The sequence below is a fragment of the Mya arenaria genome, chromosome 12 (genome assembly GCF_026914265.1).
Source record: "Mya arenaria isolate MELC-2E11 chromosome 12, ASM2691426v1".
Classification (NCBI taxonomy): domain Eukaryota; kingdom Metazoa; phylum Mollusca; class Bivalvia; order Myida; family Myidae; genus Mya; species Mya arenaria.
The window spans coordinates 63,891,886-64,015,999 of NC_069133.1; the positions used below are offsets into that span (position 1 = coordinate 63,891,886).

At 34.2% G+C, this 124,114-nt stretch overlaps 2 protein-coding genes across 5 annotated transcripts; both read left to right on the forward strand.

The window, feature by feature from the left end:
- Window positions 1-1,569: 1,569 nt before the first annotated feature.
- On the forward strand, window positions 1,570-59,804 carry LOC128210878 (uncharacterized). Its single transcript, XM_052915232.1, is given in 72 exon segments — window positions 1,570-1,575; window positions 3,967-4,030; window positions 6,939-6,989; window positions 10,930-11,089; window positions 11,462-11,622; window positions 11,848-11,931; window positions 14,145-14,301; window positions 18,513-18,664; window positions 19,975-20,140; window positions 20,639-20,799; window positions 21,265-21,381; window positions 22,456-22,612; window positions 22,879-23,045; window positions 23,169-23,336; window positions 23,708-23,864; window positions 24,366-24,529; window positions 24,774-24,941; window positions 25,190-25,357; window positions 25,621-25,791; window positions 25,967-26,134; window positions 26,432-26,611; window positions 27,037-27,140; window positions 28,549-28,893; window positions 30,376-30,475; window positions 30,852-31,150; window positions 33,479-33,689; window positions 33,951-34,193; window positions 34,413-34,538; window positions 34,886-35,080; window positions 35,485-35,736; window positions 36,154-36,346; window positions 37,402-37,568; window positions 37,991-38,161; window positions 38,718-38,840; window positions 39,235-39,360; window positions 39,548-39,682; window positions 40,164-40,277; window positions 40,520-40,780; window positions 40,937-41,059; window positions 41,236-41,361; window positions 41,459-41,584; window positions 41,922-42,053; window positions 42,356-42,433; window positions 43,069-43,245; window positions 43,380-43,499; window positions 43,711-43,833; window positions 44,075-44,200; window positions 44,446-44,568; window positions 44,803-45,066; window positions 45,252-45,523; window positions 46,385-46,541; window positions 46,712-46,843; window positions 46,975-47,052; window positions 47,470-47,646; window positions 47,997-48,122; window positions 48,344-48,472; window positions 49,419-49,544; window positions 49,657-49,773; window positions 50,027-50,290; window positions 50,542-50,648; window positions 51,094-51,250; window positions 51,456-51,575; window positions 51,761-52,039; window positions 52,152-52,181; window positions 53,399-53,511; window positions 53,762-53,823; window positions 54,008-54,150; window positions 54,807-54,926; window positions 55,334-55,460; window positions 55,973-56,040; window positions 56,612-56,676; window positions 58,451-59,804. Coding segments are annotated over 71 exon segments (10,659 nt in total). The 5' UTR covers window positions 1,570-1,575; window positions 3,967-3,984; the 3' UTR covers window positions 58,535-59,804.
- A 5,371-nt stretch (window positions 59,805-65,175) lies between these two features.
- Window positions 65,176-117,894, forward strand: LOC128211460 (uncharacterized). 4 transcript variants are annotated; one of them, XM_052916273.1, is made up of 81 exons: window positions 65,176-65,273; window positions 66,187-66,244; window positions 67,417-67,467; window positions 68,073-68,232; window positions 68,574-68,734; window positions 69,849-70,022; window positions 70,252-70,426; window positions 71,405-71,550; window positions 71,789-71,945; window positions 73,445-73,611; window positions 73,706-73,846; window positions 74,170-74,323; window positions 75,609-75,760; window positions 78,221-78,386; window positions 78,854-79,014; window positions 79,563-79,715; window positions 80,166-80,322; window positions 80,693-80,859; window positions 81,003-81,170; window positions 82,578-82,734; window positions 83,635-83,798; window positions 84,018-84,185; window positions 84,919-85,086; window positions 85,368-85,538; window positions 85,914-86,081; window positions 86,370-86,534; window positions 86,625-86,795; window positions 86,930-87,106; window positions 87,283-87,405; window positions 87,814-87,935; window positions 88,475-88,816; window positions 89,540-89,759; window positions 90,352-90,650; window positions 92,257-92,467; window positions 92,915-93,157; window positions 93,271-93,396; window positions 94,978-95,172; window positions 95,342-95,593; window positions 95,891-96,083; window positions 96,385-96,551; window positions 97,088-97,258; window positions 97,572-97,694; window positions 97,897-98,022; window positions 98,117-98,251; window positions 98,888-99,001; window positions 99,236-99,496; window positions 99,661-99,783; window positions 99,956-100,081; window positions 100,202-100,327; window positions 100,596-100,727; window positions 100,994-101,071; window positions 101,527-101,703; window positions 101,846-101,965; window positions 102,188-102,310; window positions 102,595-102,720; window positions 102,971-103,093; window positions 103,331-103,594; window positions 103,793-104,059; window positions 104,271-104,377; window positions 104,962-105,118; window positions 105,413-105,544; window positions 105,674-105,751; window positions 106,239-106,415; window positions 106,778-106,903; window positions 107,108-107,236; window positions 107,834-107,965; window positions 108,082-108,198; window positions 108,507-108,770; window positions 109,020-109,126; window positions 109,764-109,920; window positions 110,142-110,261; window positions 110,449-110,727; window positions 110,846-110,875; window positions 111,764-111,876; window positions 112,096-112,157; window positions 112,343-112,485; window positions 112,912-113,031; window positions 113,436-113,562; window positions 114,653-114,720; window positions 115,010-115,074; window positions 116,665-117,894. In XM_052916273.1, the coding sequence occupies exons 2-81, from the start codon at window positions 66,205-66,207 to the stop codon at window positions 116,746-116,748; spliced, it is 12,261 nt and encodes a 4,086-aa protein (XP_052772233.1). In that variant the 5' UTR covers window positions 65,176-65,273; window positions 66,187-66,204; the 3' UTR covers window positions 116,749-117,894. The 4 variants fall into 4 exon arrangements, with proteins under 4 accessions (XP_052772233.1, XP_052772235.1, XP_052772237.1 ...); XM_052916275.1 differs by having other exon boundaries at window positions 115,013-115,074; XM_052916274.1 differs by having other exon boundaries at window positions 65,180-65,269.
- Window positions 117,895-124,114: the final 6,220 nt, after the last annotated feature.

The following is a 124,114-nucleotide window of genomic DNA, read 5'->3' on the forward strand; positions in this document are numbered from 1 at the left end:
ATTTCCACAAATCAAGGGTAGACTTGTCAATACGAGCTAGAATGTGGCCAATAATAATTCATGTTTACGCAGTTTAAATAATATAGGCAAAAGTCGTGTCGTCTCACACACTGTCTGTTTATAAATAAGGCGAAATGTTTATTTCCGAACATTTGTTTCATTCTCTCCGAATGGGTTTCGCCCAAGCACAAGGATATAGAAACTAACCAACGCCCCCCCCCCCCTTTCGATCATCTTGCAAGTCACGTGATCGTTTCACACACCTACCAACGCACTGTCATTTTCAGCAGTGGTCACTTCTTTCAAAAAATTATATCGATCAATCTCATGACGCATATACATTTAAAATACCGACGTCACTTTTAAACTGACTGGGTAGAAAAATACATAGATTTTGAATTGGAAAAATACGAAAAAACTGCGAAAGACAAATGCGTCGTCAGCGTTGTCATCTATCTGTACGTAAGATTCAATGCATTGTGCACAACGATATTATTATTTTGTAAGTTTTCGACATTATCTTTTCTTACAATGGTACCATTTAGTGTCTAGAACCATTACGATGTACTGAATGTATTTGCTCTGAAGTTGGGTCGCATTACACAACTGTATTTTAATCTCTAGATTGTTTTCGGTGCAAAAGTTTATCATTTCATCGTATGTTCTTTTTATCGGGCGTAGGGTTGAGATGAATTGTCTCAATGTAGCAGGCTGAAGCGGCTTTAGAAAAGTTATGGGAAGCCATAACTCAACTTGCATTTTTGTGTCTGGTTTTTTTTGGTCAAATATATTAAGTATAATTATACTGGCGACAACACTTCTGATTTGCAAAAAAAACCAATACATTTTGTACACGAGAAACCAAATTAGTCACAGTTTGACAGGAGTAACATAACCGATTCGTTCACTCATTTTTTGTTAGGTGATTTTTAACGCAGCGGTGGTAATGATGGCCACTATCACAATAATGGAGACGCCTCGGAGTCTTGAAGCCCTGATGCTATTTAACGGTTACATTTAAGACTAACATTATAAACTCACGTGTTTCCAATGCTGTTAACTGCAAATATTTTTGTTGTAAATAACTAACCATATGTAGTTTTGTGTAAAAATGTGCTTATTTCATACCTTTAAAACAAGATACTAATCAGCGATCACAGGGACGAGCTACGCACACTCATATTTAGTTTCACAAATGATATATGGATAAAGCATATTATTGATGATGCGGCAAGGCATTGGGTTTAAAACTTTATTCATCTGTAAGGTAAAAATACATAATCGCATTGCTATTGTCGAAACCAGATAATTGCAGCCGACAATAAGTTTCAATCCAACGTGGGCGCTTGAAGTTGGTAATTATCAAACTGAATCATAAGGTCAATGATAACATGCAATCACTGAATGTCAGACGCATGTGCGTCTTAAATTGTCGTTTTTTACAAGATCAACAGAGCGGATGTAATTGTACCTAGCCTCATACTAGTACAATCTGATTTCTCTCCCGATATTTAGTCAACAAGAGGAAGGGGGTGCTGTCACATGAACAGTATTGGACTACAAAAAATATCTAGCGTGAGTGAATAGAATATTTTATTTTCTAAATTATGTTTAAAACTGTAACTCATTGTATTACTAATATTTATTCTTATAAAGTTATATAGGTATGAACCACAATGTTCCAATTAAATAAAAGATGTTATTACGAATATATATATCTTGATTTATATAGATTAATTCATGTGAGTTTCTGTTTCAAATCTTTCACCGAGTTTCAATTATTTATTAGCGAACTATTTTAGAACGACCTTAGTAGGCTAATAACATACACTTTTAGATTATATGGAAATGTGTGAAATGTGGTCCATATTAAAATATGAAATAAGGGATGTTTCTATACATACAGTTAATAATACATGAGAATGGAATTTATTAAACGAGTATTCAAATGTTGATAATAACGAGCCTTCTCAAGTTAAATAACTTTCTAATGAATGATCACGAATGTCATATGATATTTATACTATAATTACTAATTATGATGGTTTTCACGGCTAAATACATAAAACGTCGCTATAAAGCGCGCACATTTTCAAGGCTAGGCATTTGTGACGTCATGTCAGAAGTTATAACAGTCACTTCTAGTTTTATATCAAACAAATATGATGACGTTATTTCAAAATATGTACACCTAAACTTCCATACCTTAAATAAACTGCCTTTCGGCAGTCGCGGTTATCATCTGATGAACGCAACATATTCGGGAATGTTCGGATCGCGAATCGTTGAACATTTTTGATCTTGTTATTGTTTGTATTGTGTCTGCAGGTCCCGTAAAAATAAATCAACATTTCAGAAAGTGTTAATTTATGACATGTTAAATGTATTTTTGTCATTGGTGTTTCAATTTTACGTTTAAAGTGAGATCAAGTGGTTGATATTTTACCGCGTCATTGTGACGTCATTTGATAAAATATTTCCGATTACGGCCGGGTCGGACTATTTCCAGAATAGGTGAGAAAGCATTACTGGTTTTCTTAAATGAAATGTATTTTTTTGTTTTAACAATTCTTGAATGAAATAATGATTTATTGGTGTAAATATAAGTAATGAATTGCGAGATTGATTTCATTATCGGGGATATGAACGCAATAGAGCTGGCCAAATTACGCGCGTGGAGTCGTTCTAATTCTGTTTCTAAATACTGAAACAACGGGCAACTTTGAGCTACAAATTTGTATACTAAAGCGTAAAGAAACAAAATTTGTTAATTTGGATTTGAACTGTTTTAAAAGGTGTTATTTCAACATTATTTTTTATCAAACTATACTTAAAATGTTTTTGCCCATCATTATACCGTCTGAAGCATTTTGCAATTCATGTAAGTGAAAAAGTTTGCGTAGTCATCGTACTATGATGCTACTGTGTTTAATTCAAATTGTGTTCAACGTTTGTGAAGGTACCCCACGTACATCTAAGCTTATCATGTTCTCACACCATTGGTAATAATGCTATTTGTTATGCCTGTTGACCTCATATATTTTGGTATTATTTGAAGGGGATTAATTGCTGATTACTAATGTATAATATTTATCAGCGAAAGGAATCATAGACGAAGTAATTGGAGTTTGTAGTTTTGTTCTTATTTCAACTGAAATGGGACGTGAGATGGCATATCGTTCAATTTTCAAGATAAAAAAAGTTTCTAGCAACATAAGTTTCGTAACAACTCTTCCACATTCTTTTTCTACACACCAAAGCCTTTCAAATGGTACCAAAAACAATAGGGGTTACCAGTCATCCAAAGCTTCCATAATTGTGTACACCATTTACAATTAAAGGGACTCGCTCATAATTTGTGAAATGCACTTTTTACGAAAGATATATTTGTATCACTATTATCATTATGAATGGTAAACTAATAATATACTGACAAATGGAACCCTTCAACAAATGTTGATGTTTGCTCTAACATCGTCTTTGAAGACCACACTATTTAATACCGTTACAAACAGAATTCAGAGATTAGTTTTAGCGTGATTGGTTGGTTGGCTTTATTACGTGATGTTATCAATGTGATCTTAAAAGGTCAAAGTATTCAATAATGTTGTATAAGTTTTTATGGCCTAGTGGTTCAAGCGTCGGTATTCTTACGTTTACTTGAATTGACCGGCATGGGTTTGCACCCCAAACTATACTTTTATACTTTCATTGTATATTTACTGCATTTCCGGTATCATAGATTGAAATAATGATAAAATAAGTGTTTTCAGATGCATTACTGGGAAAACTAATTTTTGGTCCAAACACATGAGCGAGTCCCTTTAAAGAAAATGTTTATACGCGACTTATTTATGCCGGATCTGTTTTGCTTCTAGCCTGTTTGATAACAAGTCTATTTGCATTCCATAGCTATTCTTGTATTGATCATCCTGTTTCAATGATACCATTTCTTTTTTGGTTCAGATACGACCACCAACAACTATGAGGAGGGGCGGAATAATAGATCTTCATCTTCTCATTTGCTTAGGTAAGAACACATTTCATATGTTAGAGTCGACCACCTACTGCTATGAACATGGGCTGAAAAAATAGTACTTTATCCTCTCGTTTGCTAAGTGTAGACCAAACCCGGTACCGACAACTATTAGAATGGATGGAAGAACAGTTTCTTGTCTTCTCTTTTGCATAGGCAAGACAACATCACACATATTAACATAATCAAATGAATAAGTTCGTCCATTTGAATTTAAACGAGGAATTTGTTATTGGGGACATTGGTTGGAGTAACACTCTAATTACATCTTCGAGAAAAAGAGTGTAATCCTACCTGATTGGTTCACAAAGCACAGTTACTCCGAGCAGTGCATTTCAGTATGAGACAACAATCTCGTGATTTGAGGAATTGGTACACGTTTCATGCTTGATACCGTTCTGGGACTGATCTGTTGTTTATGGATTGCTGTTGAGGAACTTTTAGTCATGTTTGAATTCAGATTCTTTCTTCCATTCATTACGCTCTAATTTTATTATCTTCCCTCTGTTCTGGCTAGTATCTTTGTTTATATTTAGATATAAGTGATGAAAAGGATGTTGAATAAGGCAAATGTCCCTTTTACTTCATAGCAAAAACAGAAATGATAGTTTTTCAACAACAACCCTTAATAATAACAATAAACATTCAATTATTGACTTGTTTTTTATATGTCGAGAAATCAATCGACAATTTTTGATATTGTTTATTTTTTACATTAAACGCTCTAGTTGTATCTGCACAGAGCTGTCTAATGGATATGGTCCAATTTAATCTGAAGCCAGTCTTTATATAAATTTATAAAATAAATTTCATGTCTAACTTATCACCTTGATATGTCTAACAAAATTGTCTTTTATATATTGCGATTGATTCCAAACTTCCGTTAATAAGGCTTTAAGAAAGGAATATGTCTTGCTGTGTATCTGTTAGGAATTGGTTGTGTCATACTGACATTTGAATGTAGTTAAATACTGTATCTTAGTGTATGTATGACCTGCATGTAAGAACAATAAGGTATGATTTATCTGTTTCTCTGTAATTTAGAAATTAGCCGACCACTTAGTCCAGTCATATTGTGATTTTTTTTATTAAACAAATTGTGCACTTTTGGTTAAAATTATAAAACCTTGCTGGTTGACACATTTGCATGTTAAGGTAATAAAGCCACCTTAATTGCATCCAAGATGGCCGCCATCACACTTAATATTATAAAGAGGAACTGTCATTAATAAATATCTGTTTGATTATATGCTTTTTGGTGATTTATAGAAGTTAATCAGTGAAATAAAAATGATATTTCACTTTTTCACTGTAAACAGTGAAATAACATTTTGATATTTTTCACTGGTTTGAAATTTAGCCCACTCTCACTTCCAAATCAAATGTCAGCGCGCACAGGGCTGGGACACAATTTCAACGGCGTCATATCCGAAATGACGTTACGTTCGCATGCAATTTGGCACGCTTTTCTGAATAACTACCATTAAATGTCATATAATATACTCTTTAGGCATATTATAAAAAAGAAAGAGTGTTGCTTTCAGTTTGTGATCGCAATTTATTTCCCCTCCTGAACACCATAAGGAGGGTAAATATTTTACTTGTTGCTAAGCCACTCGTGAAATAAGGCTTTTGGTGCTCATTCGGTAAAATATATTACGATCTTACACTGAAACAAGCAATAGTCCTCTATATATAACCTCAGTAAATACATTATTAGTCTTTTCGCTGCCATTTTCCACCCTAAAAAAGAATTGTATGGTAATGTTATGGACTCAAAACCAGTTTATCCTTGAAGTTCATCAATTTTTGGTTATAATTTTTGATATATACCAAATTACCGGCAAAGTATGTTATAAATAGAAGTGATGGGCTAAATATCCAACGCTTGATGTGGACCGAGAAATCTGATATGGCGTCCAATTAAAACGATAAAATTTCAATTCAGTAAAAATGTTATGTTTGTATATGGGAAATTTCTTTACTTAGATAAGGATGAATATTCACATGGATATTACGTCTCCAAAATTGCACTTAAAATATACCTACAACACTGACCACTGCAAGGTACATGTAATGGTCATTTCAAGGTCAGAGTATTTAAAACACACCATATTTATCAATATCATTTTCTTCTTTTTAAGTTAACTGATCTATTTGGACTTTATTTGGGACTTATATGCTATCAAAATGGAATGCTAAAACTTGAAATACATGAAATTAGAAAAGCTATCACACTCCTATTTCAGATGATACTTTGGAAGTTATCAACTTTTAACACATTCTTGATTCTGAATGATAACTGAAGAATGAAACAAGAAACGTGAATACGTGCAGTTTAAATGTTTTCTTACAGGATTACATTTTTTTTATTTCACTTAAATAACTGCAGCTTAATATCGCTTAGTAAACTGGAGTTGTATTAAATACAGATATTGAAATCTTATGTAATATTGTTCTTTTCAACACGAACTAATGGCATTTTATTTAAAAAAATCGGGGTTATCAATTACCATATAAACGCGTCTGACAAATACCCCAGGTGCAAATTTGCACACGTTGCAATGACACGCAACATATCGTAATGAATAGATGTCAAATACAACTATGCATTTCAAAATCAAGGTCAAAATCATTCGAAAATGTAAATATTAGCTTCTAATGAAGAAGGAAATTGATTTATTAAGTGTTTGAGTAGTCGGTCCCGCAAGGCCAACATTTGTAAAGAATTAAGGCGGTGCGGGTATTTCGTTTTAAGGCATTCATAGAACTTCCTTCTAATAGTTAATTGATATCTTCGTGTCTTTCATGGGTTTTAATATTACAATCACCTTCATGTTCGCAATGTACGGGTATATAAATGCAACAAAAGTGTCATTAAAAATACCTGTCTTATTTACAGCTGCTAGTGTAACCCAAGTGGTCCTTGCGCAGACATCGGTGCAAACAGAATGTAAGTAGTCAATTAGGCAATGTGATATGGTAACGCTACCACAGAGATATAAATAATTTCTAACATATTCATTTAAATGCGTGGTTATATATGAATAACGGTTATAGATGTGTTGCTCATCAATTTTAAAGTATTAGTGATATGTATACTTTTGTAAACATACTCTTTCTTCCCTCCTCAGATCAGTAGATCCGATAAATTGACCATGCTAGAAATTCTTTTCTCCCACCTCAGATAAGTAGATCCAATTATTTAACCATGCTAGAAATTCTTATTTGCCCACGGGCGAAGATAAAATGCCCGTTTGGAACTCCTTTTTAATGGTCACCACATTGTAATTACCTCCCTTGTTGAAGACTGTCGTCTGTAGCATCATGGAAACCTTGTCTTGTGGCAATACTTAGAACGCTAATTAATTAATTCTCACTTCAAATGTCACCATAAAACTCGTTTCCGCAAAACACCCTACGCTCGGGTCGGAATGAACCTATCTTACACTCTCGGCCATGGAAGATACTTATACTCTATTTAAATATTTGAGCAAACAAAGAATTGCAACATACAAAATTGATATTCGTTTAATTTGCCATATTATTTTGACAGAATGTACCCGCTGACCTTATTGGTTTCTTGAAATGCACTGCACGTGCAAAATGCATTTTTCAGTACATGCCTTATCAAACAAAGTTTTGAAATTCAATGTACCACGTCCCCATGAGACGTGAAGACTATATACCGTTATAGCGTTACGCCAGGATACCCGACGTATGGTGATAACATGTTATTAATTAGGTTGTTTCATATTGGCCCAGTTATTTGTCCGAGGTTAGCTGTATTTGCTTAAACTCGAAGGGGCGAGGGCAAATACAGCTGACCGACGACAAATAACTCGGCCAATATGAAATCACCTAAATAATAAGTATTTTATTAATTAACTATTACGTAAGGTACGACATTTTGGTTAAAAGTTTTCAAATAACTTACCTTAATTTAACATTGAAGCCGTATTTATACCTTATTTATTCATGGTGTCTGGTTTTCTACACTTGACTTTGCTGATTTATACATGCATCCTTAAAGTGACATTGCACATGCTTATGAATAAAGCTCTTTACAGTTTAAAGAAGCATGTCTTTACGTTTTAATTTCGTTAACCGTTAGTCAAAACGTCAATTTTTCACATTCATCGTCCATTTTGTCGGTGTACACAAACATAATTATCGTAAAATCCACCAACGGGTTAAAAATACAACTGTAATATCAAACCGTACAAAGTGATTAAAATATTTAATAGGCTAGTAATTCCAAATAGCTTAAACGAAGCCAAAAAATTAAAAAAAAATCGGAAACGCGGAAAACAAAATGCCTACCTTTTGAAATGATTTCCAGCATATTTCTCATATAAGGCGAGTTTCGAAAGCCAATGCAAATTGTCCATTTCTCCAATCCGACATTTGGCGAGTTTTGTAGCCAATCAAAACGGAGGAGACTCATATTGGCCGAGTTTGTTTGATATTGGTCGAGTTTGTTTGATATTGGCCGAGTTTGTTTGATATTGACCGAGTTTGGTCGATATTGGCCGCGATTTGGCATTTATTGTCGTCAATTGTCTGGTATTGGTACCGCGATTGTCCCCGTGTCTCGTCAAATACGCAATAGTTGATTAATAACTATAAGTAGTACTTGCCAAGACACAATGCATCAAATAAAACATTTACAGATTTACATGTTCACAAAATGCATATTTAAAAAATAGTGAAATCAAAGCAAGCGTTGTCAAGAACTGATCGACTTCCCTAAAGAAACCACTTATCAAGAGTACTATATAAATTACTAATAAAACAGTTCCGTATGTAGATTGTTGTGTAAAGTAGAAATAGACCAGTCGTCTATGAAGCGTTTCCGTGTAGTATGCCCGGAAATGACCTCACTATCCGAAATTCGGAAGTCAGTCTTGAATATATCTCGTATACCCACGGTCGATGTCGCTAAGTGCCCTCATATACCGACGACCTATGTCGTCAAGTGCCGGCCGTTTGCTGGTGCCCTCGTACACCAACGACCGATGTAGTCATGTCCCGGCCGTCGTCCGGTGCCCTCTTACACCAACGACCTATGTCGTCAAGTGCCGACCGTTTGCTAGTGCTCTCGTACACCAACGACCGATGAAGTCATGTGCCGGCCGTCTTCCGGTGCCATCGTACACCAACGACCTATGTCGTCAAGTGTCGGCCGTCTGCCGGTGCGCTGTACCCAAGCGCGGTAACTCGATCTGACCTTCGTAGCGTCGGCGCTGTCAACGGGTATGACTCAGTGTTGACCGGCTGTTGCTCTGATAGCATTGGCGTCACGCTCGCTGTGCGTGCTCGTCCTGATGTCTACGTGCCGCACGTCTCACCCGATCAACTACTTTATTTATTTGTCCTGCATGGCCTAAATCTCATGCCACATCTTTGGCCGTGTTAATAAAATAAGCAATTACTTTGCACACACCACAGTGTAAATCTGTAGAATAAGACTGATACCACGTCTATATAGCGCGACAGCACAATTAAACAATCACTATGTCCAAAACAAAGATAGCTGGTATGCAATCAACCAACAAATGAACCTGAGCGGCCACAGATGATGTTTCTCTTCCACCTCGATTAAACAAAATAAGATTAAAATGTATTTTTTTCACTGGAAATGTTTAGAAGTGAATATAATTCGCGTATAGATATGTGACCAATTGTGGTTGTCATAGATATGCGCGCAGTGATTCAAAATATGTAAGTATTTAAATCGTTTTTGGCGCCATTTGAAGCGACATGATTTATTTGGATTTTAAATATTGCCACAATACAAGCAATAAATGATGCTTAGCCGGTGGTCTTCATCAAGGGATGTAACTGCGTGATGACAATAAAAAATAGTTCCATACGGGCTTCTTTTTATCTTTGCCCGTGGACAAGATAAGGATTTCCAGCATGGCCAAATGTTTGGATCTACTTATCAGTGTGGGAGAAAATCTCTTATGTTATCTCCTCGTTTATACAATCTTTTAAAAACAGTAATAATAAAGTAACAATTTAATTTCAAACCTAGACTAATCATCAACGTAAAAAACAATAATCGAATAAAATTATTAAATAAACACACCCAAATACCGTTATATTGTGGACACCCACTGTGCAGCTCACAGTTCTGAGTTTCAGTGTCGTGTCCAAGACCGTCCGTCAAGCTCTAGATTTATAGTTCTGATTGCGCGTCTTTAAATTCGCGCTAAGCAGAAAACTACCTATCCATGAAACTTGCATGCACTTTTTTAATATTGACCAATAATTGTTGAACACGTCTAAATCACAGCAAGTTAATGCGAGGCCCGTATGTCTACTTACATAGATTTTTACAATAATACAAAATTAACGTTACACTTAACTTCGTCAATACTTATCGGATTTTAGTCATATAAAATCAAAATCCTTGAAATCATTTATACAACAACATGTTGAACAGACTTTTATTAAAACAAGACTCCTTTATCGAAAACTAGAACAATCGACCAAATTGAGCCCTGATTTACATAACATTTCTTTCGTTATATATTCTGTGACATTAAGAATGTTTCCATCTTGTTTTCAAAGTAATACTCTTAGCTACATCAATTTTGCAGACAGGGAGTGATTATGAAATCAATGATCAATGCTCTTGTATTTGTCTTATTTTTATCTGTGGCATTTCATTTGCCAGTTCTATCCCATAACATACAGAAAACAAGAAATTGATATCACGAGGTAAAACTCTTTGCAATTTGATATTTAGGATGTAACATTATAGGACTTGCATTTCTTCGGAAACCGCAAAATACTTTAAATACTTGAAAACAACCTATGATAAATGAAGAGCTTCTATCAAGTATTTGAAGTTTATTTACACGTACCATCAACGTATTTTCAAGATGACTTTAGCGGTCTTGACATACGTCTAGCTGGTGGTACCAGCAATCTTGACGGACGTGTCGAGAGAAGAGTGAACGGAATTTGGGGCACGGTCTGTCGTGATGAATTCGATATGAGCGATGCGCGAGTTATCTGTAAAATGTTGTCGTCAGATCTATCGTAAGTAAACCAATATGATATATTTTGTATCAAATACTTGATAAGGAAGGACAATTAAGATACCGGATTTCTCTTGAACTGTCTAAAACAAATGTGAACACATGTATTCACAGCGATAACCTAATTAATTGATAACAATATTGTAATGTCTATGATGTGTGTCTATGATGTATGTGTGTGTGTGGGTGTGTGCGTGTGTGTGTGTGTGTTGTTGCGTTGTGTGTCTCTCATTGAGTGTTCGTCCGGTAGCCACTCAACATAAGGTAAAGCTAGTTTCCATTGAATCATCAAGTTTTGCCAAAAATACAAATTACAAAGATAGCCAACTTCATCATGAACTGACAGTTGAATCTAAATGTAAATATTTTGAAGTGCCATCCAAATTATCACCGATACAACATACGGACCGGGAGCCGGCCCCATACTTTACAACCAGGTGAATTGCTCTGGATCAGAAACTTCTATCGACGAGTGCGCAAGTATTTCTGGCGAACAGTGCGAACATAATCAGGATGTAGCTATCGTATGCTCAGGTTTGAATAAAGCTTTACTGATAATTAAAGGGTTAATAAAGGGTATATTCTTGTATTTTTATATACTATTCAGTTTATTTCTTTCATTACATTATTACGTCGGGAAAACTGTTACGTTCCTGACGTCATTCGTATGCTGTTCACTGCATTTCGTTAACTGACATGTGTATGCAATGATATAATGTATTGCAAGATGTACATAACGCATATGTCTGTTTTTTACAGCTTGTCCAAGAGCTGCCGAATTTTACTACGGCGACTTTAGCAGGGTTGCCCTGACTGCAGAAGGACAAGAGTACCACGGCATATGTAGCAACGGGACTTACACATACGATTTCACATACTTGTGTCTTGAAAATGGAACATGGATAGCTACGCACAATTATTGCGGACCTTTGAGTGAGTAAGAGAAAGGAAACACTGGAAATTATTTTCAAAACGATTTTTGAGTAATACATAAAACAGATGAAGAGTTCTTACTAAGGATAAAAAAGCTTCCTTCTGTTTTAATAAGGAACATTGTATTTGAGCGAATTATTTTCATGAATAACGTTTAATATTAACTTTCAAGAACCATATGCTTCTCATAAGACCAGGTAAACGTAGCATCATATTGCATGAACGTAATAAGTTAAACAAATGATGTGCTTCTTTACTTAACCTTTTTTAGATATCACGAACGTTCGTCTAGTTGACGGTGTCGGACTTTATGACGGTATTGTTCAAGTACTTGTAGGTAATACATGGGGAGCGATTTGTGGTCATTCATATTGGTCTACGCTCTTTTCGAATAGTAATCCTGGATCTGCGCTGGCGCGTGTTGTTTGTAACGAAATAGGTGGAACGTAAGGCTTTAATTCAATTTTGTTTAAACGCAAACACATCGAATATTTGATGCAAATAAAAACAAAACAATATGAGATTTCACCAAAAACAATGCTTGATTAATAATAGCTCCAAAAAATTTCCGTTGACATGCTCGATGTGTAATTCTTATTGTGTGGGCAAAGATACGTACCGTCTTTTTCGAGTGGAAGTGTTCAGTAAGCTTGGGTAATTGAACGAATTGTACAAGGTATACATAGAGGATGATTGCATGTCTAAGAGTAAGCATCAAAAGTTACATTTCAAGAGTGTCTTTGCCACCAGTGAAACATTTCTTTTGGTTTACATGCGGTGAAATGTATTGCAGTCTTATACTGGAACAAATAAAAAAAAAAAGAATTCTTACATTACTTCTTGCGTTTACGATCATTTTTAAAAGTTAAACGGACTATAATTAGAGAAACACTGAAAATGTATTCCGGTAATCTGACTGTTTCAAACTTTTTATCAGGATTATACGTTACTCGGTTGAACAGCGGTATTGGTAAGCATTGTCTAAACGCAATCAACTCGGAATATCAATTCCAAAGATTGAACTTTTATCACAATATTCCCTATTACTATTAACATATCGTATTATTTTTTATATAACCTTTGCACGAAATGATACTTTTTGTATCATTAGGACTCTGTGGTTCTACAACATATTTATTATGTATCACGTCATACATATTCAGTACGTGTACGCATGCCAACAAGAGGTGCTATTCTGACATTAGCACACCGTTTTATTGGCATTGAACCGTCTGTTATTGTTGTTGTTGTTGTGGTGCTGGTAAAAAAAATCCTACATTTTTAATCTGGTATACCTAGAAACAAAATATAACATATTTTCAAATTGTATTGTTTTTACACTTTGTTTTGGAAAATCAAAATGAGTAAAACATCAGCACATTCACAGAAATAAAGAAATTGAGCTGCTATAAAGAAAGCAATAAACTTTAACTAGATCTACATAATAACGTTTACATCAACTGTAATCTCGGCATCACACAAATAATAAACGAACAAGTTTGAAACAAAAGAAATTTAAAAAAATGAAGGAAGAAACTACTTCGAATAAAAAGCTTCTAAAGAGGTATCAATTAATTTGGATGTTTTAATAACACAATTGATATAGCTAACGCTTTTTAGACGTCCTTTCTTCATAAGATTTGCCCATTTATAGGAACTGTTTATTTGTGACTAATATGTCAATCAATAACGAACACCTTCCAAACCTGCCAGTTTGTTGGACCCGACCAATATACTATATACATTTATAGGAAAAGATCCTATAACATCGGTAGTAGAAGCAGTGTTACATCAATGATGGACCAAATGGTTTGTTCTGAGCCGTACGAGTCACTTGACGATTGCAAATACGACACCGTTACAACATGCTACTACCAGTACTATTCTGCCTGCAATGGTAAGAGTAGTCGATTCGTACTATTACCTTGCAACCGTTAATGGCAAATAACTTCTCATAAAAGACCTGCGATTTTCCTGCGGAAATTTGTTTCTGTAACGTGATCTATCTACTTGTTAAAAGTGAAAGAATGGAAGCATAATAAAATAAAATAAATAGTTATATTTTATCATTTGCTTTTTCATGAACAGCTTAAATAATATAATTAAATGTTTTACATTTGAAGTGTACCCTCTCAATATCACCGGAATACGTTTGTCAGACGGCGGAGATCCTCAGATAGGAAGGGTAGAATTACAGGTCCAAGGCCAATGGGGCAAAATCTGCGAAGACTTATTTGACATAAATGATGCAGCAGTACTCTGCAGAATGATGGGTTTAAAGTAAGTCGAGATTAACATCGTTGTTATGACAAAATTTCTTGTAGTGTGCGTAAACAAACGATGCGTTATTAATTATATCTGCAAAAGAGTATAAAGTATAATAGTTTACTTGAGCTAAACATTTCACCAGTTTCGGTTTGCAACATTACATGACGTATATACAAATTCACCGTGTAGGTCAAGATGTTATAACCATTTTATTATTCTGCTAATTAATAATGAAATAATTCAACGTACAAACCTAACCTAAAGAAGGTTGAAATAATAAACAGCTTGCACCAGTTTATAAGTTAGAACGTATATTGTAGCCACAACGACTACAAACTCATTAAAAACAGTAAAATACATTCATTCGATTCTAATACCTATGCCATACTATTACGAGATTTGCTAGAAAGTCGTAAGAAGGTCGCAAAATCTCGTATGAACTCAAACTAGTGTCGTTATTTCTAATATATGGTCGGGGAGTAACAAGTAACTTCAGAACGATTGTCACCGACTACCTTATTTGTTAACGCGTTATCGCCGACAATAAGACAAGGCTGAGTACATGTTTTTAATTATAAAAAAGCACGACACTAACTTTAATAAATGACTTGTTGCAATATATTATGTGGAGCAATGGCTGATCATTTACGGCGTTGTTTCTTAATACTCGAGAGAGGAAAACTCATACACTACAATTATTCGACAGAATTGGTAGTTGGTCAACATAACTACGGAAATGCACGAGTGTGTTAGTGATTTGTACACACTGTCACGTCTTTTGCCACTAGGTAAGGGAGAGTTTTAAACTCGCCTTATATCGAGGGTATATCGAAAAGCTGTCGTATAAAGCCGTACTAATGTAGTCACTTCCCACACTTTCTCGGAACGATGAACGCAATTCTTTAGCTGTTTAATATCAGCACTGTCGAAAGTCATCTCCCGCAATTCATCCAACACGCTCGTACTTTGTTGAACAATAAAAGTCATAATTGTCACATAAAGTCTTAGATCATATCGCCTTTTATCGCCGTCCAAAATCAACTGCCTAGTTATGACCACAAAATACAATTATGGAAGGGTTATTTATAACCTTCTGATACATTTTACAATGACGTTTTTATTATAATTATATGGCAATATGTGAATGTTTGCCAAGGACTGTCTCGTCACCATACCCTGACATTACCCATATAAACGTGGACTCAAATTGATGTCAAACATCATGAAGGAACATCGTGACAGTGTGATAGGGGCCTTATCTTTGTCCGAATTCTATACGAATTGAGCCCATAAATTGTATCATTGATCCGAACGGTATATAATTTTCTTTAGTTAACTGTGTGCCTGCCCTTAAGTTATCATTTAGTTTTGCATTTTATAACAATACCAAAATCTTATAATTAGTATTCAAGATTTTGTTCGTTTTTGGACGTCAAAACAATTGACGAATTGTGTTCTTTGTTTATAATGTTCATTGAGTAACAGTAAATGTTTGACTGATATCACCCTTTCTTTTGGATTATAATCTGTACTATAATTTCAGATCTTCTGCAATCATGAAAAATACTTATTTTGGACAAGGATCGGGGCCAGCTTTGATGAATTATGTTAAATGTGCCGGGTCAGAGGACCATATAAATAGTTGTTCATATTATTCTCCCTTTGATAACGATTGTTCTTTGAACGAAGACATTTCTTTGTTATGCACAGGTATTCATAGCTTTTAAGCAGTTTATTCTTGGTACTGTCAAATTCCTTATTAAGCGTTATTTATAAAACAGTTTTGCTGGAAAATATATTACAAATTCATGTCTTTTTTCAGAATGTGGAATCATCGACATCCAGAATGGAAACATTGCATCATATAACTCTTCTAATAAAGTATTGACTGTTGAATGCCATTCTGGAATAAAAATTGACTACATATGCCTCAACAATGGAACGTGGAGGACCAATGAAGAATGTTTGTTGCTGTTTGTAATAACATACTAAGCTTCAAATGATAATATAATTAAAATTCAAGCCGAATCATATTTTCCTGAAGCATTGGAAAAGGTATTATTTTAAAGGAAAATATATTAACCTTAATGATAAACAGGAAAAACACGTCGAATGTATTAAGCAGTACACCTGCTTACAAAATGTAGCTAAAACATATATTTGGCATGTATTATTCATTTTATTTCTCTATGAAGTGATTTTCAGGCCCTTCTTTGCTTGAAGACATAAGACTTGTTGACGGAGTCGGTTTTTACGATGGTCGAGGTTCTATTTAACGGGACATGGGGAAATATATGCTATAGCAACTATCGTTATCAAAACACAGTCGTCATTTTTGTATAATGCTGGAAGCATTGTAAGTTCGTATTATTTCTTACTTCATTTCGGTTACATCAGATAATATGTTTTTCTTCATCGTACAGTTGTCCATACAGGGAACATTCTCATCTGAGGAGTTTTTTAATGTTACCCGTAAGAGCTAGATGTACATTAACTATAATAACATGCTTTAAAATTGAAAGAACAACTTTTTTACAATTGTTATGATTATATTTTTAAAAACTGGTATATGTATGTCACCGCATAAATGTAAGATATAAATGAGGATTTTGATACAAAAAACAATTTATTGTCTTTAAAAAGAGTGCAAAAAAGATAGCCAAAAACTGCAAAACTGTTATGTAAACAAAAATTTCCATGAAAACTCTGATAAAATAAAGGCATGATCTAAATAACTAACAAACGAAAACAATCTTATACTATTAATGTCTCGATTAGCATTACGTAAAATGTTGAATGTAGATTTGCTGTATTTGATTTTATACAAAGCCCATTTTTCTTAGTATTGTACTACATGATGTAAAAGGAATATTGCCTTTATTTTACTTTAAGTTAACTGAGTATAAGTACTGCTCAACATCTGCTTATGGTTGAACTAACGTTTAACACATTTTTTGATGAAATGAGCACATAATGTTTGGGAAAATAATAGTGAACAGTACATAATTTGTTAAATCCATTTTCTAGCAAACGTTTTAAACGCGAGGTCTGTCTTGGACAAATTTGGTTTAGATTAACCTTCATGGCAGTTTAAAGAACACGTAATTGTTTGTTTCAGTGTTAGATCGTGATTCGTTTGATCAAGTGAGCACCAGATTTTGTCTTTCACGGGTGGCGTAGCCATGAGTGAAACATTTATATAAGAGGTTCACCACATGAAATATAGTGCTATCATGCACTGACACAAAAACTGTTTCTAAATATTATATGCCTCAAACTGGCATTAAAACTCGTTGATTTTTATTAGAAAAATGCGCCAATCGAACCCGAAGCGAGTGCGCTAACCACTGCGCTAACCGGGCAACTTTATATTCAAATATAAGCCCTGTATAGAGAAACAAGGCCAGGTCCCACACGACATCAAACGAGAGAAACAAAATGTACAATCACCACGAACAAACAACACACGCGTCAGAAAAGCTTTATCAATAAATGGCAGAATTACCGCCTTTATACGGACAGTGAAACACTAAATCACTGGAACACAAATTTACTGTGGCTTTAAACCAGTATAAGTATAAGTCATACAGAACACGTATTGGATCTAAGCCATATACGGTCAAGATTCTTTTAGTAACTTTCGGTCCAGTGTTTTAACGTTGAATGTTTTGTTCGTTCCAAATATCCAACACCCATGATACGGTATAAGATCACTATGATCAGAACCGATTCACTAGACTAAGAGTTTAAACATAATTATGTGTTTTGTTCATTTTTCTTACACCATATTAAAGGATAATGGAAGAAATTTGGATCACATATTTTATCAATCATGTTTATGGGGTATTGAAACTTCTCATGTTACCTTACGCCATAAAGGTATGACGCTGTCGTGATAGCCCTCCCTTCACCATATTTCAAAATAGGATTCGTTTTAATCTGGTTCTCAAATCAAAACGATATACTAATAGTTAGTTATTGCTGTAAACAAACTGACAAATACTAGGCTATATGTTCTGCAATAATAGTTGAGTAATTTATTTTTGTGACACTTTTATTTTTTATTCAAGATCGCTTAAAAAACTTTTTCAACGGATGCCCTTCCTAAAGTTTAAACTGTAATGTTAATAGTTTGAGTGATGATAAACGTTGTTTGTTTTTTTAATCATTTTGATATTAATACACTATTAAAATGTGTTTTATAAATTCTGAGATATTTTTAGTCGTTATACAGAGTCGACACACGCAGGCGGGACTGGTCCTATTCATATTGAAAACTTATATTGTGAAGGCAACGAAAATGATCTGACTGCATGCATATATGATGACCGCGATGAATGTTCGTAGAACAACGACCTTGGAGTGACATGTTATCGTACGTATTTCGCCTTGTGTCATTAAAATCAATATTAATATTTGATAGGACCGCTGGTTAAAATTCATTTAATAAGTTTAAATGTGTTTTTTTTTTCAATTGTTTGAAGCAATTTTAACTATTTTTAAAATATATTGTTGTTTCTTCCCTCAGATCAAAACTAATTACCACACGTTTGAAACATCAAACTATATCAAAGAAAATAATTATTAAATTATATTGCATATGTTTAAAAATAGGTTTTTATGGAAACAAACATAACACTCAGTAATCTTGCGAAAAGGTAATCCTATTCTTCACATGGTAATTTGAATGTAAATGCTCGAACATTTTCTTTCGTACACAATCATTACAGAACGAAAACAAATGCGAACATAAATACTATGTTATATTAAGTTTTTAGATAGCTGTTCATACTGATTTTGTTAGACGAATATCCTAGGAATTTCAAACAACTATTTATTGATTAATACACAAAAATGACATATTTAATCTGAAAAACGTCATGTCAACAAGAACAACGAAGCTTTGTCACCACTCTTCATCTGGATAACGACCCGACTACAATAATACAATGATAACTAGAGAGTCAAGCCAAGTAGGCACACTCTCAAATATTAACCCTGTTTAAAAGCACAAGGTAAGGGCAAAAACGACACTGAACGAAAGACACTCATGTGGAAACACCTTATACAAACGTACAAACACCAAGCACATACCACATATGCATCACAATAACTTGACCAATACAAGATGTGATTACCGATGCCCTAAAAGGGTATGCAAAAAATGTTGTACTTAGAAAAATATATTAAATAAATAAGCATTAAAGAACAGAATTGTTGGTTTCAATGTAATATCATACTTTATTTCACTCGTAATCATAGAAAAACATGTAAACATACTAATAAGTCTATATCTTACTTAGTACTATTTTTTAAAAGAAACAGAGATATATTTCAACGATAGCCAATCTTGATTAAAAAAAATATAAAAATAATAAAAGTTCTCTTGTTGATAATTGTATGAGCGGCAAACATTGACAATACACTTGTATGTCTGGCTGTAGAATTGATCGTGTTTGGCAGGCTCCTAGGTCTTTACAGATAAACATATCCCTTTCCATCAGAGTTTCAATGTTGTTGTGTATATAGTATAGAATGAAGAGGTACACATGGTTGTCGATTGAATTAATGAAATACGTATAAAATATACTGCTATATTTTGTATTACTATTTAGTGCATATGGGCATACATTGATTTCGGATGTATTTGGGATATGAAATGAGTCTTGTATTTATATGTTTAAGTAACAAACAGACCACTTAACGTGACGGGTGTTCGCCTCGCCGATGGAACCAGTAAATATGACGGCCGAGTAGAAATCCAGGAAAACTACGATTACTGGGGAACAGTGTGTGATAGATGGTTTGATTTTAAAGACGGAAATACACTTTGCCGAATGATGAACATGTCGTAAGTGAACCAAACAATGTATATGTATATATAAAATTATGTGAGTTTTGAATACCAAGTGCAATTTTGCATCATTGGCCCTATATTTTGCCATTTCCATAGACATTTTTTTGGATGAAACTAGTTACATTACTTTTATTTTCGAACTATAATTTATTTTTCACATTCATTTAAAATATCACAAACAAATTATAAATTAGTTTAGCGTAAGTCGTGGCAGTCGCCTCAATCATCATACGGTATAGGGGAATTTTTCACATTTATTTCATGAATAAACTGAGCACTAATTGACTTCTTGTTTGAAAACATGACACTGAAATTAGACCAACGTATGCCTCTTCTGATTTTTTCTCTTATCTTTATTATGTCTTTGTGAATTTGAATTCGTTTGATTAGACAAAACCATCGTTCAATATGATTTCAAAAATATTATAAGTCTCTTATTAAGAACATATTGTCAAATTCAATATGTTTCATTGGGTAAAATTTGTTTTACAGACTATTGCAATATTACGGCAGATCAAAGCATGGATCAGGCACAGGTCCTATGACGTTTGGTTACCTTACTTGCGATAAAGACGATTATCACATACAGGATTGCTATCATATGACACCATACTATTGCAGTTTATCTGAAACAGTGTCCCTATTGTGCTCCGGTGAGTTATAAGAATTTCTTCTTTCTCTTCACAGAATAGAGGTTCAGTTCGCTTATTATTAATGTAAAGCTAAAAAATCGAGTTAATCTGAAACCAAACCGTTGTAAATCCTCTCAATATCAATCGGATATGCATAAAATTAGATGTCTTTTCATTCAGAAATGTATGGTAAAACCTAATTCAAGCTGTATGGTTTTCTTTCTTGAAATGCCATGTAACGAAAGTAAACCCTAGTGGAGAAATGCAAGTGTAAAGATTCTAATTGATTTAAATAAAGAAGCAGACAACCTTTTCGCTTTCACCGATTGATATGCAATAGTTGGTCAGTTTTTAGATATTCGTTCACAAGGTATGCTGATGTACATTTGTGACGTGAAAATGGAGTTTATTGATTGTATGAAGCTAAGAATTCGAAACCTGTTATCATATCTGAATGCTTAATGTGTATTTTTATTTTACCAAAAGAATGCGAACCTCCGAAAGAAGACGGTGAAATAACATACTCGACAAACGGAACCATAGCAACCGTCCATTGCCACTATGAGTATCTGGCGGATGATCCTGTAATTGAATGTATCGATGGTAATTGGTCGCAAATTGGAGTCTGTGATTTCTACGGTAATACGTCAGCACATATATATTTGAACTTTTAGTTAAATAAAATATCATTTCATATCACTATAATTGTTTTCATTGAATGTAACTGTAAAAATCCTTTATGTTCCTCTTTATTGACGTTTTGACCTTCAGGCCTAATTCAAAATACCTACAAAGAACCTCTTTATCTTTTAAGATATGGAAAATGTAATATGTCGAATTACCTTAAACAGGAATGACGTCATAGTATAAAAAAACGCCAAATCGATGCACGTCGTAAATCAGCAAAAGCAGATTATGTATGTTAAGAGAGAAAAACAGCCATATTCAAATACATATATAACAGGAAACATAATATGATGATTAAAATATAGTGTGTATGCATTACATGGTGGCACAGATTAATGAAAATAGAAATGTATTTCATAAATCTGCAGAGCAAAGTTTGCTAATCAACTGTAGAGAAAATCATATTAAAAAAACAACAGTATGATAATTATGCGAAAGAAATAGTTAAATAATAAATAGTAAACTAAAAAATCACGAGGCAGATGTAAGACTTCAGCGTACACCAATGTCGAAGCATTCCATTGACAACGGCATTTCCCATAAAGATACGTGGATATCGGATTTAGAGACAATAACATGAGGGTCTAGGAATAACAGATTGATCCGGGAGATATAATGGATTACACGGCTGGGGACTGGGTACCATGGGGTCTGAACCAAAACCCAACTGGATGTGTTATGTAGAGGCCTTCTAAAGTACGGTGGTTGTTAATATATATTGCTGATATTGCTTTTTAATATAGCGATACATATAACTTACTACAAACTATAATTGTACTTATCACTTCTCTATGTGATTTATTTATATGCATGATAAATGTTTTATTATTGACTTATATATCACTCATTATCATATTATTTTTCAAACATTATGTACGCTACATTCGAATAGCAAAACGTGTTTTGTTTAAACGTTCATTCTACAGTACTTTTATATTTTTATCTTACGCAGTTACAATTAACAAAAATATTGATTCGTTCTTTTCAAAGGTCCTACGTTGAACATATCGTCTGTCCGTCTTGTTGATGGTGACGGGGTTTATGAAGGTCGTGTAGAAATAGAGATAGACGGAACTTATGGCACTGTTTGTGATAGCTTATTTGACCTGGATGACGCGGAAATGATATGCAAATTCTACAATCAAAAGTGAGTGACTTTTCTTTCGTTTCTATAGTTTAATTGCTTCTTTGATGTTCATCATAGCTCCGTTTGAAATGGCCAAAAGGTAATACACGCTCAGGTCAATCGTCAATGGTAAATGGTTTCGTTACCGTCAGTGAAAGCTATAAGAGAGAAAGACAGTTGTCCCAAACAACTTGCATGTGTACGTGTAACTATTGGTATAAATACGTACTAATACAGATACATATTGTGTTTTTCAATCTTTATAAAATCGTTATCGTCCGTTTCAGTTTTGGCGCGGCTTATTACTTTACGGGAGCGAGATATGGGGAAGGATCAGGTCCGATACATATTGACCGGCTCTTTTGCGGCGAAACGAACACGTCACTAGACCAGTGTCCATATCATTCCGAAGGGTTTTGCGATCATTCAAGAGATGTTTCGGCCGTGTGCAATGGTAATTGTTTTTTTTAAAAAACGTATTTGCAAATTATAAAGACATAACGGATTACTTGTTTATGTTAAATGCTTACAAAATAATTGCCATGCTATATATATTATACTATATGTTATTCCATAGAATGTGGTCAACCAGACATTGCCTTTTGGGGAATCAGATATTTCACATACAATGAATCAGCTTTGTACGCCGATTGCTCCTATTTTAAGACATACGTTGGTGAATTAAAAATGACGTGCGACCATGCAAACGGAGCATGGGTAACAGAAGGGGAGTGTCAAGAATACAGTGAGCATTCATATTTTGTTTTTCAGAACAAATTGTTTAGACTTTATTGGAAATTAGTTTTTTACACGAACATAAGTATAACATGGTTGGTTTGGAGACTGAGGATATGATTAAGCTTTTAAGCTTATCAAACGTCCATAGCATGCTCGATATACCTCTGTCATTTCAGTAACGAGCTTCTATTTGTATAAGTTTGCATTGAAATATATTTTTAAGCGATATAACATGTTTATCACCAAATGCCATTGCAGGAACTACCTTATTTAAGGTAATCTAAAACTCTTGTTGCAGATGGAAATCTTCAACTTCTGGATATGTTAGATCATTTGTAATGCTTTTCACACACAAATAATGACACTATATTATAATAGGCAGACCCCTCAATATACAGGACGTTCGCCTTTCTGGAGGCCAGAGTGAAATGGAAGGAAGAGTTGAGATCAAGTCCATGGATATTTGGGGCACTATATGCAGAGACGGATTTGGCAAAAAAGAGGCTGACGTTATTTGTAACATGATTGGCTACCCGTGAGTTTCAATGTAGCGTCTAACATAATGATGAGTATGATGATTGTGATCATGATCCTGATTGCGAATATTTTGTATCATTTGCTTTTTAATGCAAACGTAAACATTAAATATTTTGCAAACATTTGCATAAGCCTACGTGCTTATTTGAATAAATAACCGCGGTATATCTTTAGCAAAATAGGTCTGGTTAATTTGAATCCTGTGACAATCCAGAATATCACCACAACGTATTTATTAAATAAATGTATTATTTCATAAAAACTGTTATGGTCCAATTGGCAGTGTGTCATTTGTGTCACGTGATCGTAATTTCTAACCTGACTCGTTTTTTTGCTTTTGGACTTCATTATGAATTCATGATTTGTGTCTAGGCATCTGCAGTCCCATTTGTGGCTACTAAATGGGTAAAGTCAACGATTAAAGTCGTGCACGTTGATTTGTAAATCACTCTATGTAGGTTAATGTATGTATTCCATGGTTGTTTCAAATACATTTTAGTCCAGCACAAGTCGTGTATTTGAATGGTGAATATGGCGCCGGGACTGGGCCGATATTTGTCGACGATCTTTCATGTGGTTTATCTGACACACATATTAACAACTGTTCGTATGTTACATACGATGACTGTTCACACCTTCAAGATGTGGCCGTGAAATGCACAGGTAAAATTTAAAATAATGGGATGTTTGGTAAACATTTTAGTAAAAATAATAATCTTTGAAATTGTTCCAATGCATACAATATGTATTTCATTAGCATATTCACTTCGGAACAACCAAATGCATACATATTTTGTTTTATTTTAAACTAATAGAAAGAAGCTAATATCAGAATCATTTTATTTTTATTTTAAAATTGATACGTTTTTAAAAACAAACATTTGCATGAATTAAAAATATATTTCAGTATGCGATGACCCAACACCAGATAATGGCTCGATCAACGGGACAAAGTTTGTATACGGCATAGTTTTAGAAGTATCTTGCGACTACGGACACTACTTAGTAGGCGATCAATACATAACTTGTCAGAATGACGAAACATGGAGTAGTCGACCAGAGTGTCATTTAATTGGTATAATTTGCTATTTTACATATCGAGAGGAAACTACATAAACATTCTATGTGATGGTTAAAATGAAACCTTAAGAGTGTGTTTACTCTTTCCCTCGGTTATATTTACGGACTTTGAATATAACTGATGCTCTGATCTAACATAGATAGTTTCCATTTTATTATACGTATACTAAGGATGTATTCTAAACGTTTTTATTGTTACAGGACAAGTTTTATCATTGCTTGCAATTGTCCTTTGTATTTAAGAATGCGGCGACCCTACACCAGAAAACGGGAGGAGCAATGTTTCACAGACCACATTGAATGAAGTTGTAGAAATTACGTGTGACGAGGGGTATTACATCTCAGGGAGTTCAGTTATTCAGTGCCAAGAGAATCTGCAGTGGTCAGATGACACAACATGTGTAATTGTGGGTAAGACAATCTTCTGATTGATGTATGAATAATTCCTGTCATATGCATACACATTCTTAGTAGACCTATTTGGTTCAGCGCTTAAAATATCAAGCAGACCAAAGTAGATTCCTCTCCAAAATTTTATCAGCATTAGATTGTTGTGCCATGTATGTATTACTTTCACAACATTTTAGCGATTGTTAGTTTTATAATTTGCCTATGGCATGTGCATACACGACGATAAAACATTGAACTTTTATTCAAAGTGATCCTTTATTTAGATTGTGGTCCGATAGAGACTCATCATGCGCTGGTCGATATTGAGAATGTTACAACGTTTGGCGAGATAGCTCTTGTTAGCTGTGATACTGGGTATATACCTGAGGGGACAACTCCAGTCGAATGTCTTGCTAACGGAACTTGGAGTGAAATTCCTTCCTGTGCTATAAGAGGTTTGTTTCCTGTATGAAACAAGTTTAAAATGATTATGAATAAATGACAAACGATACACTTATCGCATTATTTGTTGTGTTTTCAAGTCGTACATAAAATAAAGCGATACTTATATTTAGATATATAATGCCTAATTGATATCACTGACAAAAGAAAACTTATAATTCTTATCAGAATGTGGAGATCCAACCCCAAGCATGGGCCAGAGGAACACCACCGTAACCACGTACGGAACTGTTGTATTAATATCATGTGAGGAGGGCTTAGAAACTACCGGCAACTCTGTTATAGAATGTCAGGCGGACGGAACCTGGAGCGATAATCCTGTCTGTGACTCTTCAGGTGAAGATTAAACACTATAAAAACAGAAAACTATCACGTTTGATGAGTTTAAATATTCAAAACGCGCTAGTAGAAATTTCTAACTTGTTTGCCAGTATTTCTATTTCAAACTGTTTATCTTGTGCTTTCTTTTATTCGTTCATTAATACAACGAACACATGGTACAGTAGTGTAAATTCAAATATGAATCCGGATTCATATGTATTTTAGAGTATTTAATTTGGTCGTTTACAACTGAATAGCAACATTTCTTTAGAAGCAATTATTATTACACATATACTGTTAAAGGAATGTGAGTGTGTATTATTTCAGATTGTGGGCCACTATCTGTCGCTCACGGGCAAGTTACAACATCTGGTGACACCACTTTTGGAAACACTGCAACAATTGTTTGCAATGAGGGTTACTCGCTTGGTGGTTCTGGTGAAATCCTATGCACAGTTTTCGGATGGGAAAATGTTACTTGTGTGCTTCAAGGTAAAACCACACTTTTTAAAAAAGACATATCATAATGCAATTCTTAAAGGTCCGACAATATGAAATATATTTAACATTCCTGAACTTGGTATTTTTGTTTCTTTAAGATTGTGGAAATTTGACCATCGACAACGGCGAAGTTCTCTTCGATACCGGAACCAGATTTGGCGACAGTGCAGAAGTTTATTGTTTTCTTGGTTTCGATCTTAATGGGGACTCTAGAATAACATGCTTGGATGGAAGCAAATGGAGTGACTACCCAATCTGCGACATTAAAAGTAACACACTTGTAATAAAATCAGTCTATCTCTATAAAAGTATATTGTTTAGATTTGTCTTTACACATCAAGGAGAATAATGAAAATGACGAAACAAGGTTAATTATATTCTGGTTAAAATTTCAACATTGTTTCATCCCTGTTTAGAATGTCCAGTAATTGAAACATCAATTAATGGCTTCATTGACGAACCATATTCAACAACTTTTGGCTCCACCGTGACGTTTAACTGCAATGTTGGGTTTCTTCTGGTTGGTGAAATGTCCATAAACTGCGAAGGTTCCGGAGAATGGAGCACCGATTTTCCGACCTGTGTGCAAAAATGTTAGTTCGAATATATTTAACCCTAAGTCTATCTATTTGAGTAAATGAGTTATTAGAATACTACTACACTAGTTCATTCATTCTATGTGCAACAATGTTTTTCATGCAAGTCGATGCTTTCTATGTATCTGTGTTTGATCAAAGTATAAATGTGCTAAACACGAATCATTCTAATTAAAGCACCTATCGGCGGAGTTTGTGGAAACAAAAAAATACTGTTTAACTCCTAATGCAAAATGCGTTGAAGGCGTTTGTTCCTGCAAGACAGGTGTTTATGATAACAGGACAAACTACTGCAACAGAAGTATGTTTTATCGTTTTGTCGTATTTGTTGAAAAATGTCTATATTGTTATTGCTATATGATTATGTACTCAAGGTGTATATATTTTAACCGCCTCTAGTGGTTTGGTTGTACACGAGCAATCTAACCACTACGTCGAAGATTCGATTTATATACGGGGGTTGTTCTGATATTGCAGCTTGCTGACGCAGAAATAGTTAAGTGTATTGGTTACGGTTGCATTCCTGCCCAACGTTATGCGTAAAGGGTAGGAACGGAGAGAAAAAATGTTCATCAATCAAGGTGTCTCATAAGTTCAGTGGGCTGAACCTCTATTAAGAGGGGTAACATTAGAATAAACAAACATTTTACTCTAACATAACGTATTTATGAACGATACGTGTATCCTCATGGAACTTTCTATTTCAGTGCCACTATTTCCTTTTCACAACGGCTCTTCAAAAAACGTTGCCGTCACGCAACAATGTAGTAACGCTATTATATTTCCACCAGGAATACCGGTGTTCAAATGGATAAGATACAAAATATATGTAAGAGTTTTTTCTTCGAGTAGTCTGTTAATATATATATATGTTGAAATCGATGTCAATATAGGAAATTGTCAAATTAATTTGTGTTTATAGGAAAATTGCGAGATAATCCCAACAATTTTGCTTCAATCATTACTTGACGTTGTTTCAATGATTTTAAACCGGCTACTTTACTACGTCAAGCAAAATCTGTGAAATATAAGTAATGAAAATGATATTATTATGCAAAATAATTATGTCTATTACCAAAAGTCATATATTATATGTGGCATGACCCTTTGACCGTCTTTAATTGTTTTATTGCCTTTGGCAGTACATACTACGACCTAAATGCATGTGGGGCGTGTATTATTTTAAACGAACTCTAAAACTAAGGAGCATACATTCAGAAACTATTTTATTCCGGTAGTCAAATAGTTTGAAACAAGTACGATAATTATCATTAAACAGGAGATTCAGCTATGCTTGAACCTAATTGTATGCATTGACCTTTACATTTATAGGTTTGCTCTAACGGGTACGTAAGTTTTGATAAACCACACACCAACCCTGGACCTCCAAACACCAGTGGCCGTAAAAATAGCCATGGTAATGTTTTCGACGATGTTCCAATTATGGCTGCGTACTATGCTGAAATAAACACACAGAGAACACAATCAATTTCATATCGAACAGTTGATATTTTAAATGACTTTCCATTCAGTGAGGAACAGGAAAATGATATCGACATTGTCAGATATCTTGTCAGAGAATTCGAAAAGTGGTCCTCATTTGAACCGAAGTTTCTGCTTATTGCCGACTGGAACAAGGTTTCACCGCTTCACAATAACACATTCCATTCTTCATCAGTTAGTATATTATTTTGATGGCAATTTCATTGCATCATTACAAATAAAGCAGGTATAACGCCATGTTCTCTGTCTCAGTCAATTTGCAAGCTATATTGTGTAGCACATACGGTAAAACCAAGGCTATTTGAAATGAAATTAGACTTTTATACGCTCGTTGATAGCACGGGACGTATTATAGTTTCACCTACGGCTTACGGGCAGGCGGGCGTCCAGTTTGTTGTCCAATAATAACTTTATTCGTCAGGTCTTCTATGTCCCTCCAGAATTATGACCCTCGAATTTGCAAAAAACTTTATTTACAGTGGCCGCTCTTTATATTTGATAAAATACAATCAATTATCACCATATTTGATGTTCTTAAATAGGACTGGCGTATTTTGCGACAGTTTATGCTCTTGTTTTTCTAATGTTATAGACATGCGTTAACACATTTGTATTTAATTGTTACAATACTGGCTTTATATAAATTAAACCAGGCCCAACTATCACAAACATACTAAACGGTTGGAATGTCATTCACAAATTTATAATTTGGGTTAAAATCCTTCTTCTTTTCTGGTATTTCCTTATGGTACAAGTTACCATCATGAACCGATAATTAATACATTTCCCAGAACAGCACGAAGAAATTTTAGGAAACAAGCCCAATCGTAACTTTCGCACTATTGGTAATTTTAATGGAGAGACTACCACTCTTAAATTACTTGAGAAAAGTTTATTATTGAATCTGTATTATAAATTATTTGACAAGTATTAGCTAGATGTAAGTTCAATCTACGAATATTTACTACAGGTGTCTTTTTAAACTGGTCAGGGAAATGATTTTGATTCAAAGTTAACAAAGCCTGCCTCCTAGGTATAGGTGTTTGGTTTCTATTTTTAGGTACTGTATTAATATTTTTTTGCAAGAATAGCCACCTCGTTTATAGAAACGTTGTAGAACATTGCCAAAAAGCTATATTAACGACCACCTAAAATCAACGTAACTGACTTAAGAGTAGGATTCTGGCATATTAAATACGGTCTAAAAACTCATAAGTGATTTATAATTCAGTTATATAAAGTGTGTGAATGAAATCAACACTGAGTGAATGAGAAAAATGTACTACCAAAAATTAAGTCGCATTCTTAATTTAAATATCTCATTGGTCACATTAAATTAAAACTTAATAATTTCTCAAATACAATATTTTATTGATTTTATTGAAACAAATCATACTTTTTTGTTAAAAAAAAAACTTCAATACTTTTCTTTTAATTTGACTATGAAAATTTAACGAAATTGATTAGGAATTGACTTACGATTCTTTATGGAACATGTCCCCTTCTCAACCGATGTCGAATGTCAAATGTTATGACTCCTTATTAATATAGTTATCAGTCAATGTTGAAACCAAATTAGGAATGTAAAGGTAGACAGCCGTTAAACGTTCGTTGCATAACATTATAATTATAATCTAAACACTAGAATATTTTCAGGTGGCATCTTTTCAGCTCGCTCTCGTTTCGGACGGACTTACGACATTCATCATGAGAATTTATCCAAGAGATTTAATGCAGTGGACGTTGCAACACAAAAGCGTGAAAGATGTCAATGTTTGGGTGGGATTTTACAATGCTGACATAAAAAGAACAAAAACCAATGCCAATTCGTTCAAACGAAACGCTCTTTAGATGGATCTACATTCTCAAACTAAAAGTATGCAAATATATTGCCAAGAAGTATACGTCGTTCAAAAATTGAACTTTGTAAAAGTAATTGTATACATGTCATATAATATATATTAATTGATTGATGTAAATAAATCGATTGAAACTACGGGGGTAATCCAAGTAGCCACATAATTGACCCCTTTAAAGCACACGATTAAGGCATACAAAATAAAGTATACGAAATGCTAGTGTTCTTACATTTTCATACGTGAAAATGTATCAATATATATGTATTTTTTCAGATGTCAAGGGACTTTTATTGAATCGAGTGTCTAGTCTTGGAAAATGGAAATCCCATGACGTTTTGGATTGCGTAGATTGGTACAATCGACATATGACAGTTAAAGGCACGTATCACGAAATCATGTCTATCTACCTACCGGAATGTCCATGTGACCTTAACCTTGCAAGGTTTGACCCTTGGTACTGGATAATTGGTTCGAAAATTCGACGATTCTGGTGGCAAAGTGTGGATGACTTTGAGGGAGATGTTGTTTGTGTGGACATGTGGCATAGAAGTATATTTGATCCATATGGAAAGGTATGCTTCTTAAATTGAAAGCAAGCACATGATCATTCTACAAATTAGTCTGTAGATTATTCGATTTGTAAATATGTTTTATTCAAATTCAGACATAAGATAAAACACAAGTTTATATTTATTCGAATACAAGTAGATTATTGCAGATTTCTGTAATATTGCAAAGTATAAGCAACGGTAACTTAAATGTTGCGCTAGTTTTAATTTCGCTAATAAATCGCTGTGGGAAAAATTACAATGCACAAATTTTCCATACTCCTCCCTCATTTTCAAATTTGTAAACGAATATTTTACTACAGTTATTGACATTTAAATATATATTTTATATTCATTTATTTTTAGCACACCTAAGCACAAAGCGCTTAATGTGAAGTTTTTGTGATCGTCCGTTGTCCGTCCTCAACATTTTTAATTTTTTTTTAAGATATTCTTGAAATCAAAAAGCGCTCATTATTGATATTTAGTTCGCAGCATCATTTAGAACCCTTTACATTGATAGTTCAAATCATGTTGTAAAAAGACCATTGACCGTTCGAGAGGTTTTCTTTATACTTCTTTATTTAATTTTGAAAAAGTCTTTGATGGCCCAGACCATTTACATTCGGTATTTAGTCCCAATTATTTCTACATAGCAACCAATAATTGCCTTAGCAACCAATGGATTCTTTCGGCATCAATGGCTTTCTGTGCAACCACTAACTGGCGAAGCAACCTATGATTTCATTAGCACTCAATTACTCCCTTAGGACCCAGTGACCTCCTGAGCAACCAAAGACTTCCTTAACTACAACTTACTTTCTTAGCAACCAATGACCTTATTGGCAACCATCGACTTACTTAGCGACATCTTATTTCATAAGCAACCGATGACATCTTGAGCAACAAACGACATCCTACGAAACCAATGTCTTTCTAAGCAACCAGTGACTTCCTTTGCTACTATTGACAACTTTAGCAACTTACTACTTTTATTAAAACGTATGACTTACGTACCTACTAATGATTACCTTAGAAACCGGATAAGTCGAGATCATCCACATACTTTCTTATCTATCAATGACTTCCTTATCGACCGATGACCTTTTTCTAGCAACCAATGACTTCCTTAGCAGCAACTTTTAAATCATCCATCAACCAATGACCATATGACTTCCATAGCGAACACTTGCTTTCGTAGAAACAGAGAACGCCATACTTTCACACCCGTCCATATCAAACCATGACTTCCCTAGGAACAAGTAAAATCTCATGATTTCTTACCAACGAATAACTACTAAACAATTACCTTCATCTATATCAACCAATTCCCTCTTTTCAGCAAATGACTTCCTTAGAAAGGATTGATTACCTAAGCCACCAGTTACTTTATTAGAAACAACTAACTGCCTTAGCAACCATTAACCTTCTAAATAACCTATAACTTACTAAGCAACCAATTAACACCAGATAATTCCAAAGCTTTATTACTGCCTAAGATATCAATGACCTTTTTTGCAATTTAAGACCTTCTTAGAAACAAACGACTTCCAATTACTTCTTAGAAACTACCTACATCAATATCATCCAGGGACTATCTTGGCAACTTATGATTTCCTTAGAAATAAATTACTTTCTTAGCGACCGTTTACTGCCTTAGCAACCAATTACGTCCTCGGCAACTAGTAACTTCCTTACCAACTACCTTCATCTTCAGCAACAAATAGCTTCCTTAGAAACATATGACCTCCTTAACAACCAATCACTTTCTTAGAAAACCAGTTTCTACCTTAGCAACTTCCATCATTTATCACACCCAATGACCTCTTAAGCATTTATTAGAAACCAATGACTTTCTTAGCAATCGATGTCTTCCTAAACAACTACCTTTATACATTGCAACCAATGACTTCTTCAACAACTACTGACGTCAATAGTAACAGTCCGCTTCAATTGCCGTCACAATCATTTTCCCGGGGGAGAACCACCTTATTGCCTTTCCTGGAAATACAACTGACTTCCGTTCACAAGATCCACCATCTCTATCAACCATCGAATTTCTCGGCAACCAGTTACCTCCTTAACAAGAAGCAACATCCTTAATAATCACTTACTTTTTTATAATTTATCAGGTGAGAGATAAAGGGTCATTTTGGCGTCTTTTTCATTTAGACCAAAGTGTAATCCGGTCTGCATGTTCGATGTATATTGGTTACATTCATGAAAGAAACTACAACAAAACATTGTTCAACGAAAGTTAGAACTTATTTATATTAGGGAAAGCGTTTCAAAAGTGGCTTAGAACGAACCATAGGATACTTATATTATATATGCAATACACCTTCTCTTTAGTCTTGTTGCTATTATCGCGAGTCACGTCGATTTGTTGAGGGGCGACCACTTGCTGGCGGTTTATACCACTTCCACCCGTCATTCTCCGCGAGGGATCATGCCATATATGATGTTGGAATGAAACAAAAATGTTGCAAATCAAACTATTGCGAATTATATTATCAGCTCCATCCTATTGGAACTTGTTACACGCGGTCACCCTATAGTCAAGGTACTTCAAACCGTAATATAATGCAGACAAATGTATAAAAATTTTTTGGCGAAAGCGCGTACGTCATATGATAATTCGTAACAACTTTTACGAGGCCAATTTATTAAAGACGTATGCTTAGAATACATATATTTTTATATATATATTATCTTTCCATGCCTGTTAAAATATACTGCATACAATGGTTCTTACTAGAATGAATCCTGTCCGCACGCTATTTGTTTTTTTCTAATTCTTTGATTTGTTAATTATACTTTTAAGGTAAATTCTGGGGGGACCCTCATATTAGCACATTGGATGGAATGAATTATACTTTCAACGGGCTTGGAGAATACACACTTCTTCTGACGGAATCCAACAACACCTGGTTCACTTTGCAAGCACGAACCGAGCGAGCCATTAAGCACGATGGTAACTTGTCTGATGCCACTATATTCAGTGCTTTCGCAGCAAAGGATCATACAAATGCCTCCCTTCACGTAGAACTTAACTCAGCTAAAGAAGGTAAAATTTAGGTTGCAGAACAAGTTGCAGAAACTGGTCTTTGTTAAACTTTTTATAATCTGTACTTAAGTTATTCTAACAATAAAGACCTGACAAAAACGCGCCTATATAGTTTAAAAAATAATATTTCAATTTGGGAACGTTTTACATTTGATACATTGTTAATTGTATAATAATGCATTTACATTGATTCTTTATTCAATTTTGAATGTCCTGCAGGATTTATTTTGTACGGAAACGGAGTGGACCTTACAACACAGTTCCAGACCGGTGTCGATTATGATTCGTCCACGCTATCTATTTCAAACAACAATGGTTCTGCAAGGGTGTTTTTCAAAAACACAGGTATCTCTATACTTGTTTTCTTGATTCGGTATTAAATTAGTCAATTATTAACACAGGTGATTTTTCACTGTTTGTTCAATATGACGTAGTGGACGGCGCAAAAGGACATTGACAATGATACTTCTACCATTAATATCAACGACCACACCCAATAAGCCCGACATTGCGTTTTGCCATACATTTCTATCGTTTCTGCTTCCGAAGGATCTCTCCTTCGAAACGAATTAGTTTGAATTTTATAGCTTAGAGTCATTTCGATATAAAGGGACAACTATGTCATCATTGACGTCATGAAGTACTAAGCTTAAATCTGCTAAGTTAATACCAATGGCTTTGACTTTTAACAGGTGTTATGCTGGACGTAGGTGTTGGTGTCGAGATGCTTTCTTTGAGTACAATAGTGCCATCCAGGTTTGCCAACATTACATGTGGGCTTCTGGGAAATTTTGACGGCGATTCTTCTAATGACTTGAAGTTTCCGAATGGAACTGCTCTTAACTCCTCCTCATCGGAACGTGAAATGTTCTTCTACGGTCAAACATGTAAACACCCCTTATTGTTAATATATTATACATGTACTGTGTTGTTTGTGGAGTTTTGAGCTGTTGTTCCATGTTTTGGGTTGGTGAGTGTTTGTTTTTGTGTCCTATGTCTTTGGCCTTGACCTTGTGCCATTAAACGGGGTTTATGTTTAAACTTTCGACTACTGTGCTTGTTTCTGTAGTTTGTCATATAAATATATGTATGTATTGTTGTTTGTTAACACACATAAAATGTTGAACTATTTTTTAAACCATTCAAGTAAGGGGAATTAATTTAATCAGAATGAAAATCTCGTGTGTCAGTATTAATCCGGTTTTATTTGCTGATTTCATAATATTTCATCTCAATGATGTTGATTTGGATTTTGTTGGGACTGCATATTATTTATTTGCTCTTGCTCTAGGGGCTGTAAATGAAAGTACAACAGTGTTCTTCTATGAGGATGGAAAAGATCACGATAACTTTCACAACACTTCCTATGTACCACTCTTTCTGGACGAGGTTGATAATGTCACAATGGCTTTGGCCGTAGAGGCTTGTAAAGGAACATCAAGCACAGAATGTATTTACGACTTTGCACTCACACTGAATCCGGCGATCGCCGCAGATACAGTGAATAGAAGACAGCAGTTTGACAAAGACCAGCAGGAAATAGGTAATGCAAAAGCTGGCATTAAGTTTTGTGTGGCCGTTTCGTCACTCTGTGCGTTGTCTACAGTACTTATGTAGTTATATAATTTCAAATCCTTCAGGATCACTGAATTTAACGTCTCGATTAAATCGATGCCAGGTTATCATATTTGTAATCATCAACATTTAATTAATACTGATATAATTATAATTTGGGGTTCCTTATAGTATCACTTCCAAACGGTATTCGTAAAGAGAACTTTATTTGCCACACTCGTTTACTTCAGTAAGTAATCATGAGAGTAAAGTCATTAGACAGAAATGTGGCAAGTTTCAAAGGAATTTGGGATAACGATTTATTTGCAAAACTCAAGCACTTTAAAATAGCTATAGTCGTAAAGAAGTGTATTTATTATTATGTTGAATTTTCTTTTAAATTCAGACCAGGTTATACCAACTGTTGAGGGATGCAATGTTGTCAACGTTACTGCAGGGGAAAACGTAACATGTACTGTAAATGTTGACGACAGCATCGATATAGAGATCCTGGGAAACAAAACATATAATGCTACTTTTGATCGATTGTCATCAACCATAAAGTATACGCATACTGGTGACATATCCTCACCATTAAGGTATATCAGAAGCTTATTGGTGCTGATCGTCTTGCTTGATATTAAACACCATATGTGATTTGTTTTCAAATCTCTGTATACCGAATCATCCATTCAAAATCCTTTAAATGGTCCGACATGCGAGCTTAAGATCGCCCTAACAATGTGTATGTTCTTCGAAAAATAAATTTAGCAGTTTGCAGGTTATAATTAAACTTTTCGGGTGTCCAAGCCCTTCTTAATCATTAACCATTTACCTTAAATGTTCCTTACGGCCTTCCACAGTGCAAACGTCCTTTGAAAGATCAAAATTAAAAATGTTTAATTTCTTTTTTATTAAGCTTTGAGGTTCAAAAATAAGCTAGCATAATTCAAATATCCGTTGCAACATGTGAAGGTAATTAGGAGTTGAGCAATTTATACAAAAGAAGATTTTATGAGAGTTCCGATCAAAAACATTTACATTTTTCTGGAAATGACTCGATACAAATTGAATATGTTTTTGTGTCGAACTTGTCAGAACTACCCAATCAACAATGTAATGCGACTTTGTAGTTATTGTCATCTAGAATAGCATATATACACATACAGGTGACATATCATATCCATTAAGGTAAAGGAGAGGCTTATTGATGCAGATTGATTTGCTTGATATTGAACTCAATATGTGATTTTTTAATCAACGTTTACCAAAAGATACATGCAAAACCCTTCAAATGGACTGATACGCAAGCTAATTATCGCACAATGTGTATGATCTTCGAAAAAAAATCGAGTGTTCAAGCCCTTCTTAATCATTATATTTTTACCTAAAATATTCTTAATGCCTGAGATTGCAATTTGTTTTAGCAGTGGGAGAACACATGTTACACCATGTCTGTTAAGTTGTAAAACTTAAATCTTATTGTTTAAGTGTAGTAATTATTGAAGACCGAAAGGTGATATCATTGGCTGGAAATGTAGGTTCTTTTTAAGAAAACGGAATACATACATATCAACATGAACACGATATATTTAAACAATAATAAACTAAACCCGTTGTTTTAAGAGTCTATATCCCTTTTACACAACAATAGGTACCAGGCCGTAAATCAAGAAGGCCTCGCGTCTGTCGAGCATGTTATCTCCGTCGTCGTTTGTACAGGGTGTAACAACCATGGCAATTGTACGCCAGTTTTACGGGCTGATCGGAATGACGATAACTTCAGATACAACGAGTGTGAATGTCGGCCAGGATATGACGGTAAAGTGAAATAATAATGATATTAAGTTATTATGTATCATTGAGCATACCTTTGGTTGTTTTAAATCACTGTAATATACTGAACATTAATTTACTGTTTGAAATGGCTGAAAGTACTTTTTGCAGTTCTGATAGAATCAAATTTCCAGAACTATTTTGTATGCCGTATTGCGTTATGATTCTTGATTGTACAAGTGTAAAACTCAATGAAATTATGAACTAATTCGTGTATATTTACATTATAAATGATTTCAGAGATCTTACATACTGTTTTTTATTAGTAATATCTTAATACTTGGAGAAAAATATAGGAACATGCGATGAAATCATAATCAAATAACTTCACTAAAGTGGAAACTTGTTGCTTATATGACCTTTACGATTAATCTTATATAAAGTTTCTTTTCCTTCTGTCTTGTCAGGAATTAACTGCGAAAGTAACTACGATGGTTGTGCGGGTAACCCTTGTTCCCTTGGCAGTAACTGCACTGATTTGTCACCAGAGGAGCAGCAAAGTCAAGGACGAGCGTACATGTGTAGTGAGTGTCCATTAGGGTACATAGCTCAGGAATACGACGAAAACATTTGCATTGGTGCGTTGGTTTCTTTGTTACAAATTTTATATCAGTTGATTCTCTTGTTTATGCTAAAATGTTTGACTAACGGGCTCTCCTCTGTAGTTTCCATCATATTATTGAGGTAAAGGTTTAACCAGTTTCTCTTTCATATAAAATTACTACTAACATTAGCATTGAATTTGAAGAAAAACAAAATAAATTTTTTGACTCCAAATATGATGACGATCATAAACCAGGATCTAAGTTATACAGAATTAAAAATTAATCAATGATTTTATTTGAGTCTCTCTTCTAGTTTGATATATTGTTGCAAGATGTACACATACCTTAATCGATTTTATTGTAGACGTAAATTAACTGTTCACGGAATTCGCGTGATATACATAAACACTTTGCGGCTGTACGGAGGTCAATACAACCGGAATATACTGTTAATGGTTTTTCAGGGGAGAAAACTCATTTAATTAGGTTTCGTGTTAATTAAGTTCCGTTTTGCAAATGCAGAAATAATGTTTATAATATATAAAGCACACTCATACAGTAGTCTTAGACGAAATCGTCCTTGTTTCAGACATAGATGAATGCGCTAGTAACAGTTCTTGCGAACAATCGTGCATAAATACAGAAGGAAGTTTCATATGTCTATGTGAACGAGGATTACAACAAGACCGCACCAACTTATCTTCGTGCAGAGGTACTTCTAAAATAGTTTGAATACTTAATAAGTGTACAATATATATATATATTTGCAATAGATTTTCACGCTTTGTAGGAATAAGTTTTATAACGATAGTTTCATAGAAAACGTTGTAATGTACAACAATATTTGCTATTGGCTGATACGAAATATGTGCTTTTAAAATCATCTGATTGAAACGTATTTATTGTGATCTAAGTCGTACTTGATAACATGTGAGGTACATACATATTTTCAGGAAAAAAGATTTGTTTATTGGCTAGTTGAATAAGATTTATGTGATATTTGTTCACGGTAGCTAATGTATATCGATACCGGCCTGTTCGATATTGATATTCGTTGCATGTCGGAATGTCGAAATGTTTGCCTTGTACGTATTGGTATCTTATAGATATCAATGAATGCGAAGATGAAACTCATAACTGTAGTCAGGTGTGCGTCAACATCTACGGCGGTTATCGATGTGAATGTAGGACGGGCTTTGTTCTGAACGAAACCACCGGGCAGTGTTTACAAGGTATGACCAAGCTTGCTAGGATTAAGATGTTTTGATAATTAATTAGTAGAACAGCAAAGTTGGGTGTACTGTACACAAACGGTGTGTACTGATTTTTTTCACATCGTTACAGATTTACATCATTTACACAGATTTTGCTCACAATGAAGGCGATAAATAGAACTAAACCAATTTAATTGTTTTACAGGCGATGTAAATCAATGTGACTCTGCAACCATAAATTGTAACAACACTGCTGGATGCACAGTGGACGAAGACAATACAACAACATGTTTTTGCGAGAGAGGGTTGGAGCTGGATAGCTCGGGAGCAAGTTGCAAAGGTTTTAATATTTAAAGACGGTAGTCATCAGCATTGATGTGCATTTTCAGAGCGAAAGTTTAAACGTTCAGTGTGATACTATATGAAACCTACCATAGCTAAGTGGGTATTTACCATAGTATTGCAATGAATGTAACAGGCAAAAGGTTATTTATATGTTTGACGACCGCGTATCTACGCCGTTAATAAACGGGCGAAAAAATGTATCAATGTGTTCTTAAGCAAAACATAGAATTTTTGTACCATAACAGTTTTGTACCCAGATAAGTTTTTGAATTTTCGTTCCAATTATAGCAATATGGCCTTGACATTTCGTACCCATTGGTACGTTTTGAATAGGGCGTAACCTAAAAACTTATATTAACATTGAACATGTCGTATTAGTACATATTTCATTCAGTAGTATTTATAATTTAAAATGTTCGCCACTTGCTTTGTTTGTCAGGTTAATGTTATCTTCTGACATTTTATGAAACTTTCAGATATCGACGAATGTCTGCGACACATATGTCCCCAAGAATGCGTCAATTTCAGAGGTGGATTTGAATGTACGTGTTTAGATGGATACCTACTGGAAGGAATATCAACATGTTCTGGTATAAGGCATTTTCAAAGATTGATAGTCTTAATTATAAACGTAAACTTCAAAGCTTTAGTAATCCCAATAATGTTGAAATTGAACCAGATAAAACGAGGACGCACATTAAAGAAATGAGTTTAACATTTTGGTAATTTAGTTTGCAATATCTGCATTTGTATTATATATTAAGATATAAAATCGCTGCACACAAAAAATGTTCTGAAATTGGACATTGAGTTTGTTTTATTTTTTATCCAGAATGCGAAGTACCATATTTTGGACATAAATGTAACAATACGTGTGACTGTTCCGGAAGAGGTACAATAGAATGCAATCCTGTAAGAGGTTGTGTGTGTGAGGCGGGATGGACCGGAGGCACATGTGATGATGACATCAATGAATGTGACGTAGATCCTGACATATGCGCAGATGTTCGAAAGTATTGCACTAATAATGTTGGATCTTACACATGTGATTGCATAAATGGGTATGAGAAGAACGACGAAGATGCATGCACAGGTAAGTGTTTCGAACCGTTTAGAATTTATATATTTCATCGTTAACATAAATGTGAAATTCGTATTGATGGGCTTTAGCAGAAATGCTAATTCTAATGTGCATATGTTCAATTATATCAATTTCTTAATGTACATTGCCTGTACTAATAATACATAGATGTTGATGAATGTGCCGACGCGTCGTTGCACGACTGCCACCAACAGTGTTCAAACAACATTGGCAGTTATAGCTGCAGCTGTAGCGTTGGTTATGCCAAAATAAATGGAACGTCGTGTCAAGGTCAGTACTATTTTAATGCAAGAAATGAAAACAAATTGTCTCAGATTTATTGATTAATATCACCTATGGTAAGTTGTTTCAACGAAGTTATTGCTGTAACATCAGATAAAAGGACATATATTTTTAATCAGTTTCGTTGAACAACATGGTCTTAATTTAAATTTAATTATCTTTAGATTTTGATGAATGTGCTCGTGGAACTGCGACCTGTGAACAAATGTGTGAGAACGTGCCTGGCTCCTACAACTGCTATTGTCACTTTGGCTACAAATTGAGTGATGATCGTCGGACATGTACCAAAAGTAATGTATATTTAAAAAATACATTTCAATTGTAGTTAGTACGAACTGCATTCTACTATGAAAGTCTACATATCTAGTGTTCTGTTGTTTTTTTCAGTTGCCGATCCGTGCAGGACATTGTATAATCTGACATGTACCGGGTACTGTGTGGTCAAAGATAACACAGCAGAATGTAGGTGTCGACAAGGGTTCGTTTTAACAGAAGATACACAGACATGCCTTGGTTCGTGTCTTTCTTGGTCGTATTATCAAGACTCATGATCTTATAGACAGTTGCCTAAAGAGTTATTCTTAAAACCAGCTTCAGGAATGCTTTTTAATTATTTCAATTTGGATACGTATTAGTTAACTACAATGATATACATATGAGCAATACTGATATCGGACTTTGGGCAGTTATTAAAAGGGATAATCATTATTTACAATGTTTTTGCTTCCCATCACAGTCACTTAACAGTCCAGATCAAACCGATTCCGCTACTTTGTACATGAAATATATTTATATATGCGTCTGAAACATCTCTCAGATAATGTATTCAAATATATTTTATTTTCTTCAGATGTAAATGAATGTCAAACCAGTGAGTTGAATGGCTGCGATTCTGCCGCCACATGTATGAACACTGACGGATCATATCAGTGTGAATGTCCAATAGGTGCACGTTTGGAAAATGATGGTCGCACATGCACAGGTATTGTATACCTAAATTGTTCAACTGAGCAAAATTGCAAGAAGGCATTTCATACAGTTTAAAGTTTTGACTGTTTTCAGCATTTGAAACAATCCCTTCATGTGATATCAGCAATGTGTTTTTAAATACAGCATGCTTTTAGAATGTTGAATTATTATTAAAGAGTAAGAAGATTTTTCAAATCCTTTCATTATGGTTTGAGAAGAAATTATCAAAATCATGAGACAAGCTATTTGTCACTGTATACTATATAACACTCTAAAAATTAATACAATAAGCCAACACTATCAATATTATTTCAGAATGCGATGAATTCCATTTTGGTCGAAATTGTTCACAAGAGTGCAGCTGCATTAAGGGCACATGTAACAATACAAGAGGTACGGTAGTGCCTAGACTTTGATTTAGATAACATTTCAAAACCTTCAGGAAATGATATCTGACCATGGCAATACTGTCACATGTTAAGCGTCAAATCTAACTTACGAATTATGATGCTATCATACAATATAGATTATTGAGATTATTTCGACGACCCGAATCTAGTTGTCTTGGATGCTTGAAGTATATATGTACCGTTTGATAAATTTCAACAATCAACGAAGATTCAATTAAATGTGTACCTTTCACAAACATTTTCAACAATGTTTGATGTATGTTATTTAGATCTCTTGCGTTTCCTGAACAACGCTCGTGTATAGATAAAGTGAATATTTTTGTTTTTACTTTTATTCTGTTTTCACTAACCTCCATTCCATTGAGGCTATAGCAATTATCTATGGTGAACGATTTGTTGTTCTGTATGTTTTGTTGTGTAAAATTCGCGTTAATTTATATGTATGACATTTATGGCTTTGTATCCTTAGATTTGATCAACAATACTATTAAATGTAGACTGATGTTCATAACAAGTGCAAAACATATTTGTTTTACCGGTTATTTTTATATGAAATGTAGGAGTTTTCCTTTTTTAGCATTTTTCTGTTTTCTTGCATCGTTTTGTATTCCTGTTTAGGTTGTATTTGTGAGAGCGGATGGACGGGACCTAACTGCGATGTAGATATTGACGAATGTGCTTTAAACGCATTCAACTGCACACGTCCTTACACACAGTGCGTGAATGCTCCCGGGTCAGCCGCTTGTCAATGTAAAACAGGTTACACTGCTGACGAAACATCAGGCGAATGTTTGGGTACTTGTTTCTTTTTTTTATGAATAACAAAAGTGTATTGCTTTATAGTTTATGTTTCTAGGTTAAAACAATTCAGTATAATAATCAATGGGTTGGTTATCTTAATATACATTGGATTATGTTCGTGCCCATAGATATCGATGAATGCGTTAAGATATCGACGCACGACTGTGAACAATTTTGCAATAACACTGACGGAAGTTACGAATGCAGCTGTCGACATGGATTTTTGCAAAATGGCGGAAGTTGTACAGGTAAACCACAGAATCATGCAAAGGCAATAACTTAACTTTATTTGACTAATGATAGTGTGATTTACTAAGTGTTGTATATGAGCTCCACTATATCAGTCTTGTAATTGTGCTGTGTCCTTTTGGCCATATATACATATTTGGAATTTTTGGTGTACGTTTATGTATCTTTATTGTTTTAGTTACATTTTAACAGTCACTTTCGTTTTTGCAGATATTAATGAGTGCAATGGAGCGCACAATTGTGAACACCAGTGTGAAAACATTGTTGGCAGTTTTAAATGCTTCTGTGATACCGGGTACAGATTGAACCTCGCGGACAGACAATCCTGCATACGTATGGACTTACTGTAGTCATTTGTAGTTACCAGTACTTGTTCAGTAGATTATCATGTTACCTTATATGGTGTCTGGTAACGAGTGACTAGGAGATGAGAATAGCATTTAATTTAACAGTAATATTTTGCAACTATACATTAATTATCTATTATAAGTGTTTTACAGATTGAGCTTATGCAACCAAAGTTCTAAATGTAGTTCACGTCGATATTAAGAATAAGGCTACACACTTTTTTCAGCGGAAAACGAGTGTACGGATGACCAACGTATCACCTGTCCACAAAATGCCACGTGTGCCGTAACGGACGGGAGTGTCGCTTGTACCTGTCCAAAGGGTCATCGCTTGATTAACGGGAACTGCGACGGTAAGGTTGTGAAAGCATTGATAAATGTAATATTGTACTGCTTATATAAAACATTTCTTTCTGTGGTGATGATCATGCTCAACGCGTGTATTTTCATTGTAATTGATTATTGCAATACATGGTTAACTATTAAGTTGGCATCATACGTGAATAATTACCCAATGTATGCATTTCGAAACAAATGAAGGAAGGAATGGGCAATTATATACCTAAATATTTGATTTATGTCATTTGTGTTGATTTAGATATAAACGAGTGCCAACAGGAAACAGATGCCTGTACGCAGCAGTGCTCAAACAAAGATGGTGGATACGTTTGTTCATGTGATACCGGATTCCAGCTGTTATCTGACGGGTCTACTTGTAGAGGTTAGCTACAATAAGACAATCTGTTTTTGTTTCAACATGTCTTTGCAAAGTTTATACTGTATTTGGCTTTTCATTATTTATGATTCCTGCTTTAAATCATATAACACATAATGGTTTTCCTAATCATTTGAAAATGTAGTGTATGTGTAGGACATCTTATGTAACATGAAGCATAAGTAACAATACGATTCTACTTTGAAGCCAAAACAAAATTGGTGTGTGTTTGTGTTTTAGTGTGTTCAGACTGGCGATACGGTCAAAACTGCGCTTTATTATGCTTATGTAACGAAGACAATACCCGAATATGCAACGGAACAAACGGAGAATGTTCTTGCAAAGCTGGTTGGAGCGGCTCTACCTGTTCCGAAAACTTGAATGAATGCTCTCCTGATGGCTCCAACAATTGCCCGGATAATTCAAGTTGTGTTGACACTCCAGGGAGTTTTAAATGTGTGTGTAACACGGGATATCTCATGAATGGATATGGGAAGTGCCAAGGTAAAGATGGTATTAAAATAGGACGGTTACTTGTCTCTAGTAAAGTTGAAGTCATCCTAACGTTTGGACCTGCAATATATGATAGAAAATACAAATACCCGTTATATTTTTTTCGATACTTTGTTAAATCAATCGCGACAGTATTCGAAAGATCTATGCCTTTAGTTGACTACGTTTTATTTAAGAATGTCAGCAGGGTCATTATGGAAATGATTGTGTCGACACTTGTACGTGCAATGCGTTCAGGACCGAATCTTGCAATCACGTGACCGGAAACTGTTCGTGCGATGACGGTTGGACGGGTGAAATATGTGACGAAGATGTTGATGAATGTAGGGATCAAAGATTGAACACCTGCACGATTAACTCTGAGTGTAGTAATACGTTTGGCAGTTATCTTTGTAACTGCAACAGAGGCTACAAAACACAACCAAACACCAATGACTGTAGCGGTAAGGTAAACTTAAGTGCAATGTTTAAAGAGTTATCACTGTAGTTTCAATAAATATAAATAAAATTCCAAAAAGCTTATATCGACTCTCAAAACATACATATAACTGACATTCATTTGCTCTATATGAACACAATCTGTAGATGTAATGTATCAGAAATTACTATTAATGTCCTTCTTATTATTATTTTAAAGTTCTTTACATTATGTAATAGAATGTGTCGATTTTACCTTTGGGTGGAATTGCAACGAAACATGCGCATGCCAACAGGAACATTCATCAACATGTGACAACGTCAATGGGAGCTGTTCGTGTTTACAGGTCAGTAGCTAAGATACAAATAAAAACACAGAATGGTCAAGCAAGGTAGACTAATAATTGACCAAGATTACGTTTCGAAGCGCATTGATCATGGCAAAATAATCACTCGAATAGAGACGGAAAAAGTCGCAAGACAACACATATAACATGCCTATCAATACATGTCAATATATTAAAAGCATACAGGGGGCTAAAACCAGCTTGTGGGCGCTCAATCTAATACTTGTTCCAACGTTTATATTGAAAGTCTTAAGATAACTAAGGCGAAATACAAAACTTTACAAGCAAAACCCATAAAAGACACAGATCAGTAAAACAGTATTGCAATTACTTTTAAACATCTACTTAAATATTAAGGTACAACCTTTAAACGTCATTGAAATCGCTAAGGTACACAATAAGAGTTTTAAACATTGCCCACTGTAAACGCGTTATTTCACAATAAAATATTATATAAGGTTGAAGATTGACTATTCCTTGTCCTTTTATGAGAAAGTAAAAGATGAATAAATTAGTTTTGTATGTTTTTAAATTGTATATATTAGGGTTGGAAAGGAGAGATATGCTCCGAAGATGTGGACGAATGTTCGGAAACGCCTGAAGTTTGCTCTGTGAAGGATAACAGTCATTGCGAAAACGTGGACGGGTCGTACGTATGTTCTTGCGACGCTGGTTACAATGCAAACGATGACATGTGTGAAGGTAGACATTTTGCATATACTATCTGTGAATGAAAATAACTAGTTGTTCCCTTTGTGTATAAATATCATTAACAATTAGACTTCTCTCAATCAGATCACAGCTGACAGTACTTATCATAACTTTTGAAAGTTCACATTTTCATGTAGTTTGTCTGTTTTGCGGTATTAAAGACGTCAAGGAGTGTTTAACTGAGGCGTTGAACGACTGTGATGAGCGAGCAGAGTGTGTAGAAACTGACGGGAATTACACTAGCCTTTGTCCAGTCGGAATGCATCTGCAAGATGATGGACGATCTTGTAAAGGTACATCACCTAGTTCACTCAGTTTCCTTGTATCGCTATTAACCGTCACGGTATGTTCTGTTAACTTTATGACATGATCTATTTTTAAATTGTTAAAAAACATACATATCTGAATGTCTACAATGATTTAGATGGCGATGAAAACTTTTACGGATTGAACTGTTCCAAAATGTGCAAATGTGTTCAGGGATCTTGCAACAAAACATCAGGTAATTAAAATCTTCTTCTTTTTATAGTTTATCTCGATTAACTTTTTAAATACGGCCATAACTAGTAATGAATTAATGGTTTATGTGATGATATTTTCGCCTTTTGATCGAATCTTATCGCGTTTTGATCGATTCGATGTACACTTTTTATCTCGATTAACTTTTTTTAAATACGGTCATAACTAGTAATAAATTAATGGTTTAAGTGATGATATTTTCGCCTTTTGATCGAATCTTATCGCGTTTTGATCGATTCGATGTACACTTGTTTCAAAACTTTTCCGTGAAAACATTGATGTACGAAATATTTGAAATATAATAAAATCAATGCAGATAAAAAAATAACACTTTTTTATCAGCAAAAGTAGTTCCTGTTTCATTGTTTCTCAAAGTTGAACGATATTTGCTCTTGTTCAGGGTGCCACTGTGATTCCGGATGGACAGGGATCCAATGCGACATCGATAAAGATGAATGTAAAACAGGTGATTTAGTCTGTGAAGATCCAAACACCGTATGCAATAACACGATAGGTAGTGCGAACTGTGTTTGTCAAGATGGGTACGAGAGGAACAAGACGACAGAACATTGCAACGGTTTGGGCGGCTTTGTTGTTTGTAGCTTTATTACGAATTTGAATTATTGATTTATAACATATAATCATTTCTTTTCAAGTTACATATAAATATTGTTCATGTCATATTTGGACTCTGGAACCCTGGTACGAATTGGTTTTCCGATACCATTTTGATAACATTTATCAATCTGACATCGTCAATCCCTCCCTTCATCTTAATTTCACATATGTGTGTGTCGGATTCATCAACAGTATTCAGTTAACTAGCTAGTACAGCCTGTCCATGTTTGTAATCATCTGTCATTGTTTCTCAAGTTGAATTATCTCTGTCATTATCTTTTAAACTTTATATGATTTATTGTTTTGCAGACATTGATGAGTGTAAAGAAGGGGATTTGAACAACTGCACACAGACATGCATAAATACTGCTGGTGGATACAGTTGTGGTTGTTATGGGGGCTATAGCTATAGCAGAGCAAATAACACATGCAACGGTAAATTCATCTGAATTAATAACATTATATATACATTTAGCTATCAAATCAAATAAAGGCCTGTCTCGGTCACGGGACGTCATGCGGCATACCACATAATCAGTTTTAATACAACTGTATAAGGTACATCATATCGTTTCCATACTGTTCCAATTGTTGATTTTAGGTTCCAATAGTTCAGTTATAAAAGTTGTATAAAACTGTAAGTGATTTTTAAACAGACGATGACGAGTGTCATGCCGATACCTTGAACGATTGCGACCAAACCTGTGACAATACCGAAGGAGGGTACATGTGTGAATGTGAACATGGGTTCTTTCTAGATGTTTCAGACAACGAAACATGCCTACGTATGTATTTTGCATTTATTTATACATGTTTGTTTTAACTGATCAACACGTAAGTTAAATTCTGGAACAAGGACAATGGGCATTTAACATTTATGTTTTTGCTTCATTCCGGATTGATGGGCTAAGAGTTAGGTTGTGCACACAAACAGGTTTAAACCTCCATTAAATTGTCATTGTACTGACCGTTTCAATGCGGTAATAAACAATCCTTGATAAACACACCTAGTTTTTGTATAATATATGTGTACTGTGTTGTTTGAGGAATTTTGTGCTGTTGTTCCATGTTTCTGGTTTGTGTTTTGTGTTCTATGTCTACCTGTTTAATTTAACGGTGGTTATGTTTAAACTTTCGGCTATTGAGCTTGTTTCGGTAGTTTTCCATATAAATATGGATCCTTCAAATGTTAGAACGTATCAACAATCTCTTAGGAATAACAACTGAAATTCAAGTGAAAATTTCAAACATATATTTTTTATGAAGCGTACCCTCCTATTTTAGTCTAAATTCCTCAGTAAAGTTTGATTTGTTAATACAAATTTCATAAAACCAAACAATAAAACAATGGTATTGACTTTATTATATAACCTAACGGAGCTATTTTTAGCTTTTGTTTTGTATATTTAGAGCGTTTTATCTTATATATCTTTGGTATCAATCAGTATCACTCTTCATTTTTATTATCACATATTATACAATTTATTGTGATGTTTTATCTGATTGAATTTGTATGATTTGCAATGTATTTAATTGAACTGCATCGATCAGGGTTTATATTTACCGTAATCAAACAATTTAAACGTATATACTTATATTAAATTGATAAATAAATGATGTATTAGGGGAAACAGCGATATGTATTCCGATATTATGTAATCAATTTTCTTCAACCGCGTTAATCGGCAAATACTCGATCACCGTTTTATCTTAATTATCACATAATTACAGCTGTGACTAATTGCACAGAGAAAGAAGTTGCAGCATGCCCCGACCATTCGGTTTGCTTTAGAAATAGAACTGAGCTGGACTGCCGATGCAATAAAGGATATTTTAAAGAAAATGAACAATGCAAAGGTAATTAGCTGTTTTAGTATCTTTGCCATATCAAATAAAAAAAATGATATCTGAAAAAGGAATATGATGGAAAGCCTCTGATACATAATCTGACATTTACGATTTGTTCTAGATGAAGATGAATGCAGCAATTTCTCTCCATGTGCCCAGCAATGCAACAACACCGCCGGAAGCTTCTTCTGCAGCTGTAACATTGGTTTCAAACTGATACAAGACACTGATTGCGAAGGTAGATTTTTAAAACATACGAATTTGTATTTTTGTATTACAAACCTGCTGGTCTGATAAACCATGATTTTGTGTTTACATTACAGTAGCGTGCGTTATGTGCATAACATGTCTTTACAACCTAAACGCATTTCGCATTTTGTTTAGACAGTATCTTGATTTATAAAAATATGTCAAACATAATAGAGACCAATAGTTGAGTGTTTTGATTCGAAGTAGAAAATATGTTGGTAAATGTCATTTTATTGTCTTAGAATGTGAACCATACACATTCGGTCAACAATGCGAATCGTCATGTAACTGTGATCAGGCACATGCACACTCATGTGACGCCGTAAATGGCACGTGCGCATGCGCAGCCGGTTGGACAGGAGATAATTGCACAGAAAACGTGAACGAGTGTGAGGATCAGTCTTCTATTGCTTGTCATGAACACTCGCATTGTGACGACACTGCCGGTAGTTTCTCATGTCTATGCAACACAGGGTACATAGTGAACCAAGACGGTTTATGTGACGGTAAGTGTTAAAAACGAGTGCTAGTTCCAAGACTACCAAGTCAATCAAACTCAATATTTCATCCATTTTGTTTTAGTCGTTTTCCTTTTTATGTAGCCGTATTACTACTATAAATAAAATTAGTTTTTGACGTGATTCATGATAGGCTTGTTTTATCTATCTACAAAAAATCGTATTTGGTTATACATAAACGTATTGGATATAGTTGATATTATTAATGTTTTATCTTCATTACCAACTACCATCTACAGTGTGTGAACCATTTCGGTATGGCGACTCCTGTGAAAGCCAGTGCTCTTGTTCTCCTACCGGTGCTGAATCGTGTGATCATGTCCTTGGAAACTGTTCGTGCAAAATTGTAAGATTTGCAAAATGTCCTTTAAAATCGCTGTAAAAACTAGTTCCGTCACCATTTCTCTGCTTTAAAGAACGATGCGTAGAGAAGCAGTTAAAGCTATACCTTATATTTTAGAACATAGCATTATTTAATTATATACACGATTGTGAATGTAGCCGTATCCTGAGCGGTCCTAAGTTTGAGTTTGCTTGTAAAGGCAACTGTAAGCTGACTAGTCCAAAGTTTGAGATCGATCATGTAGGCAGCTTTAAGCTGATTTGGCAGAAGTTTGAGATGGACTGTGAAGGCATAATTATGTAAGCTGACTAGTCCAAAGTTTGTGTTTGATTATAAAAGCAGCTTTGAAGACAACTGTAAGCTGACTAGTCCAAAGATTCAGATTGTGAAGGTAGCTGTTAGCCGACTGTTCCAAAGTTTGCAATCTATGTTTATCTTTATGTTGCAGAACTGGCAAGGTGACCAGTGCAATGACGATGTTGACGAATGTAGCTTCAAGGAAAATGTGTGTGCAGAGAAATCCAACTCCTCGTGCATAAATTATGTAGGATCGTTTACTTGCTCGTGTGACGCAGGATATACAGATAACAATGGTGCTTGTGGAGGTCTGTCATGTGTTTGATATCAAAGATTTCAGAAAAAGAGTGTTAAAACGCATTATTGATTAATGTTGAAACGATAATTTTATTTAAAGAATTTGGACATGCAAACGACTGACAAAATAAGTAGACACATGCATATATGCGACAAGCTTTTTCTGTGTTAATATCGTATACGATCACAGAGAATTTGCATGAATTATATTTTCAGATGTGAATGAATGTGATGCAAACGGATGCGATCAAGATGCCACATGCCATAATTCGGATGGTTCCTTTTTATGCATTTGTCCAGTAGGCAAGCGGTTGAACAATGATAATTCTTGTCAAGGTATTTTATGTTTTGAATACGACCTTACAAATATAATGTATTGTGTGCCTTAACAGTCGTATTTGATTGTTGTTGATTTTTTATTGTAGAAAATAGCATTATGCACCATATATATGCAAACACATATGATTTATAAACCATTAAATGGATAACAGTGTTACATTGCACATTAACAAAATTTATAGAGTGTGGTAACAACACTTTTGGAACTGAGTGTAACGAGAATTGCAACTGCACATTTGGAAACACTCAAAGTGACGAACAGTCGTGTGACAGAGAGACGGGAACGTGCATTTGTAACTCACATTGGACAGGGGACAGATGTGAAATTGATGTTAATGAATGCACTAGTTCTGGTATATGCACGAACGCCAACGCTGGCTGTTTCAATCTCCCTGGAGGATTCCGCTGTGATTGTCTTAGAGGATACAGGAAAAATAACGGAACTGGAGAATGTGAAATTGGTAAATCAAGTTGATAAACTATTGAACCCTTTCTAAACGATTCATGATTTTAAATTCTTGAATTCAACAAAATTGCAATGTGTAATGGCAAATCCGTCTTTCACCTTTTCAGTTGGCGAAAGAACAACAGTACAAACTGCAGGTTAGTAAATATTCCATATCCGGTTGCTGGCGACTAAATGTCTCGGGACAATTGTTTTATCTGTTTTCCAAACACTCAACATAAGACTTGGCTGAATTCTTCTAAACAGAAGACAAATAAGCGAGATTAAATGCTCAAGATAAACATAACATAGTTTAAAGTTCTACATTTATCAAGAAATAAAAAGTATCTGCAATGGTTCATAGTGTAAGATAGGTGTATCACGACCCGAGAACATCATATTTTACGGCAACGAGGCACTGCTTGTACGTGTGTGTCTCTAGTTAATTGTCGTTCGGGCTCTTGCTGTGTGCCTTTTCGGTTTCTGGGCTTGTCTATCATTCTGTTATTTGGGTACATCCATCATGACGGCATATGGTAGATCATTTTCATCCAAACCCGTTTTCAGGGAAACGAAAAAAATACTTGATTCAAGTTTCTCAAATGGACAATTTAAGAGTGTCACAAATGACTTAACATCACCTGAATTGTTCCTTTTTATATATAATATAGTCAAACACCACATTTCGCAACTTGGCACTCAAAATATGTCGTTGCTTTATACAACATTCTAACTAACAAATACATTTGACTTTCAGGAACTAGAAACGTGGAAACACTTTAAACAACAGTTCATTGTATGACAATAACCAAAACATAATATTTTACAGTTTCTGCTTATAAATACCATATATCTACGTTCAACTATCAACGAAATATCGCGCGAGAGGAACCAGGATACTAATACTATATGCATAATATATACATATTAAAATATAACAGTATTTAGCAGTAACATAATTTTGATTTTGGTATGACTTAAATGGGTTTGATGTTTGTTATTTTGAATATTTTGTTAAATGACTTATATTATCAACGGAAAAACATATCGTTGAAAAGAAATAGTAAGACAACAATTTGCAAATAGTTGTCCCATACATCCACGTATTTCATCTTGAGTAAAGGTTTATCGGATATCCAGGTCCAGAGTGAAAGAAATAATGGCTCACTAAATGTATATGTTATAGAGACATTATTTAGCTTATATTATACAGTAAATATCTTCAATGTATTTCAAACACTGAATTTGCTAGAGATGAAACTGACTTATGTTAATCTCAAATGAATCTTCATTTGCAAGGGGCATTCATTTGGTGGTTCTGCAAGAGACAGCCGTAACTGCACTGAATTATCGTTATTTTTTATGTATTTAATAGCTGATGAGGTTCGAGTTGATCTCACGATAATTCTGGAGGTTGAATTGGACCCAGGAACAGATCTCGGCGTACAGACAGTCTTTGATGACATAGCAGCAAAAGTCAAATATTCGGTACGTTACACGACGTTGTTAATAACTGGAATATGTAAATTTGCCTACGAGTATATAAAAGTTCATCACTTAACATTAATGAAAACATTAACTAAACATTGAATTACGTATAGAGTAAAAATAATAAAAGATGCCAACAGTTATTGTTTTTCTTCGGTGAACGTTTAAACGGAGCCCTCACCATTTCACCTACCGAAAATGTAAGTGTTTCTTAACGGCACATGTTTTAAATATATCATATCTTTTTCAGATCAGGAAGCTTTTGTCAAAATTCATATCAGTAGAAATAACTATTGTAATCAATGACTTAAGGTAAAGTTATTTTTCAAATGATTTTAGGTATGTGTGTTTTGTTTGTATGTTCGTTTATCAGTAAAATTGGTTTGATTCGTTTACGTCTCAAGAAGTTGATTCATACAATTGTTACCGGACTTTTGATGTTAGCTTTTATTTTATTTTGAATTATAGAATAATTTCAGCCATTTTATTTTTTTAGCCTTGGAAGCATAACTGTGAACTACTCGATCATATACCCGAAGATTCCTCAAGTGGCGTTGGGTGTCTCACAGGCCCTAGTAGACATTGCTGCCGGCACAGAGATAGAATACGATGGGTTGAACGTGTCCGCGTCCACACCAGGTATGAACAGTATATTAGTATGACGTCAGCGTAATATGGGACGTAATTTGGCGGAATTTCGTGGAAAAACATAGAAGAAAAGCGTGTCGTGAAAGATACATAAACAGTTTGTAAACGTAGATTTTAGACGGTGCGCCGACCGTGCGTTCCTGTTATTTTAAAACCCGTTATTTTTCAAAACTCGTCTATGCAGAACACTTTGAATAAGATATTCATGATTTTTTAAATAATTTAGACAATAAATATAAAAAAAATATGTAAGAAGTCCACATAATTCTGGATCACCCCTCGTATATAGTACCTCCTAATTTTCTTACGTTGTATGCACAGTATGTTTTCAAAGGCCGCTCTTCATGAATGTATTGCACCATACTATTTGAATATTGTTATATACATACGGAACAAGATAAGCCACCATGGGGTTTGCTCAGTGGAAATAGTCCATAAAAGCATAAATTCAGTTAAAAATAAATATTTTTCTGTCCAATGTATATACTATCTATGTTTACCTATCAATGTAACGTTCCTACGAAGAAAACGATTGCCCGTGCGTGTACCTGAGTGGCTTTGCACCTGGCACCGTTGGCTTTATACATCAATGTTTATCAATGTTTATCGTGTCAATACGGAAGGAGAAATCCAAATACTATTTCCAGAGTCATACAAGAATGACGACTTGTGCGGACTATATGAACAAGCACTTGGTGGTTGTGAATCCGGATTTGAATGCGTCATGGAAGGGAGTGAACCCATGTGTCAACTGTTGCCAACCTCGGGTTAGTTCGAGTTGAACTGCTTTCTATTTAGGGCAATACCAAGATATCAATGGAAACGCAGTAGCTATATAATTACGCATATCAATGTTTTCAATATGAAATGTGTGCGTTTCGTTGATATACCAAAATCAATATTTAGCATACTTCTGTCATGATGTTGAAATGGAAAATGTCTTCAAAAATATGGAAATACTCCTATAATGCCATACAATCAAACTATATATAATTATTTGTTATCCATTTCCAATTTATTTGATAATAATGTCCACATGTTTATTGTTTTATGGCCACTTCTGGCATGCTGATAGTCTAATACTAGTAGTATAAAAATAGCATCCGTAGTTAATAATACCTGTTTATATACAACACTGCTTTACATAATATATCGAACAATGATCTACTTTTAGACAACTATGCAGTTGTAGTAGGAGTAACAGTTGGTCTCAGTGTCTTCTGTATAGCCGTTATGGTCATCATCACCACTATTGTTGTTTACACCAGGAACCGAAAGGCACGCTTTGGCAATCTTCATAGGTAATAGCGAAAAGCAATAGATTTATCGTTTAGGTAAAAAAAAAATATATCTTAATATTTCCTTTTGTCTTATTAATCGTCACTGTAAGGAGGGACATCAAAGAGAGACAGCAGTAGTATCGGCAAGGAGAAACATCAGTGTTATCGGCAGGGAGCGACATCAGTGGTATATACCAGCCGTCACATCAGTGGTATAGACAGGGATGGGCATCAGTGATTTCCGCCAAAAACGAGATCAGTGGTATACACAATTATGGGCATCATGGGTTAAGACAACGAAGGGCCTCTAAAGTTTTGAGGTGTTAAATACTTTAAGGTCAATTATATATATATATATATATTTATTAAGAAAGGTAAAGGAAGGTAACTTAACGTACAAAACGATCTTTATTAAATACTTTGACATTGAATGGCATTTGGGATATATGTCACAAATACACTGACATGGACAGATGTATTACTGAAAAACTTCTTATTTTCAAACCATTTTTTTGTCAATTTCACTTTTGCAGGCGGCGTGGTTCGGCAGCATCAGCCGACAAACAGATGAATGTTTGGCCCCCTTGGAAAGAAAACGTTGGTAGGGTGACATTCAAATGTTAAACTGTATAAACTCGTCACTTTTATGATGATAACTCGAATGTTAAACTGTATAAACCTTTTACTTATATAGTGATAATTTGATTATTTGTTTTACTTTAAACACTGTCCTTTAGCAAATGATCATTCAAGTTTTTAACTTTATACACTCCTTCACTTTTATATAATAACAATTAGATTTTTTAACCATATACACCATTCAATTGTACAATGATAAGTTAATGTCAACTGTACATACCCGTCTCATAGATATTAATAATTCTATTTTTTCATACACTCGTAACTTATAAATTGAGCATTCGAATGTTTAAATTTATACAACTTCACTTATAAATTATTTATTCGAATGTTAAACTTTTTACATTCGTCACTAATAATTATAATGATAATTTACACCCAAACATTTAGCACAGTTGTTTTGATATAGTACTAACACATACACGTCATTAAATTTGAATAAATTGCATTTTGCCCTTGTCATGCCATTTATGTTAACAAACTAAAAATCAAATTCACAGACTTTCATAAATCCTTCTTTCATGTTCTTGTAGCAGCGACTGACCCTCGTTACACCTCATGGAGAACAAAGGCCCTTAATTACGGACGAGAAAACACAGTATGTAACATTTTTGTTAACATTGATTTAGATAAATCATTGGACATATTAAGTTATGTACGTTTGTTTCAAGTTTTTGTTTTATATATGCTATATTATTATGTAAGTGGATAAATAACCCTGTGCACTGTTATGAATTTTGCCACCAGTTTCGGCGAGGGGCATACGCCAAAGTAATGGTCTAGCAAAGCAACACTTAACACTATTGCTGCCTACTGTCGTATGCTCCCGCTTGCTGACGCCGACAAAATAAACTGTGACATGTTAGTTCGCACGGATAAAATACGACTTGTTTAAACATCAAAAACACGTACTATTATAATGGTTTTGTTTAAATGCTAAAAACAACAGCAGAGGTACGTGGCCATATATCGTACTTTGTCGTGATCATACCGTACCCCTGTCACATCTTATCGCACCTTATCGTACAAACTCGTTCATATAATCATACAAAAACCTAAAACATTCTCACAAAGCTACTCAATCAATATTGTTTAAAGGCGCAACAACTCAAGCTAGATCGCACTAGATCGCATAAAGCTGCAGTTACTCAAGCTATATATAATGAATCTACAATAAATCAATATTGATCGAACAAAGCCGGAGTAACTGCATCTAGATAGTATCAAGCCGTAGTAACTCCATGTCGGTCGTATAAATCCACAGTAACTCATTTTAGATCGCACAAAGCCGCGGTAACTGAAGCTAGTTCGTACAAAGCGGCAGTAACTGAAACTAGATAGTAAATATCCAAAGTAACTTCAGCTAGATCGTACACATCCTCAGTACCTAAATGTACATTAACTCAAGCTTGATCGTACACATACGCAGTAACGCAATCTACATCGTACAAAGCCGCAAGAGCTCCATCTTCTAGATCATAAAAAGCCGAAATAACTCAGTTTAGATCATAAAAGTCACAAAGACTTTATATAGATCGTAAAAAGTAAATGTTGTCCAATATGGCAACAAAAATGTAAGAAAATTTCTTTCAATGTTGTGCATTGGTTTGATACACGGTAGACTTCGATTAATCGATGTTACTGACTGTGGAGTTATCCCAACGCTGCTGAAATAGACCCGAGATCGTTACGCGAATGTGCGTCTTAATCGTTAGTATTCGTTGGCATTCGTACTCTTGACGGCATTTGCATTTACATTGATCTAGACCACTACTGAATATGAGTCGTTAGAAAATGGGAAGGACAGTAATTCCGATAAGGTTTTCAAATTAGTCGTAACTGTTATGTGATTGTTTTGTTCAATGTGAAGAGAAGTACAATCAAGCTCATTAATGGACCTTGACTATTTCTCTATCCTTCGACAGGTTATCAAAAACACATTCGTTGTCTTCAGAAGTGAATCGAGTCTAAGTTGTTTTTAACAAAATACAGCATGAATGATTTCGAATGAACTAGGCTTTGGTACGTATTGCTACGCAAAACGGTCACTAAAGTTGATGCGAGGACATCAATCGATGGTCCGGCTATGAAAATTAGCAAAAACATTTCCCATGAACAGCCATGCAAGGTTTGTCTTAAAAACCCCATTTGGCAGCCGGACTAAGAGCGTATTGCCGTATTACCCTCGTCGACAGTTTTTGAATCGCATAAAACAAAACCGATTAAACCTTGCTTGTTTTCCTTTTAATGAGAACTCCGTCATATGTTTTACAATGTTTATTTAATTATTAATTGTATTGAAATATTGCACACAAATTACTGTGGTATCTTACTTGTTTCTTTACCTTAATACGTTTAAACATACTTTTCAGTTTGTATATCCGTATCACCTGCCACGAGTTGTATCAGCCAGGACCAGGGAGCAACAACAGGCAACGTACTTGGCACAGTACTGAGACTTCACTGAAAAACACTAACATTTCTAAGAATGGATTTTTTTTTTAATTTTGAGGAATTCATATACACATTCTGAAAACACCATTCATAGAGCCTCACCAGGGGAACTGTTTACTAAGCTTATTTTCTGAAAATGTATAAGTTTAATGCGTGTGTGTGTGTGTGTGTGTGCGTGTGTGCGTGCGTGTGCGTGTGCGTGTTTATATCTTTATATATAACCAGAATTTATATTTGTTGCGAAAAGGTTATTTGTTTGCTTTCATATGTACTTGTTTTTGTCTATTTGTGATAGCATACTATATGGAACTATCTTTTCGTATAAATACCACTGTATACGATCATTGCTTACACCATGGTTATATCCATCCTATATACATACTTGACTCTAACATAATAGGTAAGAACATATTTTCAATTTACTGCACTTTGACATAAACTTTAATGTTTGATCATGGATTTACGTTATAGGCAAACTGGGCCGGGTGTTAAATTTACTTTATGTTTGTATTGAAAATATACACAAGTCACTATAAAATAACTTACTTGGTATATGCCTGAAACAATTGATATTAATAAACTGTAGCACAATGTGAGTTTGTTTAAGACAATGCTTTTTTCAACGTAAAGTATCAATATACGATATTTTATTGTTATACATACTTTAATATGTTAATACTTTGTTCAGTAATTTTGGATATTCCAATCGCACAAGGAGTTTGTTATTCAAGTTTTGTTCCACTTATTACACAAATAATAGGAGACGTTTTTGTTCAACATTTGGAAAGCGTTATTCAAAAACAAAACAATATTTTTTGAATTTCAACCGAACTTTTATGTATTTTTGTACATATATTTAGATTTATTAACGCAGATTATCATCACATTAGCTTAATATAGAAATGGTTGTGGAAATAAGGCAGATGTTGAACGCAGAATGTGCCTATATAATAATGCATAAGAAACGAGTTTCATTTATTGATTGGATGCAACTTCTGTTAGAAATAGGATTTTAGAAATTAATATATACATCGCTATTATTGTACTCGAACACACATATATAAAAGTATTGCATTGTTGAATTGTGTTACAGAACCTTTTTTTTATTTTCGTATACAAAATATTTACTCAGAGAATCAGTTAATCACTTTGTTATTCAAGAAGTGTTAGTACTATGTTGTGTTGTTAAGCTTTATATCGTATTTTCCTGATTTTTAGATAACATTTCTTAATAACTTTTCTAAATTAGATTCTATTTTTAACTAATCACTCTTATAAAATTTAATTAAATTATCATTAATATATGAAAACAGCAAGAAAATGAAATGTTGACAAACTAAAATAATAATTTGTTACGACATCCTATTTCATTGATGTAAATGTCCTGATGAAATAAACTTGTGTTCTATTTTCTCTATATACAAGTAAAGTTTATTGAAAGTACAAAATAGATTATAGAGTGGTTAAAAATTGTAATTATACGGGTACGTGTACGTGCGGACTTCCTTTCGTGCGCTACGTCATACAGGTTTGTGTACATTGCAGACCCTTTAAAATTAAATGTACGATAGTACGAGGAAAATGATGTTTGGGAGCGATTTTACTAGTCCGAGATAAAATTCGAAAATAAGATATAAACTAATCTGCATTTAATACCATGTTCCTGTTGCTACACGCATAAGAACACTTATACGTCATACATCTCTAGTGTCGATTTCCTTTATTGTTCGAGTGATTAAGTCATGTTTAAATGGTTTCAGTCTTGTATAAGTATTTGATGCATCAGTATCAGATCATTTCCCATGTACTGAATGAGGGCTTACATTATTTTTTAAACGGTTGTTTTTAGAGCTACCGCAATATGAGCGCGTGATTCTGAACATGGAGTGGTTAAAAGTATCACTGAATAGGATGAAATTATTTAAGCTTTAAGAGGAATAGACCGTTCTTTCATATAATTGAAATAGTCTTCACATCTTACTAGTGTTTCAGATATTTCGATTTTTGGCACCTAAAATCTATGTTTTCATTAATTTATCATTTTACTGTCAAATAGACTCATAAATGCAGTATTCATGTTTTCATGCTGAATATGGCTATACAGTCAGTTCTAACAGTGTTGTAAAGATTATTTGTCATGTTATTATAATTTTAACTTGTGAATATTTTTTTAAAGACATGCATCAACAATAACAGATGCATATTTATATGAAGTCAAAACATTCGCAATAAGAAATGCATATTACATAAAGTCTAAACATCCGCTCTACAAAATATTGTTATTTAATAATGGAACTCAATACGACTGTTCATGCAAGACATCAAAGTAGCGGGTGAATAGGTTTAGAATTTATATTTTTTATCACACTTCGAATAAAGATAAATATAGTTTAAATGTGTTAATAAGTAAGTGAAATAAGCGACAATTTAAGAGAAATTTTTTCATAAAAGGTCGTTTACCAGGTGCGTACTCGTTTTATGTCTACCTAATTCAGCAATCTTAGCTTATCGCTGTTATATAAGGCTATCAGATAGATGCAGTGTACATACTTACAAGAGGAGTCACTCTACATGTGTATATCACAATGGAATACTCGAGTTGTCTGCTGCTAAGCGCTATACTGATACCCCATGAACCTTGTCGTGAAACATACGACATTATGCGCATAACTAGCGATAATTACTGATTTTCAAGCACGATGCTGACAAAGGGAAATAATAGCTGCGACCAGTCACATTCAAAGCGACTAATTTTGTTGATTTTCGTTATAGCCGTCTGACTATCATGTCTTTATAAAACATGTTTTTACCGGTGTTTAATTATGTACGGTCATTGATGGTTTCTTTACAACATAGTTTAAGAAAAGTTGAAAAAATGTATTATTACTTAGTCTCACTTTTCTTACAATCTACAAGTTATCCGTACATACCTGTCCATACGAATTGTTTATAAGCATGTATTCCCATAAACGCGGTCTTCAGGCCGCGTATAATATTTCTGTAAGAAGCAAACACAGATTTTTGGTTCTTGCGCACAGCATGTAGCCTCAAAACAATTTATATGCGTATAATGGTATCCGAAGGCAGGACCATTGTGTGTGTCATTTATATATGATGGTTCAAGTGAATACCTTGATATTTTGTTTTTATTTAAACTTCATAAATATCATGTTTCCTTTTGAAAAACAAAGCCATACCTAGGATTATTTTCCCTGAGCAATACACATTTCAATAATAATATTTACTTGTATGAAAACAATGCAGCCAGAGTTATGGTTCCGGTGCACTCTTTCTGTTTATGAAGTTTGAAGTAAAAAAATGATAGACTTTTCGTGTTATGTATGAGAACGAGAATTATGAATGGAAACAAAAGGCATTTACTTAAAATCACAGCAAAGAGAGACATGTTTTATGCACTGCACTTCAACTCAATGATATCTATCTGTACATGAAGTTTGCGATCAATACGTCAACGACTAGTTTAAGTTGTGCAACGGACAATATTGCCAGGATGCACACAGGGATGGATGCAGACAAACAGACAGATAGAAATGTACAATTGACGATAGACATAGCGTGACTACAATTACCCAATGTGAGCTGTATTTAGCATTTCTCCCTGAAACAAATTAACGAGTCTTTATAGAGAGCTTCGCTCGAAAAGCATGTACCATCTTTTACAGCGAGTGTCCCTTCCTCTACTTGAACATCCTCTGGAAGCCGCCTTTTCCTGCACAGATTGTGAAGTCATGCAGAAGCTTTAATTAACTTTCAAACCTTCCTGGCTCAAACGGTAATTGCCCACCGCTCTTAGGCAAGCATCTGATATAGTTGAAGAAAATTGTATTATACTTTTGCCACATAAATCTTATTATAGAGACGTTTTGGATTATTGATGTTTATTTCATTACAAATAATTAAGAAGCTCCTAAGCTTGACTGCAAACCGGGATAAACAATTGGTAATTGAAACAGTTCAACAGTGTTTATGAAGATAAAACAACTGTGCAATTATTATAAGGTATGCATTAATAGCCATACAGTTATTGTTAATTAATTTTACAAATGATCGAAAATCATGAAGTATTACATCTTATTATAATTTTGACATGCTATTTCTGATAACGCTTACTTGAAACGTTACTTCTTGATCCCGAAAGTATTTACAATACCTCTTGCTTCCCCTTAATGTGGGCTGTATTGTACAGCTGTTGCTGTGATTGGAACCACCAGGTATTCCCAAACTTACTAGGCTTTGGAACTTCTGAGTTATTGTTCGTGTTTAAGAAGGTATGTATTTTGATACCAAAGTTCAACCAGCGAGATGTTCCTTTTATAACCTCCTGCACAGTTGGCATAATGCTTTTATTTATGCTTGCGGGATATCATGACATCTAACAACCAGCAACATTCGTCATATTGTGTCAATTTGAGGAGGGGGGATTTTGTCCCCCCATATCACCACCAGCAACAGTCGACTTGTTGTGTCTATTGGTGGGCAAACTTTGATGCCAGTTTGTCGTACCCTGCAATTTCTTGATATACTGTTATATCATGCTTGGGCAGATCCTAGCTTTGTGTTACCTCATAAGGCTAATATTTCAAATCCTCAATGTGTCCTTTTGAATTGTTGTAAAGAAAGGTTATTCAATATCCATCGCTCACGTTTTATATTTGAAACTTTACGCGTCATAAGATAGATGATATCGATAAAATAAACTTGGTGTACAAATTTGGAAACATAAGATGAATCTATCATGAGCTAGGTATTGAAATACCAGTTGGCAAACATATCTTTTTGTATAAATATATATAATTGGCTGTCGTTATTCAAGTCTTTCACTTCCTAGTTCATTGTTATCGTTAGAAATTATTGTCCATTAAACATGCCTTTTAAAGAAACTATTTGCGTCTTTAAAAGATGCCCTGAATTAAATCCACAATCCACTCGTAAGTATAACTATACCATTAAATTTTATGTTTTGCACACACTCATTATATATATAGTTCTCTGCGTAACATTGTATATCTTAGAACTGCTTTATCAAAATATCCTGACCTAAACTGGAAAGGTCAGTTTTGATAGAGGGCGCTGTTTAGCTAAAGTAAATGACAATGTTTGGCCGGTAAGAATAAGAGGTGAGCATTTCTACCGAGACCTCGGACAACATCGTCAATAATTTTTGTGATAGCAATTCCGTTGTAAAATGCTTTTTAATAGATAAACAACAACGATATTCTATATACTGTATAATGTGTGTTTTTTCTTCATAAAAGTAAAGGGGAGCATGTTGGAGTGTGTTAGTTGTCTCAGGGTTTATCCAAGAAACCCTATTTTCGCTGTACGTGCATGTTACGAAAACAGGTTTTCTTGTTCATGTAAACAAGAAAAATAAGATTTGTCCTTGGTTACTAAGAGGTAAATATTCGATCTTACACATAAACAATTCATGGAACTCATTTAGCATCATGAGTTTTCTGGTAAGATTAAGACTTTATCAGTTTCGAGGGGACAATTGTTGTTTGTTTTTTTCAATTAGGTGTGCAATTATATTTAAAATTTGGATATTTATAACTTGAGGAGAAGCATTGATTTCAATACAACGCAAATGTTAATATGGACGTAATTTTTTATCCCAATGTATCTATTGATGCTCGGAAATATGGTATTCTTGTCAGCACAAAAGAAGTTTATTGTTTATGTTAGGAGTGTGTTGAGTATTTCATCGAGCAAAGGATGCTTTCGAATGAGTTTTGCACACAACTAGGATCGCATTACATGCCTGTATTTCAATCTAATTGTTTTATGAATCCAACTTTACACTTTATCGATTGATATGATTGCATTATTCCTCACTAAAATTTGGCGTCGTATTGACAAGAATTGTATAACAGCGACCAGCTGCAGCGGCATTAGAAAAGACAAGGACGTCCATAAAATCATTTTTCTCTTCGTCTCTGTATTGATAGTTTTGGTACATATACTGGCGACAACACTTATTTTACAAAGACTTAAGACATGTTGGGCTGATAAGGCCAAAGTTGGCGCAGTGTTGATAGGGGTAATATAACCAATAAGCGCACTCATTTTTGAACGCAACGGCGTTAGCGGTGGTCACAGTAATTGCGACGTCTTGTTGTCATGCTCTGTTACATCGATTACTTACCTAATAAACTTACTTGTTACAAATGATGTTAACTAAAATATTTATATTTTAAAACAATTCATGTGTTTTTCAGTTAAAACGTACTAACTTAATTCCTTTAAAACAAAATTAATCAGCTATTTATCAGCTAAGTGGAGGGCGATCTGCGCACACTAATGTTAAGTGTCACCAAAGCTTCATGATAAATGAATAATGTAATAAAATAAGGCGCAAGATAGCTCATACCTTTGATTTCAAACAGTTGTCTTCAGTATTGGAATGCATGCATATTCGCATTGTTATTGTCAACATGAAACATGGAGCCGATAAGAAGTTTTATTTGAACTTGACAGTTTGAATTGGATAATTGCAAAACTGAATAAAAATACATTATAACCTGCAACCCACTCAATGACAAACGCCTGTGCATTTAAAATGGTCCTTTCTTCATGATTAACAGACCAGCAACTTCAATAGCTATCAAGTTACTTGTACTTCCTGATTTCCCTCCAGATTTGTATTCACCTCGCTCGCTCTCGAGAGGTTTGGCATGCTTCCTCATTGAAGTTTTGGACTATTTAAACTAACATTCGTGAGTAAGTTGAATATTTGTTAAATAATATGTGTTTTATAGTGTTTACTAATTGTTTCACTGATATTTATTCAAAACCATTATTCATATAAAATCTTAATTTTCAAATTAAATAAAACATGTTAAGATCAGGATCTTTTATTTTGTTTCACATCGTTTGATATCGTATCATTTATGTGAGTGTGATATTGTTTTTGTTTCAAATATTTCACTGATTTTCCAGTATTGATTAGCGAACTTGCTTACAGCAACACACATTTTAGTTTCTATGAAAATGTGTATATATGTATCAAAGTTAATATATGAAGTTAGAAATATTTATGTATAATGTTGTAGGTTTTAACTGGAGTTGTCATTAACTATATCGAGCCTTCTCGAGTTTAACACATTTATATTGAATGATTACGGAAGTGATATTATATCTTTATCACGTCGCTTTAAAGTGCGCTAATTTTTAACGCGACTTCACCTCAAAAGATATTACTGTCACTATTATTACCTGATTCTTAATATAAATACAAACATGGTAATTTTGCTTTTTTTACACGAAAGCTTTCAATTTGGTTTGAACCATTAAACAATTCCCCCGGTCAACCGTATTAACTGTTTCCCTCTTCCGCTATGACGTCATTTGATTTTAAATTTGTAAGTTTAGACTGCATTTCATTAACGTTTTGATTATTATTTTTAGGACTTGTTTTAAATAAAAGTTTGATCATGTAATGCTAAACAGAAACTCCATTTATGTTTATATGTATTTTTGATCTAGCAACAAAACAGTTATTTAATTGGGATTGCATTCTGGTTATGATTGCTATTATTAAAAAGTCTTTTGATATTCATTTGAAAAATATATATCTCTTCTTGTATTGCTTATCTTACTTTGTTGATTGTTTTTTTTTCTGTGTTTGGTTTAGACTCGACCACTAACGACTATGGTCGGAGGAAGACTACTTCACATTCTCGTTTACTGTGGTAAGACAACATCTCATATATAAGAGTCGGTTACCTACAACTATGAAAATCGACACAAGAATAGTACTTATCTATCTGCATAGGCAAAAACATATCTAAATATAACATAATTAAATGACGTCGTCCATTGGAAACCAAACGAGAAATATGTTGAGCACATAAGAAACGAATTGCATCTTCGAGAAAAAGGGGTATATTCATACGGCACAAAATATTGTTCAAATAGTTTTAAAAACTGCAGTTAAAGTACATTGCGAGTAGTGTATTTCATTAAATATCAGATTAAATTCATGTGATCTGAGGTGTACACATGTACCATGCTTGATACTAATCAGGGGTTGATCAGCTCGTGTTTTTAAGGTTATTGAGGATTTTTTACGTCTTGTTTGTATAAAAAAATGCTATGGTTCATAAAATTAATGAAGTCTCTATTTTATTATCACCACATACTTGCTCTTTGTGTGGGGATCTTTGCTTGTATTTAGATACTTCTTTTTTCAATCCCTTTAGTTATAAAATTCATGTCCTTACTTATCTCCTTGATATTTTGTACACAATTTTCGTAATTTGTATTTCGATTACACTAAAACTGTCTTGAATCTGGCTTTAAGAAATTTATATTTCAGACTGTACATTTTGTGAAACAAACCTTAAAATTGCCTTGTGTCATGTCACAATTGAATGTAATTAAATACTCTTTTGTGAGTATGTATATTTCGTATGTAAGATCAATGAGGAAGAGTTAGTCTGTTTAAATGATATTTCGAAATTAGCCGAGCACTCGTTAATATTTAATCACAATGGTTGCTCGCTAAAATGTATACCTAAAACTGAATAACTGCCATGAAGGTATACAGGGACTAAGTTATTTAACAAAATGTTTTACGATCACATAAGGTAAACAATGCGCTTGTATATAAATATTGAATAGATAATGTAATTGATACGTTAATGGTAATTGTTAAAGCCGGTCACAATTTGTAAGGAAATAAGACAGTGCGAATACATGTTCTTAAATTTATTTTAAAGGCATTCATAAATCTTCCTTCTATAAATAGAATAAATATATTCGTTTTTATTGCGTGTTTTAATGTAACATTTGGCGTCAGGTTCGGCAATGTACGGGTATAAAAATGCACTCAAGGTGATATTTAAACTTCTCTTATTTGCAGCTGCTTGTGTAACCAAAGTCGTCCTAGCGCAGACATCCTTGCAAACAGAATGTAAGTAGTCAATAAGGCAATATGAAAGGGTAACTTTAACGTTACTACAGGTTATATTCATCAATCTTAACATATTCATTTAAATGCGTAGTTGTATCTGAAGAACCGGCTAACCGAGATATATGTATTGCTCGTGAATTTCTAATACTTATTACTATATATATATATATTCTTTTCTAAGACACAAATATTTCAGTGAAAATGAAATTGTAATATCGCACTATGATATTTGTTATTTTAGTATATAACTTTGATGATATTTTATCAATCTGACACAGTTTACAGACATAACACACACTGCCTTAAAGGTTTTGTTATGTTATGGAAAGTTTTCAGGTGGTAACTTTGTATGCAAAGCGCGCGCACTAACTTGATTATGCAAATCAATAGTACGGGTAGAGTATATGGTATTGCAAGAAATATCAGTGTCTGGTTATTTTTTCAAAGTATGCAAATGCATAATCCGTTTCTTGGAACTGTTTGAATTAAAAAAGGTGCTAACATTTGTTAGAAAGTAGCCAATTACTGGAACTGAAATCAACAAATGAAAAAACATGTCTTCTTAACAATATGTAAACTAAATTTACCATCAACTTTTTTTCTAGATGACTTTAGTGACCTTGACATACGTCTCGCTGGTGGTTACAGCAATCTTGACGGACGTGTCGAGAGAAGAGTGAACGGAATTTGGGGCACGGTCTGTAGCGATGGATTTGGCATGAACGATGCACAAGTTGTCTGTCAGATGTTGTCGCAAAATCTATCGTAAGTTATTCAATCTAAGATATTTTCTATAAAACAACTAGTTAAGGTTTGATAACGTTGATACCAGACTCCTCTTGAGCTGGTATATAGATGTTAATTCTTGTTTTCTAGTCTAACTTATTGATACAGTGATTACTTTTTCTTCAGTATCTTATTGCGTTATATGGCTCCCATTGAAGGTTTTATTTAGATATTTGACATTAGGCAAAAGTTAGCTTTTCCAATCCAGGGTAGGTCTCTTGACCTACCATAGTATCATCTAGTTTTCAGTGACCTAAATAAATTAAGTATTGTCTTGATTTAAATGTCGTGAGCTTGAGCCTTTTTATTTGATTTCAAAGTGCCATCCAAGTTATCACCGATAGAAGGTACGGACAGGGAACAGGCCCAATATTTTACAATGAGTTAGCTTGCTCTGGATCGGAAATTTCCATCGACGACTGTTCCAGTATAACTGGTGAACAGTGCAACCATAATCAGGATGTAGCTGTCGTATGCTCAGGTTAGAATACAGCTGTACTGAAAATTAATGAGTCTATGCTATGCTCATTGAATTTTATGATTTTCTTTTCATCTTTACTTTAATGCATCTCAAACAGCTTTGTTCATGCTTTTCGGTTTTATAAGTGAAAAAAACAACAACAACTTTTGAAACAGGAATATATTTATTTCATAGTATGCAGTAATCATATAACAACTTAAAGAACATATTTAGAAGGAAAACACTTTTAGTTAGTTAGATTACTCCACTTTAGAATAGCAAACTCATAACGAAAACAAATACTTGAAACGATATTATCATCTATTTAATACCATTTTAAAATGACTGACTTTGTTGCTAATAAACTAAAATACCCTATTAAAAATACTCGGCCAAATATCAAACACGAAGCGTGGTATGCGTATTGAAAATACGATCCACCTTTAAACGAATTAGACTCATCTCTGATAGTTAGAGTGATTATAAACGATAAAACAAACACACTTTGAAACTGTTTTGAATCCACTGTTTATCCATATCTTTTAATTTGCTTAACGTTCGACCATTTAAATATTTAATGCAGTAAATGGCGACCAGAGTGATATGTTCATAGTCTTAATGCACGTTTAAATTGTTATGATTATAAACTTTTACTATCTTGAACATAAATGTTTAAATGAAATTAATTGAATTTATGTTTATAACTGACTTACGAGTACATAATAATGAGATATGCGTTCCACTGGTATTCAACAAAATATACCTAATTGAGAATACATCTGAGAAAAAGTGCAACATAAACAGAAAACATGGTGATTTAAGTGAATCTATGAGTGAAAATATAGTTCTTCTATGAAAACGAGTGAAATGAAATACGATCCTACTTTTAAAACATTACATATAATAGATATATTACGAAATATGAAGCGTTTGAACGTTTACGACGTAATTCGGATACTTTTCACGGCTTTTTGTTGACTGACAAGTATATGAAAGGTTTCGAGTTTTGTTTCGCATCCTGTCTTGTCAAATCAGTGTTAAACAATGTAATACAAATTTACTCTGATGATTTGGTACATTAGCTATGTATGCAAAGATATTTGGTGTAGCGGTTTGGTGTTTATCTTTTTTACAGTATGTCCAACAGCTGCAGATTTTTACTACGGAGACTTTAGCAACGTTTCATTGACGATGTATGGGCAAGAGTACCACGGCATATGTAGCAACGGCACTTACAACTATAATTTCATATATTTGTGTCTTGACAATGGAACATGGATACATACGGACAATTCTTGCGGACCTTTAAGTTAGTAGAATAAAATACATGATATTTTTACCAAATGATTTGACAAATAACAAATTAATTAGTTGACTAATATATACAACAATGCCGTCTGCTTTAATAAGAAACATTACATTTTAATAATATAGTCTTCCAAAAAGATCATTAGCTCTCATCTTAAAAGTAGCATGAGATTACATGTACGTAATGAGTTTAACAAATGATATGCTTATTTATCTACACTCTATTTCAGATATTACAAATGTTCGTCTGGTTGACGGTGTCGGACTTTACGACGGCTTTGTTGAAGTGCTGGTAGGCGATACATGGGGAACGATTTGTGGCTATTCTTATTGGTCTACGCTCCTTTCAAACAGTATTCCTGGAAGTGCGCTGGCGCGTGTCATTTGTAATGCAATAGGCGAAACGTAAGGCGCCAATTTATATTATATGAACGAAAAATAATCAAACATTTGACGCAGTTGGAAACAAAAGAATGTGTGAATATTTCATAGGCAGATTTCATATAAAAATGACGATTTAAAATAGTTTCTGAATTTCATTTGAACTTTTCGAAAGGAAGAGTTAATTGTGTGAGTAATGATGCCGTTCATGCCGAATGCAAGTGTTTAGAACTCGTTTGGTAATTGAAGCTATTCATATGCTTAGGCAGTAGGCATACATAAAGTATTATTATGTTTTTCTGTCTAAGAAAGATATGACTTACAGGGTGACTACCAAAAATATATTTCTCGAGTGTCATTGCCACGAGTAGAAACACTTACTTTTAGTATTCTCGACATGAAATATATCGAGGTCGTACAATACAACAAATGCAATTAAATAAAAAATTGATGCTTATAACTCTTAAACATATTGTTAGTTGGATTTTATTTTTTGCAAAATCAAGACATACCGGAAATTTCATCGTTGACCTTTTTTCCGGCAGTTTATAACAGATTATGAGGCAAAGAAACAGTGAACTCAATTTTCGATTAACTAACTGTTTCAAACATTTAATTCGGATTATACGTTAATCGGTGAACCAGCAAAATTTGAAATTGCAAGTAATAAATAAAAGAAAAACTGATATAAACCGTTATACCGGCACAACTTATACAAAACAGTTTAAAACAAATTCGAAGATGATGAAGAAGAAACCTTCTTTAATTTTGAAAGCATCTTACAGGAAAAAAAATAAGTTGGTTTCTTAGATTATAACATTGATTTAATGAAACACTTTCCGCAATTGAATGTCCTTTTATGATCGAAGTATGCCCATCTGTAGAACCAGTTAAAACTACTTTTCATTTGCGAACAGCTGTTCAAGAAATCGTGAAAATCTGTTAATATGTGAAAATCTTTCAAATATTCAATTCCCTGTCGATATCCTACAATTATTTTAGGTACTTAACATCTAACAGCTTCCTTAGAAGCAACGTTGCCCCAATGATGGATCAAATGTTATGTTCGCAGCCGTACGATACATTTGATGATTGCAAATACGACACAGTTCCGACATGCTACTACAACTACTATTCTGCTTGCACTGGTAGGAATAGGCAATTTGTACTATCACATTGCAGCCATTAATGGCAAATAACTTCTCATAGAAGGACAGTGTTTTTAACTCATGAAACAGTTATATTACAGCCAGGAAAATGGTTTAAGTAACGTGATCTTTTAACATGATTATAAGGAGAAAACACAAGCATATCAAATTTTAGTTATACTATATCCAATATTACTCTGGTTCAGTCAAACTCATAATTGTATGATTACTTTTGAAGTGTACCCTCTCAATATCACCGGAATACGTTTGTCAGACGGCGGAGATCCTCAGATAGGTAGAGTAGAATTACAGGTCCAAAGCCAATGGGGAAAAATCTGCGAGAACTCGTTTGACATGAATGATGCAACTGTACTATGTCGTATGATGGGTTTAAAGTAAGTCAAGTTTAATATCGTTGTTCATGATACGATTTGTTATTGCAGTATATACGAACAATGCGCAATTAAATACAACATCAAAATTATATAACAGTTAACTCAACATGTTATGAGTATATAATAATTGCTCTATTGTATTGACATACTTCCAAATACAAACCTTATCTAAAACATGATAAATAACTGGCATCGATTTATAAGTAAGTACGTGTAAGTAATTCAACGAACGTTGACAATAATCAACTACCGATGCCACACTGTTACGAGATTTGCCGAAATAGTTAATGAACTCACACCTGTGTGGTCGTTTCCCGTATATTGTCGGAGAGTGACTTCAATCACAATTCAGAAATGTTTTGTACGATTATCGCGTCTCACCCATGCGTTGTTAAAATAAACCCTTGCACAGCAATTGCATTAAAACCCGACACAAACGACTTGTTACATGTACTGTGCGGAGCAATGACGGATCCTATACGACGTCATTGTGGTTGACATCGTAAATGTGAAACAGTAACTGTGCGAGTTAACATGGATGGACCATGCACTTCTCTTTTTCTACAGCGGAACGACACACATTCGGTAGTTGGTAAACATTACTGCGAAAAGGCAATAGAGTGTAAGTGATTTGTACACAATGTCACGACCTTTGATACAAATCACGGCAAATTAAAGATCGCTATAGATCGAGATAAAGAGTTGTTGTTTAAGCCGAACTTATGTTGTCATTAGTCACGCTTATTCGGAATGGTCTTTGAGAGTATTCAACTGTTTTTGATTCACAATGTCAAAAGTCATAACCCGCAAATCACGTATCATACGTACGTAGTCTTATAGTTTGCCTTTATCTCCGCCCTCAATCTACTGTCGAGTTATGATGACCGTATAGAATCAATGATCGGAACCAGTTTTGAATAATTCTGTTGGCTTCTCCGGTTCAGAGGATCATGTTAATAAGTGTTCATATAACTCTCCATATATAAACAATTGCGCTTCGGACCAACACCTTTCTTTGTTATGCACAGGTATTCGTATATTCTCATCGGCTTTCACCTTGTAGAACGTTTAACAGAAAATCCGTTATCTATCGAATCTTTAAAAAATGATGTACACCCGTTCAACCATTTTTACTAAAAAATCTATCTGCCGTCGTTCAACTCGCGATCATTATTAATTAATGAGTGCGAGTTTCAACTCGTCTTACTTCGCCATGAGTTTGAAAGAATATCGCGACAGTATTTCTTCCCTATTCTCAACGATTGAGTTTCGAAAGTCCATCATTGAGTCAAAGGGTGGACTATTTCCTTCAGTTGTGTACCTGCCCCTAAGTTGAAACTTAATTCAGCACTTTTTATAATTGAATATACGTATAAACTGTATTCATTTGTTTCGTATTTGGACTTTAAAACAATTGAAGAATTGTGTCTTTGTGTATCTGAAACTGTTTGCCTATAAGCATCATTGTTTCTGTATTATTTTCCGTTATGTGATTTCAGCTCTTCTGCATTCATGAGACACGTTTATTTTGGACAAGGATCCGGACCAGCTTTGATGAATTATGTTGGCTGCTCCGGATCAGAGGATCATATCAATAATTGTTCATATAACTCTCCCTATATAGACAATTGCGCTTCGGACCAAGATATTTCTTTGTTATGCACAGGTATTTATACTTTCTAAACCATTTTCAACTTGTACAACGTTAAACATAAAATATCTTAGTTGGAAAAGGAATTACAAATGGATGACTTTTTCAGAATGTGGAGTCATCGACGTCCAGAATGGTAACATAGTGTCATATAATTCATCCACCAACGTTTTGACTGTTGATTGCCACTCTGGAATAACCACGGAATACGTCTGCCTCAACAATGGAACGTGGAGGACCAATGAAGAATGTGTGTAGCTGTTAATTTTGATTGTCATGTCAAAAAAAAACAAGCTATGTTTCAAACGATATATATATCGACATAGCTTGTATAGCTCAATGCTAATCATCGTTTATTTTGATATTCCTGTTATTAAAAAGACTGTGTTTCAAATTATAAAATAAGTCGGCATAGTTTGTAAAGCCCAATGCTAATAATATTTTTCTGATACATTGATATTTACCTAAATTATGAACAGGGAATAAACTATGAATTGAGAGTATTCTACGAAACGCTTGTCGAGCACAACCAATGGGCGCCTTTTTGTTTCATATATCTCTATTTTTTTGCAGGTCCTTCTTTGCTTCAAGACATACGACTTGTTGATGGAGTCGGCTTTTACGATGGTCGAGTCGAGGTTCTATACAACGGGACATGGGGAACCATATGCTATAACAACTATCGTTCTCAAAACACACGCGTCATTTGTAAAATGTTGGGTGCAACGTAAGCGTTTTTAACGCATGTTCTTCAATATCTCTTATTTCATATAGATATAGTGAGAACATACATCTTTTCATGCTTTTAAACGTACATCGTTCCATAAACGGTACATCCTTATCCGAAGCGTTCTTATTGCTATATTAACCTGAACTATTATTAAGCGTTTTGAAACCGAAAGGAGAACACTTAATAAATAATAATGGTTATATTTTTAAAATCTGGTTTGTCAAATATGTAAGATCAAAATGAAAATATTGAAACCAAATATCTTTGAAAAGAGTCCAAATGAGATAGCCAGAGACTGCAAAACAGTAATGAGAATACTAATATGTACCTTGCATTTCCTGTCCGGCCCGTATCAATAGCTTAATTGATTTGAAGGATACTATGAAAATCGGTACAATAGTACTATGAAAACTACGAGGGCATGTCCAGTAATCAACAAATCAAATATAAGCCCTGTATAGAGGCACAAGGTTGATGCCCAAAAGCGTTGAAGGAGAGATACAAACACCACGGAGTGACCACACACGCGTCAAAAAAGCTTTATCATTTTATGGCGGGGTCACCGCCTTTGAACGAGCCTAGAAACTCTAGTTTACTGTAACACGAAATTACCTTGGACTCAATCCAAGTTCTTAAAAAATCTTAAACAAGTTAATCAGCATAATTTATTCATGCACTTTAAAATTATACAGCACATATTGGATGTAAGCCAACATACGTAAATATGTACATAAAGATCCCGTGTTTTAGAATTATATGTTATGTTTGTTACATATACCCAGTACTTAATGATACCGGTAAGATATTACTATGATGTGATATAGTGCTGAATTGGGCTTTTAGTTTTAGCATAATATTATGTGTTAGTACATATCACAAACCCCTAATTAAAAGATAAATTGCAGGAATTTGGACAACATTTTTATTAATCATGTTGATGTGCGAAACGTCGTTCTTTTCTTCTTTAGGTCGTAAAGGTAGGAACCAGCATTTCGATAGTCTTCCTTCACCGTATTTCTAACTATAATTCTTTGTTAAACTGGTAGGCAAATTAAAACAATAAACTTATCAATTTGCTGTTAAAAAGCCGCCAAACAAAAAGCTATCTGTTCTGCAATGTTAATTGAGATATTCATCTTTTGTGACATTTTTCATTTTCAAAAAAACTAAACGGATACCTGCCAAAAATATTATACTGAAACTCCTCTAGTCTGAGCTAGAATAAACATTGTTTTAACCATTTTGATATGAATATACTTGATAAATTATGTGATATTTTCAGTCGTTACACCCATTCGAGACACGCAGGTGGAACTGGTCCTATTCATATTGAAAACTTATATTGTGAAGGCAACGAAAATGATCTGTCTGCATGCAGATATGATGACCGTGATGAATGTTCGCACAGCAACGACCTTGGAGTTACATGTTATGGTACGTATTTCGTCTGGTGCCATTTAGTTCAAAGGATTTGTAGGACCGCTGGATAAATTTCATGTTTAAATTCTATTTTTTTCACTAATTTGTTGGGGAATTTAAATTCATTATTTTTATTTTGCAACCTAAAAGATTCCGTTTCTAGGTCCACTTTCACTTTGTTAAATACTTAAATAATTTAGTATACGTTGGTTGTATGCTAATGTATATAGAGTATATACACAATGTATTTGGAATTCAATACGGATCAAATGTTTTAAAATTGATAAGATAACAAGTTTTGGCGAATTTAAATACATTTTAATAAACAATTTACATACATTGAAATGAATAAAAGCGGACCTGATATTCTATTCTCATTTCTTTCTTTTGGGGAAATACGGACTCTTATAACAGCAATTAAAATTATTATTTTAACTTTATACCAAGGTGTTGAAATATAAACTTTAACCCCTTTTGTTTAAACAAATGTAGCTTCTTGCCTCCGATGGAAACTTAGTACCCCGATTCTGAAGCAGTGAGTGAAATTATCAATTTTAAGAACTACTTTTTAAATCAGTTGTTGTTACTTCCCTTTGATCAAACCTCACTTTTGAAACTACAAATCATGTCAACAAAAATAATTTGATTATAAATAAAATGCATAAGTTCTTATAAAAAATAACATAACATTACGTTAACAAGAGAAAGGGTTATACTATTATTGTTCTTGAAGCTGAAGGTACAAATGTACAATGTACAAACATGTTTCTTTCGTAACAAGTTCATGATAGAAACGAACAAAAAGGCGAAAATAAGTTCGGTTTGATATAATCTATAAACATTTTTTTCCAAAACTTTCTGATTTTGTAATACGAAACTTTCCGAAAAAAATCACACAATATTTTACTGATAACTAAGCTTTAAACACCCACCAAGAATAATCTGAAACACGTCATGTCAACAAGAACAATGAAGCGTGGTCATCACTTTTCATCTGGAAAACGTTTTTTAATCGTTTCATTAGCAAATGTTAAGCTCAGGCGTGTTTCAAGCGTTGTATTCATTGTTTGCTGGATAATCCCTTTCATCATCAACTCTAGAAATATACACTTCATAAAACGGATGAAATAGTTGTTTTCCCTTAAGACAAAAGAAGCATTAGCCTCAACTAATACCAATATCCTTTTCTTCAATTTATTCCAATATACAACAATATACAACAATATGCTGTAAATTTTCGTAACTGACACCGCATCATGGAAATATGATAATAATAATACAATAATATGTATAACAGTCGGCGAGTTGTTCTCGGACATTACCAATTTTCGTCTTATTTTGGAAGTTACATATCAAGCACTTGATTTAAATCAATCAGGTGTTTAAAAAGATTCAGCAGCTTCCAATTTTTTCCATCAGGTAAGGATAATAAGACGACAAATTCCAAAAGTTTCCAGTTGTTTACAAAATCGCATTTAATTTCCGCTGGGAATTACAACTGTTGTGCGCATCTGCACGGACCACAGCATATATACGGGCAACAGTTCGATTTTACGATTTGTTCGGAAAAACTACCTTTTTAGGCGAAGACGACATTCTGCATTTAATAGAATATTCATATTAAGCTGAGCGTTTACATTACACTGAGATGCTAAAAATAGATATCACTTATTTTATGTTTATAAAGTTCATGTTACATGTATATATGTACAATAAGATTAGTTTTTTTTATTTAAAAAATAATAAGATATATACTACTTACTGGTTTGAATATTCCACTTTGAATGATATTCAATAAAAAAATGCTTCAGCGCATGTTTCCCGGTTTTGTTGATAACTTAATGGAGTGTCCGAGAACTTTTTTCTGTCGAACTAAAATTTGACCCCTTTTGAGCACCTCATTCGGAGCCTACGAGATAGGGATTAACTTGTTTAATTTCACTTGAGTTCGCATTATTTCAACAAAAGAAAAGCTGAAGTTTATTATAAACATATATACATTATATATCCTTAAAAATAAGGATACTTTATTGAAAAAAGCTACTTGTATAGTTAATTTTACCTGAAATGCATTAACTTAACCACCTCTACCAGTTGAACAACGTTCATCGTTGTACATAGTGTCTATTCTTATACTGATATGTCAAAAGCTTACTTTGTACTATTCTTTACAAAAATTGTCGATCGATGTAAAAGCGGCATATATTGACAAGACAATGGTCCGTCCGGCTGTATAATGGTGTGTTCGACATGTTTCTCAGTATTTAAAGATTAACGTATTCCCAACCATAAGAGGTTCAATGTAAAATTGTATAAAGTATATAGAAGCTAGTATAGACATACAAATGAACCTTGGTATCAAATAATGCTATATATTTATTGTTTCTATTCAATATATACGGGCGTACTATATGACATACATTGTTCTGGGATGAATTAAGAATATCAACTGAGTCTTGCTTCTATATTTTCAAGTATCAAACAGACCACTTAACGTGACGGGTATTCGCCTAGCCGATGGAACCAGTAGATATGACGGCCGTGTAGAAATCCAGGAAAACTACGACTACTGGGGAACAGTGTGTGATAATTGGTTTGATTTTGTAGATGGGAATACGCTTTGCCGAATGATGAACATGTCGTAAGTGAAATAAAGTGAAATTTTGCGTAATTTACCCTATACTTGGCCATTTCTTAAGACAAAAGGCTGAAAACAGTTACATTGGTTAATTTTAAAACTGTTATTATATTTTTCAATCGTTTTAAATATCAAAGATAAAATCGATAATAGTTTAGAGGCTTCAGTGTACGTCATGGGAGTCCATTTTAACATCATACGGTTGGACATGTATTTTATGTCATGAAACAGCATTTCTTCTTAATTCATAATTATAATGATAAACGAGACCAGTCTTTTTTTTGGAACATGACAAAAACACTGAATTAAGACCACCGTATATCTCTCATATTCTTGTCATTTATTTCTTTTGAATTTGTATGATTAGACAAAACGATTGTTAAGTATTCTTTAAATAATTACATACATTTCTGGTTCAGAACTTATCGCCGATTGAAATGTGTTTCATTTAATAAGCATTTGTTTTTCAGACTATTGGCCTATTACGGCGGATCTAGACATGGACCAGGCACAGGTCCTATGACGTTCGGTTACCTTTATTGCGGTGATGATGACTATCACATACAGGATTGCTCTCATCAAACACCTTACTCTTGCAGTCGATATGAAACAGTGTCCCTATTGTGTTCTGGTCAGTTATACGTCTGTACAGTTAGGTTCCTTATAGTGAAAGGGTCAGGGCCCCGTTTCAATTCGATATCTTAGTCGTAAACGTTACGCTGCTTAAATAAACTTAATTACAACCGTAAAATTACGGGTATAAGCCATGCGATAAATATCCTAAAAATGTTTTTCATGTTTTTTTTTTATCTAAAGCCTTACTATCTTTATTGAAACGGGGCCCGTACGCTGTTCAATAACCCGGAAAAGTCATGTAGGAAAAATAAACCTTGATATTGAGAGGATTCTTATTCAGTTTTAAATAAAGAAGCAATCAAAACGTTTTAGATTTCGTTGCTATTGTTTACAAGTTATGATGATGTTTATTTGTGGCATGAAAAGGAACTCAATAATTTCATTATGCTAAAAATTCAAAATGTGTAATCATCTCTTAATGCAAACTTTTGACATGAAAATGGCGTAATAATTTTATGATGCTAAGATTTAGAAAACTGTATCACTATCATAAATGAATGCTAATTGCATCGACTTATGTACACCCTTCAATCTAACCAACAGAATGTGGACCTCCGACAGAAGATGGTGAAATAACATACTCGATAAACGGAACCATAGCAACGGTCCATTGCCACTATGAATACTTGAATGATGATCCTGTAATTGAATGTATTGATGGCAATTGGTCGCAAATTGGAGTCTGTGATTTCTACGGTAAAACATTGACAAGAAATGCTTTAACACTATAAGTTAATGGGCATATAGATTTTTTATCAAAGCTATTTCCTATCTTTAATATTTAACGTTTCCTTAATCATAACCACACATGTTTTAAGGTATGTATACGGTTTGTGTGTAGTAACCAAATCATGTAGGTATATTTGTTTTTGGGTAAAGTGATTGTTGTTTTTTGATGTTTTGCATTTCGTGTGAAGCCGTTAAATGGACTTTATCCATATCCCAATTAACAGAAGATTTGTTAAATTGAACTGGGGTTGCTGCTGTAGATTTATTGTTTGGGTATAACTGTTTTAGAGTGTGTAACACAATCGTAAACTTATTTAGGGTTTAATAGTAGTACATGTTGGTGTTTGGCATGGTTTAACACATTACAACATGACAAGTTAAAAATATAATGAAAAATATCAATAAATTTATTCGAAGGTCCTACGTTAAACATATCGTCTGTCCGTCTTGTTGGTGGTGAAGGGATTTATGAAGGTCGTGTAGAAATTGAGGTGAACGATACATATGGCAGCATTTGTGATAGCTTATTTGATCTGGATGACGCGGAAGTGATATGCAAGTCTTACAATCGAAGGTGAGTTACTTTGACTCGCGGTGTAATATCATCATTTCAAATTGTTTTGCATCATTGTTTTTAATGTTTGCGAGATCATAAGGGTCACCTGCGTCGTAGATATGTAGTCCCATTGTTTCGGTACTCGTTTCTTTCAAATCCTGATACAGATTCATTGCAACTGTGACGTGCAGATTTGCTTTATTTGAGGACAGAGAGAGGTAGAGACATAGAGAGGTTTAGGGAGATAGCTTAAAGACAGTTTTCGCAAACAACCTTTAATTACATCTACAACCTGTATGTGTACTTGTAACAACATTTAGTTTTACGTACTAAATCACGTACACGTTGTGTTGTTAACACTTATACTATTATTATTACTTCATTTCAGTTTCGGCGCGGCTTATTACTTTACGGGAGCAAGATATGGGGAAGGAACAGGTCCAATTCACATTGACCGACTCTTTTGCGGTGAAACAAACACGTCTCTATACCAGTGTCCATATCATTCCGTTGGGTTGTGCGATCATTCAAGTGATGTTTCGGTCGTGTGCAATGGTACATAGTCTGTACTAAAACGTTTTTACATACAGTTAAGAAAGGATTGATAATTATATTTTACGCAAACGAGATAAATAATGTGTTTATTTTCAAAAAAAGATTGCCATTGGACAATTGTCATACTATATGTTTTCAAATAGAATGTGGTCAACCAGACATTGCCTTTTGGGGAATCGGATATTTCACATACAATGGCTCAGCTTTGTACGCTGACTGCTCCTATTTTAAGACATACATTGGTAAATTAAAAATGACGTGCGACCATGCAAACGGAACATGGGTTACAGAAGGGGAGTGTCAAGAATACAGTGAGTAAACACAAGATAATTTTCAGACCAACTTGTTTGTGTATCAAACGTTCATAGTAAGACAGTCACATCTTTTAAATCTCAGTTATGAGCTGTTCCTTTTTGGTGAAGTATGGAGTTTTATCAGTGAAATAACAACAGTGAACATATCAATTTGAAATTTTCACTGTAAACTATGGAGTGAAAATATCAATCTCAAAAACTACTTTTTAAATCAAGTGTAGCTACTCCCCCTTGATCAAACCCAATCACAACACCTTTTAAAAGGTTAAATTTGCTATAAATGATAATATGATATTGCAAAATGTTGCATATGTGTAAAAAGGATGTTTCGAAAATAAACATAACTTACCTTTCATTATAAAAATTGTTATTCTGTTTTTTCAAACGTTTTATTGGACTGAAAATTTGCCTTCGTGCAAACATATTATAGACGAAAACATCTGCTTGAGCCTTAACTCGATGTTAAAACATCTACCAAATATCTTTTCAAACTTTATGACTTTGTAGTACAAATTTCGCAGGAATTCACATAGGACAAAATACGGATTTTGTTATAGCCCTAACATAACCTTTAAATTGTCAATAACCAAGCGTTGTTTTCACTGTGTACATAGAATACGACTGTGTTAAAGCGATTCAGACTGATCTCTGACAGTGAGGGGTAATTAAATATCCGTGTATCATAAAACAAACTCTCATACTTGAAAAACTGTTTTAAATCAAACGTGTTTATTCATTAAAATTACTTAACACGATCTACCTTTCCTTTTATACTCATTGAATGGCGTAAAGTGGAATTTGGTCATCATGATGTATATGGCCCCTGTTTAATTTAAAAAAAAGCTTTCGAGCACCATTTGTTCCTAGATTTATGCATTTAAGGTCATTGACTATTTTCCTAGAAGCGAGGAAGTAATTAAATTTATAAACAATATTATAATATAAACGGAACTAGAATTTGACAGCTACTGCATCAGCAATCAACATTTTGCGTGAGGAGCGTCCAAAAGGTAGTGGTGTAGAAAATACCCTTTTCGAAAAAGAGGGTACTTTAAAAATAAATTAAAGCAAGCACATTTTGTTTTATTCAAATGTTGATAGAAACAAATTTCGATCGTGATCATTGACTGTTTATTCAATAGTCTTTCCAAATCGTGAAAAGTAGTTTGTTTTTCTATTAAACTAGTGAAACAAAATATGATCTTAAACTTAAAGCAGCAAATATCCTTTTTTATCCGGAAAAGTCTGCATAGAACTATAAATTATAAAGCGGTTTCATGTGTTATCATGGTGTTTGCAGGAACATCAAAACCTCTTCTTGTTGTTTGAAACCTTCAACTTCTTTAATTGTTCTATTATTTCCATTGCCTTTTACACTGATGCAATAACCTTATATCAATACAGGCAGGCCACTCAATGTACAAGATGTCCGCCTTTCTGATGGGCAGAGTGAGATTGAAGGAAGAGTTGAGGTCAAGTCCATGGATACATGGGGCACTATTTGCAAAGATGGATTTGGCATAAACGAGGCAGACGTTATTTGCAACATGATTGGTTTCCCGTGAGTTTACATGTTTAGCATACTGATGACTTCGGTGAATAATATCATGATGTCTAACAGTGCCATTCGCCTACGTGCTAATTTGTATTTATTATATGCCTATATTAATTTCGTGTTCATATCCGCCGTATTGAAAATTCTGTACCACCATACTGTCGTTTTCTTATTCCTCATCATGCGAGTACCGTTTGTAGTCTCGGAACTACTTTCGTGCTCCTTAAAATAGCGTGACAAAAAATGGTAAAACTTGTCCACTTTTATATATAACACATATTACATAAAATTGTCTAACTTTACTCCAGAAGCATATTAATATTGAGGAACATGGTTATTCAAAGAAACATGAGTATAAGCACGAAGGTCGAAGCGGACAACACTTTCAATCTTTCTAGAGAGCTAGATGTTTATAAACTGTAGCATTATCATACACATCAGCAGCTCGCCAATACAAAGAAGAATGTGAATTTGCGTCAACGATAGAAATAGCTATTGACTCACGAACTTTCCTCAATATTGCATATAATGATCGTCAAAAAATCTCACGAATGTTCACTTTGTTAAAAATGGACGCATTAGGTCTACAGGAAATGACGATTAGTGTATACTCATAAAAGTAGTACCGTTTTTGTTTTTAGTGACATTTAATAATTGTTTGAGTATCAACAATTTGTTAATTTTGCTAAGATATAAACTATTAATATCTTATTTCGCTCAATAAAGTAACTCCTGTAACTTCTGACTTCGTTTCGCTGTAGAAGCCTCCCTTGATTTCAGCACATGATATCTCATTCAATGCTTTTAAATAGGCAAAGTCAACTTTAAAAGAGGTCGACGTTAATTTGATTATCATACTAATAAGAATATTATATATTTCCCATGATAAATTCAAATACGTTTTAGTCCAGCACAAGCCGTGTATTTGAATGGTGAATATGGCGCCGGGACAGGGCCGATATTTGTCGACGATCTTTCATGTGGTTCATCTGACACGCACCTTAACAATTGTTCGTATGCTACATACGATGACTGTTCACACTTTCAAGATGTGGCTGTGAAATGCACAGGTACATTTTCTAAATTTTAGTGAATTTTAATTAAGATAACTATCTTCAAAAATGTGTGCCTGCATACAATATGTATTTCATCAGCACGGACGCATACAATTGCGTATATTATTTCTCTTATCAAAAGTTTAAAATAAGAAAACTAGTATCAAAATAGATTTGAATTTACTTTCATGTTTGATGTGTTAAAAAACATTGGAACGAATACAATAATTTCAGTATGCGATGATCCTACGCCAAATAATGGCTCGATCAACGGGACACAGTTTTCATACGGCACAGTTTTAGAAGTATCTTGCGACTACGGACACTACTTAGTAGGCGATCAATATATACATTGTCAGAGGAACGCTGCATGGAGTAGTCAACCAGAATGTCCTTTAATTGGTAAAGTTTAATAATGTTCATATTCAGAGGAGAACGTATAAACGTAAAGTGATGATTAAAATGAACACCTTAGTGGGTGTTCACTCTTACCCATAATTTTATATACATAGTTATGTCAAAAGCTACAGAAACACACTCAGTAGCAAATAGTTTAAACATAAACCCAGTTTAATGGCACTGGGTAAACGCGCAAGACATAGAACACAAACACAAAAAATCACAAACAAGAAACATGGAAGAACAGCACAAAACTCCACATACTATATATACAAAAACTATGTATGTTTATCAAGGATTGTTAGGTACTGCCTTGGAACGATCAGTAAAATGTAAATTTACTGGGGGTTTAAATCAGTTTATCTCACTCCTATCCCAAAATTCCTAAATAAAGAAAAAACGTACAAGGTAAATCTAATCAAATTATGCATTAACTTGAGGAAACTTAATAATAAAACAAATAATAATAAACTTATAGGTAACCCCTAAGTACTCAAATGATTAGAGTTCCCAACTCTATCTGCAGACGGAGGAATACAATTCAGAGCACCTAATGCAGAACGTTGAATAAAACTGAAGCCCAAATCTTACTACTGAGATTGTGCCTGAAGTTACAGATGTATTAATTCAATCGTTCGATTGGTGATGATGTATTCTAAACTATTTGTTTTGAAATATTTTATCGTTACAACAATATGAATTGTATTTTTGGTTTCAATTATCCATTGTTTTGCAGATTGTGGCGACCCTACACCAGAAAACGGGAGGAGCAATGTTTCAGCGACCACATTGAATGAAGTTGTAGAAATTGCGTGTGACGATGGGTATAACATCACGGGGAGCTCAGTTATACAGTGCCAAGAGAATCTGCAGTGGTCAGATAACACAGCGTGCGTTATTGTAGGTAAGACAATATTGTGTTGGATGTATAAATGAGTCGTTCCATATGCATACACATACATTTGGTTTAGCGCTTAAATAAAAATCTTGAACTAGTACATTCCTATCTAACACTTTTTAAAAATAGTTTTTTAATATGAGTTGTTTCTCAGAATTTCTTTTACAGTGTTTGATCTTTGTGCCGTTCATTTTTATTAGTATTGCAACATAACATGTCGTTAGCTGTAAACTTCTTTTTATAAAACGCAATAAAAAGAACGTTGTTCCAATTATTCCTTTATTTAGATTGTGGGTCGTTAGAGGCTGAACATGCACAGGTCGATATTGAGAATGTTACAACGTTTGGCGAGATAGCCCTTGTTAGCTGTGATATTGGTTATCTACCTCAGGGGACAACTCCAGTCGAATGTCTTGCTAACGGAACTTGGAGTGAAATTCCTTCCTGTGATATAAGAGGTTTGTTTTCGGAATAAAACACTTTCAACTATTTTAAAATAAATGAGAGAATGTACCTTCCGTGAGTGATACAGAGAGACATGTTTTACCCTAAGAATGAAATGAAAACATAGATTTATTTTTGTCATTCACCCTTTTTTCAATATGGACCAACGTTACGTTTCTTTTGCGTGGTAATTTCCTACTCAAAGTACTTGTAGGTAGTAAGTTTCTATAACATACCCGATTTACCTATAGGTCATTGTCGTTTGGGCACAAGCCGTGTGCCCGTAAACAGGGATTCTTTTGTTCAATGTTCGACTACTGAGCTTGTCCCTTTACTTTTCATTGTATAACTATCTCACTGGTTCGATAACAATATCAATATTGGATCAGAATGTGGAGATCCAACCCCAAACAGGGGCCAGAGGAACAACACTGTATCCACCTATGGAACTATTGTGTTAATATCATGTGATGAAGGCTTAGAGGTTACCGGCAACCCCGTCATAGAATGTCAGTCGGACGGAACCTGGAGCGATAATCCTGTCTGTGACTCTTCAGGTGACAATTAAACACTATAAAAACAGAAAACTATCACGTTTGTGAGTTTAAATATTCAAAACGCGACAGTACTTGTTTGTCATATATTCTTTTCAAAATATTTATCTTGGGTTTTTTATTGGTGCATTTATACAACGAACACATGGGACAATAGTCTAAACTCAAATATGAATCCTGTTTCATGCATTTTAGAAATAATAATTGAAGCATTTACAACTAAATAGCAACATTTCTTTTGAAGCAATTACACATATTAAGTAAAAGCAATGTGAGTGCGTTTTATTGCAGATTGTGGACCACCATCTGTTGCTAACGGACATGTTACAACATCTGGTAACACCACCTTTGGAAACAATGCAACAATTGTTTGCAATGAGGGTTACTCGCTTGATGGCTCTGGTGAAATCCTATGCACAGTTAAAGGATGGGAAAATGTGTCGTGTGTGATTCAAGGTAAGTCACACTTTTTCAAAATGAAATATTTAAAATGTCCGACAAAATAAATGTAATTAAAAATGCTGAAATTGGTATATTTTGTTTAAGATTGTGGAAATTTAACCATCGACAACGGCGAAGTTCTCTTCGATACCGGAACCAAATATGGCGATAGTGCAGAAGTTCATTGTTTTGTCGGTTTCGATCTTAATGGGGACTCTAGAATAACATGCTTGGATGGAAGCGAATGGAGTGACTTCCCAATCTGCGAGATAAAAAGTACACTATTGTAATAAAATCAGTTTATCTCTTTAAAACTATATCATTTAAATTTGTCTTTACACATCAGGAAAAATATTGAAAATAAAGGTTCATTAAAGTCTGGTAAAACATTCAGCCTTTTTCCTGTTTAGATTGTCCTGTAATTGAAACATCAATTAATGGTGACATTGTCGAACCGTATTCAACAACATTTGGCTCTACCGTAACGTTTAACTGCAATGATGGTTTTCTTCTGGTTGGTAAAATGTCCATAAATTGCGAAAGCTCCGGCGAATGGAGCGCCGACTTTCCAACCTGTGTGCAAAAATGTGAGTTCATTTATATATCTATTCTTAGTCAATCTTTTTGAAGAAATGAGATTATTAGAATACTACTACAATCATTCAATTTGCAATATTTCGATGTTGTATTTTTTAATTGAGTCGATAATTCCTACGTTGGATCAAAGTATAACTGTGTTAAACACGATACTTTCTATTTAAAGCCCCCATCGGCGGTGCATGTGACAGCAAACATTACTGTTTGGCTCCAAATGCAGAATGCGATGAAGGCGTTTGTTCCTGCAAGACTGGTGTTTTTGATAACAGGACAAACTACTGCGACAGAAGTATGTTTAAGCTTGTTGTCGGTTTGTTGAATCGTGTCTATATCTTAATGCAATATAATTGTGAACTGAAGGTGTATATATTTTAACCGCCTCTGTGATCTAGTGGTTAGGTTATTCACCTACGAGCACTCTAACCCATAGGCCGAATATTCGATAAGGGGGTTATTCTGATAACGCCGTATGCTGACCCAGAAACTAGTATAATTTATTGGTTGAATTCCTGCCCGAGATCTTGCGTAATGGGTAAGATCGGAGAGTAAAGATGTTCATCAATCAACTGAAGGTGTCTAATAATTTCAGTGGGCTGATACTCTATCGAGAGGGGTAACATTATAATTAACAAACATTTTACTTGAACATACCTATTTCTTAACTATACGTGTATCCTAATGGCACTTTCTATTTCAGTGCCATTATTTCCTTTTCTCAACGGCTCTTCAGAAAACGTTCACGTTACACAACAGTGTAGTAAGCCTATTAAATTTCCACCAGGAATACCTGTGTTCGATCGGATAAGATACGAGATATATGTAAGAGTCTTATTTTCCGCTTGATCTGTAAAATCAATATGCATGATTGTTCATGAATGATGTAAATTTCAGAAAACTGTCGAATAAATCAATTTTGTGTTTATATTAAAATCGCAAGATAATCCTAATATTTTGGTGTCATCATGGCGAAGTCATTCCAAACATTTTAACATTGCAAAGTGAAAGGTAAATTACTACAGCAAGCAAAATTTGTTAAATGTAAGCAATGAGAAACAACTATGAATATGCAACAATAGTTATGCGTATTACCAGTAGTCATAAATTATATATGACATGGCTTTATGAACATGTTTTACTTTCATTGCATTTAGGCAGCAATTAAATGTATAAACATCGTCATGAACGAACGTGGGTCGTGCAGTCAATGAAACGAACGATGAAACACTGAAGTGGCTTGTATTTAGAAGCTATGTTTTGCTATTGTCAAATGGTTTGAATCTGGTACTATAATTATCAATGAATAGAACAAAGACTATCTTTGATTTAATCTTATTGTATATATTGTTTTTTATTCATAGGTTTGCTCTAACGGGTACGTTAGTTTTGATAAACCACACACCAACCCTACACCTCCGAACACCAGTGGCCCTAATGATAGCTCTGGTAACGGCTTCAACGATGTTCCAGTCATCGCGGCGTACTATGCTGAAATAAACACACATATATCCGAATCAATTTCATATCGAACAATTGATATTCTAAATGACTTTCCATTTAGTGAGGATCAAAAACGTGACATTGGAATGGTCAGATATCTTGTCAGGAAATTCGGATATTTGCCTTCATTTGAACCAAAGTTTCTGCTTATTGCCGACTGGGACAAGGTTTCACCACTTCAGACCACATTCCAGACCTCATCAGTAAGTTTCTTTTTTTGTTTTTTTTTTGTTTTTAGCGTTCAGTATGTCATAGTGATTATTGTGATTATGTTTACATCAAGTGAGATCATTTCTATTGAAGAATTTCTGATATTTGACGTTGCATAGTAGTAAACCGTTCAAAATCAATATCGCTTTAAACCCGATAATCAAAAGTCTTGTTATTGCAACTACTCTTTGTAAACTGCATCCTTATTTTGCGGCATATTCAAAAGATACATCAGAGAAATCAGAACATAATGTTGAACTTCAGTTTGATATACAGTAATTTGTTTTATTTGAATGTTAATGAACTTACATGAGCATGTCCCCCTCCAGACCGAGTTATATAAAATGCGACGGTTTTAAATAAATATAGCTCTTGGTCAACAAGAAAGCCAAGATTGTTGTTCGGTTAGCGCACTCGCTTCTCACCAAGCCGACCCGGGTTCGATTCCCGGCCTGGGTGCATGTGAGTTTGGTAAGTGGTCACAAAGCCGGTGGGTTTTCTCCGGGTACTCCGGTTTCCCCCACAATACAAGACCACACTCTCGCGCAACATCGTGCAAACGAGAGTGATTTAGTCTAAGCTATCATAGCTTCCTTCACAATCGTTGCAAAATTTATAATGGTTAAAGTAAACCAAGTAAACCAATATGCAATAGTATACTGGACATGGCTGTTAAACGTCTGTAGCATTACATATATGATACTGGACTATTTCAGGTAGCATCTTTTCAGCTCGCTCTCGTTTCGGATGGACTTACGACATTCTTCATGTACATTTATCCAAAAGATTTAATGCAGTGGACGTTACAATCAAAAAGCGTAACAGATGTCAATGTTTGGGTGGGATACTATAATGCCGACACAAAAATCATCAGTACCAATCCCTTTTCGTTCAAACGAAATGCTCTTCAGATGGATCTACTTTCTAAAACTAGCAGTATGTAAATATAATGCGATGTATAAAAACAAAGTGTGTCGGTCAGAACTCGGCTTTAACAAAGGCTGTGTTTAGTCTTCATAAAAATAACTGTCTACATGCCGTTTGTTATATTGTAATAGATGTAAATTATACGATTTATACAAGACACAAAACGTAACAGAACAACATAATATACAACATATGTATCAATTTATCCAATAAAATCGTTGTTTTATTGTTCATTATGAATTCAAGTCAGGGTAAATGTAATTCAATTTAAATGCATTAAAGCTACAAGGATTCTGAGCATAGAGAAATTCACAATAAAATGGCTTTTACTCTTTGACTATTCCTACATGAATTGTGCTGAAAATTGTCAACATTTTCCAAGTCCGTTCGGTATTTCAATGCATAAGCCATTTGAATAACAGTTAATGTACTGATGACGTATAAGATGCGAATCTATTTGCTGGGTATGATATGGCTTGTTGGCGGATGACATGAAATACGTGATAAACGCACGAATAAAACATTGTTTTGCATTGGAAAACGCTCAAATCTTAAGAACAAATTTGCTTTCAAATATATATATGTGTGTGTGAATCTTTAGATGTCGAGGGGCTTTTATTGAAGTCAGTGACTAGGCCCGGAATCTGGAAATCCCATGACGTTTTGGATTGCATACATTGGTACAATCAACATAAAACAATTAAAAACACCTATCACGAAATCATGTCTATCTACCTACCGGAATGCCCTTGTGACCTTAACCTTGCAAGGTTTGACCCTTGGTACTGGAGAATCAGTTTGAAAATTCGACGATTCTGGTGGCAAAGTGAAGATGACTTTGAGGGAGATGTTGTTTGTGTTGACATTTGGCATAGGAATATATTTGATCCATATGGAAAGGTATGTTATGCTAATTTAATACAAGCACGCGATCCATTTGTATGTTCTTTCATAGATTAGATCTAGAAATCGTTTTAAATTAGAATTAAGCAATGAGATAAAACCACAGTTTATAATTGATACGAATGTACGTAACTTGTTGCAGTTGGCCTTAATTATGCAAAGTGTAAGCAACGGTCTATAAAATGTTTCGCTAGAAAATTCGCGAAATAACCACTCGCCACATTTACAATATTTTATATACTGCTCATTTATTGTCAACGTTTTAAAATGTCTTAAGGATTATTTGTTTATGCATGTTACATTTTATATGCATGTGATTTTAGCTCACCTTGAACGCTTGTTGCTCTATGATCACTCTTTATCCGGCGTCCGTTGTCAGTCGTCAACATTCGTAAACTTTCAAAAAATTCAAAGGGGCATACCTTTTACATTTAGCATACAGCCTCATGTAGTAGTCATTTACAAAGATTCATCAAATTATGTCCCTTTGGTCAAAAGTGGCCCTCCTAAGCGGTAAATTGTTTTCTATAAATGTTATGTTGTATATAGCCTCATTTAGCGGTCATTTATCAAGGTTGCCCAATTGAGTTGCTGAGGTCAAAGCAGGCCCCGGCCAGGGTTCCCAGATTTTTCTATATACGTATTGAGTAAACAAATGAAAAAAAAAAACTTACTGAAGTCGAATGGACCAGACCATTGTTGTTTTGTACGTAGCCAAATGATGAGAATAATAATTTTATAAGCAGCAAATAACCTTATTAGGAAGCGATGGCAGTTAACGTAACCACTGTAGTCTTAAGGATCAATCTACATCCACCAAAATCCAATAACTTTCACAGTTACCAAACGACAACCAGAGCAGCAACCTACTATCATAACAACGTTTGTCTTAACCTGCATCAGCTTAAACTCACTTGCTTATCAACCAATCACCATTGTAGCATCCAATGACCTTCTGAGCAACTACTGTCTGTTTACCAACTTAATAAATCAATAGCAACCAATGTCTTCCTAAACATTCTCCGACTGCCAAATTCAACTTCATTAGCGCCCACCCATATCCGTTGCACCTAAGGACTTTCGTTGACAAGAAATACTTCTCTATCAGTTACCTGCTTCCAAAGCAACCAATGACTTTTCGGGAATATAATGACGTCATAAGCAACCAAAAGAGTTCTTAGCGACCAAACTGACCTAATAAATTCCTTCGTCGAAATAAAACAATGCCGTCTTTTTTACCAATAACTTCCTCAGTATCCAGTTTCTTCCTAAAAACATCTAACCACCGAAGCAATAAATGACTTCATAAGCAACATATGACATTCTAAGCAACCATCCTTAGGAAAGACTTTTTCAAGGACCAACCTCCTTATTAACCATCAAATTAATCGACAACTACTTACTTCTTTGGCACACAGCAACATACTTAATATCCACTAACTTGATGTACCTTTCATCGTGTGAGAGATATAGGGCTATTGTTTATTAAATAGTTATTTCATCCAAACTTTAAACAAATACATACTAGCAAACACGTTTCAAAAGTAGCATGGAACGCGCAATATGATATACAAGATATATCTTTAATATTCATTTACTTCAGTCTTGTTGCTATTATCGCGAGTCTCGTCGATTCGTGGAGGGGCGTCCACTTGCCGGTGGTCTATACCACTACCACCCGTCTTTCTCTGCGAGCGATCATGTCATATATGATGTTGGAATGAAGGAAAAATGTTGCAAATCAAACTACTGCGATTTATATTATCAACTTCATCCTATTGGAACTTGTTACACGCGGTCACCCTACAATCAAGGTACTTTGAAATAGTAACGTTATACAGAAAACTATAGAGTGCAATTACTAGAAATAAAATTAACTTTTGGCGAAAGTGTATACATGATAAGATATTGACAAAACTCGCAATGTCGACGTCGGTGGGACCTGAGAAAATACTTTGTGGCAACATTTGCTTAAACGAAAAAAACCCACTTCTATTACATTTCCTTAAACATTCCAAAATTGTTCGACAAACCGTGAACATCGTGATAACAGAGTTCGACATAGCGGGTTTCGACTGTAATTCGTAGCGTCTTTTATGAGATCCTATTATTAAATATAGAATGCTTAACAAAAATATAATTTTGTATAAAGAACATCCTTTTAAAATATACGTACTGCTAACTATGGTTCTCACAAGAGGTATCCTGTATGCACACTATGTGTTTTTCTACTGCTTTGATGCGCTAAATTATATTAAAAGGGAATTTCTGGGGAGACCCTCATATCAGCACATTGGACCGAATGAATTATACTTTCAACGGGCTAGGAGAATACACACTTCTTTTGACGGAATCCAACAACACCTGGTTCACTTTGCAAGCACGAACCGAGCGAGCCATTAAGCACGATGGAAACCTGTCTGATGCGACTATATTTAGTGCATTTGCAGCAAAGGATCATACAAACGCCACCCTTCACGTAGAATTAAACTCGGCAAAACAAGGTGAAATTGTAATTTTAACTAAAAGCTGGATTGAGTTTTGTTCTGTATTGTAAGAAGTCGTTTAAATGTCTTACCTCATTTTTTAAATTTTATTTGCTTTGAATGTCATTTAGGATTAATTTTGTACGGTGGCGGGGTGGACTTTACAACACAATTTCTGTCCGGTGAAGAGTACGATTCTTCCACGCTGTCTATTTCAAACAACAATGGTTCTGCAAGAGTGATTTTCAAGAACACGGGTATCGTTATATTTGTTTCTTGATTTAGTCATTTCAACAAAGCATTAAGAGAGAGTATTTAAGCGACATAATAACACAGAGAGGTTAGGTAACAGGACGGCACTAGGGGGCGTCAACAATCTGGCAACTTGTGCAAAAAACGCGTTGCCACTGCGGACGAGATTGCGTCATCGCGGAAAATCGCGACGATATTTCGCGGTAGCCAACGCGATTATGCCCGTTATCCACGCTTGCTGCTATCACGTGCGACTTCCGGAAACATTCACGTGGCATATCGCTGGAATATTGAGTGTTTGTTAATTTGTATTTTGAATAAGTTAATTGATACCAATATATACCCGCGAAATTGTTTCAACGCCTTTAGGAAGAGTTTGTTCCAGTAGCTTCGTCCGTTTTTCACCTGTCTTTGTTTGAAGATTATTGAACGTTTTTGTAAGAATCAAAATTACTAAAACAAAATTGAATTTAGTTTTCATTTAAAAATATCATTGCGCGTAATCAAAGTGCTTCTTTAAATGCAATTCGTGAGTTTCATTTCCTTCTTTACGAATATTACCCTTATAATGGTATAAAAGAGTCACATCGAAATTATTAGACTTCGAAATGAAGGATATAGTGCTTCCAAAGTGTCAGGTGATTTTCAAAGAAAGGGTCTTGCTTTTAGTAGGCAGATTGTCGAATAGTACGTGGTGTCACATGTATCGATAAACAACTGTCCAATGAAAGAGTTGGCATGTCTATGTATATAAAGTGTTGGGGTCATTAAGAAAGGCTATTAATTTATAGCATAATTTGTACCATCGTTTTAGTTGTTCAGATTTTATCAACTTATTATCAATTGCGAATATTAGACTCGAGAAATGGATCATTTTCTTCATATCTAAAAAGAATATACAAAATTAAATGTAAATACATAGCTTTAATATTAATACTAAATACACAACTAGAACACTAGGTAAAACGATTTAAAACGTGCACAGTTTGATTCAATATATTATTTATTTACAATCGCACAATGTTAATGAGGGCATTCGAAATTAGGATCTTTGCGAATAAGGTGACAATAGCGTCTGAATACTTTCACAGTAGCGAAAAATATTTTTCAGGAATCAAACTTTTGAATACGACATTAGATTGGTAAATTACTGGTCGTTTCTGTATGTCATTAATAAAAGTGACTATAATTATATCTACAGGACGGGAAAATAGCAAAAGCCTTCAGCAAACTGAAAACTACCTTAACAACCATTAATAATACTCCGACACGCGGCGTATCATGTTGATTCGACGCGGTGTAACGCGGGTAAAATTAGATAAAACTCTCGGCGATGTGCGAAATGTGCAAAAAAACGGTGGTTGGTAGTGTACCATAATCATTAACGATCCACAATACACTGCTCTTTTTCATCTTTTATATTGTCTCCGAAACTGAAAGATCTCTCTTTCGAAAATAATTAGTTTTAATTGCATAGCGTACAGTTATTTCAATATTCTATCGAAATCTATGCCAGTATATATTGATGACGTGGTGAAGTACCGAGTTTATATCTTAGTTATTGATTATGCTTTGACTTGTAACAGGTGTAATGCTGGACATAGGTGTTGGTGTCGAGATGTTATCTTTGAGTACAATAGTGCCATCAAGTTTTGCCAACATTACAAGTGGGCTTTTGGGAAATTTTGACGGCGATCCATCTAATGACTTGATGTTTCCAAACGGAACTATTCTTAACTCCTCCTCGTCGGAGCGTGAAATTTTCTTCTACGGTCAAACATGTATGTATTGTTGTTGAAACATATTTGTTGAATCATTTTTAGAATAATTCTAGTAATTATTAGACTGAAAACGTCGTGTACCAGTATAAAGTTCGAGTGGACACATATATTTTACCACAATAATATCAATCTAGACCATTTAGGACTGAATTTTATTGATTTGCTTTAGGGTCTGTAAACGAAAGTACAACAGTGTTCTTGTATGAGGATGGAAAAGATCACGATAACTTTCACAACTCTTCCTATGTACCACTCTTTCTGGACGAGATTGATAATGCCACAATGGCTTTGGCCATAGAGGCTTGTAATGGAACATCAAGCACAGAATGTATTTACGACTTTGCACTCACACTGAATCCGGCGATCGCTGCAGATACAGTGAATAAACGACAGCAGTTTGACCAAGATCAGGAGGAAATAGGTATAGCAACATCTGTCGTTTTGAGACCATGTGCATTGTAACTTTGTTTGTTGTCTACAGTACATGTGTAATTACATATCATGAACTGATCCGGGATCACAGAATATGACATATTGATTAAATTGATACCAGGTGTTACACAAATTATTAATGATCAGGATATCAACTAAAACTGATATCTTTATCATTTGGAGTTTCCTAAAATTCTTACTTATAAGAAATTTTTGTTAAGCGGACATATTTGCTACACTCATTTGCTTTAGTTATATTCTATATATATGTCTATTTGAAATTCAGATGAGGTTATACCAACTGTTCGGGGCTGCAATGTGGTGAACATCACTGTAGGGGAAAACGTATCATGTACTGTAAATGTTGACGACAACATCGATATACAGATCCTGGGAAACAACACATATAATGCTACTTTTAATCGATTGTCGTCTACCATAACGTATACACATACTGGTGACATATCATCACCATTGAGGTATAGCAGAAGCTTATTGGTGCTGATTGTCTTACTTGATATTAAACACAATGTGATATGTTTTTAAATCTCTGTATTCCCAAAGTTTCATTCAAAACCCTTCAAATGGTCAGACATGAGAGCTAAAACATGCGCTGCACAATGTGTATGTTGTCCAAAAATAATGAAGCATATAGCATACTATATTTAAACTTTTCAAGTGTTCAAGCCATCCTGCATCATTAGCATATAACCTAAATCATTCTTGATGCCTTCGATTGCAATCTGGTTTTAGTGTTTTTGTCCTTTTTCACAACAATAGGTATCAGGCGGTTAATCAAAAAGGTCTTCTGTCTGTCGAGCATGTTATATCCGTGGTCGTGTGTACAGGGTGTAACGACCATGGCAGTTGTACGCCAAATTTACGAATAGATCTGGTTGACTATAACTTCAGATACTACGAGTGTGAATGTCAGCAAGGATATGACGGTAACTTAAAATGATATTCATTTTTTACAATAAGCTTTCTCTTTGTTGTTCCCAAAGCCCCTACACCCAAACCTGGGATGCCAATATTATGTGAATGAGGATTTCTCAACATGCTTCGATATTGTTAAGCAGGTTTAATTTGATAATTATTATGATACAAATCAAGTAAATTTAATCGTCTAGCACCTTTTAAGAAATCAAGACAAATCAAGATGTGAAATTCTTATTAGGAACGGCGAAAACGACATCACACCAAGCAAACAAAACAACGGGTGAAATTGTATCAAGCATGGAGAAAAAATGACCTTTGAAAACTCAAGCAATCCAATTGTAATTTATATGAACATATAAAAAGTCGGTATCTTAATATAATACGAGCCATCGAGGATATCGAACCAAGCGATATAAATCCAACAACAAGTTTTAACTGTAACCTATTTACTTTACTTACGTGGACAATTGTAGCTTAATATGCATTAATATGATGAGTTCGCTTAAAACGTAAATGCACTTATCTTTTCCCTCTGTTCACCAAGGAATCAACTGTGAAAATGACTACGATGGTTGCGCTGGTAGCCCTTGCTCCCTTGGCCGTAACTGCACTGACTTGTCGTCGGATCAGGAGCAAAGTCAAGGACGAGCGTACATGTGTAGTGAGTGTCCAATAGGATATACAGCTCGGGATGACGACGACAACACATGCATTGGTACATGTATTTCCCACGTCAAATTATATATAAATTATTATTCTTCTTTTAACTATGATATAAATTGTATATAATTTAGAATGAACTAAAACATGTTTTACTTGTGTCTCTATTCTACTTTGAGATATTGTTGGAATATGTTCACATACCGTTATTCATTTTAAAGTATACGCTAAATAATTGTTAGAAGAATTTGCTTGATATACATAAACACTTTGTACATCATGTCCCGAGGACAATACAGCTAGTTAGCTTTTAAATGTTTAAAGCACACACATGCACCTAGCCTTTGACGAAATCGTCCTTGTTTCAGATATAGATGAATGTGCTCATAACAGTTCTTGCGAGCAATCTTGCATTAATACGGAAGGAAGTTTCATATGTTTCTGTGAACAAGGTTTACAACTAGACCGCACCAACTTATCTGCGTGCAGAGGTACTTTTATATATTTTTTTAAATACGTTATAGCAAATGCATGAAACTTTTTAGGTATACTTCCGTTTTTATTGGCTGGATGAATTGGAGTTAATGTGATATTTGTTCATGGTACGTTATGACTATCAATGCCGGCCAGTTAGCTATTGATATGTTTTACCTGTCGGAAATTTGATATGTAGTATGTTTTTGTATTTTATAGATATCAATGAATGCGAAGACGAAACTCATAACTGTAGTCAGGTGTGCGTCAACTTGTACGGCGGTTATCGATGTAAATGTAGGACGGGCTTTGTTCTGAACGAAACCAACGGGCAATGTGTACCGGGTATGGCCGAGTTAGCTTATTTTTTGATTTCTTACTTATTGATCAGTATTTGATCGTCCGTAGTCATAATAAAACCAATTTAATTGCTTTACAGGCGATGTTAATCCATGTGACTCTGCCACCATAAATTGTAACAACACTGCTGGATGCACCGTAGACGAAAACAACACAACAACATGTTTTTGCGAGAGAGGATTTGAGCTGGATGATTCGGGAGAAAATTGCAAAGGTTTGAACATTAAAAAATTGTAGTCATTAGCATTAATGTTCAGAACTCATGTTGCAGTTTAGATATTTTCTGAAGTAAGATAATGTATCCAATATATTATAGCTAGGTGGGTATTCATCACCGTCTTGCATAAACTGTAAAAGGCCAAGGTTATTTAAGATTTGACAACTGTTCAGTCCAACTGACGAAACGTATATATATATATATATATATATATATATATATATATATACATACATATATATATATAACTGTGAATGTAAGTAAATTATGGACCATTCTTACTTCGAAAAGTTTATACCCCTTTGGTATTGACCTTTCGTATTAATAATAGCATTATGGATTGGTGATTTCGAACGCATTTGTAAAAATGACTAGGGCGTGCTCTTTAGACTAGATATGTTCTTTGAGCATTTCATATTAGTTGAGACTTGATCAATTTTTGAACATTTATATACTCTAAAACTCAACTTGAATATGTACAGTGTATTCCTGTTACCTTTTCACTCCAACACTATGAGTACTTTGTTTATAATTATTTTAAGCACTTACTTTGTAAAATTTAGTGACACATAGATTCAAAATATATTTTGGCTTAAAACAATGTTATCTTCTTACATTTAATAATATTTTCAGATATTGATGAATGTCTGCGACACATATGTCCCCAAGAATGCATCAATTTCAGTGGTGGATTTGAATGTACGTGTTTAGATGGATACCGACTAGAAGGAATATCAACATGTTCTGGTATGAGCAAATTTCAAATATTGATTGTCTGGGAACAAACATTGAACTTTAAAACTTAAGTAATCCAAATAATGATGGAATTGAACGAGATATAACGAGGACAGGACGTATATTAATGATAAGTTTCACATATTTTTTAATTTAGAGCTTAACATTTTCCTTTATATAAGACATAAACTTGCTGCACACAAAATGTTTACAATAGGTCATTTGTTAAATTTTATTTTTACCCAGTATGCGAAATACCATATTATGGACATGAATGCAACACTACGTGTGACTGTACCGGAAGAGGGGCGATGGAATGCAACCCTGTAAGAGGTTGTGTCTGTGAGGCGGGATGGATCGGAAGCACGTGCGATGATGACATCAATGAGTGTGACGTAGATCCTGACATATGCGCAGATGTTCGAAAGTATTGCACTAATACTGTTGGATCTTACGCGTGTGATTGCATAAATGGGTATGAGAAGAATGACGAAGATGCATGCACAGGTTAGTGGATCGAGCCGTTATTTTTTTATATATATTTCATCGTTAACATAAATTTGAAATTTGTAATTAAAGGTTTTAGTAGAAATGCTAATTCTAATATGCGTATGTTCTATGATATCAATTTCTTAATGTAAATGATCATAACCTGTAATGATATTACACAGATGTTGATGAATGTGTCGACGCGTCGTTGCACGACTGCCACCAACAGTGTTCAAACAACATTGGCAGTTACAGCTGTGGATGTAGCGTTGGTTATGTCAAAATAAATGGAACATCGTGTCAAGGTCTGTATTTTTTAATGCAAGAAATGAAATGAAATTGGCTGAGTTTTTTTTATTATTATAATCTTTATTAGGTTGTATCAACGAAGTTTTTGCCGTAACAATAGATAATAAGACATCTATTTTAATAAGGTTCATTGAAAAACATGGGCTTAATTAATAGAATTATCTTTAGATTTTGATGAATGTGCTCGTGGAACTGCAAACTGTGAACAAATGTGTGAGAACAATCCTGGCTCCTACAACTGCTATTGTCACTTTGGCTATAAATTGAGTGACGATCGTCGGACATGTATCAAAAGTAAGATGCTTTAAATGGTGTACCTGAGTGTTTATTCAAAATTGACATTTTTATTGTATTCAGTAGGAACTGCATTATACTATGGAAATTTACATATCTAGTATTCTGGTTTGTTTTCAGTTTCCGATCCATGCAGGACATTGTATAATCTGACATGTTCTGGGTACTGTGTGGTCAAAGATAACACAGCAGAATGTAGGTGTCGACAAGGGTTTGTTTTAGGAGAAGATGCACAGACATGCCTTGGTTTGTTACTTTCTTGTACTTTTGTTAACAGGGCTCATGATCTAATCAACAGCCTTGGGAATATACTCATTCAGTTATTCTTAAAACCAGCTAAATGCTATTTAATTATTTCAATTTGGATACATTTGAGTTAATAACATTTATATGCACATTATCCATATTATTATACAGTCAGTTAACAGTCTCGATAAAACAGATAATATATATACATAGAAGGAGTGGAAATATCAACTTTAAACAAATATCCTTTATATGTTATTTTCTTCAGATGTAAATGAATGTCAAACTATGGAGTTGAATGGCTGCGATTCCGCTGCCACATGTATGAACACTGACGGATCATATCAGTGTGAATGCCCAATAGGTGCTCGTTTGGAAAACGATGGTCGCACATGCACAGGTATTGTATACCTTTATCGCATCGTGCTTAATGCATGAAGGCATTTCATACAGTTTTAGAATGTTTTGAGCATTTGAAAGACTCTTTTGGTGTGATTTTAGCATTGTGTTTTCATGTACAGCATGCTTTTTATAATTTTGATTCGATTATTAGTTAGTAAGGTGAGATTTCAAATACTTTTATTATGGTTTGAAAAGGCATGAATAAAATCATGAGACAATATAATTGTCACTGTATACTATATAACACTAACAATATTATTTCAGAATGCGATGAATTCCATTTTGGTCGAGATTGTTCACAAGAGTGCAGCTGTATTAGGGGAACATGTAACAACACAAGAGGTATGGTAGTGCATTGGATTTGATTAAGATAACATTACAAAATGTTCAGGATAAGATGTCTTACCATGGCAATACTTTCACATGTTTTAGCATCAAATCTAAGCAACGAATTATGATGTTATTATACCGTTAAGATTATTGAGATTGTCTCGACGACACGAGTCTAGTTGTCTTGGGTGCTTGAAAGATATATGTACCGTTTGATAAAAAGCACCAATTATCAACAGATCAATGAACATTCGATTAAACCACACCCCAAACCTTTTCAACATCGTCTGATATATTTGTTTTAAATTTCTTGCATTTTCCGAACAACGCTACTGTTAAATGTAGACTTATGTTTATTACAAATGCAAAACAAATTGGTTTATCAGGTATTTTTTATTTGAAATGTATAAGTCCTTCCATATTTAGCCATTTCCTGTTTTCTTTCATTGTATTGTATTACTGTTTAGGTTGTATTTGTGAAAGCGGATGGACGGGACCCAACTGCGATGTAGATATTGACGAATGTGCTTTAAACGCATTTAACTGCACACGTCCTTACACACAGTGCGTGAATGCGCCCGGGTCAGCCTCTTGTCAATGTAAAACAGGGTACACTGCTGACGAAACATCAGGAGAATGTTTGGGTATTTGTTTTCAATTATCTTTTTTATATGAATAGCAAAAGTAAATTGAATTTTAGTTTGTGTGTCTAGCTTGAAACAGTTCAGTATAATGATCAATGGGTTGGTAACCTTAATAAACATTGGACTATTTTTGTACCCATAGATATCGATGAATGCTATACGATATCGACAAACGACTGTGAACAATTTTGCAATAACACTGACGGAAGTTACGAATGTAGTTGTCAACATGGATTTTTGCAAAATGGCGGAAGTTGTACAGGTGAACCTCAGCATCATACCAAGGCCATAACATAACTTTATTTGTCTAATGATTTTATGATATACTAAGTGTTGTTTATGAAATGCACTCTCGGTCTTGTTGCTGTGCTATGTCCTTGTGGCCACGTGGACATACTTTACATACTCGCGATTTTTGATGTACGTTCATGTTTTATATACATATAGTTTCACTGACATTTTAACAATCACTTTCGTTTTACAGACATTAATGAGTGCAATGGAGCGCACAACTGTGAACACCAGTGTGAAAACATTGTCGGCAGTTTTAAATGCTTCTGTGATACCGGGTACAGATTGAACCTCGCGGACAGACAATCCTGCAAACGTATGGACTTACTGTAGTCATTTGTAGTTACAAATACTTGTTGAGCAGATTAACATGTTAACTTATATGGTGTCTGGCTGGTGTTACCGAGTGACCTAAAGATGAGAAAAGCGTTTTATTTGACAACAGTATTATTTTGCAATCATACCTACATCCTGTATTGTTTAAGTGTTTTATAATGAAATATTGTACTTTATGCAGCTGGCGTACTACATGTTGTTCACAACGATTTTAAGAATAGGGTTACACGGCGATATAAGTAATAACGCTGCACACTATTTCAGCGGAAAACGAGTGTACCGATGACCAACGTATCAGCTGTTCGCAAAATGCCACTTGTGCCGTAACTGACGGGAGTTCCGTTTGTACCTGTCCAAAAGGCTATATTTTATTAAACGGAAGCTGCGACGGTATGTTTATTAAATAATTGATTTATGTAATACTACACTGCTTTTATACAACTTTTCTTTCAGAGGTGATGGTCATGTTTAATGATTGTATTTTAAATGTTATTGATTATTGCAATACATGATAAACGATATACAATTGGCATCATAAGTGACGAATTACCCAATGTTTGCATTTCCAAACAAATGAAGGAATGGATCGGCAATTATATACCTAAATATTTGCTTTATGTTATTATTTGTGTTGATTTAGATATAAACGAGTGCCAACAGGAAACAGATGCTTGTACGCAGCAGTGCTCAAACAAAGATGGTGGATACGTTTGTTCATGTGATACCGGATTCCAACTGTTATCTGACGGGTTAACTTGTAGAGGTTAGCTACAATAAAACGGTTACCATCTGCTTTGTTTCAACATGTGTTTGCAAATAAGTTTTTTCTGTTCATGGTTTTTCTTTGTTTATTCCTTATTTAAATCATATAATACATAATGGTTTTCCTAATTATTCAAAATGTATTATATGTGTGAACATCAAAAGTCACATGACGCATACGTACCAATACTATTCTACTTTGAACTCTAAACATAATTGGTGTGTGTTCATGTTTTAGAGTGTTCAGACTGGCGATACGGTCAGAACTGTGTTTCACCATGTTTATGTAACGAAGACAATACCCAATCATGCAACGGAACAAACGGAGAATGTTCTTGTATAGCTGGTTGGAGGGGCTCCGCCTGTTCCGAAAACTTGAACGAATGCTCTCCTGATGGCTCCAACAATTGCCCTGATAATTCAAGTTGTGTTGACACTCCAGGGAGTTTTAAATGTGTGTGTAACACTGGCTATCTCATGAATGGATATGGAAAATGCCAAGGTATAGATGGTATTATAATAGGACGGTTACTTGTCTCTAGTTAAGTTAATAGCATATGTTATTTTTGAAATGCAATACATGATACAAAATACGTTTATTCGTTATATAATGTTCAAAACTTAATCAAATCAATCGCGAAAATTTTGAAAACCCATGCGTTCATTTTTGTTTGTTTCTAAGTTGAACGTTTTCTTAAAGAATGTCAGCAGGGTCATTATGGAAATGATTGTGTCGACACTTGTGCGTGCAATGCGTTCAGGACCGAATCTTGCAATCACGTGACGGGAACATGTGCGTGCGATGAAGGCTGGACAGGTGAAATATGTGACGAAGATGTTGATGAATGCGGGGATCAAAGCTTAAACATCTGCACGATCAACTCTAATTGTAGTAATACGTTTGGCGGTTATCTTTGTAACTGCAACAGAGGCTACAAAACACAACCGAACACCAATGATTGTAGCGGTAAGGTAAACTTAAGTGCAATGTTTGAAGGGTTATCAATGTAGTTTCATCATGTAAATGAAATATAATGTCAAATAGCTGCTTTCGAATCACAATACAAACGTATTTATGACATTTATTCATTTCCTCTATATGAACACACGCTGTAGTTGATATGTATCAGACTTTATTATTCAATGTCCACTTTAAAGTGCTTTACATTATGTGATAGAATGTGTTGACTTTACCTTTGGGTGGAGTTGCAACGAAACCTGCGCATGCCAGCAAGAACATTCCTCAACATGTGACAACGTCAATGGAAGCTGTTCCTGTTTACAGGTCAGTAGCTATGCAATAAATAAACCCACAGAATGGTCACGCAAGGTAGCATAATTAATCATCAAGATTACCTTTCGAAGCACATTGATCATGGCAAACTAAACACTAAAAAAGAGACGCAAAACGTCACGGGATTACATATAAAACATGGATATCAATACATGTCAATATTTTAAGAACATACAGGGAGCTAAAACCAGCTTGTGGGAGCTCAATCTAATACTTGTTCCTACGTTTATAATAAAAGTCTTAAGATAACATAGGCGAAATACAAAACTTTCCAAGCAAAACCCATAAAAGACACAGAGCAGTTAAACAATATGTCAATTACTTTAAACATATATTAAAGTATAAAGGTACCGCCTTTAAACATCATTGAAATCGCTAAGGTTACCCACTGTTAGCGCGTAATTTCACAATAATACAACCTGCTATTTTCTATTACCTTCCTCAATTTATATGATAATTGTATTGATTATAGTAGGTTAAAGCCCAACTTTACCTTGCCCACATTTTCTTATTTTTTATGACAAAGTGTAAGATATAAACATTAGTTACGTTATTTTTTAAATTATATATCTTAGGGTTGGAAAGGAGAGGTATGCTCCGAAGATGTGGACGAATGTTCGGAAACGCCTACAGTTTGCTCTGTGAAAGACAACAGTCATTGCGAAAACGTGGACGGGTCGTACTTATGTTCTTGCGACGCTGGTTACAATGCAAACGATGGCATGTGTGAAGGTATATTGTTTGCATATTCTATATCTGAATAAAAAATAACAAGTTGTATACTTTGTGAATAAACATCAAACACTTTAAGACATCGCTCAATCAGATGACAGTTTTGCATATATCATAACTTTTACGAGAACTTTAATCAACCGAGTGTACCTTTTCATACGTTTGATGTACTTATGTCTTCATTCCGGAATATACTGATAAAGATAAATTACTGTCCCCAAACGTCTTTCCGCTTGTTATATATTACTAAGATGCAAAAATGATACATATTTATGTCTGTTTTTGGTATTAAAGACGTCAAGGAGTGTTTAACTGAGGAGTTGAACGACTGTGATGAGCGAGCAGAGTGTGTAGAAACTGACGGGAATTACACTTGCCTTTGTCCAGTCGGAATGTACCTGCAAGATGATGGACGTTCTTGTATAGGTAGATCACCTAGTTCACTCAGTTTCCTTTTATCCGTCACGGTATGTTCTATTAATTAAGTTTATGACATAATTTGTTTTGATATTATTTAAAAAACAAATACATATTTGAATGTTTACTATGATTTAGATTGCGATGAAAACTTTTACGGACTGAACTGTTCCAAACTATGCGAATGTGTACATGGATCGTGCAACAAAACATCAGGTAAATAGAATCTACTCCTTCTCATAGTTTGTCTCGAATAACGTTTTTGATATAATGAATGTGCGTAGTGAAAATAAATGCGTATGGATATTTGATAACTCGTGGTTGTCATGGATATGCTCGCAGTGATTCAGGTTATGTTACTAGTCAAATCGGTCTTTAAATAGTTCGGAGGAAAGTGGAGCATTATTTCTTGAAATATGCGTGAAAACTTTTTATGGTGACATTTGAAGCGGTAAATAGTTAATTAGCATTCTAAATATCGCCACAAGACAAGGTTTCTATGATGCTACAGACGACTGTCTTCAACAAGGGAGGTAATTACAATGTGGCGACGATTAAAAAGGAGTTCCATACGGGCATTTTACGGGCATTTTTTTCCGAAAAATAAGAAAAAAATGCAAGTAGATAATGAAGTTTTTTTTATCAACAAAAGTAGTTCCTGATTCATTGTTTCTCTTGTTGAACGATATTTGCTGTTGTTCAGGGTGCCACTGTGATTCCGGATGGACGGGGATCCAATGCGCCATAGATAAAGATGAATGTAAAACAGGTGATTTAGTCTGTGAAGATCCAAACACCGTTTGCAAAAACACGATTGGTAGTGCGAACTGTGTATGTCAAGATGGGTACGAGAGGAACAAGACGACAGAACATTGCGACGGTTTGTGGGGCTTTGTTTTTGTTTGTAGATTTATTGACAATCTAAATTATTAATTTATAATATATAGTCATTTTATTTCAAGCTAAATATTAATTTTGTTCATATCATATTTGAAATTTAAAACCCTGGTACGAATTGTTTTACTATTTTGAGAGCATTTATCAATCTGATATCGGCAGTCCCTTCCTTCGTCTAAATTGTTCATATTAATGGGTCGGATTCATTAACAGTATTCAATCGACTAGTTAAAACAACATGGACATGTTTGTTATCATTTGTCATTGATCAGACACTATTAGTTCCCAAGTTGAATTATGTCTGTCATTTTCTTTTAAACTTTATATGATCTACTTTTTTTGCAGACATTGATGAGTGTAAAGAAGGGGATTTGAACAACTGCACACAGACATGCACAAATACTGCTGGTGGATACAGTTGTGGTTGTGATGAGGGCTATAGTTACAGCAGAGAAAATAACACATGCAACGGTAATCTATCTTAGTTAACAAGATTATATATACATTTAGCTATCAAAAAAGGTCGGTCTCGGTCACTGAAGGACATGATCAGTTTTAATACAACTGTATAATGTACATCATATCGTTTCCATACTGTTCCAATTCTTGTGAATTTAGGTTCAAACAGTTTAGTTATAAATTTTTTTATTAAATTTGTAATTGGCTTTTAAACAGACGATGACGAGTGTCATGCCGATATCCTGAACGATTGCGACCAAACCTGTCACAATACCGAAGGAGGGTATATGTGTGAATGTGAACATGGGTTCTTTCTAGATGTTGCAGACAACAAAACATGTTTACGTATGTATTTACTTTTATCGATACATTTCTGTTTTAACTGATCAAGTTATACTCTGCAACATGGGTCCTTAAAAGTACAAACGCATCAATAATCTCTTAATAATCACAACGAAATTTCAAATGCAACGTTTATGATTAAACATATTTTATTATAAAGCGTTTCGGCCTATTTGTGGTATATAATCTCCAGTATAGTTTGATTTGTTTATTCAACTTGCATTCACCTAAACAATAAATCAATGCTATTGACTTTATTTTATAACATAACGTTCCTGTTTCTAACTTTTGTTTTAGGGCATGTAGAGGGGAAGATTATACTGTCTATCCATAACTCATACAATTAATTGTAATGTTTTATCTGCTTGAATATTTATGATTTGCAATGCATATTAAATGAACTCCTTAGATCATGGGACTTATTAACCTAAATCAAACAATTAAAACGTACATACACATCGTAATATTAAATCGATAAATAAATTATATAAAAGGGGAACCAGCCATATGGATTCCGATATTTTGTAATCGATTGTCGGCAACCAATGCAATCGGCAAGTAACCGATCAGGGTTTTATTCTAGTTATCACATAATTACAGCTGTGACCATTTGCACAGAGGAAGAAGTGTCAGCATGCCCCGACCATTCGGTTTGCTATAGAAATAGAACTGAGTTGGACTGCCAATGCAATAAAGGATATTTTAAAGATATTTCAAATGGACAATGCAAAGGTAAATAGCTGTTATTCAGTGTCTTTGCAATAACAAAGAAAAACAAATTTGATATTTAAAAAATAATATGATGGAAATCTTCTGATACATAATCTCACATTTACGATTTGTTCTAGATAAAAATGAATGCAGCAATTCCTCTCCATGTGCTCAGCAATGCAACAACACCGCCGGCAGCTTCTTCTGCAGCTGTGCCATTGGTTTCAAACTGATTCAAGACACTGAATGCGAAGGTAGGTTTTTGATACATACGAATTTGTATTGTTGTATAACAAACCTGCTTGTCTAATAAACCATTATTTTGTGTTTACATTACAGTAGGGTGCGTTGTGTGAATAACATGTCTGTACAACCTTAACGCATTTCCTTTAAACAGTATCTTGATTTATAAATGTATGTCAAACATAAAATGTCTGTACAACTTGAACGCATTTTGTTTAAACAAAACATTCTTGATTTGTAAAAATATGTAATTATAATAGAGACCGATGTTTAAGTAGACGTCGAAAATATGTTGGTAGATGTCATTTCATTTCTTTAGAATGTAAACCATACACGTTCGGTCAACAATGCGAATCGTCGTGTTACTGTAATAAGGCACATGCACAATCATGTGATGCCGTAAATGGTACGTGCGCATGCGCAGTCGGTTGGACAGGCGACAATTGCACTGAAAATGTGAAAGAGTGTGAGGATCAGTCTTCTATTGCTTGTCCTGAACACTCGCATTGTGTCGACACTCCCGGGAGTTACTCCTGTCTATGCAACACAGGGTACATAGTAAACCAAGACGGTTTATGCGACGGTAAGTGTTAATTAACCAGTGCCAGTTCAAAGACTACCAAGTCAATTAAACGTAATATTTTATCCATTTTGATTTAGCCGTTTTCAATTTTATGTAGCAATATTACTATTATATACAAACTTGGTTTTTGACGCGATTCATAATAGGCTTATTTTATTTATCTAGAATAAAATCGTATTTGGTTATACAGGAAAGGATTAAATTAAGTTGATATAATTAATATTTTGTTTTCTGCATTAAAATCTACAGTGTGTGAACCATTTCGGTATGGCGACTCCTGTGAACGCCAGTGCTCATGTTTCCCTACCGGTGCTGACTCGTGTGATCATGTGCTTGGAAACTGTTCGTGCAAAATTGTAAGATTTGTGTTATGTCATAAAGAAATCGCTGTGAAAACTACTTCCGAAACAACTTCTTTGCTTTCAAACATGTTTTGGTATTCGATTTGGTATTTTGAAATGCATAGAGAAGTTGTTTAAGCTATACCTTATATTTCAAAGCAAAACATAATTGAATTTTATTGTTCATTTTGAAATGATATTGTCAATCTTATTGTCTCGAAACAAAATTGTTCAATTTTGTAAATTATATATAAAAACTGAGTTCGATTGTAAAGGCAGCTGTTACGTGACTAGTCCAAAGTTGAGATCGATTGTGAATGCAGCCATGTTATGAGTGGTCCTTAATTTGAGTTCGATTGTAAAGACAGCGGTAAGCTGACTAGACAAAGGTTTGAGTTCGATAATGCAGGCAGCTGTAAGCTGATTTGGCAAACCTTTGAGATCGAATGAAATTGCAGGTGACTAGTCCACAGTTTGTTTCCGATTGTAAAGGCAAGTATAAGGTGACTAGTCAAAAGTTTGATTCCGATTGTGAAGGCAACGGTTAGCCGACCGGTTTTACAGGTTTGTTCCGATTGTCAAGGCTGTTAGCGGACTGCTCCAAAGTTTGAGTTGGCAAGAGAAACAATTAAATGATGTGTATCTGTTGCAGAACTGGCAGGGTGACCAGTGCAATGACGATGTTGATGAATGTAGCTTAAACGAAAATGTGTGTGCAGAGAAATCCAACTCTTCCTGCAAAAATTCTGTAGGATCGTTTAGTTGCTCTTGTGACTCAGGATATACAGATAAAAATGGAGCCTGTGAAGGTTTGTCATTTTTCTGATATAAAAGATTTCACAAAAAAGTGTCAAAAAAGCGTATTGGTGAATGTTAATGCGATAGTGTTATTTATAGAATTTGGACATACAAACAACTGACATAATAAGTTCAAAATGCATGTGAATAAACACAACTGTGTATGCGACAAGCAATTCCTATGTTGCTATTGTGTATGATAATAGAGGGTTTGCATGAATAATATTTTCAGATGTGAATGAATGTGATGCAAACAGATGCGATCAAGATGCCACATGCCAGAATTCGGATGGTTCCTTTATATGCATTTGTCCAGTAGGCAAACGGTTGAACAATACTAATTCTTGCCAAGGTATTTTATGTTTTGAAAACAAGATAATTACAAACTAAATGAATTGTGTGGCTTGGCTGTCTTGTTTGATTGTTTTTATATTATTCTAAAAACAATACTTGTATGCACCTTATGTATGCAAACACATACAATGTATGGATCATTACTTAGACAACAGTGTTTACTTCTGCATTAACAAAAATTATAGAGTGTAGTAACAACACTTATGGCACTGAGTGTAACGAGAACTGCAACTGCACATTTGGAAACACTCAAAGTGACGAGCAGTCTTGTGACAGAGAGACGGGAACGTGTATTTGTAACTCACACTGGACAGGGAACAGATGCGAAACTGATGTCAATGAATGCACTACTTCTGGTATATGCACGAATGCCAACGCTGGCTGTTTCAATCTCCCTGGAGGATTCCGATGTGATTGTCTTAGAGGCTACAGGATTAATAATGGAACTGGAGAATGTGAAATAGGTAAATCAAGTTAATAAACTACTGAACCCTTTCTAAACGAGTCATGATTATAAATTCGTGAATTCATTTAACTGCCATGAACATGTGTTATGGTAAATTCTTCTTTAACCTCTTTCAGTTGGCGAAAGAACAACAGTACCGACTGCAGGTTAGTAAATATTCCTTTTCCGGTACCTGGCGACTAAATGTCTCGGGACAATTGTTTTATCTGTTTTCAAAACCCTTGATGAATCTAGATATGGTTGGATTCTGCTTAACAGAAGAAAATTAAGCAAGATAAATGCTCTAGATAATAAACATAGTTCAAAACAAATAATCAAGAATTAAAAATATATTCAATGGTTCATAGTGTAAGATAGATATATCCCGACCCGAGAACGGCATATTTTACGGCAACGATGCATTATTTATACGTGTGTGTTTCAAGATCATTGTCGCTCGTCCCCTTGCTTTGTGCCTTTTTTAAAGTTCGTCTTCTGGGCTTGTCCCTTCAGTGTTCATTGCATTATTTGGATACAACCATCTTACATGATGACACATGGTAGATCATTTTCATCCAAATCCGTTTACAGGGAAACAAAAAAAAAATTAGTACCAAGTTTCAGGGGACAAATTAAGAATGTACAGAATACTTAACACCACTTGAATTATTCTTTTGAATAACACCACGTATCTCAACTTAGCATTCATAATATGCCAAAGGGTTATACAACATTCTTTCAAAATGAAAAAAATGACTTTAAGCAAGTTGTCCCCTTCATCCACGTATTTTATCTTGAGTAAAGTTTATCGGATATCAAGGTCCAGAGTGAATAAAATGATGGCTCACTTACTGTATATGATTTAGAGAATTTATTGAGATCATATTATTAAGTAGATATCTTCAATGTATTTAAAACACTGAATTTGTCAGAGGCAAAACTGACTTATGATATTCCTGAACGAATCTTCAATTGCAAGGGGCATTCATTTGGTGGTTCTGCACGGGACTGCCGTAGCTGCTGTGACCCATCGTTATGTTTTATGTATTTCACAGCCGATGAGGTTCGGATTGATCTCACGATAATTCTGGGGGTTGAATTGGACCCAGGAACAGATCTCGGCGTACAAACCGTCTTTAATGAGATAGCAGCAAAAGTCAAATATTCGGTACGTTTCACGACGTTGTGAATAACTGCAATATGTAATTTGCCTACGAGTATATGATAGAACATTGAATTGCTTATCTAGCAAATATAATAAAAGAATCCAGAAGTTTTGATGTTAATTCTTCGGAAAACGTTTCAATGAAAACTTGTCGTTTAACAAACGAACATATTCCTGTTTCTGATTGTGCACATGTTTTATATATATATTCTCCTTTTTCAGATCAGGAAGCTTTTGTCGAAATTCATATCAATAGAATTCACTATTGTAATCAATGACTTAAGGTAAATATATATTTTAAATTATTTTAGCTATATGTGTCTTTCTTAATTGTTTGTTTATCATAAAAATTGGTTTGAGTCGTTTACTTCTCAACAACATTATTCATTATGTTGTTACCGGACTAGTGATATGAGCTTTTATTGCATTTCGAAAAATCGAAAAAACAATCAGCCTTTTGAATTTTTAGCCTTGGAAGCATAAATGTGAACTACTCGATCATATACCCGAAGAGTCCTAAAGTGGCGTTGGTTGTCTCACAGGCCTTAGTAGACATTGCTGTCGGCACAGAGATAGAGTACGATGGGCTGAACGTGTCTGTGTCCGCACCAGGTATGTATTTAAGACCTCCTATACATATAATGACTTGATTTTCTTACGTTGTACGTATAGTATATTTTCAAATACCTATTTAAGGTTTTGCACTGAAAAATTAAAATGTTGATGGATAAAGCTATCTATGTTGTTTTTTCACTTTTCGTATGTTGGTTTTTCCTTTTTTAGTGAAAAAAAAACAATGTCGTAAAATAAAGGGAATCATTGTTTGAATACTAACTACTAGAATGGTGCCAATTATATAAAGTGTTTATCGGTTGCGATTCCGACTAATGCAATATCATTTTTAAAGATGTTGAATTTAAAATAAGATATAACATACAGGGACGAGTCAGACTTGCTTTGCAAAAGAAGACCTTTGATATTTACATCAATGTTTATTTTGTCAATAATCGGGGTTTAATCCGAATATGTTTTTTAAAGAATCATACAGCAATGACAGTTTGTGTGGACTGTATGAAAAAGCACTTGGTGGCTGCGAATCCGGATATGAATGTGTGATAGAAGGGGGAGAACCCATGTGTAAACTGTTGCCTACCTCGGGTATGTATGAGCTGAAGTGGTGTTGCTTTTGGCAATATTGGGACATCATCTAGGGTATTGAAATACTGTTGCTGAAGATTTACGTATATCAAAGTAATTGATTCTGAAATATTAATTCCGTTGATATACTAAGGTCTTAAGAAAGCACCATTGCGTCATGATGGTGAAATATAAAAGGTATTCAACAAATGAAAATAACATAACACCATACAATTAAACTATTTATGGTTATATGTTAACGATTATTTATGCGTCAGATTTTTAATGTTAACATGTTTACTTTATACGGTCAATTCCGGCAGTATATTTTCGCCAAACAGTATAATAATATAATTCGTTGTTTGTGATGGGCTTTAAATCCACCAATGCTTTGAATGATATATTGAACAATGACATATTTTCAGACAACTATTCAGTTGTTGTAGGAGTAACTGTAGGTCTCAGTGTCTTCTGTATTGCCGTTCTGATCATCATCATCTCTGTCGTCGTTTACAACAGGAACCGAAAGGCACGTCATAGCAATCTTCACAGGTAAGAGCGTAAAGCGATGGATTTGACATTCAGATAAAATATTTTGAAGGTTACAAATGTCTCATTTCATCTTAACGATTAGGATAAACATCAGTGTTACCCGTAAGGGGGAACAATGCTCAGCAGTGTGGGCACGGAGAAAATCTATGGTTTCGGCAGATATATAAAAAAATTAAATCGAAAAAAAGGAAATCAGTGGGATCAGAAAAGAGGGACATCAGTATTGACAAAAAGAAACATCAGCGTTATAGACCAGGAGGATCATCATCAGACTGGGCAAGGTACATCTGCAATTTCGTTTAGGAGGAACATCAGCGGTATTGGCAAAAATAACATTAATTGTATAGGAAATGCGGTAGTTTGGCGTTATCTCAAAAAAGGAACGTCAGAAATATAAGCAATGAGGGACATCTTTAAAAATAAGGACAAAGACCTATCGGCGGTATTGGAAAGGACGGGCAGTATTGGCGATGCGAACATCAGCGCAGAGAGGGCATATGCAGCGCCAAGGAGTTATACCTGTAGTATCGATAAGACATGCTGATGTATCGATACGGTATAGCATTGATTGGTGGTTTATGGTTGGAAGAACATCAATGTTCTCGGCAAGGGAAATCAGTGAAATCGGCAATAAGAGACATGAGTGATATAGACATAGAAGGATATACACATGATGGCCGCCAGTGCTGCTGCTGTGACATTAGTGGTATCGGCAAGGAGCATCAGGGATATGGAAATAAACGGGCCACTTTGGAATTGTCCAGGAGGAACTGAGTCGTTTTAAATATTAAAAACAGTAATGAGCATCGGTGGTGTCAGCAATGAGGTACACACGTGGTTTTCTGCACGAACGGAAAGGAGGGCGTCTATGTCATTGGCAAGGAAGAACTTCAATGGAATCGTGGACATATGTGCTATCGGCAAGGACATCGATCAATGTAATTTGCAAAAATGTGCAAAACAAGCTTTATAAATGGTTATGATATTGCTTGACTATGGGTTATTTGAAACAAATATACTGACATGAACTGATAAATTTTTAACAATCTTTTCTTTCTAAATCCAAATTCTGTCTATTAAATTTATGCAGGCGGGCAGAATCGGCACCTTCAGCAGACAAGCAGATGAATGTTTGGCCTCCTTGGAAAGAACAGATAGGTAGGATGACATTCAAATGTTTAACTTTCTACCCAAAATATTTCATTTTACTCAGGTTACTTATACATTTATAGTATTACTGAGTAAATTTAAAAATTACAATCGTCATAATATTATGATTATATATAACCCAACATTTAACACAGTCTTTCCATAATGTTGTACATAATTACCAGTATGAGTAATATAGTTCAATCAATTACCCTTTTTAGTTGTCATTTTAATGTTTGTTAAAATCTAATTAACACAGACTTAAACTGTCATTGCTTCTATTTTCATATCCATGTAGCAGCGACTGATCCCCGTTACAACTCATGGAGAACAAAGGCCCTTAATTTCGGTCAGGAACACCCTGTATGTAACATTTTTATTTGAATTGTCTCAGATAAATTATTACATATATTAAAACTTTGTGTGGTTTGCTTAAAAACTGTCCACTTTCTTTGTTTCATGTTTTTGTTTTATATTGTCCTAAGTGGATGAATGCGCCATGTCACACTGTCTTGCCACTATTTGAGGCGAGGGGCATACGCGAAGTTATGGTTTAGTAAAGCAGTTATCAATATGGCATGTTATTGCCTACTCTCGTACGCTCTCTGGCCAGTTCACATTGATATATCAGCTGCGACAGCGTAGAACACACGGATAGCATACGACTTGTTTAAAACATAAACATACACCATAATAATGGTTTTGTTAACATGATTTTACCGTACACAAACTGAGTTACGCAATCAAGACCATACAAATCCACAGTAACTCAATGCAGATAGTACAAAACCACAGAAACAATATCAAGCTGATCAGAAAAAGGCTCATTTTCTTCAGCGATATGGTACAAACCACCAATCTAGATTAAACAAAGCCACATTTAATCGAGCAGGATCGTACAAAGCTGTAAAACACTCAATATATGCAGTAGAAATCCGCGATAACTCAAGCTTGATAGTTCAAAGCCACAGTTACTCAATCAAGACAGTAAAAATCCACATGTACTAAATCTCTATAGTACAAATCCACAGTTACTCAATCTAGATAGTTTAAAACAACAGTAAAAGTGACCTATCGACAGTAACTTAATCGATATCGCACCGAGCCGTAGTTACTAAATCTAGATGGTATAATTCACAGTAATTAAATCTAGATGGTTCAAATCCATATTAGCTCATTCTAGATAGATGTTAACTTCGATTTATCGAATTTCATGACCATGGGGGTATCCAAAAGCTGTCAGTAATAGAATCGAGATCAATACGGTTATGTGTCTTTCCCCCTAAGTATTCGTTGACATTCACACTTTCGACAGTATACCCATTATATTTAATGTTTACAATTTCTGCAAATAAGTCATAGTATATTTAAAAGAGCATAGATATGAATAATTAGTCGTATATGTAACATAAATTATATTTTATAATCTGAAGAAAAGTTCAAGAGAAGAGCGTCAATTATGAATTATTAGTCGCATATGTAACGCAAATGATTTTTTTTATAATCTGAAGAAAAATTCAAGAAAGCTCGCAGCTTGACCTTGGATATTTCTAAATCCTACGAGTCCCTGTCACAATACATTATAAATGATTACGAATAAACTAATCTTTGGTATATATTGCTTCGCAAAAGGTCCCTTAAGGTGGTACGAGGACATCAATCGATGGTCTGAATAAGAAAATTAGCAGATAATTTAACATTTCCCATGAACAGCCATGCAATGTTTGTGTTAAATACCCCATTTGACGGCTTAAATATCACCCTCACCGACGGTTAGGGATCGCAAAAAAACCCCGATTAAACACTTGCTTGTGTTCCTTTCATTAACAAGCCGTCTAATTTATTTACAATGTTTATAAAATTAATAAGTGTATTGAACTATTGTACATTTCACAAATAACTGCGGTATTTTGCTTGTTTCTTTACCTAAACTCGTTTAAACATACTTTTCAGTACGTATCTCCGTATCATCTGCCGCGAGTTGCATCAAACAGGACCAGGGAGCAACCCCAGACACCGTACTTGGCACAGTACTAAGACGCACTGACAAACACGAACATTTTGAAAACTTTTTTGAAACTTTCTTTCCAATAATGTAGAATTTGAGTGTGTGTGTTTATATATTGATATATAGTCGGAATTAATATTCTTTGCATACAATTCATTTGTTGCTTTCACATGTACTTGTTTTGTTTTTTTGTCCTTTTGTCAAAATATAATTTATGCAACATTTTGTATTAAGAAGATTGTAGATCATTGTTTACACTTTGGATATATATGCTATATACATAATTATATACTTGACTCATGATAGAAACTGTCATTTGTTTAGATCGCACTTTAACATTACTTTAAGATATTTTGTATTCATAAATTTAAACTATATGCCCATTCGGCCGAGTGTAAAATGTACTTTATATTTGTATTGAAAATATCAGGTCGAAATGTACATGAATCACTATTATAAATAACTTACTTACTATTAATCTTAGACAATTATTGTAAACAAACAGAAGTACAACGTGAGTTTGTTCAAGGCAATGTTTTTGTCAACATGAGGTATTTATATACGATGTGTTATTTTCTATATACTTTGATATATGTATAAACGAGAAGTTGGTTATTCAAGTTTTATTTTACTTAAGAAGCAAAGAATAGGAGACGTTTTTGTTCAACAATCAAAAGCATATTATCAGATTTATGAAGAGCGTTATTCGAAAACAGAACATTTTTTTTTCTTAATTTCACATTACCTGTAACGTTTGAAACTATTAATGCAGTTTTTCATCACATTGGCTTTGTGATCGTTTGTTTATGTGTTATATGTCTTTGGCGTTTACCGTGTGCCATTAATAGAGGTTTATGTTTAATCTTTCGACTACTGACCTTGTTTCTGAAGTGTTTCATATATAGATATATAATCAGAAGTTGGTTGTGGGAATAAGAACTATTATGCTGTGTTGTTAAGCTTTATATCGTGTATGTATTTTCCTGATTTTATCGATAATATTTCGAAATAACTTTCAAAATTATATTCTATCCTTAACTAATCACTCCTGTAAAATTGAATCAAATCAGCATGTAATTTCAGTAAATTGCAAGGGAATGTTACTGAACTAATATGATCATTTGTTATGACATTGATGTAAATATCCTGTTTAAATAAAAGTGTTTTATGTTCTGCTCTTTATACAAGTGAATTGATTGGAAGTTTATAAAATAGATAATAGAGTGTAAATTTGAATTATAATAGTAAGTGTACGTGTACACATGGACTTTTATTGTGCGCTACGTCATCCAGGTATGTGTACATTACTGACCGATAGTACAAGCTAAGTGATTTATGAGAGTATCAGCGAGCTTACAAGTACGAGGAAAGTGATCTATGAGAGTATCAACGAGCTTACAAGTACGAGGAAAGTGATATATGAGAGTATCAGCGAGCTAACAGAAACCTTTGGTCCGATCTCATAATAAGTCCACAGTTGTGTTTCTAAGGTGACCCTCTGTCAAATGCCTTCACTCAAAGTTGATTTATAAAAACAGAGTTGCCAGGGGCGGAGCTTGTTACCATTTGAAGTTTATACATCATATTTCCCACATATTCCTTAGGTGACCCTTTTATCATTTTTTATCAAGTTTTTTTCTTTCTTTCTATGTTGTTCTCGTTTTTAGTTTTATATTCATTGTGTGACTTTTTATCATTTTTAAAGTTATTTCTTTCTTTCTATGTTTTTCACGTTTTTAGTTTTATAATCATTATGTATTGGGTTACATTCACCAAAGATATCAACTTTGTGGTGTGCCGCGTCCAGTATGTTCAGGGATGAAATAGAAATCCTCGGGTGGAAAATTACAACCTTACCCGCATATAAATGAAAAAAATAAATAACATGATATATAGATATACCAACGTTTAAAAAATCCAGTTCAACGAACACAACACGTCACGATTGCTGGAATTAATCATGTCGTAGTCCTGACACAAAAAGTTAAACCATGTTTGAGAATGTTTTCTTTGCTTTTGTTTACACATTAACTCGGAAAGATGAAAAGACATTATAACGTAAATCACATAATTATAACGTACGCTTTTATTGCATCACCCGAAATTCTCTTATTGGATATTTGAGATAAAGCGCTCGCGTAAAATCTCAATAAATTAGATTGTATTCTTCAATGAAGCCTTACACTTGTTGGTAATCAATTCTGTTGTCCGTAAAATGCACGAATATATTTGAACTCTCGTTTGACCTCTCCAGAGTTATCTATGCTTGAGTCATTAACATGTTCACATATTCAAGGATAAATGCTACGAATTTTAAGGTAGTTAAATCGTAATGGGCACCATTTTTAACTATTATACATTTGATAACATTTTAATGTTTATCATTTCCTGGATACAAAATCAAAATTACAAATAAAATAAAAATACACTATTTTTTTAATTGAATTACCATACCCACTTTTTAATTTTTTCTTATTAAAACGACACTCCGAGAGACAACAAAAATCCTTCATTTTATGTTTTTCAATATTTTGGCAATAATTTGTTATAAGAGAACAATAAATGTTTTTGCTTTCAGCGGTAATGCGTAAATGGTCACATCATCATTCAATATTATCAAACTGTATTGAAAAAGCTATACGGTACTATAATCTTAACATACTGTTTTAACCGTGTCACATTTGAACAAAGACACTTTAGAGCAAAATCAAAGTTCCTGATATATCGATGATCTATTCTTTATTCATAATTATCTTAAACCTTCTGGAAACATTGTTCCCAAAAGTACTATGTTTTTCCGACTCTCTTTTGTTTTTGAAATTCACAACCAGCTATTTCAGCCAGGCCTGCAAGTAATTCAATTTTCAAAGAAGCTAAAATTTATATAAACAAATGGTTTGAGATACTTTTTAAATGAAAATAAAATATAAACTTCTGTTAAAAATATAAGCTAATGAGACCAAATAAAACAAACAAATAATATTACAAAACATATAAAACAATAGTAAAGATATTTTGTACTTTTGAATGGATTCGAACCTGTACCTTGAAACCCCCCAAAGATCTGTTGTCCTGAGCTTAAGATACGCAAAAGCTCAAAAATTGAATAGATTCAAATAAGGTTTTTTTTAAGAAGAAAGGCAACCCTAAGTGACTTGGAGTTTCCCTTGCTTTATTAGCAATTGAGAGACGATATTGCGCTGAATGGATACCGAGTTTTGTTCTTCTGTTCAATTCTTTGATCCCTAGATCAATGTCTGTATTGTTTCGACAATCCAGCATTTCTATGCAATCTGGTCTTTGGTTTAAACAATATTTATTTCGATATAATATTTACAATTAGTTTAGTTCTACAAATTTGAGCATAATCCAAATTAACAAAGACCAAATACGTAATGCATTGAAACAGAAAAACATGTAAATTATGCACAAAACAATAGTGTACACAGAATTGAGAAGAAAGCCTTGAGGCTTATACTATGTCTCTCTTCTGTAAGTCATTCACGCTGCTAGGCTGGTGCGCAAGTTGCAGTGACTCGAATAAATAAAATCTTATAGTCGTATGGTGCAAACTATGCTGTGTAAAAACAAGTTGTTTTAGTTTGTTATCAATTAGTTAGAAGGAAGAATGGATAAAGGTTGAAGAAAAGGAAGGTGTGATAAGCAAAGTCGTACAGGGACTGGTCAGATCGGGATCGGGATAGAGGTAGAATAAAATAAGAATATTCGATTAGTATAATCCATCAGTCAATGGTATTATTTACCGCTTGACTAGCCACGACTCTAACCGAGCAGTACGAATGAGAATGTGCCTTTAATATGTATACAAATCTGCACGCTTTCCTCAAAATAAGCATGAATTAATTTGACATACATGTAGTATTTTTGAATGAAATTTTCCATTCATAGTTTTACGCTGTTAGTTAAAGCTGATTTAATCTTGTGATGTTATGAAAATGTTAGTAAATATTTACTAGTGTAATATAGTAAAATTGTGATTGCAAAGTGATGCATATAGGACATTAAAAGTTTAGCTGTGTTCTGTGGAATTAAGATGGAAATTATAAGAAGAAAAAACAAAACATCTAAGAATTGAATTGTGGATTAACAATGTATGGAAATATTGTTGAGACATTTCTTGCATGTATTTGTTTATACATGCATATAATGACAGCATCCTTAAAAAATTTGCAGTAAACTTAATAGTGTACAAGGTAAGTAGAATTTTTTTAGCATTTCAGTAAGTTAGATGTTACAGTATATCACTATATGGCAGATGTTTTAACATTTTAACATGTCATGTTTGTACATTTTTTTATAAGTATATCTAGACATTTGACAGGTACCATTTGTTCAAAGTTCGAATACATATTTTCATTATAAAAGGCAGACTTCTATATCAACATTATTGTATACAGATGTGTATAGTGTTTATAGACAAAAAAAATATATTTGAAGATAGGAATATTAATAAATTTGCACTTAAGTAACTAGCCAAAGAACTTTGTAAAATGATTATTTTAAGGTTTCCATGATTAAGTTTAGAAAAGGTTCACAATATATATCTGCATTAAACATAATTACCATTTAGAAATAAGCAAAAATGAACAAAATTTGAAATAGATGATAATAAAAACCAAAGCTTAAGATGTGTAAAGTATAGACAGTTGACATATGTATTGCAAATACTTCTAATATAGTATAGTAAAAGTAACAGTAAACTCTGAATATAAAATCAAATGACAAAGTATGACTTAAACTTTAAATGAAATTGAAAGAAGTATACATTGTAAATCATACTTATCATAATCCAAATAAAAGTACTGAACTTCTTTAGCACGGGAAAATGTAGTTACATGTACACAACAGTCTACACTATAGACTTCCGTCATAGTGAATTGGTAGAACACGTTACACATTTATGAACAAAAAAGAATTGCAAAGTAGGTGTTTCAGCTCAGAAAGGTTTGTCATATTATACGTCATTGGGTTGTCATTTTAGTTCACTGTTGCAAGAAATAAACGAACGGGCAAGGAAGAAATCCCCCTGAAATGTGGACCTGAAAGTAGAACCGAATCGTTATTTTCCCCCCTAAACATGAACCTTATTACAAGACATATGCCAAATGTATTGTTTTTATATTTACGTTTTACAAATTCCACTTCAATTGCGTTGCAGCTTGGTTGTCGCTCACAAATTATTTTCTACATAAACTTATCCTGAAAAAATGGCGTCATCATTTTTTGACGTTATGTGCGTTTAAAATTTATACAACCTAGCAAATATTATTCGCCCTGAATGGCATGAATCAAAACCGGTCGGTAAAAATACATTTAAAATACACCCATGTGATGTAAGTATATGCATGTATATATCTTCTTCGGCATGTCACATTTTTTGGAGTGTTTTCTCCATTCAATAGAGAAATATTGAGTCGATATTGCCACCGACGAACGATATTTGAAATCTTACGCATGTGCATTGTTTTTTAGACGTGTAGAAACTGCGGTCGCGCGTGCTTTCGTTCATACTTTAGTTTGTATTTACACACATGTGAAACAGATGAGAGATTCATGTTACCCATACATCACAATACTTTAGCAAAGTCTCTTCCACTCAGAAACAAAATATCGTTTTGAATAATAAAACAAAAACAATACATAAAACCTACCTTATTTTCATGTTATTGTGCTCTAATATATAGAGGATATTTGTTTATTTCAGTGTAAGATCGTATTTTATTTCACGAGTGTCATAGAAAAACATATTTTCACGAGTGGCGAAGCCACGAGTGAAAATGTAGTTTTTTATGATCACGAGTGAAATTAAATACGATCTTACACTGAAATAAACAAATTTTCTGTTTCTTTTATGCTTATTTTTGGAGTTTTATATGTTTTTTTATTTATTTCTGAATTACCCCCTTTTTTGAAAAGGGTGGGCTTTACGCCGCTACCCGTGGGGCGCCCCTCATGCATAATTATAGCTGTCAACTTTTCTACTTTCGGTTTGCTGAGAAATAGTTCTCTGCTATTCATTCTTATAGCTTAATATTCGCTCGCTTTTTATTGCAAAGCCTTATGAACAGTAAAAAATGAAATATAATTAGTGCACAAATGTTCCAAAAAATAATGAAAACACTTTTTATTTTAACCAAATTACTACGCCGCTATTTATAGAAAGAAAATTTGGAAGGTCAAATGTGTTAGCAAAACAAATGTGGATACTCATTGGATTTTAACCATTCTTCTTAGTTTAAGACTGCATATACGCGTGTTTTTATAGTAAGTTAATATTCAGTCATCTTACTGTCAGAGACCAGTCCGTTTCACTTTAAAATGTTTGTTTTCCAGAAGAGTAAATGCCACGCTAGTTTGTTGACACATTTTGAGATGTGGGTGGGTAAAAAATATCGGATCTATCTGTAAATTGTTGTGTGAATTCTCCAGGAAGCTCATTTTACGTACTACAGCGGTTAACAGTTCAAAATACATTTGAACGATGCTATAAGATTTTATTTATGTTCGAACAGTTGTTTTTGTCTGTAATTTGTTTGGAATGAAAGCAAATGTTCGAACATTCAGCTTCAAAGATCAGGAAAATGTTTGATAAACGGGATAAATTTCCAATTATATATTTATTTAAATTTATAAAATATTTCTTTATTTTTTTTAACATTTTTGACATAATTTACTGAAGTCCAGTGTTCTGTTTTGACCAAGGCAAGTACATGCAACAATAAAGGATTTTAAAAGTAGTTCTGAAAATTGATATTTTCACTCCTTATTTTGCAGTGGAAATATCAAATTGATATTTTCACTGTTGTTATTTCACTGTTAAAACCCCATATTTCATCGTAAAGCATGAAAGAAAATGTATTATCATTTATTCTAAAAACTTCTATCACAATACTGCTATCGGGGTAAAAAATGCTTGTGTTCAGCACACATAATTTGCAGAATTTTACGATGGCAGCGAAGTGACAACTGTCACGAATGAATCTTTTTATTAAAATGTGTTTGTATATTACTGCAGGGCCTCATTTGGGCATATGTACCAAAAGTTGTTCTAGTTTCGAAACAGGGGTTATGTTTCATAATAAATGTTAGCTCATCATCCTGTTGTTTAATTATCCAGAGCATTTTATTTGACTAAAATCAAAGTATTGCCGAAGTATAGTTTATCGCGAAAATAAATTCCACAATGCTTGTATTCGTACAACATTTTATTATTTGGAAGAATATGGCCTGACAGTCGACAACAGTTTTCAATGTTCAACAATAATCAAACTTCAAAGTCAATCAATTATTGCAATCATTGTTTCTACCTACAGTCACTAAATAAATTCAATATTTAATCAATAATGATGAAATAAATAAATCGAACAATCAATA

Excerpts from the sequence above, each read along its gene's own strand:
- LOC128211460 (XM_052916273.1), top strand. The coding sequence starts at position 66,205 with ATGGTCGGAGGAAGACTACTTCACATTCTCGTTTACTGTG. Across the intron at positions 86,796-86,929 it reads CCCAATCTGCGAGATAAAAA|ATTGTCCTGTAATTGAAACA; the intron begins GTACACTATTGT and ends TTTCCTGTTTAG. Across the intron at positions 103,595-103,792 it reads TGGATATGGAAAATGCCAAG|AATGTCAGCAGGGTCATTAT; the intron begins GTATAGATGGTA and ends GTTTTCTTAAAG.